The sequence below is a fragment of the Rattus norvegicus genome, chromosome 18, assembly GCF_021556685.1.
Source record: "Rattus norvegicus strain SHRSP/BbbUtx chromosome 18, alternate assembly SHRSP_T2T, whole genome shotgun sequence".
NCBI lineage: Eukaryota > Metazoa > Chordata > Mammalia > Rodentia > Muridae > Rattus > Rattus norvegicus.
This window is the reverse complement of record NC_141551.1, coordinates 11,844,301-11,988,479: the sequence shown is the minus strand read 5'-3', so window position 1 is coordinate 11,988,479 and position 144,179 is coordinate 11,844,301. Positions and strand designations below refer to the sequence as shown.

General features: G+C 41.6%; 2 protein-coding genes across 3 annotated transcripts; both read right to left on the bottom strand.

The window, feature by feature from the left end:
- Positions 1-25,765: 25,765 nt before the first annotated feature.
- Dsg4 (desmoglein 4) lies at positions 25,766-62,813 on the bottom strand. Of its 2 annotated transcripts, NM_199490.3 has the most exon segments (17): positions 25,766-27,061; positions 27,098-28,277; positions 32,207-32,415; positions 33,590-33,653; positions 33,802-33,941; positions 36,104-36,406; positions 37,646-37,864; positions 40,379-40,518; positions 41,896-42,167; positions 44,098-44,283; positions 45,899-46,033; positions 46,267-46,433; positions 48,553-48,697; positions 49,037-49,192; positions 51,415-51,546; positions 52,068-52,103; positions 62,494-62,673. In NM_199490.3, coding segments are annotated over 16 exon segments (3,123 nt in total). In that variant the 5' UTR covers positions 62,542-62,673; the 3' UTR covers positions 25,766-27,061; positions 27,098-27,506.
- A 15,380-nt stretch (positions 62,814-78,193) lies between these two features.
- On the bottom strand, positions 78,194-109,019 carry Dsg1 (desmoglein 1). Its single transcript, NM_001432427.1, is given in 15 exon segments — positions 78,194-81,493; positions 82,573-82,781; positions 85,071-85,143; positions 85,510-85,646; positions 87,639-87,983; positions 89,305-89,444; positions 89,750-90,009; positions 92,411-92,596; positions 92,892-93,026; positions 94,471-94,637; positions 96,863-97,007; positions 98,293-98,448; positions 99,520-99,651; positions 100,079-100,114; positions 108,823-109,019. Coding segments are annotated over 15 exon segments (3,183 nt in total). The 5' UTR covers positions 108,871-109,019; the 3' UTR covers positions 78,194-80,479.
- Between the last annotated feature and the right edge of the window lie 35,160 nt (positions 109,020-144,179).

Below are 144,179 nucleotides of genomic sequence, written 5' to 3'. Positions count from 1 at the left end.
GGTGTTTATAAAAAAAATAACATGCGTAGTTCTGAGACTCATTACCACTTTTTAGGGGCACAAAAGATTTCAAAATGGGATCCCAGGGCTGCGATGCTCACTCAGTGGCCGAGTAGTTGCTTTAGCCAAGATCCTGGGTTCATTCAGGAGGATGGAGGGTACAGCTCAGTGTAAAGGGTAGGTCCTAAGAGGTGAATGTGGTTGCCGCTGTCTTTATCACCAATTCAAGGTAATGTCTGTGGAAGGTCTACTGAGGAGCACACCAGCATCTGCATTGGTTGGGTCTAATCCAAGAGGCTAATGAGGATTCTAAGAGGTGGTTTGAGTTGTGTCACTACTTTTTAGAACAAGGCCATCTTTAATGAAGTATTTAATTAAGTTCAAGTGAGTGGGTCCCTTCCAAATGGAATAGCATGAGTTCTGAAAGGGGAGGGTCTGAAGCTCTCATCTGTTACTTCTTATCTGTTCACTGATTGGCTTTCACTATGTACCTACTGGGTGTGTAAGAACATGAGCAAACCGTTGGGTGAGAGGGGAGAGATGAAGAGAATTGAATGTGCTTCTTGGTTAGGGTCAGATGGGCCAGCGACAGAGCAAAGGATGTCCTACTGGCTTCCCTTAATTCCTGTCAGGCTACAGCCTAAGCCAGTGAGCACCTATGCAAGGGTGACTTCTGCCAGGCCGGGAAGCTGAGATTCAATGTGCTGCTCAATACTGGAGTAAACATCGGTTAGTTTACCCTAGACACCTTTCACTGGAGGTGTTATTAACCCTGTTTTATACCAGACGGTCAAGGGTCTGAAGTAATGACCACTGGGTTTTATCCAAAGCACAATGGTGATATGCTGAGGATTTGGGTCAGATGTCAGTTTTTTTTTAAAACGAGGCCATCACTATATCACGGAGCATTAGGTAACTTAGCAGGAAGTAGGACTGTCACCTGCAAGTTCCTTCCTGGTGGGCTGGAAACAAAGTAGACGTATGCACCATGATCCTGCTTTCCTAAAATCGTGGTGTTTGTTGCTAGGTCAAATGTCTTCTCATCCGTGTGCTTCTCATAGTGGGAATTTTATTTGGTTTTTGCCCCATTTTCTGGCTTGTAAACTAAATTTGCTCTTTTGTCTTAGACCTGCTCCTAAAAAAAGTCCTCTGGCTTATCCTTGTTCCGTGGAAGGTTATAAGATGCTCTCCTCATCCTAGAGTGGTTCTGCCAATGCCCAGAAGGGAGGAATGGTACCCAGAGAAGCCAAGAAAAATGCTGAAGTGGACACACCTTGCTTCTTCCGTCCTGTCTGTTAGCAATTGTTCCCACACAATAACTTCTGCATAAAACCCAAAGACTGGGCTTAGAGAACTTCTGGGTCCTTATCACTGGGAAGACTGAGGCTTCACAGAGGGCACTGGGGCTTCCTGTTCCTTCTCCTAACCTTACCTTCTTCATCTCTCTACCTATGTCCTTTATGACAAAGCCTAAAAAAGGTTTGCCCCAGCTCTGGGAGCTTCTGGAGAAAATTAATGGAACCTGGAGGAGGAAGTTGATTTCTAATGGGTGGGTCAGAAGCACCATCTGGGGTTTGTTACTGATGTCCAAAGCATGTGTGGGCAGCTTGAGGATCCAAGCCTGAGCTTCTGAGGTTGACACTGACTGCAGGTGGGTGGCGTCTGGACCTCATTGGTTTAGAGGGAGCACAGAGTTTGCTGCAGGTTTTTGGACAGCTTGCTTGCTGCTCGCTAGAAATCCCCTTGACTCTCACAGTCCCAGGGGTGTTTAGTGTTGATGCGTGTAGTTTGACAGGAGAAACAGGGAGCCTTCATTTGTCTAACACTCATCTTTACTACCCATTTTGTCTTCAATGTCTTCTTTCCCTTTTTCTGTGTCTTCCCCACTCCTCACCTCTCTGACACATTGCCCAGGCTAGGTAACATTCACTCTAAGGGCTAGAATTCTCTGTGTTTTGGAAACATGTGATGACTGGGTATTTTCATTGCCCTAAAAATGCCTGCACTCTGCCAATTTATTCTTTACTCCTCTTGGCCTTTAATTTGATCTTTACTAGATCCGTAGTTTTACCCCTTCCATAGTTGGAATCACAGATTATAAAGCTGTATCCCGGTATCTGCAGAGGCCGGAGAGGGTGTAAGATTCTCTGGAACTGGAGTTACAGGCGGTTTTGAGCCACTGACTTGGTCCTGGGAACATAGCCTGCATCTTTTGCAAGAACAGCCAAGGCTCTTAACCAGAGAGCCTTGCCGCAGCCCCTCCTTATGCTTCTGTTTTAGTAACTTGTGTCATCTCTCCATTTTCCCTGTCCAAGCTAGACTTGTAAAGAGCCAGCTTGTTGTTTTATTGCTTTTTTTCTATTTTGTTGATTTCTGCTCTAATTTTCATGATTTCTTTGGATTCAACTTATATTTCCTCCTGCCTTTGCCTATTCTCTGCACTTGTCTTCTTCCTTTCTCTTTTCTCTCCTTCTTCTTTCTCCCTCCTTATCATTTTTTTCTTTCTTGTTGATATTGGTCTTGCTATGTAGCTCAAGTTAAGCTTGAATTCACAATCCCCCTGCCTCCGCCTTCAGCACGCTAGGATTATATGTGTATAATTATACACATTATATTCGTTTTTAATTATAATATTAGAAACTAGGATTATTGGTTTTAGATTTTTCTCTATATTGGACATACATATTCAGTGCTGCGAATTTCCCTCTAAATGTTCTTTCTCCATACCCCACAGTGTTTTAAAAGTCACACTTTTGTTTATTTTAAAATATTTAAACTTGAAACTTTGTAGACTCATGTATCATTGACTTTTTAGTTAATAAATATAAACACAAATGTTTGTAAAAAATTCAAGTGAAAAAAATTGTCATCTAATTCTGAGATTACCTTTATTCACCTTTCTAAGTACATGTCTGTAAAATTATAATTTTTTTTTCCTGCTGGCTGTTTGGGTTTGAGATTGCCCTATATTTTGTTAAAATGTATATAAGTACAACTCTGTGTTTATAGGTATCTAGACATTTCTGAAGGAGAAAAGAGGAGAAAATCCTCATACGTAAGCATGCAGAGAGCAAAGGGTATGAAATAATTCAACTTCCCTTTCCTTGAGCAAGCTTTCTGTTGTTTTTCTTTTTCTTTTTTTGGTTCTTTTTTTTCCCGGTGCTGGGGACCGAACCCAGGGCCTTGCGCTTCCTAAGCAAGCGCTCTACCACTGAGCTAAATCTCCAACCCCTTCTGTTGTTTTTCTATCACATTCTTTTTAAAAACAAGAGTCTACCATATGTGCTGCATTGTCTTTTCCTCTTATTCTGTGGTGATTTTACCCTCTCTATGCTAACGAACAGCTGACCCTCAGTTCTTATTTAAATCTCAAATCAACAACAACAACCAAACAAAAAGGCTTTTAGAGTTGATTTGTCTAAGCCAAGGGTCTGCCTAAGAATCACAGTTCCACCTTAAGTTTTGTTTATTCTGGGGTGATTAGTCTTGGATGCTAACTTTGAAGTTCCTGGGGAAAAGGAATCTCAACTGGGAAGGGAATTGCCTTGACCAGATTGGCCTGAGAGCGCATCGGTGAGGCTTTTTCTTGACTGTTAACTGGCAGAGTAGGGTCGGGGCACTGTGTGTGGTTCCATCCCTGGGCATCTGGTGGTCCTGGCTTGTATAAGAAAGCAGGCTGAGCAAGCCAGGGGAGCAAGCCAGGACAGCACTCACCTGTAGCTTCTGCTCCAGCTAAGGCTTCTACTCTGGCTTCCCTCAGTGATGGACTCTACTTTACATCGTCGAGTAAAGCCCTTTCTCTCCAGGTTGCTTTAGGTCAATGCAACTCTAAGCAAGCCAGGGCACTACACTAGTTGCCTTCTATCTATGTTAGGATCTGTAAAGACCTCAGCTTTGCATGTCTGAGCCAGTTATCATCACAGGAAAATGTCCCATTTTTGTGTCGACCCCATCCTTGGACTGGTTCCAATTCTTTAAATGTTTCTTTTTGTCACCAAGGGTCCACTAGATTTGAATCAGACCCTTTGGGCCACAGTCCATTCTATCTGCTTCATTTTGCATGTCATCAGAAGGTGGATTCAGAATCGATTGACCCACTCATATTTATTTTTTGTTTGTTTGGCCCACATTCAAATTAGCTCAAGTTAAAAGAGAAATGGAGATTTTTGAAAAATTCCTGGTGGTCTGCAGTGATGCTCCGTTTAGCTCTTGATCTGAATCCCCAAATGCTTCACTTGTTTTAGGATAAAATTTCTGAAATATAAGAGATATTACGCTATCTTATCGATTCTTCAAGGTCTATAGACCTCCAAAGGGGCCCAGCATGTCACTGCTAGTCACAGGGCCAAAGACTCAGAGGTCAGAACTGAAAGCTTCGGCATCCAGATCCACAGCCCTCATCTAATTTTATTCTCCACTGAGAGGACGTCCGGCAAACTCTCAGCTCTTTAGAGATAACAGGCTGTTTCCCCTGCTTTGGCTCAATGAACACTCCCAACCTCCCCTGCCCTTCCCAGCATGCACTTTGCTCTTTTCTGCCTGACTGCAGACAGCTATAGTTAGCACTTCCCACCGCTTTGCGCTTTGCGGGCCGCTCCCTAGAGACTAAGCTAAAGAGGTGTGTTCTTCAGGTCTCCTCCGGTGTTTGCATGCCTAGAGCTCCTGGGAGAACTTCCTTTAATGTTATACTAAAATGTTGCTTAAGAGTTTATCTCTTAATCCCAGTACTTGGGAGGCAGAGGCAAGGCAAGTCCTATATCTATGCCTTTGAGGTCAACCCAGTTCCAGGCAGCCAGAACTGTTAAGCTTTCTGTCTAAGCTCCGCCCCCACAGTTACCTGGCAACAGCCAGGTATGCTCCGCCCCACAGTTACCTGGCAATAGCCAGGTATGCCTGACACTATAAAAGGGGCTGCTTGCCCCCCTCCTCTCTCTCTTGTTCTTGTTCTTTTGCTCTTACCCTCTTCCCCCTTTGTCTCTTCTGTCCCCATTCCCCTCCCCCCTCTCTCCACGTGCTCATGGCTGGTCTCTATGCTTCTTTCTCTTCTCTCTCTCTCTCTCTCTCTCTCTCTCTCTCTCTCTCCCCCCTCCCTCTCTAGCACCCCCCCCCCCAACACACACACCTCCTTTAGGTGAGACCGTGTTGGTCTGGTGTGGTTTGTCCGGACCCAAGCCACCATTTCCATCCCAACAAGAACTACATAATGAAATCCTATTTTTTAAAAAAAGAGTTGATTCCTTTAATGAGTCTGTGATATTCCCCAGTGTAGGTGCCATACTGTATTCCTCTTTGTACCCTCGGTGCCTGTCTCAGTGCGTGTCAATCAACACTTGTTGGATAGCAGCAAAACTTGCACAAAACATGGGCTAGGGCTCACGACTCTGAAAATGACTTCAATTTATTCCGCTGGAGTCTTGAGAGCAAATCTAAAATCAGGATGGGAGACACCAGGCCAGACTGAGGGCCAAGTTCAGAGTCTGTTAGGTCAGCCTTTGAGAACTGAAACAAAGGAAAGCTAAGCATTATAAAGTTAAGATAGGCTAGAGAAAAACAAGTACACAAAACAACAGGAATTGCGGTGTCAAAATTGGGAACAATCGGGGAATCTCAGGAATCAGCAGGCAGTCATTAGTCCTCCCAACTCCTAAGCCGGAAGCCACTTTCTCAGTACTAGGACTTCACCCTTGCCGAGAACTGGGTGTGGCTGGAGAAGGCTGGGCGGACTTGGGTGCGGTTGGATCCCCAGCAGGCAGGTGAGCACAGCCGGCCACACCTTCATGCTTGCCCTTCGGTTTCAGAGGACGGTGAGTCTCTCCTGGATCATTTCTCTCTTCTCATCCCCTCTGGTGCTTCGTTCTCCCTATCTCTGCCTCTCCTTTCATTCTTCCTGTTTTTTATTATTCCCATATTTTCTTTTTCTTCGTTTTGGTTCCTACTGGGAGCACGGTATATCTGAAATCCCCACCCTCTTCATTTTTGAGAGACCAGTTAGTTACAATCTTGGATTCTCGTTGAGAAACCATTAAAACTTACAAGGTAAAAGCAAGCTGTTGGGGATGGAGTGTGGGTGGGTTCGGGTGCTCTGAGCCTGACCTCAGTAAAAGCTGAAGCACCCTATCAAGAGTGTCAGACAGGGAAAGGGATAGAGCACTCACCCACCAAAAAATTCCACAGCCTTCCAGAGAAGTTACCCTTCAGGGTCAGCTGTTCCTTGCCTTCCCAGAACATCATCTGTACTTTATCTGACCACATGCATCCTTCGGACCATGGATCTGACAGAATAGGGTTCTTTTAAAATATAATGCCTGGAATACTTCGGTCACTCATTTCAGAAAACATCTAATATCTTCCCAGACAGAACAGAATGGGGGCTGGGAAGATGGCTCAGGTGGTGAAATCCTTGCCGCACTAAGCACGAGGACCTGAGTTCAAACCTTAGAAAGCCACTGCATGCATGAGTGTGCGTGTGTGTGGGGGTGGGGGTGGGGGCGTGTGCACGAGCATACTTGTAATCTCAGTGTTGGGGAGGCAGAGACAGCTCATGGCCAATCAGCTTAGATGGATTAGTGAGTATGAAAACCAAAATTAGGTTTTAAGTTTTCATTCCTGAGCCTAAGAGGTCCATGAAACCCCAATCCCTCTAATTTGCAAGCTCCTTGCCCACGGACAGATGCTTCTCAAAATGCCTTTATTTACAGGAGATAATAAGCTAGCTGTTTTCCCTCCCCTAAACAAGTTTGTTTGACTCAAGTGCACTAGACGTGCTTGAGCACATGTAAGTGGGAGGTAGTTAGGATATATGCTTGCCCTAATTGTACCGACGGCAAATACAATGGCCTTTTGGGTTTGCCTTTTTAAACTTTCACAAAATGTGACTCATTTCCTTGGTCTGGGAACCCAGGAAAGGACATGGGCAGAGCCCATCCTGGCCAGTATTTAATTAAAGCTTGCTTTAAATTTGGATCAAAATTGTGGCAGTGGTCTTATTCTCGACTGGCGGGATTAACATGAGGTCTAGACCAATGGGAGACCATATTGCCAAAAATAAAAAGTGGCTGGTACCCGTGGAAGACCTGTCAAGGATATTCTCTGATTTGTCCGTGCACAAGCACAAGCGTGCACGTACCCACAAACATGCACCCCCTCCACCACCGCACACACAACTGAGTACTGAACAGTTTCACACCTAGAGACCCTGTTGTTGGAGAAACTCACATTTCTGTAGGTAATGACTGCGAAGCCCAAATAACAGACTTCTTGGCCACTGAGTCACTCATTGTGGGCAGAGCTGGGGCCACAGTCCCATGCCTAGGTTTGGAGGTTAGGATGACAGAGTGCCATTGGATGATGGGATCAAGTGTGTGTGTGTGTGTGTGTGTGTGTGTGTGTGTGTGTGTGCATGTGTGTGTGTGAGAATATAAATTGGTGAGGAAATATGTACCCCCAGCTCATGGCCTGTTTCCATGCAGATGACTGTTCTCCTGAGGAACAATGACTGCAGGCACCTAGTGGATCCCAGAAGACTCAGTTTTATAAATCCTTCTCAGAGTTCAGTGCTTCCTTATTTCCCCAGTGTTTCCTGGGAAGAGGAATTCTCTGAAATGATCTTACCTGTCTGAAAACAGTGACTTAGCACAACTCTTTAATTTCGTAAAGACACAGTCAGGGGAAACACTAGTGACTCACTGGAGAACTGTATCCACATGGGAATAGAAGTCTATCCAGTTTCTCAGAGATTAAAAGTGTTCAGGTAGAGCTTGAACCTTGTAATCTCTTCCTTCATTCTTGATAGGTTATAAAGTATTTTTATGTTTTTCTCTCTCTCTTCTTTTTAGATTTATTTTATTTATATGAATACACTGTAGGTGTCTTCAAATGCACCAGAAGAGGGCATCAGATCCCATTACAGGGGGTTGTGAGCCACTATGTGTTTGCTGGGAATTGAACTCAGGACCTCTGGAAGAACAGTCAGTGCTTTTAACCACTGAGCCATCTCTCCAACCTTATGCATTCTCTTCTAGAGAAAAACACTTTAATACTAAGAATTGATTACAGAAATTCAATTCAATCATGAAACATTCATTCCACAAGAACTTTCCAAATATCTAAAGGTGTGGACACAGCTTATACCTCAAGATACAAGGGCAGAGACCGTGTGACAAACTCGCATCTGGGTGTGTTAGATAGATATACAAGGACAGAAGGGAAATGATTATGCCACCCCACCTCAAAATTACCAGCTCAACCCAGCTTCAAAGCATTTCCTTATTTTCACTAGATATTTTCTAGTTGACAAAATGAAGGCTCTCTTCTCTTTCAGCTTTCTCTGCGCATCAGTGGATCAGTGTGTCTGTCATGAAATTTCTGTTGTAGACAAGAGTGCTTCCCAATCACTTTGCTGAGACACGCCATGAATCAAACACACCCTGGCCTCCAGAGAAAAGGATATCTTTTTACCCACAGAAACCACAGTTCCTAAACCAGCAGGATTTTCTGGTCATACTTTTCTACCTTTCCTCCCTTTTTGCCCTCCTGCAAGAAGGCAGAAGAGCCTGAAAGCTGGTTTGTTTGTCACTCCTGTGCTTTTGAAGTACCACTTCACTTTTGGTGTAGCCTGCCGGAGCCATCATAGAGAGAAACAGGAGAGGAGAGAGGAAGGCTCTTATTCTTCCGGCTGGGACTCTTTATGTTAATCCCACTGGAAAAAAAAAAGACCACTAGCACAGTTTAAAAGCAAGCAAATTTGAAGCAAACGTTAATTAAATATTGGCCAGGTTGATGGACTCTGGCCAAGTCCATCTCTGAGTTTCCATTAAATGGCTCAGAGTCATGCCATGTAGAGGCTTAAAAAGGCAACCCCACATGGCCACCTTATTTCCCATTAATCCAATCAGGGGCAAGCATGCATCCTGATGTATTTCCTGCCTGAATATCCTCTCCCCCATCCAATCAGGGGCCAGTAAACATTTTGACACATTTCCTGCCTATGTGTCTCTCACCCACATTTGATCAAACACATCTGGAGCAGTTGAGTGAAACAAACCTGTTTAGGGGAGTGAAAGCAGTGGCTTGTTATCTCCCATAAACAACAGCCTCCAGCATTTCAGGAAGTGTCTGTCCTTGGGCAGTTTTTTTCTTGGATCTCTATAGGCACAGTAATGAAAACCTAAAACATAACGTTGGGTCTCACACTTGTCCACATATCCTGCTTGTTACTTCTCTGCACAACACGGCCTCTGGATTCCCATCAGAAACTATGAATGGAGAAGCAGTGGTTGTCAACCTGTGAGTCACACCCCTTTTGTTAAAGTTCATTGGATTTAAAGGTGATCTTTATGGGGTGAAACACTTAGCAATGGTGGATGCAGTCTGATGTGATCATGCTATCTCCTACTGTTCTATGTTAGCACTGCTTGTCCTCATCCTTAATCCTAAACACTGGAGATTTCTACAGGGTCTGTGGTACATTGCGCTGAGACCAGGCTGCCACAGCTTGTGGATGTCATGTTCAAACAGATCCTATTCTAACCGATCCTCTGTCATTTCCACTTCCTCCCTTTGGACACTTGAATTTTTGTCTCATCTGCTCCCACTCATCCTCAGGAGAAAAGCAGCTATGACAGGGAGACTGAAAAGCTTCCATAGAATGTTAAGTTTTTACCCCTTAATAAAGAAGATGGAAGGCTTGGACGTGTGAATGAATGCCCACCACTTTCATTACAACACAGCCAACCTCATCAAACAATTATGACAAGCTGGTAAGATTTGCGTTCTCTGATGGCTGTCATCTATGTGCACCAATGGCCAATCATCAAGTCCTCTTCAGCAGTGACTCAGGGATGCCACTGACTACGGGGATCAAGTCACACTTTAGTCTCTCTGTCTTTTCTCAATACAAAGGATGGAATCTCTTAGCATTCTGTCTAAGCTCCACCCGACAGTTATCTGGTCTACTGGTTTTATGTGTCAACTTTATACAAGCTGAAGTTATCACAGAGAGAGAAACCTCAGTTGAGGAAATGCCTCCTTACAGACCCAGCTGTAAGGCATTTTCTCAACCAGTGATCAAGTGGGGAGGGCCCAGCCCATTGTGGGTGGTGCCATCCCTGGGCTGGTGGTCCTGGGTTCTATAAGAGAGCAAGCTGAGCAAGGCAGGGGAAGGAAGCCAGTAAGTAACATCCCTCCATGGCCTCTGCAAAAGCTCCTGCTTCCTGACCTGCTTGAGTTCTAGTCCTGACTTCCTTTGGTGATGAACAGCAGTGTGGAAAGTGTAAGCTGAATAAACCCTTTCCTCTCCAACTTGCTTTTTGGTCATGATGTTTGTGCAGGAATAGAAACCCTGACTAAGACAGCTGGCAACAGCCAGGTATGTCTGATACAATAAAAGGGGCTGCTTGCCCCATCTTTACTCTCTTGCTCTTGCTCTCTTACCCTCTTCTTCCTTTGTCCCTTCCTTCCCCATTTCCCTCCCTCCTCCTCTCCATGTGCTCATGGCTGGCCTTTCTCTCTCTCTCTCTCATTCTCTCTCATTCTCTCTGTCTCTCTGCCTTTCTCTGCCCCTACTAGCCTCTTATCTCCCTTCCTATGCCCCGAATAAACTCTATTCTATACTATGCCATCATATGGTCCCTTAGGGGGAAGGGATGCCTCAGCATGGGCACACAGAGGCATCTCCTTGCCCCACACCTCCATAGAAAATATCCCCCCTCTCTTTATCTTTTATAAACACATCAGAATCCAGGGGCCCAGGCTCTGCATCAACTTCATCAAACATCAGAGTTTGCATTTGCCAAAATGGCCTGGGCCAGCCTCAGGCTTGATGCAGGGTTGTCTATTCAATGAATTCACCATAGCGAGAAATGCAGTAGAAGGTCCCAGAATGATGTCGTGTATATACTGAACTCACAGACTTGGTCTAGAACTGAAAAGGAAACTGAGGTTTCAGACTTAGGGGTACCATAACCATAAGGCATTCCTGCTTGCCTGTAAACTGCTATGGGCAACATCTGGGACTGTCATGCTATGCTCATGTTGTAAGGTGTGATAGATGATGCATCCCCTGTCTTTGGGAATTTAGCTCTGGCAGAAATAATGTAACACACATAGGAACACTGTATATGAAAGCACCAGTCATTATTATTATAACATACAAGAGCTGGGGAAACCTTACTGTCCACTCCCAGGAGGAATGAGCTCTTTTTTTTTTTTTTTTTTCGGAGCTGAGGACCGAACCCAGGGCCTTGCGCTTGCTAGGCAAGCGCTTTACCACTGAGCTAAATCCCCAACCCCGGAATGAGCTCTTAAGATGCCCTTTACAGAAGAGGTTTAATGTATGTAATAGTGAAAGCATGTGTACATAAATCCCAATTAAAAAGACACAGTGAGGTGCATAGTCCATGCTGTGACAAAGTTGCATTTTATAGGGATTACCTGTCCTCTGAAGGGAGACTGCTGTGCTGGCGTTGCCTGAGAAAGCTGTCTTAAGCACTTAGACATTTCTAGAGCTGGAATAGGATGTCCACTCTTCCTTAAGTGTCTTAGCTTCTATAATAAGCATATGTGTAATAAGCATGCGTTGTACAAGTAGAATGATTAATGGTTGCCAGAGAGAAAGATAGTCCAAAGTCTCCATAGTGTTTTCTCTTAACTCCTGTGGTGGTTTGAATGAGAAGGATCTCCTAGGCTCATATATTTGGAGACTTAGTCTCCAAAACCGTCAGCTTCAAAAGAAAGTCTGGACAAACAGCTAACTGTGGTGCCTATTAGCATAGCAAGCACATGCTGGTCTCCAGGCTCCTTCAGCATCACAGATACCTGTTAGAGCCCATGCCGGCATCCTGGCTTTTCTCACACTGCTCCCTTCCCTAAACTTCTTCAGCTCAGGGGCTTCTCTTCTGTTGTTATCAGAATCTCATTGTTATTAAATATCGGCCGCACCTGTCTGGAAAGAGCACAAACCACCATCAACACGGTTCTCCGCGGTGAGATTTAATGGGGGAACGAGACAATGGGAAAGAGTGAGAGAAGAAAGAGAAAAGAGAACAAGGAGAGGGAGTCTGCCTTTTATTTGGAATGTGACATAAAGATTCCCAGGTGGAGGTATGAATTGAGCCAAAAGGTCTTCTGGGAATGTATGGTCATTTCCATGGCAACAGTGGCCAACTGGTGTTGCTGCTGTAGGCAATTCCTGATACCAACATACTCCCCTTTTTCTTATCATAAAAAGAAGGGAAAAAAAGGGAGGGGAGCTGATGGTGAAAGGGGGATGGGGTGATGTGTCTCTTAGGCTACTTCCTGCTGACTTGGGGCGTCGTCAATGTCAGGGGACAGCTGACTTTCACCATCAGACTCCACTTGGTAAATGTTTGCATCTGGCTTCTCAGTGGACAGTGGCCGGTAATCCTGTAACAGGAACTGATTAATAGTTTGATTAGAAATTTTCTGTATCTGTCGTTGAAGGAATGTAGAGACAAGATGAGTGAGGCAGTGAACGAATAGTAACACCAGGAAGATGGCTAGGAAAGGTGTTAGGAAAGGGAGTATCCACTTCCATACAGAGTTTTGGAAAGTCTAGGAAGTGGAGGCCTCACGTTCCTTGAAATTCTGCATGTCTGATTGTATCTCCTGGATTTTATTTCTCACTATCCCAGATTGGTTGACATAGAATCAGCTCTCTTCTTAGAGGAACAGGCAAAGACCACCTTCCTTAGCTGTCAGGACATCTAACCCACGTCGGTTCTGAAGTACCACAGCTGCTAAAGAATTGATCTGTTTCTGGATGGTAAGCATGGTTTGAGACATTTTTCGAAAACCATTGTCAAGCATGTAAGTGAACTTATTGGGTCATGGAAGTCGTTATCCCTGTAACCTCAGTGCTAGCACCTATGGCTACCCCTGCAGCGACCAAGAGTGGCATGACCTGAACTGCCCTCTTATGTTGGGCAGCTATCACATCTACAGCTGGGATTGGCAGGAGCTCATTTCCCTGAATTACCCCTAGTTTAGGGAAAAGGAGCCCCAACATGCAAACTGGCAGGCAAATGATGATATACCTGGGTGCCACAGAGGATTGACGTATTCTGGACTGCAGGGCATTGTGGCAGAGATGGGGCATCAAGGGTTGTAGTTCTAGGTCTAGGGAGCCTAGCGTTCCTACAGAATGTGTCCCGGAGGTTTTAAAACAGTTTGCCACACCAAAAAGAGAAAGGTACGGAGTCATGGCAACATCAGAGCCAGGGCAGCTGACAAAGGCTGAGGTGCAGCTATCAGGTTGGATCACTGGAGAAGCTGTAAGTGGCAGCTCTGAGTTAGTTCCTGGGGAGACTCATAGCCAGCAGTCTTTGAAGTGACCAGGTTGGGTGACGTTAAGGAGTTGGTATGCTGAGGTCAAGGTCTAGAGCAAAAGGCCGAATGACAGGTTGGTGTCATTTATGAGTGGAGATGTTAGAGAGGTAAGGATCTTGGAGGAGTGTTTGATTACCTCTCCTACCTTTCTGATATCTAGGGGAGGGGCAGTTGAGACTTATTTTCTCTGAATGTGGATAGTGCTTATTGGAGCCCCCGATTGATTTTTCCAGTAGAGCTTACCAACAGCTCCTGTCTCCCACCTGGGATTCCATGGATCTCCTATGTAGAAGAGCATCTTGTGTCATTGATAGAAGAAGTGATTGGTCCGTGATCTGACAAGACCACTAAGGGCAGCCCCCGTATGTGTCTGGCTATTTTTTACAATCATCTTTTGTTTGGTCAAAGAGAAGGCAAGTAAAGAGATCATAATATTTAGATGGGATAACCGAAACAGGGATGACAGCAATGTGGATCGGTTCATGGCACCCGACCATGGAGCCGTTTCCGGACCCTATTTGGAAAGACTGTTTGTTATCTGTGGGAGTTTCTTGAACCTCAAATTTCCAGATGTATGGGCTACCCTGAATAGAAACAAGCAGCAAGGGGAGGATGAGAAGCCCACGTCTAGTCCAGTGGTGTTGAAAGTAGCTGGTGGAGTGCTGGAGTCTCATTTTCTGGAGTTGGGGACAAGGTGGGTGGTCTCGATGTCTTCTGGAGCTTAACAGAGCACAGTCCTGTTAGGGTCGATGTGTATGAAGAATGTTTAGGAAGGAGGAGGGGTAAAGGTTTGAGGTGGGAAAGGTGGACCCAATGAGGGAGTCCCTCCAATTTGGCAGCTGTAGGTTTCACGAGAATCACCTTAAAAGGTCCTTGCCATTTAGGGGAGAGGGGTGAGGGCTGATGGTCTGGCGGTGGGGGGGGGGATAGCAGAACTTGGTCTCCAATATTGATAGGGAGGGGACAGGGGACAGTGTGCGGCCAAGGTAGATAGATGGTGGTCAGCAAAGTTCCACAGGAGAGAACGAAGGTGGCAAAGCAATGTGGAGAGTAGATGGTCTAGGAGGGGAAAGCATTGAGGTGAAAGGCCAGGAGTTAGGACCGAGCATCCATACATGAGTTCAAAGGGTCTTTGGGGAATCTATGGCCATTGCCATGGCAACAGTGACCAAACGGTGTCTCTGCTGAAGGCAATTCCTGATACCAACACCTTCCCCCACCTTCTCATTTCTATATAACCTTTCATTTTGGTCATGTGAGCTTTTGCCCACCCTCCCCTTTCCCCTCTCTCTTGGTCCTCTCTTTCGTCTTCCTTTCTCCCTGCCTCCTATCCTCTCATGGCCATATTCAATCTAGTACTTTTTCCTCTTGCTCTGGACTCTTTCAGATGCCTCTGGCTGTTCTCTCCCTTATATCTACAATTAAAACCTTCCCCTCAACCACACCTTGGAGCTTCACCATCTCACTTTCCACAGGGAGGTGTGGTCTTGGAATTGTTGCTATTTTTACCTTTCTCTGACAGCTGGTCACAGACCAAGGTGTGATGAGTTCTTAGCAGTTCCTCACTCCTGCATCACGGACTTTAGGGCTTTGAGATCATATGCCCAACTGAACATTTTTCTTTGATAAGTTGCCACTGTCACAGTGTTTTGTCACAGCTGTAGAGAAGTAATAGGGAAGTTGGTACCAGAAAATGGGCTGTGACAGGCTTGACCATGCTGGGTTTTCTTTCTTTCTTTCTTTCTTTCTTTCTTTCTTTCTTTCTTTCTTTCTTTCTTCCTTTCTTTTTCTTTTCTTTTTTTTTTTTTTTGAGAATGTAGAAGATTTTGGGATTTTGGAAAAGAAAACGGTTGAATGATGTAAGCAGAACTTGATGGGCCATCCAAGTAGGACCTTGGTAGATACTGGTGCTGAGGCCCAGCTCTCAAGAGATTTCATAGGGCATCTGAGCTAGACTCAGTTCTTGTGATATTTGGTCTTCTCCCTCGCCCTGACACTTTTGCCCACGGATGAATGAAAGAATACTAGGCTAATTTCTTTGGTGGAGATGATTTAAAGACACACGGTTGTTAATAATCACTCTCCTGCAAGTCGACATTGGAAAAGAACAAGCAAAAGTAAATACAGAATGTGCACTTTAGAGAAGAAAAGAGAACCAGGAAATATAATGTTAGAGTTCAGACTTGTGTTGAAATTGACATGGAAATGAAGGAGAGGCCTGATCCACACTAAAACTGCACTATCAGGGCAAGACCTTACCCTCCTAATCTTGCAACTTGTAGAAGAAAAAGGCCTAAGGAATTTCCTACTCCTCCAAATCAAGAACAAACCAAGGCTGCTGCAGATGTGTCAGCCACAAGTTGGTGGCCAAACTTGACAGTGTAATTTAAGTAGTCCTGGGTTTTATGTTATGAAGGATACAAGAGTGAAAGGGTTTCAGGCTCTCCCTCCTTGACCACTGAGGCTGGGTGTGTGGCGGGGAGCCCATTATGGGAAAGACTGGATTGTGTTCGAGACCGTGAGATACAAGAGGTGCCAGAGCTGTGGATAGCTGCCCAGGGGAGCTGTACAAGAGGACTGGAACCAGACCAAGGATGAGGAATCTATTGCATGGGTAAAGCCTGAATCACAGAGCTGTCTAATCCCACTGACATCAGACATGGGCTACAGGAAGTAGAGGTTTCCCTGGTGTGTTCCTGTGGTGCTTTGGTCCACTATCCTAGGCTCTTACTTTTGTAACTATAATGGTACATCTGTTGGAATTGTTCACTCTGTTGTAATTTGCATTGGATTTTACAGATGATTGTCAAGGCAGTTAACAGATTGCCTTGAAGTAGTGCTCCTCCACTGCTGGTGGGAGTGCAAACTTGTATAGCCACTTTGGAACTCAACAGGACAATTTCTTAGAAAATTGGGAATCAATTTATCTTAAGATTCAGCTATATCACTCCTGGGCATATACTCAAAGGACACTGTCCTGTGACAAGGACTCTTGCTCAACTATGTTCACAGAAGCTTTATTTGTAATAGCCAGAAACTGGAACCAATCCAGATGTCCCTCACCCAAAGAAGGGATAAGGAAAATGTGGTTCATTTGTACAGTAGAGTATTACTAAGCCATTAAAAATAACAATGACATGAAATTTTCAGGCAAATGGATGGAACTAAAAAAATAAAATAAAATAAAACATCCTGAGTGATGTAAACCAGATCCAGAAAGATGTGCATGTTTGTCCTGCTTGCAGAGTATTCTGGGACTTGAGTCTAGCATAATCATCATTAAAGACACCAGAAAGACTTCATCTAGCAACTGAGGGGAGTAGATGTAAAGTAACATAACCAAACATTGGGCAGAGCTCCAGGTAGTCTTGCTGAGGAGGAGGGGGAGGGTAGGATCAGAGGAACCAGAGGAGTCAGAGACAATATGAGAACATGACAATACGGCCCACAGAATCAACTGACCAGGATGGGTGGGGGCTCCCAGAGATTAGGGAAGCCTATAGTGATCTGACCTAGGGCCTCTGCATATCTGTTATGGCTGAGTAGCTTGGTGTTCTTGTGAAGATCCTAACAGTGGAGTGGGGGCTGTCCTTGACACTTTTGCCCACTTGTGGGACATTTTCCTCCTACTGGATTGCATTGCCTAGCCTTGGTGTGCTGGTATGGTGTGTGACTGGTCTCATTGGCTTGTTATATGGTGTTGGGTTGATGTCCCTGGAAGTCCTGCACTTTTCTGAGGGGAGGTGGAAGGAAGAGACTGGGAAGAGAGAAGGGAGGGAAAACTGCAGTCAGAATGTAATATATAAGAGAATAGTAGTAGTAGTAGTAGTAGTAGTAGTAGTAGTAGTAGTAGTAGTAGTAATGATAATAATAATAATAGTAAAAGGTTGTAGTTTGAACATCCTAGGGCTATTTGGATTTTCAGTTCATAGTCTTGCCTATTTTTAAATCTTGGTTGTCCAGGAATACATATTTTGTATAGTAATTTTAATCAATAAGACATGAAAATATTGCCTTGAGTCTCAGAAGAGATGTTGGACTTGAGAGACTTTTAAATGGTATTGAGACTCAAAGACCACAGGTACTTTTAAAGTTGGACTGAATACCTTTTGCATTATAATAAGACTACAAAACTGTGGGCACCAGGAGTGGAATGTGGTGGTTTGAATGAGACTAACCCACATAGGTTCACATGTCTGAATACTTGTCTCCAGCTGCTTGGGAAGGATTAGGAGGTGTGGCCTTGTTGGAGGAAGTGTGTTAATGGTGGTAGGCTCTGAGGTATCAAAAGGCCTTTACTATTTCTGGTGTCTCCATCTCTGCCCCCTAGTGATGGATCAATATGTGAGCTCTCAGCTGTTCCTTGTGTCATGCCTATGCTCCACCATTGTGGACTCTAACCCTCTGAAACTGTAGTCCCAATCACATCCTTTCTTTTAGAGGTTCCTTCAGTCAGTCTTTTGTCACAGCAGTAGAAAAGACAGCTTCTTTTCTATTCCTTCTTCTGGCAGAATTCACCGTTATTCATCCGTTATCATCTACTCATCACATTACTCTTGAGATAAAATTCTGGGCCTTGGTTTCTAGGTTCTTCTCATTCAGCTCACAGACCTGCAGGGAGAGTCTTACAGTGTGAGGGATTCCCTGGGCTCTGGAATTTTAGGCTGCAGTGCCATCTTTGGGACATAGGTGTCCTAACTTGATGCACAATTGCAATATGGTGCTATGAATGGCAGTTGGTTAGCCAGCCAGCGATGCTGAGGACTGAGGTGCAGATGGGACCCCAGTAACTGCCTTGCTGCTCTGTTTTATTGAAGCATCCTTGCTGGCCTCATCTGCTTTGTATTTGTGCTGTAGCAAACATCAGAAGTGATTCCAAATTCACCATTCTTCATCAAGTGTTTCAGCAATAATTTTTACTTATTTTCCAATTTTTATTAGCATGTATTAATTGTATAAAATAATACATTGTGAAAACATTTTTATAAAATTCTTAATATATTTTGATTGCATTAATTTCCCCAATTATCCCTCTTTGTTCCCCTTCTTTTCTTCTACTGGTCACCTGTTTTCTTGCCATGTAGTCACCCTGATAGGTTACTTATATGGTAGAAAATATGCAAATTACTTTGAGTTTAGCTGATTTTCCTTAATATGATGAAAACAAGCTGTATCCATTTTTTTTCTGAATATGTCATAACTTTGTTCTTCGAGGCTAAATAATTTCCTGTTGAGTGTATACAAAAGCTTTTCCTTATCTACTCATGTATTGTTGGTCACATAAGTTGACTCCATGCTATAATCATTGTGGATACTGCTATAATAAACATGTGTGTACGTTTTGTGTTGGTTTTGACTCCTTTGGGTGAATATCAAGAGTAGTATAGCTGAATCCTATGGTTGGTCTATTCTTACCTATTTGGAGAATCTCTACACAGATGTTCATAGTAGCTACACTAATACAGATGTTTACCAAGGGCTCAAAAGGATTCCTTTCCAGCATTTGTTTTTTTTTTCAGCAGCTATACTTCAATTTCAGATCAATATAGATTAATTAGCATATCACCACAAATTCAGGCTTCTGAGGCTTTTAAAATCTATTTTATTTTTTAAGACAATGTCTCATGTAGTCCAGGCTGGCTTCAAATTGGCTGTTTGGTCAGGGGTGACCTTGAATTTCTGACCATCTTGCTTCTACCTTCTGAATAATGGGGTTCGAGATATGCACTAGGACAATTGGTTTCATGCAGTGCTGGGTTTTGAACCTGGGGCTTTTTTGAGCATGGTAGGCAAGCACTCTACCAACTTAGCTGCATCGCAAGCCTTTTTGTGGTCTAACCCATCATGTATTCATCAGTCTTACCAACCACTTCCGTTTCAGAGAATTTATCCCATTTGTATTTGAACCTTCTCTGTCTTTCTCCTGTTCTTTTTTTTTTTTTTTGAGATTGTACTCTATTTCATTTTATTTTATTTTTATCTTTATTAACTTGAGTATTTCTTATTTACATTTCGATTGTTATTCCCCTTCCCAGTTTCCAGGCCAACATCCCCCTAACTCCTTCCCCTCCCCTTCTATATGGGCTTCCCCTCCCCATCCTCCCCCCATTACCACCCTCCCCCCAAGAGTCACGTTCACTGGGGGTTCAGTCTTGTCAGGACCAAGGGCTTCCCCTTCCACTGGTGCTCTTACTAGGCTATTCATTGCTACCTATGAGGTCAGAGTCCAGGGTCAGTCCATGTATAGTCTTTAGGTAGTGGCTTAGTCCTGGAAGCTCTGGTTGCTTGGCATTGTTGTTCATATGGGGTCTCGATCCCCTTCAAGCTCTTCCAGTCCTTTCTCTGATTCCTTCAATGGGGGTCCCATTCTCAGTTCAGTGGATTGCTGCTGGCATTCGCTGTATTCTGGGTGTGTCTCTCAGGAGAGATCTACATCCAGTTTCTGTCAGCCTGCACTTCTTTGCTTCATCCATCTTATCTAGTTTGGTATATGTATGGGCCACATGTGGGGCAGGCTCTGAATGGGTGTTCCTTCAGTCTCTGTTCTAAACTTTGCCTCCCTATTCCCTACCAAGGGTATTCTTGTTCCCCTTTTAAACAAGGAGTGAAGCATTTGCATTTTGGTCATCCCTCTTGAGTTTCATGTGTTCTGTGCATCTAGGGTAATTCAAACATTTGGTCTAATAGCCACTTATCAATGAGTGCATACCATGTATGTCTTTCTGTGATTGGGTTAGCTCACTCAGGATGATATTTTCCAGTTCCAACCATTTGCCCACGAATTTCATAAACTCGTTGTTTTTGATAGCTGAGTAATATTCCATTGTGTAGATGTACCACATTTTCTGTATCCATTCCTCTGTTGAAGGGCATCTGGGTTCTTTCCATTTTCTGGCTATTATAAATAAGGCTGCGATGAACATAGTGGAGCACGTGTCTTTTTTATATGTTGGGGCATCTTTTGGGTATATGCCCAAGAGAGGTATAGCTGGATCCTCAGGCAGTTCAATGTCCAATTTTCTGAGGAACCTCCAGACTGATTTCCAGAATGGTTGTACCAGTCTGCAATCCCACCAACAATGGAGGAGTGTTCCTCTTTCTCCACATCCTCACTAGCATTTGCTGTCACCTGAGTTTTTGATCTTAGCCATTCTCACTGGTGTGAGGTGAAATCTCAGGGTTGTTTTGATTTGCATTTCCCTTATGACTAAAGATGTCGAGCATTTCTTTAGGTGTTTCTCAGCCATTCGGCATTCCTCAGCTGTGAATTCTTTGTTTAGCTCAGAACCCCATTTTTTAATAGGGTTATTTGTCTCCCTGCGGTCTAACTTCTTGAGTTCTTTGTATATTTTCGATATATACTCAATCTGTTGGTTGCCGTTTTGTCCTAACCACAGTGTCCTTTGCCTTCCAGAAGCTTTGCAGTTTTATGAGATCCCATCTGTCGATTCTTGATCTTAGAGCAGAAGCCATTGGTGTTTTGTTCTCTCCTGTTCTGTTTTACTGTCTTGAAATGCCTTTTCTATTCTTCCCTTGGCTGTTTGTTGCTCATTCCCATTGTGACTGAAAGCTTATGCATTAAAGGCTTAGTTTCTACTGTGGACTTTGAAAATCGGTCACTGAGGTTCTAATATATCAGTGTGCTTATCCTTGATGGGTATGGAGCTGAGTAGATGTTAGTGGAGCCCACTGGAGTGAGCCCTTCTCTAGGATATGCTTTGGAAGGACGTGTCCTGTCTATAGATAGACTCTTCCTTGTCTGCTTCCTGACTGCTGTGAGCTGAGCAGCTCTGGTGTGCCAACAATATGGCCGTCACCATGCTTTACTTACCAGGAACCATGTGACTACGAGTCAATCTTTCAATCTTTTAAGTTGCTTGTGACAGTTGTTATGTTGCTATGCTGAAAAAACTGACTAACTAACTGACTAACACACTTTCAACTGGGGTCAAAGGTCTTTCTTCCTGTCTTTCTCAGGTGCCCTCGTCTGATTCAAGCTCTTTATTTCCTCCTGAATCTGACTGTGAGGGCCTGATGTCTACCCTGATTTACTTTTCTGTCTTTAGCAGTTTATTTACAGGCAAATAAGAAAAACACCAACAAACAAAAAATAACCCCAGCCAACCAACAACACAGAACCCACATGACTGTGGGGATTTCTCCTGGTCACGGGGCTTCATATTGCATTTTTACTCTTCTTAATCTAAAATAGAAATTTTATTTTTCTAATTTATAAAAAGAAAATTATGAGATTTAATGAGGAAAAACTCTGAGAAACAGTTAGCATAGTATGAGCAGATTCTTGGTTTTGTTACTCTTTGCTTAACTTCCACCTAGTTTCGTGTTTTTCACACCCGGTGGCTCATACTCCCTGATACCAAAGTCCCCACCCAGGCAGTAACTCCCTCTTAAACTCATAATGAAGTTTTTCTAGTCAATATGTATTTGATGATCACATGCCTGCCCTGTGACCTTTGCCCTAACACATACACCATGACTCAACACAGACACACACTGCTTCCCAGTCAAACACACACTCAGCATCTAACACCTAGAAATCAGTCACCTGGGTACTCACAGGGAAGCCCAGCCTATGGACTTCTAACCAAAGTACAATTTTATTTTTTAAAAGACCTTTTATTTTAAAAAATATCTAGTTTTAAGATTACGTGTATGTCTGTGTGTCTGTGTGTGGACATATGCACATAAGTTCAGTGCCCTGAAGACTAGAAGAGAGCATCAGATCCCCTGGAGCTGAGGTTACAGGTGGTTGTTGACTGCTGGAGATGGGTCCTAGGAACTGAAGCTGTCTTCTCTATGAGAGCAACAGGCATTCTTAGCCATCTTTCCAGCCCACAGCAACTTTTACCCATTCCTTGGTTGAAGTTTTATGGCAGAAACACATACAGATAGTCTTCGCTTTTTATTCAGCTAGCTTTAGTCACATAATTTGTTGGCATTTCCATGTTACCTGTTATAATTTGGATATAAACTGTCCCCTGTGTGTTTGATATGTTTCAGATTTAGGAGAGAAACAGTGGCCTCATGTGTTTGAATAACTGGTCCCCAGCTGGCAGTACTCTTTGGGGATGTTGTGGACCCTTTAGGAGGGTACAGTCTAGGTGGAAGTGGTTTTCTGGGACATCGGGCAGAAGGGCTTGAGATATAGAGCCTGGCACCATTGTTTAGAACAATATATTCTTTGGTTGTTCTTACACAAATACAACGAATGTAGAGCATATCTACTTTCTATCATTCTGTCAGCCCCTTCCAGTTTTCTCCTGACATCCTCCTACCAATTTCATGTCTCTTCTTCCTCCTCCTTTTTTCATAACCTATGGAGCACAATTAGTGGTACCCATATATGCATGGGTGTAGGGCCATGCATCAGAGGATGGGTAACCTACCAGCAGCCGGAGAAAAATGGTTCTCTCCACCTCCTACAGCCTTTACCTGCTAGAAGCTCATCGATCAGGGTAGGGTCTGGACTACCTAATTCATGCTGCCCTGTTGAGTGTCCTGATCTTGAACAGGTCATTGAATTTTAATATGTTGGAGGAGTTCTACATCTCTGACTTGCTTTCTCTGTCATATTTACTTCTTCAAGTATACCCTAAACTCTGTTAAAAAGAAGTAGAAGTTATTTTTCATAACTTTATCTCCCGTATCCTTTTGGCAAAAAGTCAGTTTCTCCTGAAATGTAATCAACGTTATGAGCTGTGGATTTGTGTCTTCTTGCTAAGGGTGACTGATATACTCTTTGGGAGGATCATTCCATAGGGTTCCCTCTAGAGGCAGCACTGTTGAATTGCAGATACTTGCTTTTAAGGAGAGTTAGACTACGCTCTAAAATTAAGGACTGCATGCCGTGTACTAGACATATGACACTGGAGATACAGAAGACAAGTGAAGTATTGTCTTTGTTTTCTATGAGCACATAGCCTAATATGCATAAGAAAGGCAGTGTGTTCAGGAGAGCTGGCTAAGCAAGAAGACAGTGGAACGATGTTGCCATAATTACAACTAAAATGGCTGCCCATCTGATAATTTTATAATTTTTGTTTTGATTCAGACTTCAATTTTGTCTTTGTTTTTGGCTATATTCTTTAGTTCTGGCTCATATATTTTCTTTATACTTGTTAGGCAAAATTCTACATGTCATCACCATATTTTATCATGTTTAGAGAGCCTTTCTCAATTGACAAAATGAAATTATTTATTCTTTCCTAGTTTACTACAGAAATAATAGTGGTAATTTTGTTTCATTTTCAAAAGGGGATGTAAAGAGATGAACTTAACTGTAATTTCAATGTCTACAGCAGTTTCTGATGGATGATTCCTTTGATGTTAATCATTCAGAATTTAAGTTTATAAGTGAAGTCTTGTTCTGAATGGACAGTGAGGACAAGGAGAATCACTGCCTGCTGACACAATAGTGAATGAAGACTGTCAGGATGAGCATGTCTGTCTCCAGGCATGAAATGCTACCTCTGCCAAGAGTCCAGTGAAGCGCCTTCAATCTCAGCTCATGTGCTTTTACTAAAGAAATATATAAAACATCATCACATTTAGTACTTTGCTGCAATGAAAATATTTAGTCCCAAAGAGAAAAAATTTTGAAACAGAAGTTTTTGAATAAATTTATAAACATGGTCATACTCTAAGTGATTTCCTTTCTCTATACCCAAGACCTTTCCAAGAGAGTCTGTTTATTCATTAATAATTATGTCATCTCAAGAAATTTCGCATGCCAGTCAAATATATGCTATTATGCTTACTTGTCAAAATTTTATTGCCTGGGTTTCCACATTTCTTTTTCAAGCCTTTAATGTAAATGTCATTTCAAGTTTACTTCCTAACCAAAGTGTACAACTTTTGATTTTTCCCTTTTTTGTCTGCGAAGATCTTCAAAAATATGCCAATTTCAGAAACTTGAGTGGTGTGTGAGAGGTCTTGACCACAGCGGTATATTAAAAGGTTTCTTGCTGACTGTTAGTGCAGAAAGAGAAAGTGAGATGCTGTTGACCTTGAATCCACAGGCAGTGTGCAGTGGAGGAAGGACCCAGCACGGCATGAATTGGAAGCACAGTGATGGTGGGAGAGAAGAAAACATTCATAGAGACATTTCCTTCTCGCCTCACGATTGGCTCTATTTTATACTTTATTTCTTAAATCTAATAGTTGAATGAAAAAGGAATTACGAAGAAGAGCACCATTGTTTCTAGGCATGGCAGAGGAGAGGGTTTATTGTAGATAAAGAGGGAGAGCCCAGCCAGAGACATGACCAGTGACCTCTGAGAGAGATCAGAATGGACGTGACCAGCTGACATGCTGGCAGTCGGGGGTGGGGTGGTTGGGGAGCCAGGATACCAAGAGGCCAAAATTGCAAAAGGAGTGAAAAGGACCAGCATAGCAAAAATGGTTGGTTATATAGGGAAGAACAGCCATGGAAGGGCAGTCCTGCCCTGGTCTGTAGGTTCAGGGTAGGGTACAGAGTATGCCTACCCTGTAACAGGTAAGGGCTGAGGGATGCTGTGAGAACTTGGCACCTGCTTTGTTAGGTTTGAGACCTAACAGTAGCATTTTGAGTTTTGACTGACTGGTGTTTTTGATTTATAGAACCATTGGCTCAGTGGATCAGAAACCTTAAGAGAGAAAAGTCCATGTCAGGATAGGCCTCAAAACGGAGTACCTAGGAGCCACTCTGTGGTCAGCTAATGTCAGGTATTGTCCCTAAGATGACTACAGAAACGAAGCTGCTGGACTCGTCCAGGGAATCTCACCAAATTATGAAGAAGAGGAGTGTAGCTGAATCTATGATGGGAATAACTCAAGATGTCTATCAGAGTGTGAGGTATTTGAAAACTATTACAAAATAGCTCGGGTGCATGACTACCTGTGATAGGCAAAAGTCTTCAACTGCCACAGCTATTCTTCACTTACACTTCATGAAGTCAGCTTTTTAAGAGACCTCTTTTCTGTTCTAATTCACAAACAGCACAGTTCACACAATAGGTGAAATTGGATTTTCTTCGTTTTTTTTAAGGGTAACTTTCAGGAGCTGGTTCTTTCCTTCCACCATGTGGGTTCTGCAGATCAGACTCAGGTCATCAGGTTTGTTGTCAAACACTTTCACACCCTGAGTCATCTCACCAGCTCCCAGGCAGTCTCTATTCTGATGCAGTTATAGTATCAGAACACTGGCAAGAGGGCTTGAACAAGGGGTTCAAGGTTTTGCCCAAAAATAAAAAGCTATGCTTACTTTATTTCTCTATTTCTTTTCTATACAAAATTGAATGAAAGCTCATGGTGGATGCTTCAGTGTGAAAGCTTTTAGATAATTGAACAGAAAAAAAAAAGAAAGAAAAGAAGAAAAAAGAAAAAGAAAAGCAAGAACTTTAAGAACTTCTCCCACTGTTTCCTTTTAAAAGGAATCAGCCCTGAAAAGATTTTTATTTCATTTACATTGTTTTTCCAGTCATATTAGAGTTTGTACTGCACAGTTTACATATTTTACAGAATTAGATAGTTTCTGTTTCCCGAGCCAGATGTATGCCTGCTGAAAACAGGAAGTCTGTGTCACTGTTTGCATTTCGCACACTCAGCATCACACGCAGTATCAGAAAGAGAAGCACAGCTCTGTAACGGCCTTGAGCTGTTCCCTAACTGTTCTTGGATGCATGCAAAGTCATACCTCCATGTTTTCTTTTTACATCTAGAAATGAGCGCAAAGCTTGAGGCAGGCACATCTGGTCTCTTCCCTTGCATATTCATAAGGTTAGCACCAATGCTCAAAACCTGGTAGTTTCCAAGTAAATGTTGCTTAAAAATATAATAATTGTGTATGTATATCAGGAAAACTTCTGGTGGCCAAGTGAAACCTCCATGACTCAGGCCAAAGAAACTGATTAAACAATATGTCATATTTTTGACATAATTAGCAAAAGGAAAAAAATCCTTGTAATAGGGAAAATACTAATACATCTTCCAAGATCAGTTTCTTTTTGTGATTTTAAGTTAATATAAATCAATAAAATATAACTATATGTATTTATAGATATATGTATGTATATATCCTTTGGAGGAAGGATTTCTAGTTAACAAACTTCTCTTTCTCTCTCTTCCTCTCTCCCTTTCTTCCTCTTTCTCTTCCTCTCTCCTTTTCTTCAACCCTTTCTTCCTCTTCCTCCCTCTCTCTCTCTCTCTCTCTCTCTCTCTCTCTCCCCCCCCTCTCTCTCAGGTTTATGTGTTTGAGTGTTTGACTGCATGTATGTATGTGTTTCATGTTCATGCTTAGTGCCCAATGCGGCTAGAAGAGGGCATCAGATCCCCTAGAATGGAGTTAAACATGACCGTGAGCCACAGTGTGGATGCCAGGAAGTGAACCTGGGTCCAGTGCAAGAGTGGTAAGTACTCTTGACACTCAGCTGTCTCTCTAGCCTCCAACCTTTTCTCATATAAGGCATGCTTAGTGTTACAATAATGCTTAATGTTGCGTGTCTTGCAAAACTCTTTGAAAACACAATTCCTATGATCTTACAAATGTGTCACCTTCCTTTCAGAAATTTGCATTTCACTTGTTTCAGTTAATTTTTCTCTGGTGCTGAGGACTGAGCATAGGACTTCATGCATTCTGGACAAACGCTACCATTGAGCTGCACTTGCAGTCTTGAAGTAACTGACTTTTCTTTTCTTTTCTTTCTTTCTTTCTTTCTTTCTTTCTTTCTTTCTTTCTTTCTTTCTTTCTTTCTTTTTTTTTGAGACAGGGTTTCACTATGTAGCTCTGGCCTGAATTAAAAACTGATCAAAATATTTCTCTAAAGAAAAATATGGATAGAAGATGCAGATGAAAGTTCATTTGCAACTTCTGTGCACACCATCTTTCCTGGGTTGTTGATTCAGCCCCGGGACTTTCAGGATTGGAATCATGACTGATGCGCTATGGTGTATTTTTTGGCCCGTTATTGAGAAACAGAAAGAACTGGAAGGAGGCTTATCTAAAATGCAGAGTCATTTTTATCCTCCCAAAGCTGTCATCAAAGAGCCCCGCTGAATTTAGAACGTGTTAACGTTTGCTGAGTGTTAAAGAGTTGACTCCAGCACCTTATATGCCTTTGATGGGATGTTGGTGGGCTTTGGAACACAAAGTCTCCATGGAGGGCTTACTGTCGGGAGTAGTGTATGTTGCTGTATCTGGTTACTCGGTGTTGAGACGTCATTGGGGAGGTAGAGCGTGTGGTTTGGCTTATGTGAATGTCTGGGCTCATCATTTGTGTCACTTGAATTTCTGGCCCTACCAAAATACCACCACTCATCACTGGTCCTATACATGTATCACCTATGTTACCGTTGCCCATGTCAGGCACACCAGGGCTAGCCACCACTCTCTCAGCGTAGTATACATTGTGTGTGTTGGCTATCTCGGCAGGCACACAGATGTTCCCTTGAACATCATAGACAGGTGCCATCACGGTTTCGGTCACGACTACATTGGGTGGAAGCTGAGAGTCAAAGACAATCGTCGTGGGTTGTACACATGGGTCAGTGGCAGTGTAAGTTTCAGTCACTATGATGTCCCCATGAATCATGGGTTCAGAGGCTGCTGCCATTTCTGCTTGGAATTCAGCCTCCGAGAGAGTCATTCCTGAAGATTCATTGACAAAGTAATTAGGCCCCAGCAGAGGGAGGTCAGTGCTTATTGGTATACAGGCCTGGTGTGAGGGGAATGGTTCAATCTCTGTGTCCAAGCAGATTTCAGCTAGAGTCCTGAACTTTGGATCTAAAGTCTCCATGTAGCTCTCATCTAAGTCATCCACAATCCAACTGCAGCAGCCAATGGAGCCCACGGGTGAGCCAGTTCCTTCATGGTCATAAATGAGCAGGCAATCATTGGCTGGACGGCCTTCATCTTCATCTGCATACGCATACGCTTTCTAAGATGGGAGGAAAGACAGGAAATTAAGGTCTCTTTTTCTTTACATCAACCAGTGAGGAGTATTAGCAATGCTTTAGAGACTTCCGACCTAAAGATTTTGTGGACTACATTAAGAAATAAAATAACACTTTGATGTATTACTAAATTATTGTGTTTTTAAAGAGAGATCATTGTGTGAGTTAATGGGGTATAGAACTTCAGAAATGCATGTGAGTTTCCCTAATTTTAAAAGTAATAAATGACAGCATATATTTCGTTGTGTTTTGAATCAGATAATATTCAATTTTTTTGATTTATGATTTTTTTTGTTTCTGAGGTCACCTAGAAATAAAATGTGTTTAGTAATGTTCAAATTATTCATTTCAAAAGAGTTTTTTACACTTATGCATTTATTTGTTTGCACGTATGTGGATATGTTTGCATGCTGTCATATGGGGGTCAGATGACAACTTTCAGGTCAGCTCTTTCCTACTAAGAAGCAGATCCTGGGGATAGAACTCAGGCTGTTGGGCTTGGCATAAAACACTAAACATGCTTCTTGCTAGTGTCCAAATGTTTCTGTAATGAGATACATTGGACCAATCTGGAACAAAAGCATATGTAAAGATAGAAATTTCTGACAGTTGGAGACTTTCCTCAGAATGTCCTTGAAGATCTGTGTGGCTTTAGCTATTCAAAGATGATGACAGGAATAAGTTTAAAGATGTAAGGGTCTGAGAGATGAGTCCCTGTGATGTTTTACAAATTATTATTGTGGAGACAGCCTCACTGTGGAGCTCAGACTGGCTTCAAGTCTACACTTCTTCTGCCTGGTTTCCAAAGGTGGGGTTATAGGCACGTATCATCATGCCTTGCTTCAAATTACTTTTCAAAAAGGACTTTTAAGACTAGACTATTTTTTTTGTTAAGATTTATTTATTTTATTTATATGACTACTCTGTAGCTGTCTTCAGACACACCAGAAGAGGGCATCAGGTCTCATTACAGACGGTTGTGAGCCACCACGTGGTTGCTGGGAATTGAACTCAGGACCTCTGGAAGAGCAGTCAGTGCTCTTAACTACTAAGCTGTTTCTCCAGCCAAAGTCTAAACTCTTAGCAGGAGCCCAGTGGATAAAGGAGAGCAGCAGAAAGTGAGCCTCTTTGTTTAGACCAGCAGCTGGAAGCACACCCAGCCAGCTTCCCCTTCCTGTTTTGGTCCATGCAGGGTTCCACACATGCTTTACAATCTCAGCCTCAGCATATTTTCTCTTTAAAATTTATTTTTATCATTCAATATATTCATATATGCGTATAATATGTTTTGATCAACTCCCACTCATTCCCTCCTCCCCAATCCCCTCTCCTTTCTCCTTTTTCACTGTTCTCTCTCAGCTTCCTGTGTCCACTGCATCCACTCAGTGCTCCCTGCATGTGCATGGCTGTAGGACCAGCTACTGGACCGAGCATAGTCTCTCAGGGGCTAACAACTCCCTCTTCAGGGACCATCAGTTGTCAATAGCTCTTCAGCTAAGGGTGAGATTTCATGACTCTCCGTCACATCCATGATGCTTTTATTTTTGTTTATTTTTGGCTTAATGTTATTTTTGAGGGAAGGTCTTGTTATTTAATTTGGGCTGGCTTCATTTTTTTTTTTTACATGTGTGGGATTACAAATGTGTGCCACCATGCATGGCTTTCCATGGGATCCTAGGGGTCTGCAGGGCGTCATTTGATACAGCCTGGCCTTTCTACATTATAAAATAACTAAAGAAAGGGAGGTAGAAAGGGAGGGAGGGGGAAGGGTAAAGAGAGAGAGAGAGAGAGAGAGAGAGAGAGAGAGAGAGAGAGAGCTAGTTACAAGCTCAAGTCCCAAAGAGTTGAAGAATAAAGTCTGAAAGTGAATCCCATTGTTCATCCTGTGTTGTTCTGCTTTCCATGTGCTCTGTTGTCTGCATTCTCCTACTGGAAATGAGTGAGTGTGTATCAGGAAGTCAAGACCAAATCATGGTGGCATTCATGGTCTGAATGGTACTCCCTCAGATTCTTGCATGGAACACTAGGTAGTGGTAGGAGCGGAAGGTCTTTAGTATATAGTATATATATTATAGTATATTTAGGATATAGTTATAATTCTCAGAATGATTTAAAAATTAATTAGTATTGACCCATTATTAAATAATTATTAATTATTAATCATTAATTTTTGCATTAATATTCTAACTGCAATCTTTTGATTATTTTTGATAATTTCATACATACTATTGTGATTATGTTGGTTTCCCTCCATTACTCTCTCTAATCTCACACACTGCGTCTGAACCCCCGTTTCTTCCTTTCTAGTCTCCTTGCTGCTTTCGTGACTTTAGAAGTATTTTTTTTTAATGTACTAAGTTGGGGTTGAGTCTAAGCACAGGTAAGGGGGAAATTGCTGGTCCATGAGCTGCTCCCTACTAAGTACATAACTGAAGAAAATGTCTACTTCCACCTCGGCTATTAACCATTAACTGTCACATAGGGTGTGGTCTCGTGGGCCTCCCTGTCCATGGTGAAATGTTGAACAGAGTGGTCTAGTGTGGCCATAGAATGCTCAAACTCGTTTTCCCCAAAGAGCAATGTTGAAATTTATGTATTAGAATTTGAGGAATAAGTCCAATGGAGATAGAGAAAAATGTATTGCTGATTAAACAAAATAAATTTTTCCAATATGAGGAATTATTTACTCATTTAAAAATTGTCTTAGTTGTATGTCTATGAGTATTTTTGCCTTATGTGTATTTGTGCACCATGTGTATGCATGGTGCTAGAAGATGGTGTTGGATCCCCTGAAACTGGGGTTATTGGTGGTTATGAGTCACCATGTGAGTGCTGGGAATTGAACCCAGATCCTCCTGAAGAGCATCCAGGACTCTTAATTTCTAATATATCCTTCTAGTCTGAACTTATTTACTATTTATGGCACTCTATTAAACAAACACAGTATATTGGAACGTTTCTTTGGCATGCTAACAGAACCGTGACACTTTTTCCTCGGGACACAAAAGGATGGGCACTAGACTGAGAAGAGGGTACCTAGAGCCTAGGTTCTTACCTGTCAGCTTTCATCTATCACCAAATTGTGAAAATGCATGGCTCACCTTTAAAGCATTTGTTCCCATACCCATGTCATAATATTACTACTAATAATAATGATAATAACTTATCACCATCACCACCTTCCTCTTCTTCCTCCTCCTCCTCCTCCTCCTCCTCCTCCTCCTCCTCCTCCTCCTCCTCCTCCTCCTCCTCCTCCTCCTCCTCCTTCTTCTTCTTCTTCTTCTTCTTCTTCTTCTCTTCAGAGACACATTCTCATGCATCCATCCCATCCATCCATCATAGCTCCAAGTCATCCCAGGATGGTTACGTAGCTGAGAATGACCTCAAACTTCTGATCCTCCTGCCCTCACCTCCCAAATGTAGGGATTATGGGATTACAGGAGTGTGCCACCAAGTCTGGTTTATGATGGGGATTGAACCCAGGGCCTTGTGTATGCTAGGCCAGTACTTTACCAACCGAGCCACATCATTGTCCTGCCCTGACTTTTATGTTTTCTCTTTTCATTGGATCTATCTGGAGAACAAGAAGGGCGTCCTAGGGCATGAATGAAGTTTTGATTCTTTGTCAGCATCTGTTTGCTCTGTTGTTACTATGGGAATCAAAGGGAAAAATTAGAAGAAAGCAGAAGGGAAGATGTTAAGAAAAGGGAAGGAGGGGATGATGGGAGATGTTGGTCTTTTCATAGTAGTGAAATGTGAAACACTGCTATAAATTGGCTTTATGTCTTTTAAGAACTGGGAAATCATAAATTTTTTTATGTGAGATTGGGATAGGGTTAAAAGCAACCAAATATATTTCCACTCCTACAGTTATTCTTCCCAAGTCTCTGTGGATAAGCTGGAAGAGTCTTACCTCAGAGAAGTAGCTGTCCAGGAAGGCCATGTTCATGCCGGTGTCTTGGTATTCCCGAAGAGTCCCTATAGTTGAACTCCTCTTTCTCAGGGTCCCTGTTGCTCCTCCAGCTGCTATGCCTGCAGCTGTCCCAACACCTGTATTGAGCTCCACTCCTGACACACCCCCTTCCACTGTTCCTCCACCAGCATAAGTGTTGGTGTAGATTTCTGGAAAGACAGGGTGTTTTCATGACAAGGCTCAAGTTACCTGGCTGATGCACACAGAACACTGTCAGTCCCTCCTCCACCATCAACACAACACAGACATGGTTTTAGAAAGTTGGGCAAGGAGCCACTCTGATCATAAATGGAGTTTTCTGACTTGACAAATGTTAAGTGTTACAGAGGGAGACAGCTATGGGACATGGCTCATTCTCATGCACACAGCCTTTGCCTGGATATTTAAAGATACAGAAGTAGAGGTAGACACTACCTCAGTAATCTCTATGCCCTAGACCTCTTAATGGGGTGCAACCTACCCCTCCCAGACCCCCCAAGCAAAGACCAGGCTGCTTCCTGCAGCCAAATCTCCAGTCCTCATTTGCACATGTGCTGGAGAGCTGGCTCACTTGGGAAGCACGCATACTCTGTATGGAAAGTACTAGGCATTGGGTACTAAGGAATCAGCACTGGAAATGCTCATATCTGCTCTAGAACTGGACAACCTCTGCTTGAATCAGTCATCCCCAATTGCAAGGTGCTTTTGCATTTTCTGTGCTGGGTAGGACTGGTTAAGTTAGCAGAGTGTATGACACTGGTATGGGAAAAGTAGGTGTGAATTTGGAGTGTTCAAAAAGCATATTTACTGTTTTTCTTTTCTTCCCACCCACCTACCCATCCATCCATCCATCCATCCATCCATCCATCCATCCATCCATCCATCCATCCTATTGAACACCTGTAAGGTTATATATTTTATATAACATATGACATTAGAAAAATCTTTGTGTCAATGCTGTGTAAAGGCATTTTTTAAAAAAAATCACATTATATAGAATTATAATTACAACATCAATTACATAAGTGCCATGTAGCTTTCCTTTCAAGAAGAAGGGCTACATCCAGGGAGGTGGAACTTTCTAGGAACTTCTTACTAATAAGGGGCAGAGCTAGAAACAAAACTCAATGATGGTTTCAGGATGTGCCTGTCAAATTGCTGTACTATACTTTGCTTGGCTGTAACTTCAGATAGAAAAATTGAGTGGCCACCTCAGGTGTGTCACAGTCTGAATGCACTCTCATGCAATGACATTCACACATACGCTAATTTAACTTGAGACTGTTTGATAGAAAATACTTTTGTAAACCTTAGAAAGGGAAACAGAATTGGTTGTCAACTGACCAGAGGAATCAATGCGATCTTGGGTGTTAGAGGCTGTCATGGGCACACATATATTTGATACATCCTGAAAGAAAAAAAGATTTTAAAATAAATGTTTCGCAGTCTTCCCTTGAAAGCTGAGACCTATTTACTTTGCCTTGCGTGCAATTGTCAAGGCTGGCTGAATTCCCACGGAAACCACCCACTTCCGTGCAGAGTGGTGGTCCACTCACCCTGTCTTCCGGATGAGCCCCCTCGATTCTCCAGGGCTGCATCACTCCTTCGCCTCCCTCAGGCACAGGGGCAAACCTTGTCCCCAGGCCTTCTGGCTGTCTCCTCTTGCAGCAGCACATGAGCAGTAAAAGGGGTGACACTGGCCAAGAAAGTGACGAGAGTTAATCTCAACTGCCCAGGTTAAAAAGTCACGCTTTTTGAGGTACCATAATTGGAACCAAAGGGACAAACACAAGGACAAACATGTATCAGGTGCCTCCTCTCCAGAGAATGAAGCATCAAATGTGACCATCCATCTTTATAAATACAAACACCAAATCACAAGGGACTGGAGAGCCGGAAGCAGAGGGATGTGAGGCTCTGTAATCCAGACTCTCTTCTAACTGATTTGAAAGGAAAGCTCCTGTCCTGGCTGGTTCTGTGTGTCGACTTGTCACAAGCTAGGGTCATCAGAGAGAAAGGAGCCACAGTTGAAAAAAAATGCCTCCATGATACCCAGCTACAAGACATTTTGTCAACTAGTGATCATCGGGGGAAGGCCCATATTTTGGCTGCTACCATCCCTGGGCTGTTTGGTCTCAGTTCTGTAGGAAGGCAGGCTGAGCAAGCTAGGGAAAACAAGGCAGTAAGCAACTCCCCTCCATGGCTTCTGCATCAGCTTCTGCCCCCAGGTTCCTGCCCTGTTTGAGTTCCTGACCTGACTTCCTTTGGGGATGAACAGCAATGTGGAAGTGAAAGCAAATGAACACTTTCCATTCCAGCCTGTGTTTGGTCCTGGGGTTTCCTTGTAGCAATAGAAACCCTAACCAAGTTAGCTCCATTCTCCCTGGATTCCAGGACTTCTAAGTCAGCTGACTACATATTCAGGATTCTAACTCATTTCTCTGACTCCAACTCTTCCGTCTACATGCATAAAAATGTGCATATGTCTATGGATAATATGCAACTCCTGACCGGCGTACACACAGTAGCTCCTCCACTTTTGATGGTTCCCCATGTAACATCCGAACTTTAGAAGACTGAAGGAAAGATGTATAGACAACAGAAACTGCATTTTGAAATTTGAATTTTGACCTTTCCCCAGGACAGGTAGCCTGATGCAAATGTTGTTGACATGGTGTTTTAAAGCCTAGATGGGGAGGACCTCCCGTGCTAGTGCTTAGGTCCTGTCCGACATGAATCATTGTAAAGACGTCTCAACAATTCTTATGTGACTTAAAAGTTATTTATCATGACTGCTAACATGCCATAGGTCAGATTCTGGGACATTTCCAGAGACATTTTGGGAATCATTCATGATTTTTGTATAACCTTGCAAATTCATTTTAGGAAACTCTGTCCAAACAACAGTCACTATTTTCTTGTATCTCAAAATGACAGTGTTTTAACGGTACAGTTTAATCATTTCGATTAAGAACCCAGTGTTGGATTCCCCATGAAGTCTAAATACTTTAGGGGCAATCTAAAATACATAATTGGACTCTGTTTAGAAAACCCGTATGTTTGAAAATAAAGCACAGGGAGGGCAGGCCTCCTTCTGAGAATTTTGCTTAGGGCTTTTACATTCCTAGGACCAGGGTTTTAGGGTAGAGGTCTGGGGCTTCTTGAAACTACTCTCGATGAATCCTGCTCTATCAGAGGGAGCAGCTCACCCAAGAGCCCAGTCATCATTGATCCCTCATTGCCTGGAGCCAAAGCTCAGAACACTTACTGCTCCAGGCAGAGTACCCAAGTGCCTCCACACTGACCCTTTATTACCTGCTTCTACTTCTCAACTTCTACTTCCTCCATGTGCTCAGCCCTTCAGTCTCTCCCCAGCCTGTGTGTTATTCTGTTGATGCTCAAGGCTGTGCCCAGGGGCCTCACTGACTAGTGGTTTGCAATATCCCACCTAGCTATTGCTTGGGGCTTCCTCTTTGCCCTAGATTGTCTTTTAGATCACCATTGTAAGTTGAGAAAAATCCTCAACTTTCAGGGCCCTGTTTAAATCCGTGTCTGTAAACAATTCCACAACTTACTTCCTTTGAGTTTTTTGTTCTTGCCTTCTCTACTTTGACTCATTTTTTTATAAAGTTTCTATTATAGGATCTATTTTATACGTGTCTTTGTTATACTTAATGGTTTGCACATGTTTCTCATCTTTAGGACGATCACAAACCTTTGATCTTTGTGGCTAGCATTATCAAAAAGGTGTGAGCCCTTGTCAGCCCCAAGATAGCTACAGATGCCAGAAAGAAATGGCCACGTGAATTTAGCGATCCTGGTGAGTCTAAGAAGAGACTCTATGTAGGCACTACTTACAGAACAGCAGCAAGAGACCCAAAATAATCATGCCAATCCCCGCTGGGCCAAGTCCGACGTTTGACTGCCTAAGTCCATCATCAGTGACCGTCCCCATGTCATCGGTCACCCAGATGGTGTCCCCAGTGTAGATGCCTGTGGTGCTGGAGTGCAAGCACACATGGTAGTCGTCACACAAGCAGGCGTCTAACAGTACAGTCTGTGGCAATTCACATGCTCTGTTGTGACTGTCCTTCACGAGGATGGGGATTTGGTAGGGTCCTGGAGACAAGGTCTGCTCAGTCATAAGGATTGCAGAAGTTCCTGGGAAACAAGAAGATAGAGGGAGCAGGTGAAAATTCCCCTGGAAGTAAGTCTTCCTGGTGCCCTAGGCAGCAGACTCAGCTCCTCTAAGTTCTGTGTCTTTAAGACCAGAGTTGGAGACTCTGCACATGGAGGGGGCTGGACTCCATACTTGCCTCCCTTTCTATCAGTTACCCCTGTCATCAACTGTAGCATGTACTGCCACATTCAAGAGTACCACATCTTAGTGATGTGTCCCATGCTTTGCTCATCTCTTTCTGCAATATTTGAAATTTTGGATTTAAGTTTTTACCCTTATGAATAAGAATGTTCGAATAGCTCATCATAGAAGCAATTTCGTTGGTGGGAAGAAAGTGAGGGGATATCTTTAAGATAGGGGGATGTGAGATACGTCTGTGTATTTGCCTAGAATTATTTAAAGTGGGGAAGTCTGACTTTTGGTGTTAGTCAAATGACCTGTTTATTTCAAGGGTGTAAACCGTCCATGTGTATAAAATGATTAGTTAACTGGTATTTGTTGGTATCAGGAATTGCTTTTAGCAGTGACACCAGTTGGTCACTGTTGCCATGGCAACAGCCATACATTCCCAGAAGACATTTTGGTTCAATTTACACCTCCACCTGGGAACCTTTACCTCACATTCCAAAGAAAAGGCAAATTCCGTGCCCCCTACGCCTCTTTTTCTTTTCTTTCTCTCGCCTCTTCCCTTTGACTCCTCCACCATTAAAATCTCACCACGTGGAACCCTGTTGGTATTGGTTTGGTGTGTTCTTTCCCCAGGGGTGCGTCCGATAATTCTGATATTATTAACAACTGATATCTGATATTAACATCTGAGATTAAATAGCAGCAGTATTTACACACTATAGTTTTCGTCTTTTTTCTTCAGACTGATTTCTAACCCCTCCCCCTCAATGTCTAGTACACCTGAAAGTTTATATATATAATTTTTTGAGACAGGGTTTTGCTTTGTAGCCCTGGCTGTTCTGAAACTCAACTCTGTAGACCAGGCTGATGGGTGAACCACAGAGGGTTCACCCACCTGCCTCTGCTTCCCAAGTGTCCCACGTGCTGGGCTCAAAGCTGTGTGCTACTGCTGCCTGGCTTTTAATTTAAATTTTTGTTTAATGTAACTATGTCACAGAAAGAGACATAAAATTGTGTTTGACTACTGGACTATATTTGGTCATTGCTTTGCTTCTGGCCTTTGAATGTGAGCACCTTTCCAGTCTGCTTACCATTGATGGACCTGATATCCCATATGTCAGCTGTGTCTGGCGACTCGTCAACCACACAAAAGGTAAAGGGAGCCCCGAAAGAATGGTCGTTGACGTAGATCCTGACAGACGAAGCATGGGTGCAGACACTTCTACTTTCGGCATAAATGACGGGACAGTAATCATTGGCATCAGGAACCTCAATGCATATGGTTCCCGTAGCTGTTCTCCCAGAGCCATCTGAAAAGGAGAGCATCATGGGTGTTAGGGTAAGCAACGCCAGGAAGAAGATTTCATTTCATACCCTACATCGCTGCCACAGGAAGTGTGAATAGTGTGAGTGACGTGGGAGGCGTGATGGTTTCCGGCTGGCTGCGTTACTCCAGTCACCGTGACTTCCTAGCCTTCTTTCAGCCTTTCTTCTCTTGTGTACACTGCGCGCTCTTCTGCAGATGCCTTCCCTTCCTCTCATTGCCTTGATCTCAGTGGACATGGAAATGGAAGATGGGAAGTCTTCCAAAGAACGTCATCCTTTGCTCTTCTCATCCTGTCCTAATGAGGCAGACCCCAAAGCAGCTGCCAACCTCCCCACTCATGGTCTGACAGGCTGCAGTATTCATAACTCTGGTGGGGAGTTAAATAATTGCTTGCACATTTTATTTTATTTTTTTGTTGGTAAGAAATTTTATTTATTTCTCTGTGTAATGACTCTTCTAGGAAAAATATCAAGTTTTCCTCTAATCTACTTGAAAGAAAGTAGTAGTATAGCTTATTAAAAAAGGCAGAAGGTAAAAATTGAGGTCTGAGTGAAGTCCACAGTTACTTTATGCTGTTGTTATAGTGAATAAAGTATCATTGTTTTTACTTTGCAAGGAGCCTTAATTTTCTCATTTGAAAACTCAGATATTACCCCCTCTCTCTGGGTTAACTAGCTAAATCATGTCACCAGATGTCAGCACACTTATTTTAAGGGTAATATTTTATTACCTTTATTCATTTATTTGTGTGTCTGTGTTTGTGTGTGCTGGTATATGTGTGTGTGTATGTGTCCGTATGTGTGGGTCACAGTGAGTACGTGAAGGTCAAAGGACAACGTGTAGTAGTTGACCTCCATCATGTGAGTCCTAGAGACACAACTCAGATCCGCAGGCTTGGCAGCAAGGACCTTTACTCACTGAGCCATCTTGCCCACCCCAAAGATGCTTTTGGATGATAAGTCAAGAGGCTGTCTTTATCACATGTGATTCTGTCCCCATAGTTTATCATCATGAGACTTTCTAAGGTGTCTGTTTTGTTAGAGACACAGCACTTTGTCCCATAGTTGGTTCTAGTTCTCAATCTTTGGCTCTCTGTAGCTGACTTGTGGCCTTGTGATTTATAACTAAAGCAGAAGCTGTTGTTAATAAAGCTTGCTCTCCAGGGCTTCCACCTTTTGCTTGCTATGTAGACATTCTGGTTCAAAGAAAACCACCCAGGTGACGAGGCCCTCTGCCTACACAGATCCTGTGCTTAGGTAAGCAAAACCTTTTTCAATCTGTTGGCAACACTTTTTCTTTTCTTGAGCCATAATTATCTTTTTGTCTTGCTTACTGCAGATTTTCACATATGACCAAGGTATGATCAACGTGGTTAGACTCTGGTTTGAAAAAAAAAATAGCCTTCCAGAATGCTGACAATGAGCAAGAAAATGTTAGATCTGTAACTGACCTGAACATTGAAAGAGGCACTCTGGATAAAGACAAGCACTCGTGGCTCATTTCTTGGACTTTATTGTGCTTTGGGTTTTTTTTTTTCTTTTCTGAGCCTTGCGTTTAGTCATTCACCTTTAAAGTGTCCAGATAGAGCGTCATCTGTCTCTCTGAACACTAACGACTACCTCTGACTTCCCTTGAGCATACATTGAGTCATTCGCCTTTCTCTCCATATATGGTAAAGGCCAGATAGAGTCGTTCATTACCCAACCTCCTCAGACTTCTTTATGGATATGGTTGAGACATTTATCTTTTTTCTTTCTTACTGACTTCGTTTGGTTTGCTCTGTAGCAGCTGGCTTCCTAGGTCCTGTTCTGGAGAAACTTTGATCCTCAACAAATAAATTCCTGTTGCTATTCTCCAGAAAGAATCTGTCATCGATTTTTCTGTGAAGGAAGTGGATCAATCTTTGCTTAAAGATGGTAGGATTTGAATCACCTGAAAATTTCTTGAGCATCTTACAACAGACAGTGTTGTCTATAAATGTTGTCTACTTGAGTGACAGGCAGGCTTCTCGTTATAGCTCGGTTCTGGTGACTGAAGTAAGTGTGCTCTCAGGCTCACTGCCACCCACCAAGGTGACCCTGCAATGACCCTGTAATCCTGACTGTGAGGAAGCATTCCTCTCGCACTCCACAAGTGAGATCAGTCATACTCAAGCTATGTGGTCATAAATAGAAACAAACTTTCATCTATACAGTATCTAACTTCTGTGCATACCACAAATCACGCATGATGCCGATTTGGAACTAAATGAGATAAAGTTTGACATGAGTATAATTTGTGGTTCTGTGTATACTTAAATTCTTTCTATTTTTCAAGTTTGATGTTTAGTTCTTAATCTAACATACTTAAAACTTTCTGTCTTAAGTTTCATTTACACTACTAAATGATAAATTTTGACCAATACAACTATCAACATTAGAATAGCTGTATTAATAACAGTTCATGTAATTTCATTCGTATATTAATTATATTAAAATATTGAAAAGAAATTTCTTACCATCTATAGCCAGGATCTCTGCTGCATACATCCCATCCGTAATATATTTTGACTTCGTGTCAAATTCCCTAGAAAACTGTATCTCACCAGTCCTTGAATCAACTTTTAGCCAGCTGCCTGCATCGTGCCCTATGACATACCTGTTTTTAAATAAACAAGTTCATCATTATGCTTCTGTGAAAGTTAGACTTTTAAATCACAGCAGAACTACAATACAATGAACCCATACTTGTGTTTGTTTGATTCACCATGACAATTGTCTTAGTTTACAAAATGTACTCTGTGTGTATGTGTGTATGTGTGTGTGTACGTGTGTGTGTGTGTGTATGTATGTGTGTGTGGTGTGTGTGTGTTTGTGTGTGTGTTTATGTGTATGTGTGTATGTATGTGTGTGTGTATGTGTGTGTGTGTGTGTGTGTGTGTGTGTGTGTGTGTGTGCGTGTGTTACATTCCAGTGAGAATTCAATATTACATATTTTGTGTTAGGTTGAAAACAATTCATCATTCCTCTTCTAGATTTTCAATTATATAGTAAAATGTATGGATATAGCTCAGGTCTATTAATTAACAATATATCCTTTATCTAGTTTGAAAACAAATATTTATTTTTATGCATGGCAGGCTCTGCTTGCTGGTTGTAGGTGTGAGGCATGCTGGTTTCAGAGGGCTGGCTGCTGCTGGCTTGCTCAGGGCCTGGTGGTAGCCCTGAGCCCCCTTTCTGCTTGGGTTTCCTCATGGATAAGGATCTAAAGACCTTAAGCTGATTGGAAGAATAGTGGGCTCTCCAGCAGGTGAGATCAAGCACCCACACACAGTTCCTTCATCTGATTCTCTCTGCCATCTCCTCATGTGAGTAGACTTCAGAAGTTTTCCTCAAAGCCAATTAGGTTATTACATTTATGGACTTTGATCACTCTACAAGTACTGAGGAGGAAGAGGAGATACAGATGAAAGGGTGAAGAGAGACCATTTATAGCGATTTCTGGAGTCTCTTGTGTATAGTCTCTGTGCCCAGTGCCCCGAATGTGTACTGTTCTCTTTCCTGTTTTCACTCTTTATGTTCACAAAGCACGTACGTTTCAGCCTCTTTCACTCTTTCTTTTTTTGTCCCTTTTAGGTCAAGCAGAGAGTTGAAAGTCATCTCAAAGATAGCCAGAGGTTTTGTGGAAACAGGAAGTGATTCATTTTTTTATGGCGTGCCACTGGCTATAATATAACCTATTTAGGCTTAGTTCAGGGTAGTACAGCTGAGCTCAAAGGATCAAAGAGAGTCTCACAGCAATGTTGGTAGAGCTTTAATGTTGTAATCATGTTTTAGGTCCACTGACTCTATAACTAGCCAGAGCTCCCATTAGCATGTTATTAAATTCCAAGAAAATGCCAAATGCTGTCATAGTCCTCTAAAACAAGCAACAAGAGAACTCCCCCACCCCCTTTCCCCAAGCACTACACAAATTTTATAGCACACACCTCATGAATGAACAGTGGTAGAACTGCCACACAAGTGCTTGCCATACCTGACGTTTGTTGCAGGGCTCCCCGTGTCCATATCTATGGCTGTGTATGTGCCAAGCACATAGTTCATTAAGGAGTCTCCCCTCATTCCTCCTCGTAGACTAAATGTCATGGAACTTGGGCGAAAGGTTGGTCCTTCCCGCACGTTAATAACCTGGATTCTCACGGGAGTGGAGTGCATTTGGAATTGAGATGCCACTGAATGGTGAAACTCAGCTTGGTTTCTAACTCCAATGCTGAGGTAAATGTTAGGTTCCTGTTCATAGTCCAGCATCTGAAATGACGAACAGAAAGAAACAGCTTTGAGCTAGTAAAGGGTTCTTTCTCTGGGAGGAAGATGGAGGATGCGGTGTATATAGATGTGTTTGTTTTCATGAGTGTCGTAGGTACACGTGAGTGTGTGCATGTGGAGGCCTGAGGCTGATGCTGGGTGTCTTTCTCAATGACTTTCCACTTGTATATTGAGGTAGAGTCTCTCTCTGAAATTGAAATGTTTGGCTGATCTGGCTATCAAACTTGCCTTGAGGACCTCCCCAATCTCTGTTTCCTGTGCTCTTGGGTTACAGATGGGCCTCCTGCTCAAAGGACTTTTTTCTGGGTTCTGAGGATTTGAACTTTGGTCCTCATGCCTTAATGGCAAGTGCCTTACTAGCCATGCCATCTCCCCAGCCCAGTGCTCCCTTTACACAGAATAAGAAACACAAGCCTATACACTAGAGCAAAGTCCTGGAACTGTGCGATTCTGACTTTTAAATTGAGATAATCTCAGCTTCAAAAGGTGTTTTATGCATGCAATCACTTAAACCTTTTGCACATGTGTAGGTCAGTTAAATTTAGAGGTTCATTTGTTTATCTTTGTTTGTTATGATGCTGGGAATAGAACCCAGGGCCTTGAACATGCTAGATGGCTATTCCATCACTGCCTATATGTACAATTCCTAAGCCCATGGCTTAAAATTGTGAGTATTTTAGAGTTTTCAACTGTTTACATAAAAAAACTTTAAAATGAAAAAAAAAACCAAAACCCACCTCTTTTTATAAAAAATAAGAAGTAAATCTAGAATGGATCAAAAAATCACCCATAATTATTGACTGAGCAATTAGGACTCAGACCTCCTTTTGTAGAATTCACATCTGAGACTCTCTTTAAAGTAGTAATGACAGAACAAAGGAGACAATATCTAGGATGTAAGCGAACATATAATCATTATTGAGATGATGCAAACATTTCTAAGTTATCATGCTATTACCGGGTGCCCAATACTATCACTTAGTTGCACTGGGTCTGGTTGACAAGATGGCTCCTTTGTTAGGCACACTCGAGTAAACGGCACACCCTGAGAAACAGTCACCTTTGAACTGAGTTTCCCAGATGAAAGGTGAATTCGGTCTTTTGATCTAGAGTGACTTATGGGCAGAAGTGAAAGGTCACATGTGGAAAGGCCATGGCAGAAACAAGGTGTGCTGGACACTGCCTGAGAGACACTGTTGTGGAAGCTAACGCAAGCAACAATGGCTCTGTTGAAATCCGGTTTGCAATCTCCAGACCGAGAACTCACAGATCGTGTTGGATCTCATCTTTGTCATTTGCCACCTAGGAGAACTGAGGCAACTCAGTCTTTGATTTTGTCTCATTTTCTTTACAAAGGGATCACAGCTTTTCTTCTCAGAGTGGTGTGGGTTGGAGGAGGGTCTGTGTGCAGAGCCCTCCTACAGATGGACTTTGGTAGCTGGTGTAGAATATTGCAATTGCTTAGTAAAGACTAGTGTTTCCTCCTTTTTTATTATATCAACACCCCCAGATGAGAGGGTCCCCAGTTCCTCTGCTTGCAGTAAGAAGCCTTTTCCTATGAACCTGGTTCAGAAAGATGTCCCCTTCTCCTCTCCTGGTGGAATTTCACTCCTTGTTGGGGCTTTATGTCATACTCAGACATCACTATTGGTTGTAACAGACATACGACTTACTCTGAGGGTACTTTCCTTGTTTTCTCAGTGAAACATTGAGCAGTACAAGAACAATATAGCTTTGGCTTTCTTGCTAATACACGTTGTGTTGCTGGCCAGGAGGGCCCCACTATCACAGTCCAGGAAAGTCGTGCATATGAAGGGCATTCGGGCTCTGAAGTACTTTCTGAAGGCATCCTCCCAACCTAAGAATCACCTGGAACTTCTTTGGAGGGAGCCCTTAAGGATCCCATGCTTACCTTGACCAATTTCAAAATGCCTTCGTTGGTTTTTGGATCTGTTTGGATTTCAAACCAGTTCCCATCATTGCCAGAGAGGATGGAGTATTGGGCCAGCCAGTTATCAGTGCCTTCCTCATCGAGATCGATTGCTTGCAGTCGTATCAGTTCTGAGCTCAAACAGTTTTCTTCAATACTTGCTGAGTACTGAAATAAATAGGGCAGGTTTGTGGTGCAGATTTGAAAAGGAACAAAGACATTTGCTACCATATGATTATTCTTTAAAATACAACAAACTATGCCAATGATTTTTGTATCATTTTAAGATGGCATCTATTCAGTCATGAATGTAAGAATGACATGAGTGTAAGATTTGTTTTCCTATGCTACACCTGAAATCAATATTCCATTGCTGCTTCATTTCTTCACATTTATATTTGACCTACTTTACTCTTTTAAAAAAATGACTTAGTTTTAAATAATCTGTTAATGGCTAAATAGTAAACATTGGACTTTGTGGTCGACAAACTCTTCACAGGAGCTGCTTGTCATGTCACTGTTGCAGCAGAAGGTAGTGACACACAACATGGGAGAAGAATGGAGTGGGAGGAGAGGGGGAGAGGGGAGGGGGAGGGGGAGGAGGAGGAGGAAGAGGAGGAGAAGGAGGAGAAGGGGGAGGAGGAGGAGGAAGAGGAGGAGAAGGGGGAGGAGGAGGGGGAGGAGGAGAAAAATATTTTGACTAAAATAGGTGACAAGTCATTCCTGGCTCTGTTATTTGGATTTTGTAATATTTTTTAACTTAAGGTCTCACATAGCTCAAGCTAGTCTTGAATTTGTTATGTAGCTGAGAATGACGTTGAACTTGTCCTCTTGCGTTTACCTCCCAAGAGCTGTGATTAGAAGTATGCTCCACAGCACTGTTGCTAGGGATCAAACCCAGGGCTCCAAGCACGCTGGGCAACCATTCTTCCAACTGGACTGCATTCCTAGTCCCAGCTTTATGATACTTTGTGATGAAGGTGAGAATGGGAGTTGAGGGTGTCTGGGACTCTATTACAATTAACTCAGCAACTTCCAACACCTATGCAGCAAATTTCCCAACTTCTGTGAGTAGAATATGTGGGGAGGCTGGTTTTCCAGAGGAGGCTTGCTTGGAACAGTGAGTCAAAGATATGTATATAGGAGCAGGAAAGATTACCTAGGGGGTTCAGGCACTTCCTGTCAAGACATAAGCAGAGTTTGAACCTTGGGACCTCCATGGTATAAGAAGAGAACCAATTCCTGCAAGTTGTCCTCTGATTTCTACATGTGCACCATTGCTTGTGTGTGCTGACACATAACACACACACACACACACACACACACACACACACGGAGAAAGAGAGAGAGAGAGAGAGAGAGAGAGAGAGAGAGAGAGAGAATAAATGTAAATAAAAGATAGGACTTGGCAGTTCAGAGCACTGGCTGCTCTTCCAGAGGACCAAGGTTCAATTTCAAGCATCCACATGGCAGCTTATAATTGTCTGTAACTTCACTTCCTGGGAATCTGACGTCCTCACACAGACATACACACAGGCAAAACACTAATGCATATAGAAATAAAAATAAAATTTAGAAGATGTTAAAAATAAAATGTTTTAAAAGTAAAATATAAAATGTTAAGCAATAAAAAGACAAACATGTAGGTGTGCTACTCTTCATAAGAAGTGTAAGTTTACATCACAAAGCTGTTCACCCACAGTGTAACAGCCAGGCTTCTGCATAAGCATAAAGGCAAACTGACTACTGACAAGGGAGAAAGATCATTAGAACAATGACTTACTGAGGTTTTCTCCAAGATGGGGAAATTATCATTGACATCCAAAATCTTGATTCTGCAGTCACATTCAGAGGACAGCCCATCTGTGGCTCCATCCCGATCTGAGCCCCTCACCAGGAGATTGTACATACTGTGTTGCTTAATTAGAAGGAAAGAGAGTCAGAAAGCTTAGGTCTTGCGACTCCAACAGAACTCCGCGCCATTATTTGTTTTTAATAGGTGCATGAAACGAAATTTGTATCACCGGTCATTTGGTTTTCATTAAAAATGACTAGAGTATTTTTCCTTCCCTCCTGTGCACTAGACTAAAGTCATGCACAAATTATCTGATCTTTGTCTTTATAAAACCAGTCACTCATAGAATGCTTTACCTCTCTGTCAAGGAAGTTGGACATCGTGCGGACTTCTCCAGTGTACCTGTTCACCATGAACATGGGTGCACCAGCAGGCTCCTGGGAGATGATCTTGTAAGCAATTTTAGAATTCAAGTGATTGTCTTCATCTGCATCCGTGGCACTTAACTTCACCACCAGTGCATCTATAAGTGAGGGTGGAGGCAGAGAATGGTTGGAATTTTACTAGAATCAATCCCTCCAGGCATTGGGTATAAAGAGAGTGGCTGGCCTTTCCTTGACTTTTCCTGACTTCCTTGAGAGTATGTTACTGTAGCTTACATTAACCACATCAGTAGTTACAAAAATAACAGTAGCCAACATATAAAGTTCTTGGCAGTTTATTCTTTCATTCTGCTATTGATAAGTTAGTAGCAAACTGGTAGCCTTTAATATATGAAAAAGCTCAGTATAGTGTCATAAAGCCAATGGAAATAATTTGATCGGATTTGTTTTTACTATGGTCTTGTGAAATTATTTTCTATTGTTTCATTAAGAAGTTGATGACTTAGTTAAATTCAACATTGCAATCATTTTATTGCTAATCTTTTTTGAGACAGGGTATCTCTGTAGAGCACACTGGCCTCTAACTTGCAGGTGTGTCTACTTTTGCCTTGGAGTGCTTGGATCAAAGGCACATGTTATCATCACACCTGGTAAATGTGTATATTACTAATTGTCACTTACAGCAGAATTACTACTGTTTGCACGAGGGATAACTTATCAAAGTAAAAGTTATATAGTTATCAAAATGAGTAATTGATCAGAGAAATATAAAAAGTTCTTAATTATTCATGCAGAGAAAGAACAGTCTCCATGGACCATCCCCACTGGCAACATCCATCTACAGGGTTGATTTTCCAGAATTGGCCAATATTTCATCTCCCAGACCTCAAGTGCAGACCCTACTGCATTGAATCTTGGTGCCATTTAACCAAAAAATGCAGGGGCACCAGGAGTTTGGAGCTTCTGAAGGTGTGTCCTGGTCCTGAGGGTCATTGTGTTGAAGCTGTGCTCACAGGAGGAGGAGGAGGAAGAGGGGGAGGGAGAGGGGAAAGGGAGGAGGAAGGGGAAGGGAGGGGGAGGGGGAGGGGGGAGGAGCAAGAGGAAATAGCACTGAACTAGGTGTGGCTTTCTCCTCTTCCCTCACCTAGGCTGCTGTGAGGAAGGTCAGCAAGAAGGTAAGGCCAGAGTTGCCGCCCCACCCCCACCCCCAACCACCTCTCTCCTGTCCCTTAGACAAAACCTTTCTGCCTTTCTATGCCTTCTTACTCTGTATGTTCCAAACATATGTGTTTTTCTGTCTTTCTTTTCAATTTTTCTATTATTGCCTCTGGAATGTCTTTCAAGGTATAATGTGAGATGCAGAACTGAAAAGTAAAGGAACATTTGCGGATCAGAGAGAGAGATGGAAGTAGGCCGAGAGGGAGGGGAGAGAGGGGAAGGGAGCAGCAGCAAAGAAGCCTAAGAATAAGAAGGAAAAAGGGAAGACAGAGAAAACAAGGGAGGTACTAGGCTTGGAATTAAGCAGGATGGAAAGAAATGGGAGAAAAAGCAGGGGGATGGGGGAGAGAGAGAGAGAGAGAGAGAGAGAGAGAGAGAGAGAGAGAGAGAGAGACAGAGAGACAGACTGAGAGTTAGAGAGACTAAGAGGCAGAGAGACTGAGAGGCAGAGAGAGAGGGAGAGGCAGAGAAAGAGAGACACAGAGGCAGGCACACACACACACACACACACACACACACACACACACACACACACACAGAGCCATAGAGAGAGACAGACACAAAAATAGAGAGACAGAGAGAGACACAGAAAGAGATAGAGAGAGAGGAAGAGAGAACAGAGTTTTTCTTGCTGCCTGAAGACATGATTGCTTGCATCGGTTGCTCTGATGGAGAGAATGCCTCCTGCACTGCTATTCTCTCCTATGGTTCAGCTATGTCCTTTAGAGCCATAGTTCAGAATGGAGTCTTGTGGTTTTTGGTTTTCTCTGTTTATTTCTTCAGAGTAAGTCAATCTACCCATTTCTGAGAATGATACTGAATACTGGCTCACCTGCATGTGTAAGAATCATCCATGAACTAGGAGTCCATCTAGCATTTTAATTACTGTATTTTTTTATTTCTAAACATCAGAATGTTTGGGGTTTATTCAAAATGGAGTTGGGCTTTTTCTGGTAGTTGAGTAAGTCGGCAGATCAGTCTTCCCAGGCTTTTGAGGAGGAAGTGAACAGACAGGGCAGTAAAGGGGCGGTGCACACTCACTTGCATCACTGTTTTCTTCAATGTTGGCTGTGTACACGTTCTGAGTGAAGACTGGAGGGTTGTCATTTACATCCATGACTTTCACTCTGAGCTCCAGCGGTCTCTCCAGGTCTTCTCCTCTCGAGTTGAGAGCTCGGCAATGGATCTGTGCAAATTCAGAGCAAAGCTGTCTTTCTCCACTTAATTAACAACACGCTTGAAAACGTATGATGAGACATTCCAAGAAATAATATTTCTCAGAATATGAAATACAATTCAGATTATATGCAGCCTAGCTATTGAAGTATCATTGGAACTTGTTCACAAATCGGCGTAGTACATGGGACACCAACTTGTCTCCTTCAGACTTTTTATTCTTTCTAGCCCTTCAATTCCTTCAATCTACTATTTTATTTTTAATCCACAGACTTGATACATTTCTTTCTTTTCTTTTTCAAGAGGAAACATTTTAAAAAATTGATCAAAATCCATGGCCAGGACTTACCAGGAACAGTGGGGTTATCTCTCTGTCCACTACTGAGGTAATGTTGATTTCTCCAGTCCGAGGGTTGATGGTGAACACTCCATAAGGCGGCCGATCAATCCCCGCTCCAGAGATTCGATAAGTGATCCTCTGGCTCACTTCACAGTCTGATCTAATCTATAAGAGACGTGGCTAGGATTGGGGTCTAGTGTCGGTACAGTGTAGGTTACATGGAACACCACAACTGAGCCTCTCCAAGCTTCAAACTGTGGTGGGCAAAATGACATTAGCTCATAGGGGTGTGTGTGTGTGTGTGTGTGTGTGTGTGTGTGTGTGTGTGTGTGTCTTTATGAATGCAGGTGCCCTTGGAGGTTATAGGTGTCAGACCCTCCTGGAACTGGAATTAGAGACAAGTGCAAGCCACCTGAAATGTTGAGAATGGAATTTAAGTTCTGCACAGTATGTGTTATTACTCAGAGCCATCTCTGCAGCCTGCCTCCCTTGGCTTTTATATTTGAAACAACCTAGGTGAGCCTCAACCTTGCTGAAGATGACCATACATTCTGATTCTTTGCCCCTTTTCTCCCTCCAGAGCTGGAACCAGAGGCAGGAAACAATATGTCTGGTTTCATGTAGTTCTAGGGGCAGAACCCAACAATGTATGCATGGTAGGCATGCACTCTACCAACTGGTCTACATCCTGGTGTCTTTTTAGAAGTTTTTTAAAAAGAAAATTGGTTTATATTAGTATTACTTTTTGTGGAAACTTATAATGATATGCAAGTGAACATGAGATGAAAAAGTGGTGCTTAGAGACAACAAAAATATCTCTATCAATCTATCTATCTATCTATCTATCTATCTATCTATCTATCTATCATCTATCTATTTATTTGTAAATCTGCCATGTGAATTTTGCTTTAATAGTTTTATTTCCATTGATCACAAATTTAAACCATTAACATTTTGGAATCTTACCTCTATACTGCAGAAGAGAATATCTGTTAAACGTCTAAGATTTGCTGCCTAACCGTTACAATTCAAGGAGGCTGGGAATATATCATTGGTTAGCTCAATTCTAAAGATCTTTTCTACATAGGAGAATACCTAGCAATTCCCCTAAGGCAAATGAAACTGAGTTTGTAGTACAACCTGGATAACAGCTCTATAACTTGTGAAGAGTTCAATGGAAATGGTATCTTAACGCTTTCCTAAAATCTGGATGTCAGTGGGAGGCTGTGTCTCTTTCTTGAATGTAGTGCAAGACTCTTGCGGACGCCTGCTCTGTTTTCATCCTAGAGCTGTAAAGAAGGGCTTTGGTGGACAACCCTCCTTGATTTCAGTGAAGGTCCAGGGTCAAGATGTCCAGAATTAAGTGGCCTCCAACTTTTCATGGCCTGAGTAAGTGCATGTTTTCCTTAGAGTATTTCTTTCTCATTGCTAGCCTTTGCATGTGGACGCCTGCTACAACGCTTGGCTTTCACAGCCAGCGAAATTGCTCCATGTGTAAATGCATTTGTTGCCCAGCCTGACAAACTGAGTTTAAGCCTCAAAACCCACCTGATGGAAGGAGAGACTCCCACAAGTTGTTCTTTGTCATACTCTCTCTCTCTCTCTCTCTCTCTCTCTCTCTCTCACACACACACACATGTTCTCTCTTTTTTATTATACATTCTCTTTCACATCCCACCCTCACACACAAATGTAATTGAAATTTTCTTTATAAAAACACCCAGTTTCAGGGCTTAGAGATTTGGTTTGCACTTGCCACATCATCTTTACTTTAAACAATTGTTTTGGAGTTGGTCTCCCACTGTCATAGACTTGTGATATGTGCAGGTCATAAAGAGCAGAGCACAGGACACAGCTCCATCCACTCATGCTGGACATCCAAGTCTATCTTTCAGAATAACTTACCACAAATCTTCTGTTGTATCAACCTCCAGCTTGCGATATTTAATAGTGTCCCAGGGCTGGGACTGTGTCTTGGTCAGTCAAGTGCTTGCCTTGTAAGCATGAAGGCCAGTGTTTGATCCCCAGAACCCACATTAAAGAAGTTTGGGCACGGTGGCGTGTGCTTGTGATCCAGGGGCATGGCAAAGTGGAGACAGGTACATCCCTGGGGCTCACCGGTCACCCAGCCTAGCCTAATGGGTGAGCTCCCGATCAGTGAGAACAAGGTGAGAAAACAGCTCTGAGGGACCCATCGAATGGCCTTCACAGACACTTTCACACAGATGCTTGTGCACACACAAGTGCATCTACCTACACACACATGCCACATGCACACACACTGAAAAAATAACATCTGAACAGCCCAGGCCAATGACGGCAAATATTCCAGAGCTTTTTAACTGCAAATGCGTCTGCTGCGAGCTCTGGCTTCTTCCGTCACTCACTCTGGCAATCGGATTCCTCTTGGAGTTGTCCTCGCCCTCCCGACAGGCCGCTGCAAACTTGATCCACTCTCGCTTCTGCCTCCTGACAGTCTGCCAGGTTGTGGTGCCGTTTTCTATGTCTAATTCTTTTACCTAAAGCAAAAACGATTCATGTTTCTCATAGTGTTAGGGGACCGTGTACTTCGACAATTGCTTAGCATTCTAAGATGTGCCCAGAGGTAATGATAAATTGAGGAACAAAATAATTGATTTTCTAATTTATAATTCTGGACAGACAAAACCTCCCTGCCCCCAACTGTGTTGGAATGGTCTCGTGTCTCTAGAAGAGCCCATTTATGCATTTGTAAAATTTGCGTGTTTCTTTAATTTACAGAGTATCACTGGTATCTTTCATTTGTTTTGCTGTAGGTTGGGAAGCTTGTAAGTAGGCTACTAGCATGTTTGAAGAGTAGAAGTTGCTAAGACAAGCTCTGGAGGCATAGGAATCAGGACCCACAGCCCTTCCTGTTGCTATTTCAGTTTGGCTCAGGTTCTGCCTTTTACTTTTGTCAGGATAACTACAGCTTCCAATATTTCAATTTGTAATCTGTGATGTGCTTTGCCATCTAATTATCTTTTCATCTTAAGTAGAGAAGATAGGTGTCACACATTACCTCAACGATAAATTCACTGTTCACTCCTAGGACCACCTGTAATAGAAGACAAAGCATTAGCATACATTCGCACAATTTGAAGGCATCAGAATTACAAAATTATGATTTTCCTATATCATTTTAAGTATATAAACAATTAATAATGTAAAATATAATTAGAATTATAGATACGAAATACAGATCTGTTTTTTTGTTGTTAATAGCCTTTTGAACTTTTCAAGAGTATGAAAAGATAACTCTTGGGCTGAGGATATGGCTCAGTGGATAAAATGCTTTCTGTGGAAGAGTGAGGCCCTGCCCACACTTCCTGTAAAATCTAGGCACTATGGTATATATCTGTAACACTAGCCCTAGGGTGGCAGATCTAGATTCCTGGGACTGTTGGCAAACCAATCTAGACAAAAAGAAAGCTCCAGGTTCAGTGAGAGACTCTAATTCTAACTTGATAAAAATAGGAATTTTAACCTCTGATCTCCATACACGTATGCACACACACACACACACACACACACACACACGAGAAACAGATATAAAACTATTCCATAGCTGCTGAAGTATATAGACATGTTGGGACAGGAAGAACAGAACAAGCAGTTCCTTTGTTTCTTGTACAGAAGAACTTGGCAATCTGAGGGTGCTATGAAGACTTGGGGTGATGGTAAGATGCTACCACAAACTCCAGCTAGAAGACGACCTTAAGAACTGGGAGCACGTCACCTGACATGGACACAGAGCAGATTCTGACAGATGAGAGCGAGTGCAGGGGGAAATAGAGCAAAATGGGTCTTGCAATGGCAAATGAATCCGGAATGGCAACAGCAAATTAGAAATCTGCCAGTGGGTATCGGGTCTACTCTTCTGTCATTGTCTTCTGCATGTGGAATCTCATTAGACATCAATAGTGTCTAAGCCTGTGGAGGAAGATCAGTACTTAATGGTTGCACAGAATGTACTATTTTATAACCATGGTCTTGATTCAAGGCTAAAGTTTTATTAGAAAAACAGATCATTCTGGAAGATATAAGAAAAATCAAACAGAATCTTACTATTCAGAGAGCAAAATTTCTTTGATTTTTTTTTTTTTTGCAAACACTTAAGTCTACATTTGCAGCTGTTTTGATCGGAAGAAACTACGTATGATTTTACAATTTGCTGTTTGTACTTAGTGATTATTGCTGTAAGGTTCCATGCCAGGGAACACTGTAGACATCTTCTTTGGTGGCTGCTTTAGAGATTGCATTAGTAGCCATTTGTTCATTTTGGTCAGTGGGAAATTAGAGTAGGTAAGAACCACATACACCCCACAGTGAGGACTACAAACTAAATTCCCAGCTGGAGGGCCCACCTCGGTAATATTATGTCAATGAGCATGTGAGATCATTACCTAGAAAATTTTGGGGAGATGGCTCTGTGGCTAAATCTCTTTCTTCTCAAGTATGAGAACCCATGCTCAATTCCATGTCAAAACCTACATTACAAGCCAGGTACGGTGGGCTAGTCTTGTAATTCCATGGGTGGTGTCACGGGTAGTAGTGACATGTGGAAACCTTGTTGGGCAACTAGCATAGCTATCTAATGAGTTCCAGACCAACGAGAGATCTTGACTCTTAAAAAGTTGCAGGAATCAAAGGAACAACACCTGGAGTTATCCTCTAATTTTACACACACACACACACACACACACACACACACACACCCTCAAACATAAACAGACACATGTGAACACACACATGTAACCTCGATATACAAATACATACATGTAAACAAGTATGCCTGCTTCATGAACACAGACACATGTGGACCTCCCCAATCCATTGGAAAAACTCTTATCTTTTCCTCAGCATCACGCTCTCTGCTCTGTCTTCTCTCATTCCCACTTTGCGTCATTCTTAGAAGTTGCCCTCCTCCATTCCTGACACCATCTCAGGCCTGACAGAATGGTGGTAGCATCATTGCCTTGCATCCCCACTCACCTTTGGTGAAGTCCAGCAGAGCTGGGAGCTTCAGACCCATAATCAACCGATAGTCTACTTTAACTTGAAAGCAGCGAGAATGAGTCTTAGCTGGGTCCTGCTTGTAAACCCAGGAGAGATTTGCCAGGTAATTTCTGCTTTGCAGCGAGCGAGAACTATCTCTCCTGGCTCCTGCCTGCCTCCAACCTGCGGGACTGACACTGCGTCTATCTCGTGGTGGGACAGCAAGTGAGTGTGGCCCGGTTCTGCTGATTATGATTTTTTATACAACACCCAAAGATGCTTCCAGTCATTTAGTATCAATTTTATCAAATTGTTTTAATTTTGTCTGAATTTTGGTAACATTTTTGTGTCTTGTGCTCTCAATCAGTGTATGTCTGACTGCTTTCGTCACCTTACGGCTGTCCTTTGTGGTTTTTATTTATGAATCTTAGCTATGTTTGAAGGGAAGGATGTGCTCCCTGAGCTCTTCCTGTAGTGACTGAGAGCTAAGATTGGTCATCATAAGGTCAGGGTTGCAAAAGGTAAATTCTCACATCGTATAAATGCTGAAGGCCTAAAATAAAATTTGTATCATTTTAAGGGTGGGCAACTAGAGTTTAAATGCCACTGTTACTTATACTCATTGTCCTCCACTAGAGACACAATAGATAACTAAGTGCTTTTGAGTTGGAATTTGTTTAGTTTCTGTTTTTCCCCAAACTCCAATATCCTGTTTCTCCTGATGAACCAACTGGCTGCATTATAATAATAATAGAAAACAGTGTGATTGATAGACGATATTCAAATATGGAGATCTAAGTGTAGAGACTAAAAGTTGATCAGAAGTATCTTGCTACGGATGGATGGAGTTTTCCAGAACTCATTTTGGATAAGCCTATTATTAGAATTAAACAAGCATTGCATCCTGCTTTATTTGGCTTTATCCTTTGCCTGTGTGTGCAGTCCCAAGGGTACTCGTTAACATTACTGCGTAGGCAGCATCACTAGAACTTTCTCTTGGCAAGGTCATTAGATTCCCTTCTCATTGCTGAAGACCGACACTAGGCCAGTATCCAGCCCTGTCTCTGGATCTGTTGTACTCTTTATTTTGACACAGCATCCCACTAAGCGGCTTAGGTGGTCTTCTGCTTCTGCCTCTCCTGCCTCGGTTTCCTGGGTAGCTGGGAGTATAGGCTCAGGCCACCAGACCCAGATAATTCTTTAAACTTATTCTGAATTATACAACCTAAATCTGCAAAACAATCCATCCTTGAAATCATCTTAAAGCGACTTCTCAGCTGACGAGTCTTACAGGCTGCCCAGTTTTGTTGGATTGTTCAAAACCACTTTACTTGTAAAGGGTTCTCCACGAGCTTCTGAGTCTTTTGAGTCAGTGCCACCTCACTATCTCCCGGTCTGTTTTCTCAGACAACTTCACACTGCCCTGCTCTGCATCCTTCTGTTTCCTAAGGGTGAGTGGTGTGAAGTTTTTAAAAAGAGGAGTACGTCGACTTGTGGAAAAGGTGTATGTGCATACATGTTCTCCTAACGTATGTGTGTATCTACATGTGCATGAAAGCTGAGGATCTAGAAAACATTTTCTTTAAAAGCATTTTTGCCCTTAGACCATTTGACACGACTGTGCCCTTCATCAAAATGACTGTTCCTATGATTTCACCAAGCCACTGACAAGTCTCTTAGATCAGTATAGCTATACATATACAGCCATCCAATTAGACAAGATGGATGAAGCAAAGAAGTGCAGGCCGACAGGAGCTGGATGTAGATCGCTCCTGAGAGACACAGCCAGAATACAGCAAATACAGAGGCGAATGCCAGCAGCAAACCACTGAACTGAGAATAGGTCCCCCGTTGAAGGAATCAGAGAAAGAACTGGAAGAGCTTGAAGGGGCTCGAGACCCCATATGTACAACAATGCCAAGCAACCAGAGCTTCTAGGGACTAAGCCACTACCTAAAGACATGGACTGACCCTGGACTCTGACCTCATAGGTAGCAATGAATATCCTAGTAAGAGCACCAGTGGAAGGGGAAGCCCTGGGTCCTGCTAAGACTGAACCCCCAGTGAACTAGATTGTTGGGGGGAGGGCAGCAATGGGGGGAGGATGGGGAGGGGAACACCCATAAAGAAGGGGAGGGGGAGGGATTAGGGGGATGTTTGCCTGGAAACTGGGAAAGGGAATAACACTTGAAATGTATATAAGAAATACTCAAGATAAAAAAAAAAAAAAAAAAAAAAAGAACTGCTGTCCCATAGTGGAGGAATCACACCCTAACCTATAATCTGACCTGGTACAAAGCGCTGTAGTCAGAGACAAATTCCTGGGAGTTAGAGACAGATGAACACATTCTTTCTGTGCTCGTAGGTGACCTTAAATAGTCCCCTAGCTCTTCTTGTTTCAAATCTAAGTAGCTCTCCATCTAGACAGAGTCGAGATGTGGAAAGCACAGGGGTAGCAAATGCTCGGCACATCTGTGAAGAGGAAGGTCTAGGGAAAGGCCTTCTGCATTGGGGAGTGTGGGCGTGGTGTTCCTCTATACGCAAAAGTACTGCTTAATCAAAAGAACTGAAATTTACCACATTAGCCAGATGTGGGGCTTATTTAAAAGAGCTAAGTGCCTCTTCCCAGAGGTCAGCTCAGCTGATGACTGACCAACCTCCAGGGCAGCCCCAGTGATCCTTGTGTGTAACCTTCACATCCCTCCTCTCCTACTGACCTTTACAAAGCCAGAGCACCTGCAATGCCAGATCTCCGGGCAGATGTCGTATCTGGACTCCCTGAAAGAGCTCAGCCTGTGGGACTGTGGGACTGAGCCCTGTTACCTCGCCATGCAGGAAAGCATCTGGGGATGGGTGCCTTAGAGAAAACTCTAGAGGACAATGCTCATCAAGCTGTACCAACTACTAGCTGCATGGTTGTCAAGCTGTGAGCTACAGCCACAGGCTTCTGGACGCCTGGAGAAATCCCTCGCCTGGGAAAGTTACCTTTTCAGAGCACACGTGGGCCAGCCATCCTCCTGTGATGTGGCTTGGCTGGAAAGCCTGCCTAGAGACTCCCATGTACAAGGGAACTGGCTGAACCAGTTGTCAGGACGATAGAATACTGGAGACGGAAACTAGAGGCACCTGCTGCCGAAGGAGTAAAATAACTTGGAGAGATGTGGCTTCCGAACTGGGCTTGTTTCTGAGGGCCACAGGCTAAGACCGCTTTCCATCTACCCTTCTTCTCTGGGTGCCCTTATTTTAGAGTTAACTGTATTTATGGAAGGAGATGTTTTAGGTAATGAGACGCTGTCTCCCACATATATGTGCTATTTTGTGAGAACACAGTGAAAAGTAAGGCTAAAGGGGGCAACAAAGAACAAAAACAGATACTGGAATGTGTCAGATACCATAAGAGATGCAGGTCAGGGTTGGAATTGTCCCCCAAGTGAGATAGGAATAAATTTTAGTTCAACCAAAAGAATTTTGGTCTTGAAGAATTGGATTCAGCCTCAGACAGTCTGAATGATAAGTACTAGCTTAATTCACTCTTCTCTCTCTCTCTCTCTCTCTCTCTCTCTCTCTCTCTCTCTCTCTCTCTCTCTCTCATTGCAATGCATTTACTTTTCAGATTATCTTGAAATAATATTGTTAGCAGTAAGATGTTTGTTGCTGTAAGGTGACAGAATGGCAAGGTGACCAATGTAAGGTGACCATGGCAGACCACATCCTAGAGACCGGGCTCTTTCTCATCACAGTTTAAGGCTTTCAAGCTCATTGGGAAATCCAGTCCCTGTATAAAAGCTGTGGGTGTATGGGAATTGTGCCAATAGCATGAACTAGGATCCATGTTAGAAACTGAAGCTAGTCATTCACTAAATGAGTTTCATTGACAAAATAAATGACAGGCAATGTTCTTTGCATGCATGCCAAGTTCTGATGTTAAATTTCAAAGGAAGAGTGAAATATACAATATTTCACTTCTATTTTGTTTTAGCAAATATCAGAAATTTCTCTTGGTCCTATGCTTTCTTTCAATATTTTCCCTAGACTACCTGGTGATCTTACATCAGCAGTATATTCTGGACTCATTGCAATATTAAAATGCATTAGTCCCTTATATTCTGTCTCTTATATTTATATTTAAAGTAATAGCTACTGAATAAGGATTTTTCCACTCTCTCTATGACTTGTCCTTTTGAAGTCAATTTTGAAGTCGTCCAGGACCAACGTATTAATGAGCAGTTCTTCCTCAAATAATGCTCATAAAATTATTGAGTAAAGCAGTTGCCATCTTCCTAGGCTTATGGTAGAGATGCCAAGTTCAAGCCTAATTATACTACTTTTGTTTGTAATTGAAGGCATAACAAGTACTGGCCTTTTCGTTTGTAAGCCATGTAATTTTCTATGTAGAAAGGAAGGGCAAACATTTCTCATGCAAATAATGTTCCAGGGCTTTATGCTGGTCACTCCTGTCTCCCAGCCTATCATCAGAGCTGCAGTGCGTCACAGGGGAATTCCAGCTGCAGCAGCATTGAGAGCAGAGAGGAACATGGCCACAGCCCAGTCAACGGTCCAATTGCATCTCAAAGAGCTTTTCCCTGGATCTTAGGCTTTAGGAAGAAACAGTAAAACTAGGTATTTAGGATGCAGGATGTTCTTAAAGGAAGAGAAGTGTCTTGTAAAAATAAACAGCAGGCAATTGTGGTACAAGACTTTAATCCCTGCACTCAGGAGGTAGAGGCAGGTGGAGCTCTGTGAGTTGGAGGCCATCTTGATCTACAAAACTAGTTCCAGGATAGCCAAGAAACCTACTTTGAAAAACCAAAACCAAACCAGCTAACCAGTCAAACAAGAGCAGCAGCAGCAACAACAACAACAGCAACAACAACAACAACGAACAAAAAATTACCACTACCACCACAAACACAAACAACCAAAGAAGCAAAATAAAAAGTATTTTAGTATAAAAAGCCATGTAATATTTTTTGAGCTGGACTCTGTGTGTGCGCGCGTGTGTGCGTGTGTGTATTCTTCTCTGTTTATCTGTGTTGGTGTTCATGTGTGTGAGCACATAGTATAATCATGTGTTTGGAGGCCAGAGGTCAGAGGTCAACTCTAGGTTTTGTTTCTCACATGTGCCCCCCCATCCCCACCCCCACCAGCCCTGCGTTTGTTGTTTTCTGAGTCTTTCAAGGGGCCTGGAACTCACTGATTCAGATGGGTTGGCCAGCTGGCCACAGTATCCAGAGGATTAGACAGAATTTTTATTCTGCAACTCTATCTCTAGGTAAAGCTTATTGAAAAAAAGATGTGCTAAAGTTAGTGGTTTTAGTATAGTTGTAATACTAGTTATCTGATAGGATATAACAATTATTCTTATGTAAAATTCCCGCCACAAAACACCACAACACTTTGAAGATGAAAATATAAAATTGTCCAGTTGTCTTATAAAATATACATACTATATGCAAGTCTTTAGCCTTTTATACCATCAACACCACCACCACTACCAAAACAGGAAGTCAGATTTAGTTTCATGAGTCTCCCGTTGTTGAGGACTCCATAGCCTCTGTGACAGTCATTTGGAAACCAATCATTTAAAGTTTTCTAGGCTTTCGAACAAAGGGAACAATGCATTTTTTCACCCCATCATTGGGTTTCTGAAAGTTTGTTTGCCAATTTTTTAAAGACGAATTGGACCAAAATAATGTTGTTTACTGTGAGGACTAAGTTAATGAGGATAGGTTAGTTCTATTGTGCTTTTAAATTTTAATGCCTATTTTCAACTTAGGGTAAGATAATATCATCTGCTTCATCATCTACATACTTTACTTTCCAAGAGCCAGGGTGTTTGTGGGAATGTTTACATGTCACTTGTAGAATGCTTGGTCAACATGTGTCAGTCAAAATTCTTATCTGATCAGTGACTGCTTTTTATAATCTTATTAACTCCATAAAAATAGGTCTCATTTGCCTAATAACTGTCCAGTCTCTGGTGATTCCTGCCTAATAAAATTTATTCACCCTACAGCATTGCCCACCTCTTTCGATTCTCCAGGCAAATTTGTGAAAACCAAATTCCATAGCCAGGCATGAACTTCTATTGGATAAGCTGTTAGTGGTAGTAATTAGAGGAGTCCAGAGTTTCTATTGGTGGAAGCATCTTAGTGACATCATGTCTAAGTGCACAGTCTCCACGGGGCACAGTAAAGCCCTGGAAGAACAGATTGCTCTCCCAAAGCTACACAGCCTCTTTGAAGGGAACCATGACTCAAACTTGGGACAGCCGAGTATCGGTGAATGTCAATTGTTCCTCACCCAGTTTATGGCAGAAGAACATGATGAGTATCCACAGGAGAGAGATAGCAAGGCACCTTGTGATGGAATGAAACGCCCCACTGAAACCTCCAGGTTTGAGTACTTTTGATTGGCTGTCTCTCAAAACCTTGTCCTAAGTACTTCTTGTGGTTGAGAACTAGCCGACACAAAATCAGTAACCCTGAGAAGTTGCCACGCCCTCATGAGAGTAAGTTGACATGATGTCATAGACAGGCTTTGATTTAGTTAATGGGAAAAGGGATGGAGTTCAATGGCGGCAGACTAAAGTAGGAAGAACATGCATTTTCACACACTATCATGTACATTCTCCTCAATCTTTTTGTCTTGAGGTATGCTGCACATCTTCACTCCCCATTTGCAGACATTACAACGGAAGCTTTGCAAATGTTTAAGAGCATACATCTTTCACAGTTACCATCTAAACCCAGCACAAAAAAAACTTCAGTTTCAGTGAGAATTGAAGAAGAATTCAGCATCAGTGACCATTAACATTACCATGGGAAAATAGATTAGCACTACCCAAGGGAGATCCTGAGAACCTGAATTATGATTCTCATTCCAGATCAAAGAAATGAACTCTTCAATTACACAATTTTATTGTTAAGCATGCCTGTGAAGAAAGCCATAGCCAGATCGAGTGCCTATACATTGTGTCTAAACTCTTGAGAAGTATAGTTTTCCATGCCTACCCTAAAGGTGTACCAGGGAAAGCATGAAAACAGCCACAAAAGCATAGTAAGAGGAGCATATTGTCAGTTGACTCTAGCTATGAAGTACCCAGTAGCTTCTGGAATTTTCTTTCAGCCCCCTTATATTAAACAATTCTTTTATTTTTTCAAACTGGCCATTGCAATAAGGCAGTGCACTGATACCTGGCATTTTCTAAACTCTTTTAAAGAATTGTTTTAATAATCTGTCTTCTAAATGGAGAATGGAATGTTCTTCCACTGTTCCCATGTTCCATTTCAAGCTTGGGCTCTGTGCCCTTGGGCAGTGTTGGTACCTGTGCCACACTTGCAGTCCATTACAAAGCTCTGGAATGATCTTACTGTGCCAACTGGCCAGGGCTGCACCCCCATCCTCCCAGCCCTGCCTGACTACCATGCCTGGCTGATAGAACTGCTAAGAACAATGTTCTGATAAACCAGGATAATGCCCCTTGCCTGAGTTAGCAAAGGTGTCAGTTTGCAAGTTTCTGTTAGCGCACATAGGTGGACATTTCTCAGAGACGGGTAGACAACCGGGTATTTGATTTTCTTTGAAAAAGGGATGCCTTCCTCCCCTTATCATTATCTTATTTGTAAGATGCTCTTTGACTTCTATGCTCTGTCATTTGATCATCAGTTGGCTTAAATTTGATCCAGTCCAAACCGTTTTAATTGTTTCTTCAAGCAAAATTTTCTAATTGGAAATGGTTTGATTCCTTGTCTATGCTGAGCTTGGCTTTCCCTACAGACGTAGGATTAGAAGTAGTTGTCACCTTTCTTCCAAGAATATGAGACGCTGGCTATGTTCACAGCGGGGCCACTGCAGAGTGGGACAGAAATAATTCTATAGCCAAGGCACAAGTGTTTACTTTAAATAAACAGATCATTTAAATGTTCCCTTCCTGGCCTTTAGGGATGCTTTTTTAATGAGACTTAAATATTTCATAAAAAGTTGCAACATAATTTTGACAAAGTTGACAGTCCTCTTCTTTGTACGACACTCATAGGGGATTAACCATTTATCAGAGGGTAGTAGCTGTTTATCAGAATTGGGCTTGATCAATTTCTGCCCCCTTCAGATTTCAAGCCCTCTGAAATTTTCATAACAACCTGTCTAATTTAAGTATAAATAAAAAGAAGTGGAATTATTTTTATGCCCAATCGTGGAGTTTAGAAGTTCCCTAGTAATATGATTTGATGTCATGCTGGATCAATTTAATTCTGCCCATTCTCACTCTCCTTCAACCCATCAAGTCCCTCGTGCCACAGAGAGGTCTTGGGGACCTACAGAGGCTGGGCTCTTTGCCAGATCTTTGCAGAAAGCAGATTAAAATAAGAAAGTCCATATAGAAACCTGAAGGTGGACAGAAAAAACAAGAGCTAGACCCTTTTCTTCCCAGACCTCAATTTTCCACTTACCATAAATAGGATCAGAAGGCAAATATTTCTGAAGAGAAGCCAGTCCATTGCGTAGAGTCTCTCTTGGCTTCGAACCCCAGTGAGAATCAGTTCTAGTCCTGGTCTTCCAGATCCCAAATTAGTCTTCGCAGCAGGATGTGCTAGGAGATGTTCTGTCAGGAGGGCATGGATGATAACTGTGGTGCTCCCTGGGCACAGGGATGAAGATATTCTATAATGACTCTGTTTCTCCACCCCAAACTCCTGGGCTGGTCTGGAAGGCTGGCATTGTTTGGGCTCTGGGTAAGAACTTAGACACACCTTGATTCTTATTGCAATGAAACCCTTTGTTGGACACCAAAGAAAAATCTTATAGAGTGAGGGCAAGATTTACAGGGAAGATACCCAATGAATAATAAATTACTCACAACATGAAAAATAATTAAAACGCTAGGGCCTATCATCATGGTGAATAAAATTAGAAGGCTCCTTCTGACTGCCAACATTGTAAAAGCAAAATTACATAGACCAACAACACACACACACACACACACACACACACACACACACACACACACATACACACACACACACACATGTCCACTACCCAACCAGCTTCAAGTGATGGAACCTTTAGCACAGGACATCTTAAAAAGGCACCAGACCCAACACTGACAGGAAAAATGAGTGCTAGAAGTCTCTTCATTTTTGTGATTTCTGCTTTCTGCTTAAGAAGTCCTGTGGTTGAAAGGCCATCTCAACTTTAAAGATTTCCTGGAATAGGCATTTAAGTTGAAGAGCATCTGATTTAACCAGGACTGGTGTGTTCCTTTCCAAAACCAAACCTCTAGGATACAATGGAACTTAGTTATTTTTACTGCTCATGGAATTTGTATGAGAAATTGATGACAATTTCAAGCCAAGTAATTGAGTAAATCACGCAAATGAAGGGTGTGTTTTAAATCTCCACACATATCTATTAAGAAGCTGAACATAGAAATTAGATTACTTTGAGAAAACAAGAACCAAAATAGTATCTAGATAATTTTGATAGTCATTTTTGTCTTCTAATTTTTTTTGTCTTTGTGAAAGCACACCTTGAGTGGAGTGTAGAGTTTCTAATGGGGGAAGTGCAGTTTGGCAGTCAGACCCACACATAGAAAGAAATGTAATTAAATGTTCTCTAATTGCTAATCCACCCCGACTAGAAAATTTCAAAGAGAAATTGCACTTTCTGTCCCTTGTCACTGTAATGTAGAGACTAGGCTGACTACACTAATGGAGTATTTCTAAAGGTGCTTGGTCTCTTGAGAAACTTGGCTTAACATTTTCGGAAGCAGAGGGCAGAACATAGGCAATTAGAAGGCTAGTGTGGTATGCTGAAATGAAGAGAAATTAATTATATGTTTAGAACACTCTTAAGAAAGACAGAAGGGAGTTTTGTTCACGTAGTGGGAAAAAATAAATTGTTACAAAGAGACAGTATTTGAAGATACCTATCGGAGTGAAGCTTTAATTTTTAGAGTATCTGTCTAATTTAAAGTTACGTAAAGTGAACAAATGAAACATGTCCAGTATCAGTTTTAAAATGCTTCTTCAGATAGTCCCAAGTTACTTGAAGGGAGGCGCTATGGAAACTAAGCCCCTACAAATGGATTTCCAATCTAAGCACCAACTGCACTGTCTCAATGAACAGTTGGAAGGACAGAAGTCAGCTTGAGATCAGCTCCAGTTTATTTTAGTGTGTTTAATGGCAGAGCAGGCATTTGAGTTGGCCTGGTGTTTGGGGTAGACTGTCTAGAACAGCAAGCAAACAGCACTTTCCGGCAGTTTACTAACCCATGGTTGAGCATGCTATATAGGGCCTTAAATGTAAACACAGAGAAATAATATGTGCCCAAGTAACCATTTAAAGAAATTCTTTTATCATTGTTTTATGTGGAAATTAACTTTTATTTTCATGATTTTGTGTGTGTTATGTGTGTGTGTGTGTGTGTGTGTGTGTGTGTGTGTGTGTGTATTTGTGTGGTATATGAGTGTGTGTATAGAATCTTGGAAAATATGACCCCCGTATCTATTATACAAGCTGTTTTTCTTTTATATCTAGACCAGAGCTGTGCCCAATTTTCACTAAGAACACGTACGGCTTGTTACACATCGATGACAATGAACTGTGGATGATTGGGACACAGGAAATGTCTCTTGATTCCCAGGGTGTGGGAAGTCCACATGATGTGGCTAACTGGAGACCCTGTGCAAGCAACAGTGGAAACAATTCTTTTCTACCCACAATGTCAAGCTTTTCATTGGCTCTAACTCCACTGCGGTCCTTTAAAAGTTATTCATTCGCCAACTTACTATGGAATAAGAAAGACAGTGAGAATTTGTGTGTGTTGCATGTGGAATGTCCCTTGGCTATCAATTCAGTGTATGTTTCTAACCTTACAAACATTTTGCCAACACACGTGCAGATGGTTTGTATCTCAGAAATTTATGATGTAAGGCTGCCTCAAATTTGAATCCTAGAAGCACTGGAGAATGTAAAGTGTCTCAAACTAATGGACTTCTACACTTAATATAATATGGCAGGCACACACATACACACACACACACACACACACACACACACACACACACATTTACTAGCTAGTTTACCACAGCTCCTGAATATAAAACGTTTTTTGGTCTTTTCATAAAGGGAATATCAGAGGTTGTTGGAGCATATTTAGAAATTTCAGCATTCAGTTATTGTGTTCTGGGGATAGCAAATAAAATTAAATACAGGAGACTTAAATCCTTCAATTATTTCTTATATTAATTAATTGTATGCATGTGCCATGCCACACATGTGGAATGCAGAGGACAACCTGAGGGAATCGGGTCTGCCATTCTACCATGTCAGTCCTAGGATTCTGGTTTTCAAACCCATGTCATCAGGCTTGGTGACCAGCACCTTTGCCTGCTGAACCATCTTGCCAGGCTGTGTATGACTTGATTGCCATGAGAAATCACAGTGGTTCTCACACCAGTCGATGTCACTACGGAAAGTGAGGTGCCAAGAAGAATTTTGAGGTGAGCTCATGGATGCAAACCATGATTCAGCCAGAGCATCAAACAAACAAATGCAACCTCCCCGGAAAACAAAAAATACCCAAAAGAAACCAAACAAACAAGTCTAAGGGAACAGAGAGAAGCCAGCAGCCAAGGGTTGCAGTGAGGGGTTTGTATTTTTGATTTTTTTCAAGGACACCCCAAGGTGATCTAAGCTGCTGTGTCTTGCTAATGTGCATTATGTAAATTTCCATGGCTTAGCTAGCTAATGTGGTAGTCTTAGTTTTGTTTTTTATTCAGGCAATATTGAATTAGGGCAATTCTATTGTTCTGAAAGAACTAAATTAACCAGTGTCTTTGTGCCACGTTGCGTTTCACAGGGGAAAACTGTTATTTATTATTTTTTATTATTGTTGTTTTCTTGTCTGGTAGATGGACATATTTTACATGTTTTCTTTTTCTGAAACACAGGTAAGGTTTTCTGTCTTTACAAATGCAATCCATAAAATGATTACAAAAACAAGCAACAGAAGCAGGTACAAGATCATTTGGTTGTGTTTCTACATTTGTAACTCTTGAGTGTAGTGTTTTCTAAAACCCAATTCTAGTCTATCAGTCTTTTTTTTATTGTTGTTGCTAAGGAGAAATACCAAAGACTAAGTACTATAAGAAGAAAAGAAATTATTATCATTATTAATTAATATTAATTTAGTTTTGGAAACTGAAAAGTACAAGAATGGAAGAACCCATTGGTGTGGCTTCTGATGAGGCTAACGCCATCCCAGGGGTCATGTCATTTAGAAAAATACAAATCAAATAAAAGTCAGAGTCCAGGTTTGCTTATTTTATAATTTGGGAAACTAACCAGATCCCTTAAGAGCCCCAGGAACACTTCCTGAGGTCAGATCCAAGTGACAGGCAGTCTTGATGAAGTGTGGCCTTGGCTCTCACCACAGGCAGACAAAAATCAGCTAATCTCTTTCTCCTGGGGACTTCAGGCACTGTAAGAGCAGAGCATTAAATATTAGTGCTTGAGGTTAAGCAGAGGTCTTAGAATCCAATCTCCCTTCTCTCCCTTCCCTGTGACCTTTGTTTCAGTGATAGCTCAGACCTGCCAAAGACAGGCGATCATTCCATCCCCCACTCCAGAGCCAGTAAAGACTTCAAATGCCAGCCAGTTTTCAACATTGCCTGCATGTGTGAGGGTGAAAATTGTTGGTGGCTGAATGCTACTGCTTAAAAATGACCATCCCATACGTCGGAACTCACCAAGCTGTTGTTCAGTAGTTGTTCTTATGAGCAGAATGTTATCTTAGTGAGTCCTCTACTTACTATATGTATAGCTGACATCAAGCTTGCAATATTTTCTCAGAAAAGAAATGCACCTTGAATTTTGAGGGTGTTCTGGATAGTTTATCAGTGCTCTTGCATTTTCCTCATGCTGTCTACAACAGCAGGACACTCGTCTGTCACATCCATGTGAAGCACAGTGAGAATTGCTCACACTTGTGATTTGTGAAGTAACTATACAGACACACGTTCTATTGTGACTTTCCCCAGAACAAGTTCTCTTTGGGGGGGAAAAGGGACTGATAACATACATAGGTCAAGAGACTATGACAAGAATGTTACGTGAATATTTTCCCTCATGTTATGATAGTATAAGATCCCCAGAAAGTGGTACTTAGCCATCTACAGACAGCTTTTGAAAGATGATGTTAGAGGAAAAGAAATTTAGAAATATTTATGGTCATGGACTAGTTTGTCAAATACAATACAGTAGTGTTAGAACTGATGCCTGAAAAGTGATCTTTGTTAGCCTGGGTCTGGAAGATGGGCAAATGTAAACATCCTTTACTTTGTGTTGACCCAGTATAGCTGCTTTTGTGATGACATATCTGATGGGTCACCTTTAGCACTGAAGATAAACATCCTGTGCCCTCATTAAAGCTGATTTATGCATGGCAACCAAGAACTAGCCAGGTTATTATTAAGTTATTTGGTAAGTGTTAGAAATTATGGAGGGTAAATGTTAGTTTCCTGAGAGTTGTTAATACCATGAGGATGATGCTAGTTTGCACCCTAAAATCACAATGCACCCTAACTGAGGTGCACTGTTGATTTTCTTTGTATGTAGGATGTATTCCAAACACATGCACAGAAGAGCTTGGCTTCTGGTTCTGTGTTAATCAAAGTCTACCACTTACACGGCCACTACACACTTATCCTGAAAACGCCTCTGAATTCCTGATATTGACAGAGGCACATGTGTTATAATCACTTAGACGTCACTCTGGCTTGATCAAGGCCACTGGCTGTGCCCTTCCTTTGGCAAAGCTGTACTAGGTACATTGTTCACAATGATACATTATCTCCGTAGCTGGACAGCTCATAAAGAGGATTTGGGCAACTCAGTTTGGGGAAGAAATCCAGGAATAAGAAAATCTAAAAGTAGGTATGACTTTTGGATTGTATTTCTTGGCTAATATGGGAACTTGTCGATTTCTAGGCCTCTGGTCTACTGAGTTAGAATCTGGGGTGAGACAAAGAATTACTTTGTTCTATGCTTCCCAGATAATTCTGGGTTTGCTGGCTGGAGTTAAGACCTGTTGACTCATGGGTCATCGACACAGCTTCATGGGTAAACGTGCTTACCTCCAAGCCTGACAAGTTGAGTTTCGTCTTGTGGTGTGTTGAATGAGAATGTCCCCCATAGGATCAGGCATTTGAACATTTGACCCTCAGCTGATGACACTGGGGAGGTAGTACAGCTTTACTGGAGGAATGATGTTACTGGGGTGGCCTTCTAGAGTTCATAGTCTTCTTCTTCCAGATTGATCTGTGTGCTTCACCCTCAGGCTTGAGGATGTGATCGCTCAGATCCCTGCTCTCGTTGTCTACTGACATGCCTGTCTCCAGAGGGAAGTCTCCCTCTGTGACTGTGAGCCTAAGTAAAATTGCTCTTCCACAAGTTTCTCTTGGTCATGGCATTTATCAGAGCAACTGAAGTACATCTTCAGGATCTCCATGGTACAAGATGAGAACACATTCTTGAAGTTGCCTTCTGACCTCCTCAAATATACCATGCATATGTGTGCCTCTCCCTGTATGCCTACACAGAAAGTAAATAATGTATGGTGAAAGCATTTTAAAGCAACCAGGGATTCAGAGTCATTATCTTATTCTATGGATGACCCAGAGAAAAAGGATGTTACGTAAATATGAACCATAGTTTTTATTAAAAAATATTATTTATTTATTTTGTGTATGTGTGTTATGTGTGTTAGCATTCTTGTGTGCACTATAGTGTACATGTGAGACATAAGATAACTTGTGGGAGTTGGTTCTGTTTTTCCTCTCTTTACTGTATGATCCCTGCTGGATTGAACGTAGGTCCCCAACCTTGGTTAATTAGTATCTGAGTCATCTCGCTAGTGTGAGGACATTTTTCTAATGTAATTTAATGTCTTTTTAATGGAGGCAGGGTGAATTAGCCATTAACATTTATTTTTATATGAAAGGGTTTCTTCCTTTCCCCTTTATTCTATCTCGTTGATGATATCATTACTGCTAATTTATAAACATGCACAACTTACTTAGAAAAAAGCACAAATGGCATCTCTAAGGAGCTTGACCTTCTATCTTCCCTCCCATGCTAATCAATGATGTGGAACCAGGTTCCCATCACCAGGTAGCTTTATAGTTGCTTCATATGTTATGGGGGATTATATTACTTTTAGAGAACACTATATTCTTATCTCAGCCCATTCACATTGCTAAAAACGCATCTAAGGCTATTTAGCTCATGCACAACAGGGATTTGCTGCTTATATCTCTGACAGCTTAGAGGTCCAAGACCACAACATTGGCAGATTCTGTGTGTTGAAAGCTCATTTTCTGTCCTACAGATGACACTTTCTTGCTGTTTGCTTTTGTGGTGGAAGAGTCAATGAGCTTCTTTGAGCCTGTCTTTGTTAGAGTAAAAATCTCATACATGGAAGCCATGTACTATGTCGATCATTTCTTGAAGGTCCCACGCCTGATATTGTCACCTTGGGTTTAGGATTATATAAGTTACTTTTTTTACGGCTGTAGTAAAATGTCTGGCAAGAGGTAGCTGAGGAGATAAAAGGTTTAATTCAGCTTACAGTTGAGGGGACACTGTCTATCACAGGGAGGAAGTCATGGCAACAGGTACTTGATGTGGCTCTTACATGTCGTCCAAAATCAAGAAGTGGAGAGAAGAATACTTGTGCTCAGCTGTCTTTCTCCTTCATGTTCAGTCCTGGACTCCTCTATATTCCAGTCTGTAGAATGGGGAAGCCCATAGTTATGGTGGCTCCTGCAATCTCAACTAATTTGCCGTAGGTAATCTTTCCTCACATGCTTAGAGGCTTGTCTTCTGGGTGATTTTAAAACCTGTCAAGTTGACAGTCAATATGAAATCTCACAAAGGTTTCACGGTACTGGTTTGGAGGCAGATAGACAATCAGATGGCATCGATTCTGAACTACAACTGCAAACTGAAACTACCAGGTACACTCACTGGATGCATAAGGCTGAGGGTCACTACAAATGTGGTCCAATTTACAAATGTGAGCTTACTTAAAACAGTGTGAGGTTTCTATGCATGTCTAATTTTTTAAAATTAGAGTTTCAGGGCCCTAGAGCTTGAACTTTGCTTGTGTTTTTGTTTTGAGACAAGCTCTCACTATGTAGCTTTGGCTGACTTGAAACTTGCTAAATACACCAGGCTGGCCTTGAACTTTTAGGAATCACCTGCTTTTACCTCCCAGGTGCTGAGATTGCAGTGTGAGCCAACACCCCTGGCTTCAAGGATCTTTAGATGACATTATCAAAAGACTGGAATGGTCTGGAAAGGTGGTGCAGCAGTGAAGAATGCTCACCTGGAAACCAGGAGGGCTGGAGTTTGGATGTGTACATCTACGTAGCGCACTTAGAGAACCACAATTCCTGTAACTGTACTTGTGCCCTCTACTGGCCTCTGTAAGCAATGGCGTATGGACCCACTGCATACACACCCACGCAGACTCACAAGCATATAAATAAAAATGTAAAAGACAAGAATTTGACTTGAAACAAACAAACAAAAAATTGGACATACTTTTTTCCTAGTTCGAATGTAGACTTCCTTAAGATGTATGATACCTTCTTTGTGTTGCATGCGCGTTTGGTCAGAGGCATGTTCCTTGAGAGGCGGGATTGTTCCCCAATTCTTACTCTGCGTCCTATTTTTATTTGGCTTCCTGGAACCGGGCAGGGTTAAATGCATGGGCTCTGCCATCTTTTCCTGAAAGTCCCCGATGCCTTCACTGGTTGTCATTATCAGGTCTGCAGTGCTGCTGTCACAGTGTATTCGTATTTTGAAAGCCTATCCTAAATTGTGCATTCCACTCTATTGACAGTTGTTAGATTAGATCCTTGTCTGCAGTTAAGTATGCTATGCCAGGGTGACAGCAGGGTGATGTGACATTTCCACCTGGTTCCACCAGTGCCACTCACCTGCTCCGGTTTTTCTGAGAGAGTTATTGAATTACTCCTAATTACAAATTTCTTCTTCTATTTTTCCAGGAGATTAAATTAGATCTATTTATGTAGCAAAGCTCGGAGATGTTAGATCCTCCTCTGAGCAGTAATTCTTTTCAACTTTCTAGTATGTCTAACCTTTAACCTATTTTATGTTTGTCAAGCTCTATGGCACCAGGTGTAGATGTGCTGTTTTCCTACACATTAACATACTTTGAATGAAAGTAACTAAATGTAGGTTTTATTTCTTATTTTTATTCTCACTCATGGAATCCTTCCTGACAGTTTTCACCTGCTATCTGAGATTTTCTTTGCTTTTAACCTGTTCGTGGCTGTCCTGACACGTAAAGCACTTCATGTGTCTCCCGAGAATCTTGTCTCTTGTCCTTGCAGGCTTCACAGGACAGTCTTTCCAGGGAAGGCAGGCTCCAGGCTTTCTGTGAATTGCATTCTCCCTGTGAAATGTTCCTCCAGGCTCATGTTTGTCCTTTTCTTTGTATTGGAAGCAGCTCATTGTGAGGGCAATGAAGTCCCAGCTCCAACTGTAGATGTTGCATACAGGACTTAATCTGTTAACTGGTCGTGTGGAATAATGCTATCCGTGCCTGAGAACCGTAAAGTTCATAGCTTCTTTGCAAAGGCTGACCTCTTCTTGCCCTAAGAACCAAGAGGGCAGTCTAAAAATTACATATCCATCATGAGTAGAGCAAAGATGGAGGATTAGTTTGACATATATCATTGTAGAGGAAATATTTCTTCTCTTTTATTGCAGTAAACGTGTGGAAAGCTTTAGAAGTTTTTTTTTAAATAAAATTTATCTCATTATTTAGGTAGTTTTAAAGATATTGTTTTTACGTTTTTATTTTAAATATCCTCCAAAAGTATGTATGTTAAAGGCCCATTTCCTAGATGGTGATGTGACTGGCAGGTGATACAGCCTATAGGGAGTGGGTCTAGTTTATCTAGGGAGTGGCCTGGGAGGGCGCACTGAGTACCTGCACACCTGTATACCTGGGTGCCTGTCGATTTCTATCTCTTTGTTTTTGGACCACAGTGCGGTGAGCAGACTCTACCACTGTGTCTGTCATGATGCTTTGCTTGGTCACAAGCCAAGCAACAGGACCAAGTAACCATGGCCTGAAGCCTCTGAAACTATTAGCTAAGAGTGACCTTTCCTCTCCTTTTTCCATATATAAAAGCTGTCTTCAGAAACACCAAAAGAGGGCATCAGATCCTATTACAGATGGTTGTGAGCCACTGTGTAGTTGCTGGGAATTGAACTCAGGACCTCTGGAAGAGCTGTCAGTGCCCTTCAGCCCTGAGCCATCTCTCCAGCCCCTCCTTTTTAAAATTTAACTTTTTATTGATTCTTTGTGCATTTCACACGATGCATTCCAATCCCACTTCTCTCCTTGTCCCTCCATACCCACCTTCTACCCTTGCAACCTCCCCTGCAAAAGAAAAAATTCTTGTGTGGAAGTTGTAGTGTTTTACAGTGTGTCCCATACCATACCCTTTTGTCCACCATTCTTGCCTTGCATGTGCTCATTGCAGTAAGCCATTGGTCTTCATTGCAGTAAGCCATTGGTCTTCATTGCAGTAAGCCATTGGTCTTCATTGCAGTAAGCCATTGGTCTTCATTGCAGTAAGCCATTGGTCTTCATTGCAGTAAGCCATTGGTCTTCATTGCAGTAAGCCATTGGTCTTCATTGCAGTAAGCCATTGGTCTTCATTGCAGTAAGCCATTGGTCTTCATTGCAGTAAGCCATTGGTCTTCATTGCAGTAAGCCATTGGTCTTCATTGCAGTAAGCCATTGGTCTTCATTGCACTAAGCCATTGGTCTTCATTGCACTAAGCCATTGGTCTTCATTGCACTAAGCCATTGGTCTTCATTGCAGTAAGCAATTGGTCTTCATTGCACTAAGCCATTGGTCTTCATTGCACTAAGCCATTGGTCTTCATTGCACTAAGCCATTGGTCTGGTTTGAGGCTTCTGCTATACTATTAATACCAGATCCCCACCAGGACTTCTCTCGTATATTCTGTTGTTGCCCTGTGTCATGGAGATCCTGCATCTTTGGATGTGTAAGGCTAGCCTCTTCTTATACTCCAGTAACTCAACAATGTGGTAGAGGTCGGGGTGGGTCAACTCAGAACCCTACATCTCAGCCTGGGTTAGCCCACCAGCTCTCCTGAGCAGAGCAAGCTCTACCACGCTGCCCTGCTAGCACATCTAATGTCACAGGCAGCAAAAGGCAGGGCCAGTTCTTCCACCCTCAGGACCCCAGGGCCAGCTCTCCTATTTGCCTCAGGTGTGGTAGGGGAGAGGGAGAGGGAATCTCTTCCTCCCTCACCCTTACCATCAGCCAGCAGGTAAGTGGCAGGGCCAGCTCTCTCATGCTTTATTTGAATTCAGCCATCAAGTACATGGCCAGAAAGTGGCATCTTTAAAGGCATGCACCACACTTGGCATTTCCATATATTTTGATCAATGTAATGTTCTTATTCTTCTTAACTTTTTCTCAAGCCAATTTCCAATGAGATTTAAGTTTTCCTGGCTGACCTGGACTGTGTCCTCATGGTCTTCTCAGACATTTTTCTGGGAATCTCATAAGACTAAAGCTCTGTTTATAATAAAGGCAATTCTCTTGCAGCCCCAGAGTCTAGGGTTTTACCACACCAGTTATAAAAACATCTAATGCTGGTCAGGAAATACTCTACAACTTTCCAAAACCATTTTTTTTTCATTTCCTCCTGAAACCAAGGCTTCCCAGCAGACCTTTGACATACAACCTCAAAAGCCACCAACATCAGTGCCTCTAGAGATACTGAACCTCAACTCTTCCTTGAGAAGTCCCCACATACTGCTAAATCCTGACTGTCCGTTGAGAAACCTCCATGGTATCTCTTACTCTTTTATGAGCACTTCTCCTTCTGTTAGCCCCCATTTTGAAATCTGTTGAAAAGTCTTCCGTTGAACTCCAACTCTGCTCTACTCTGGCTTATCCCAAAATTCCTTGCTGAGGCAACACCAAGACTCATGGCTTTTTTTGGATGGAGAGCTCAGAAAAGCACTGCTAGGCACTGCAGGATCTAACTTGGAAGCGTGTTTCTGCTCCTGCCAGTGCTGACATCATTGTGGGTTTGCCCAAAATCTATATATGGCATTGCCCAGCATCTATAAGAAGCACTGTCCAGCATCTATAAGAAACACTGTCCAGCATCTATAAGAAGCGTTGTTGGTGAATTTTCTCAATGGCTCTTCAGCTGCTCTGCTCTGCTCTGCTGTTTGCTTGCATGTCTTTGTCTTCTGCCCAGAGAGTCATAGTGTTTAACGAGTGCCACTGACACCAGAGAGAGAAATCCCCTTAGGGCTATCTATACCCTATTTCTGAGGCAAATGAAACAGTACACAGATTGTCCTCAAGACCTTTTAGATACTCCAAGACACTCCTTCACAGGACCTAGTGCAAAACTGCTTTTGTTATGCTAAATAGGCAAAATGAACCCCTGGAATTATATGCTAGGTAACTATGTCCGCATAGTGCTGTGTTAGCTTTGGTCAGAGAAGCTTCTCTTTGTAGTGGTCAGTGGTGACTGCAGAGATTCAAAACTGGTCAAAGGACTGGTAATGGAACTGTTGGATCCTTAGTCATAAGCAGGATACCTGTATCACTCCCTTCAAGGCTCGGGGAACATCACACCACAGAAGAGGTGGGAAGAATGGAGGAGAAGGAGGAGTGGGTGGCAGGGAATGGTATAAAACAGTGACTTCCAGACATGACAGCCACTGCACTCTTGAACTCATAGCAGCTATAATTACAGTGACAAGATCTGGAAAAGATTGGGCCTGTCAACAGTCTGTCATGGAAGGGGGAGGGGCATGTGAGGTCCCTTCCATCACCCCCCCCAATACAAGAGGATTTATATATACTTAATAGTTGATGGGAGGGGTAGAGATAATTTCTTCAGTTGCACAGTCATCAGTAAAGGGCCCACACTCCTGTAAACAGACCTCACCTAAGCTCATAGTGCCAATCCTAATGAAAAACACACTGGGACAACACACACACACACACACACACACACACACACACACACACACACACACATGCTCATACATAAGCACACTCACACATATACATTCAAACCCACACACACATTCACACACTCATACACATATACACTCATACTTATTCATATACATGCACACACATAATCATACATACACACTCACACACACACACTCTCTCACATGCACATACTCACGGATACACACTCATTCACACACACAGTCTCACACACAGTCACACATTCTCACACACATTCATATACACACACTCACACACATACACTCTCACACACTCACTCAGCACACTCATGCACACTCAGCACACTCTCACACTCACACCACCATGAAAGTAGAAAGGAAGGGCTGGAGAGATGGCTCAGTGGTTAAGAGCACCGACTGCTCTTCCAGAGGTCCTGAGTTCAAATCCCAGCAACCATATGGTGGCTCACAACCATCTGTAATGGGATCCGATGCCCTCTTCTGGTGTGTCTGAAGACAGCTACAGTGTACTTATATATAATGAATAAATAAATCTTTAAAAAAAGACAGTAGAAAGGAAGTAGAGGAGAAGGAGATTAGTGAGGATGGGATTGGGGCTAGAGAGGGTAATGGGAGGAGGGTTAAATACGATTGAAAAACACACACACACACACATATATCATAATGAACCCCATTATTATTTTAATTAGTATAGTGAAAGACATAAAAACTGAAACTAAACAGATAAGGAAAGACTATGGCAACTCTTGAAATTGCAGCGAAAGTATCCTTTATTATGAGGTGCCCCCCAGTCTGTCGGGCCAGGGGCAGGATACTGTGGTTTCAACATAAAACGCCTTCCATAGATTTGCCAATGGCACAGGTCAGAGAGGCAAAGGAAAGTTGGAGGCATTGTTCCTTGCTCATACCCACAGCATCCTGAGATTCCTTTTCTCCTTAGCGAGCTCATTTTGGACAAAGCCTGATCATTGATTTTTGTCACAGAAAGCAACTTGAACATGAACCAGTGAGAAGCAGAACAGAAGTTTATTGAAAGATGGCTTTTAATAGATTTAAGAACATCAGTTCCCAGACAGAGATACTGAGGGAAAGAACAAGGCACAGCAGAGACGATGGGTATGGGCTTCTCGAGGACAGATTACACCATGGTTTTTACAGTGGCGATAGGCAGGATTTGGGTTGATTATGAAGTTATTGTCTTAAATGGTTGCTAAGGAATTTCAATGGGATCCTGGGGTAGTTCCTGAGGACCACCTCATAGGCTTACAGTTGCTGAGGTGAAAGTATAGATGACAGGGATGCAGGATCTAGGGCACCTTCACTGTCTGCCATGCTAATACTCTCATTTATGAGGTTCCCAGAAAATGCCAGGGGCTGAAGGGACGATGTGCAACACGATTAAGCCTAACTCCTGCTTTATTGCTGTTTTAGCATTCTCATTACAGAAATACATCTGTAAATAGGAAACACTGTCTCTGAAGAAGTTTAAAAGGCAAACCCTATTACTATTTTCATCCATATGTCTCCTCTGTGGTGTCTCTAGGAGACATTTGGAAGAGGAGGTCGGCCAGTAACACAGAATAAGCAGAAGCTAAGAGGAGAATGAAAATGTATGTAAATATTGTGACAGCAAAATTGTCGTCTCCCTGAGTATGGAATTAAAATTATAACTGGATTCAATAAATCTTAATTATTTCTTCTAATCTAAAATCTCTCCAAGCTTTTAATTCTAGAAAGACAGTAGAGGCATGCCAATCAGTTTATGGTTAGAAACACAACTATTCAGAAATTACCAACTGTCTTAAAATAGTCAACAGATGATGAAGCAAGGAACTAGCAGCCGAACCATCCCCAAACGTTTATGGTAGAAAGAAATCACCTTTGCTTCGAACACTGCGAAAGGTGGTTATGAGAATTTAAAGTGCTTGGGGAACTGTGTAAAAATATAAGTTAAGGTAAGTACATTTTGGTCAGAGTGTTTATGCAAATACAACTAAAACGGAGGGGATATAGAGAATCAAACAATAAATTACTCAGTGTTTCAAAGTACTCGGTGCATGGTAGGTTGATCTACTCAAGCTTCATCCTAACACCAAATGAGATCTGGAGGTAGAAGGCAGATTGAGTTTTGGTGATTGTAGTGTGGAAAGCCACATTATAAACATCCGAGAGCTATGTGCAGTGGATCCTATAAATACCAGAACTATCCCAAGGGTTAGGGCTTATTAAACACATGGGAAAGTGTGCTAAGGACTTGAGTGTTTACTTGGATTTCCAATGTCTTTCCAAAGGAGACTATAATGTTTTAAAGGTTCTATTAAAGTTATGTAAGGCATATTGGTTGTCAACCAAATCTTGGCGTGAATTCAGAAGTAAATATAACTGAAAACATCCATTCAATATAGAAGTGTGGTTTTTAAAGATGCATGATTAAAATTCTGTCCACCTATTACACTGTACATGGAGGTAAACAGCATACAACAGACATTTTGGGAGTTATATGTCAAAATCAGCTGAGTGTCATTTGATTTATGCTCAACAATAAAGCATTTGTGACATATTGACTCCCTCTTCACAAATCCAGATGTTGCATCTTGCTTTCTTTTCTTTTCTTTTTTTTTTCTTCTTTTCGGAGCTGGGGACTGAACCCAGGGCCATGCGCTCTACCACTGAGCTAAATCCCCAACCCCTTGCTTTATTTTCAAAACACATATGAATAACATTATGGTAGTATTTACTTCTTCCTTTGCTTGTGTTGCTTTGAGATTCAACCTGGTTTATGAATCACAAACTTTGCTATTTATTTGTGAAAGGATTTCATCTCTCTCCTATATGTGTGGAATAACACTCGTAGTTCAGATTGCAGCACGGTAAGAGAGGAGCAAAATCCTGCCTAAAGGGTATTGGTGAGCAACTGCCTTTCGGTGATACGATGATGTGTTTTTACAAAACAGCACTGTAAAATGCAGGACTAAACAGGGCACATCGTACAGTCTGGGAAGAAATAGTTTGGTCGGAAGTTAACTATACCAGGAAGAAGGAAGACAAGCTCTTCGTTCAAAGTTTTATTTTCCCAGGTCTTATATAACTGATGAATGATGATCACATTTATTAAAGATCGTCATATTACCACTTGTTAGGCAATGAAAAAAGTATTTGGGATTCATCAGACATCTAAGCAAAGATATAGCAAGGTTATAGCACACTAAGGCAAAAGTACACTTTCCTTTGGATGAAGGAATGAAAAAAGAAAGAAGGAAAACTATATTAATTATTTCTATCTGTTCAAACTTCCAAACCTAGGCATCTTCAAGTATATTTCAACAAATACCTTTTGAGTTATCTCCAAAAGCAAAAGAAACCAGTAGGCGAAAAATCAAAAACCAAACCATATCCTCAATGCATTACCCTAAATTTTCGAGCACAATAAAAGAAGGACTCCTTTGAGTGACTTTATTTATACCTCTGCATTTTGGCTTGCTACATGTTAGCAAAACTTTACATGTTCTATACAGTTAAAATTTGACATATTGTGGCCTTTAATATCCACTGTATCCACTCATATAGAACAAAGTAGCTCTTGCTGGAGCAACCAATTGCTCCTAGGTCTTTGATAAATGCTGTGATTCTGTGACACCCTGAGAAATGGATGGTAAGGTGATGAATATATCTTTAAAAGTTGTATACAATTCACAACTCAGGGATAGTATTTTCCCCATTCTTATATGCCATATAAACACAGCATTTTACTTTAGCCTATTTTAATGGTGAATTTGAAAACAAGAAAAGATTCCACTACCCTGCATTAATAAATGTACCTGTTTCTTAGAAAGCTTCGATTCTTCTGAGAGGTTGTAAACCAGGGAACACCAATTGGCAAACATACAGAAACAACACATCATAAATAGCACATTACTAAATTTCGAAGCTAGAAAAATATATCACACTATAACTTGTAAACTGTCTTTAAGTCAGAATGCTTAGAAGCCAAGAGATTATTAACAAAGCAAAATGAGAAACTTCCAAGTTGTGTGGATGACACATTTTAGGTAAGGAAAGGACTTGTCTAGTAGCCTAGTATCTACATCACTTTTTCCTAAAGTAACACCACTTCTGGTAAAGGGTCATGGTTAATCACTTCCAAATGACATCAGAGAGTCATTCAAAGGATGACACTAATTTCAACTTCATTAAATCATATAGTTTTCCTTTACTGAACAATTATTTTCTAACATTTCCCACTGAAGACAGTTTTCATGTTCTAAAAACAGCCCCCCCCCCCAGATCCCCTTGAAAAATTGCCCCAATGCTTAGCCATACTGCGAGCTTCTTCCCAACAGCTCAACTTAGGTACATTATCTTAACTATGGGTTTATTCACTAAAGAGCTGCACAGGAACGGGTATGACTTACTGAAGAGATAATACTGTCTTGTCTGTACTTGGGAGGAGAGTTAACACTTGTGAGGGCAGCCATGCCATTTACAACTTTCCCCTGAACCACAGTGGTATAGGCAAAAATGATTACGATACCCTTCTCCACCCAGTAAGCACTGTTCCTCAAGTCATACATAGGAAACACATGGGAGCCAGGAAAGTCCCCGACTCCACAGGAGACTTAACTAAAACCACATCTTGAGATCCAGGCTCAGTCTGTGCCAAATGAGACTCACTGTATTGTTCCTGTCTATGGGCTTTCCTCCTAGAACATACTTATAAATCTGGAAAGGATTCCATCTAATGGAGCTTAGGTGTGGCCACAGTAAGAATAACTGGTATGTTATATACATAACCATGTAGCTAGAAATCTATTAACCTTAGCCTGAATCTGTGGGAGGGCTTTTTAATTTGTATTACCTGTGAAACAGACAAGACACGTGCGAAGGAAATGTCAGATTTTCCTCACCTGTGTGAGCTCAAGCTACACATTGAAACAGTTTTGGTTAATTTCTGAACAGCGAGAAGAATTCTTCCAATCGCCACTTAAAGCCAGTGCATTTATGTAGCCACATTTTATTTATTCAACATGCTGGTGATACCCTACAGGGCACACATTAAAAAACACAGACAACCCTGTAGATCACATAGCCACAGATAAGATTGTACCTCAAGTTCACTGTCATTATTTCCTTAGTGCTAATATAAGAAAAAAATTACCACTGCTAGGGAGCACTCTTCTCCACGGTGATGTTACCGTGTGTTACTGTCACTGTGGTTCTTCCTTACTCCACAGTCTCCTATAGCCTGCTCTGCATCGTAAATTGCACTCTTAGATTTGGAGGGCAGGAGTTGGATGTAAATCACAGAGACAGTGGTGAACTGTATTCTGGGATCATGACTACTTGGTATATTGCACTGTACTGTACTTTGTGATTCGACTTCGAGCCATGCTAGGGGAGGCAGATCCAACTGCCTGGCTAAAGTGATGGTCAGAGGAACTCCTCATGTGGCCAATAGTGGCTGTCCCTCCCATGCTCATCCCGGTGCCACCATCACCTACTCCACCAGCACTCATGGTGCCTATGCCTCCAACCCCACCTATTCCAGCGGTGCCCGTAACTCCACTTACACCGGCACCAGAAACCACTCTCTCTGTCACAATCACGTTGTGGGCACTTGATAACTCAGGGGGCATGCTCAGGTTGCCTATCATGCCAGAAGTTGGTTGGATCACTCTTTCTGTCACAACTACATTTGAGGTCTCTAGAGGGTTAGGAATGGTTAGGGAGGTGGGTAGACTTGAGCCTGGTGCTATTACCCTTTCTGTCACTATAACATTTGATCCATCTCTCAAGTCGGGTATCTCTAACATCCCATGCAAATCAGCACCAGAGATGGGGCCCACCACCCTCTCTGTCACCACCACATTTGAAGCCTGTCGGTTATCATGAAAGTGGACAGAGGGTTTCAGAGTGCCAGAGGTGGTATAGGACTCCCTCACAGTGACATTACCATAGCCCAGAGGATCAGGAATTTGCATAGGATGCTGTATGCCAGGGCCAGAGGGGTAGGTGTTCTCAGAAATTACTGTGGTAGTGCCAAAATGTGGGGAGATGGGTGGGTGTCCACTAGCAAGGGGCTCTGTACGCTGGGGGCAAATTGGTTCAGTGCTCTGAGGAGGCCAAGAAGGATCGGGATCTGGGTATGAGTCTATTTCTTTTCCTAGGCTGATATCGGCCAACTTCTTAAACTTGGGCCCCAAGGTATCAAGGAAGCTTTCATCCAGATCTTCCCCGATGAAGCTGCAGCAGCCCACAGAGCCTGTAGGGGACCCCGCGCCTTCGATGTCATAGATGAGCAAACAGTCATTGGAAGGACGTCCTTCATCTTCATCCGCGTACGCATAGGCCTTCTAATTTGTACAGAACAAAGAACATTAAACAAAGAGTAACAAGGTCCCTTTTATGATTAGATGAATGTTTCTAAATTCCGATATTTACTAGAATTGCTTTAAAAGTTATTTCATAGATGCTTGAAAGAGTTCAGTTCGAAGTTATTTTAGTTATAGTTCTAATACATGTTGCTCTTTAAACGAGTGAACTTGCTTAAATAGTGCACTTTGAAAACAAAATCATATATGAAAATCCATACACAATCTATCTTATCATAATTTAGGAGGGAAATAAAAGTAATGTGAACAAAAGAGCTGATGGGAGGAACTATTTTTGCTCTGAAAGGGAAATTTAGAGTTGACGGGTGGGTTCACTAACATTGTATTTTCTTTCATTGAGGCAAGTTGGTTGGGGTTTTGATTTTTTTTTTTTTTTTTTTGGCAAGACAGAACAATTTGATCCTGTATTCAGGTTTTTCACTTGTCAGTATCATGTAAAGAATTTATGTGTTTGAAATTAAAATGAAAACATAATTCATAATTAACATGAAAACATAACACATTCCTAGCAATGATAAAATGTATGAACTGTGTTTGAAAAACAACATAACAAAGTAGGGGATAAACTTGTTTCTATTCTGAATGAAGGAATTAACTGCTAAAGCTTCAGAGAGGTGGGGATATCTGAACTGACTCTGGAAGGGTGCCTAGAAATGTGCAGGGAGAGCAGAAGCAATGGGGAACAACAGCCAAGCAAACAAACAAATCATAACTCAACATTTCAGAGTGGATCAAAACAATCAGAGGCCCGAGGCGAGCGGTCTCCTGTGGGCAAGGCAAGCAGGTTGGTGCTGAGGGGAAGATGGAGCTGTTAAGGTGGCGCCTGAATCATAAAATTTGGACTTCAAATTATAAACAAAATAGAGCCGTTGGCAGTGTTTAACCGGGAGAGTAAAATGCTCAGGGCAGAGCTTCAAACACATTAACCAACAAACAAGGACAGTTGAGCACGAAGAGGAGACCACTGGCCAGGCCCTTGGGAACTGGTGAGACCTCCGCATGAGGTGGATGCAGAGAAAAGCATGTGCTAAAAGCCTTACCTGGCAGAAGTAACTTTCCATGAAATTCATATTGAGGCCCCCATCTCTACATTCTCTCATTGAATTTCTTCTTAATGTTCCTGAGTATTCTTGGCATATCTCAGGTGCAGCTGATGTTTTAACTCCATCCACCAGTTCAAATCCTGTAGTTCTTTCTCCTCCTCCCAGATCTTGCATTTCTCTGCCACAATATTCATTTGTATAAACTCCTACAAACGGTGAACCCATCAAATTTAATTTTTTCTAGTGTGGTTAAGCTAAATTATCATGTATAAATTTTTTGACTCAAGTATGCATTGTGAGCAGAGAAGAGATGGATATGATGCACAGAGGAGGGATCATGAAAGTGTTAATTTCAAACCAGTGTTAATAGACAAAGTAATATTAACCATCTCGATAATTTTAGTCATCTGTTAAAAGACTTTTCTATATGATGTGCCAAAGAAGTGCAGAGAGATAATAAAAATCTGTGGGCTGAATAGTTGGATCTCAAATTGAGTCAGGTAGCTCCAATTCTAAAAATTAAATAATAGTATCAGCATACTTCTGATGTGTTCCTGGATGCCCGTGGCGTCCTGTAGAAGGCATAGGAGCCACTGAATTTCAGACAGAGGGCATAGCTACGATGAGAAAAACAGGTTGCTGGATTTATCTTGGGTGTACTTGGCTATGAAAGGGGGCGAGGAGGAGCATGCAAGATGCAGAGGTAGTGAAATAAAATGGTAATGAATTTAAATGTGGTGAACAGAAGCAGGGTTCACAGGAGGGCAGGTGCGCATGGCACAGCGCTCTAATTTGAGTCTGATGCCCTTGGTGCTACTTTAGGGTTTGTGTGAAACTTCATAGACTTAAGGAGAGAATCGATGCATAGATAATATTGGTGGTTTGATGAGCTGATGGGTCTCAGGAACCAACAGCAGAAGGGGTGGTAGGGTGGGGTGGTGGGATGTGACTCAGTGAATTTCTGTTTTCTGCATGGGGAAATATTGGCACCACTAACAAGAATAGGCACATCAGGAAGAAAAATGGGATCAGGGATCTGTTGCACAAAAGAAAGACAGATTATTGAATGCAATTCTACAAGATAGAAACATTTCTATGTCTGGTGCATTTTTAGACTCTTTAAAGTAGAGAAGTAATGCTGTCGGGGCTGGATGGCTCAGTGGTTAAAGTGCTTGCTGTACTTGCAGAAAACATGGGTTCAGCTCCCAGCATCCACATAACAGCTTACGACTGTGCGTAACTACAGCTCCAGACCATTTGATGCTATCTTATGGCCTCCAAGGGCAACACACACACACACACACACACACACACACACACACACACACACTCACACACACACACACATTGTGCACAGATATACAAGGAGACAAACACTCATATACACAAAATAAAAAGCAAATAATTAAAAAAAAGAAACAATTGCTAAAAAGACTAAGAGAAAACTGAGGAAATAAGTAACGTTTACTTTTTAAAAAGTAAAACAGTAAGACTGTTTCTACTGACAGAAGAATAAGTTATTTTCATTTATTTTTTTTATTACAGCAGTAGCTTCCTGGCTTCTGCTTGAGAGTTAGTCTAGATATTTGGTTCAAGATAATTGTAGATACCTTGTCTTAAGATTAAGCAAAGAACTCCCCTGTGTGTGTACAACCTTAGCTTTGAGAGGTTTTGAAAGTGTTTTGTCTATTTGCTTTCAGTTTAAGAATTTAAACAAATGTTTTACAGGTCAACGGTTATACTTATGCTAAGAAAGGACATATTTTTCTCTGTAAAATGTGTTGCTAGTGTTAAAAACACTGATTGAACAAACTGTGGGATAAGATTCTCTACACACAAACACTCATATACATACACACATGCACATACACACACACACATGCACATATACAGTACTTCATCTGTTAGATTATTCATGATGGTATTTTGGTACTCCTATTTATAGAAGCCTAATTAATCATCTTTCTTATGATCAAAGGAGATTTTAAAATATATAGCATGTGGGCCAGAGAGATGGCTCAGCTATTAAAGGATAGATAGGCTGACAACCAAAATTAAAATATCTAGCATGGGGCTGGAGAGATGGCTCAGCGGTTAAGAGCACTGACTGCTCTTCTAGAGGTCCTGAGTTCAAATCCCAGCAACCACATGGTGGCTCACAACCATCTGTAATGGGATCCGATGCCCTCTCCCGGTGTGACTGAAGACAGTTACAGTGAACTCATATACACAAAATAAATACATCTTAAAAATATTAAAAAAAATCTAGCATGCCAGATCAATTAACGTAGGCTTTCCTTTACCATTCGTTTAATTTAAAAATATGTCATTGGAAAAGGAAACACATTATAAAAACACATTTAAAGACCAACCCCTCCCCCACAACCCTTCCCCAAACCCAGAAAAACAAAAACCCTAAGCAGTAAGATGCCCAACCAGAGAAAACAAATCCCATCTTAGTCCCTTGAGTTGCTGGAAAGTGGTCTTTTTCTTACCTGAGTTGTCAATACATTCTATAATATTGGCATTACCAGGTGGCATTTGTGGCACACAGATGGTGGTTATACCCTAGAAGACAAGAGACAACATTTTCTCATTTAATGAGTCTTTCCTTCCTCTACTTGTATATTTTTATTCTAAAATTATCACAGAATCCCTTTTTTTTCTTTTTTTCAGAGCTGGGGACCGAACCCAGGGCCTTGCGCTTGCTACGCAAGCGCTTTACCACTGAGCTAAATCCCCAGCCCTTCGAATCTCATTTTTAAGCCTTGCCTGGTGATCTCTACTGCGTTTTGAGGTACATTTGAATCCTCTTTCTTTCTTCACTAGCTGCCCAAGAACCGCGAATTGTGTAGAATAAATAATTTCTATCACTGTAGGGCACGCCCGGAGATGGGATTTTGTTGAAATCTCATTCTTAGACTTAGCACTTACATCATGGGGTTCAGGCTGTGGCCCTTCTACGGCCCAAGTGTGAATTGCTCCATCAGAACATTCTGGAACAGGTTCGAATCCAGCTCCACCACCAGGGGCTCCTCCACAATCACAGCAGATCAACAAGAATGGAACCACTGAAGGAGAGAGAGGTAAGGGGTTAGTGGTGCACCATGTTGAAAGAAAACACTCTGATTTTCAATGGTCCAATGAGGTTCCTGAGCTGTCTGAATTTAAAGTCGCTATTACCGGAACAATGAATTAATAGTGGTTGGATCCCCAAATAACCATGATCTTGGAAACCCTAGACTGCCGTGAATTTTAATTTGCTTTACAGTATTGAGATCATATGTAAAATCATACAATTAAAATAGGTGATTTCCCCCCCCATCATCACTCAGGAAACGGCAGAGACTAAAGATAGGCATCAGCTCTGATCCTTTGCACTGCATTTACTTTCCCATTTGCACCCAGTCTCTTTCTCTATTTCAAGGGAAAATCTCACTCAACTGTCAGTTATTCTTAGGAAGGTTATTATTTTCCCCTACAGAGACATCTGTCTTCAGACATATTCTCACATAAAGGCATTCATACTTTAGCAATGTCTTTTTCTTTCTGTTTGAGTTTTTCGTTTATTTACTATTGTCATAGGATCTTGCTAGATAATTCTGAATGAAAAGATAGAAAAAAAAAGGATGTGTATTAATTGAAGGAAAAACTAAAGCAGAGAAGGTGGGGCGGGTGGGGGGCGGGGGGAGACAGAAAAAAGAAAAGGCAAAGAACCTGACTAGCTTTGCTGATTTTTGGGAAATCTGTAAGGTGGAGAGAAGAAATGAAATGTAAAGCTATTGACCCAAAGGCTTGTATACAACACTGAAAACCGTTATTAGCCACACTATCCGATTGTGGGCATTGATATCAGGGACACCTAAACTGAAAGTTAGCTGTTGTTTATGGCGATTATCAGCAGCTCTTTGGCGTTTAGTTTGCTTTAGTAAAGCAAAGAATTGACTACAAAACGTAGAGGACTATCTCTGTTCTCATGTAGTCCACACGTTTGCTAGCATTCGGGCATCTTTTGGTTTAATTTGATGAAAAGACTCCATTTCAAACTCATTATTTTTCTCATAGGACTTTCCCCGGTTCTTCTTTCTGTTTGTTATGAGCCAACATGGATGAATTCCTGTTATTTAACACTTCTTTTTGAAGTGTATTTCAAATTCTAGAGAAAGTGCTCCATTTTAAACTGTGTTCTCCCTGTGCCCAAATTTCTTTGTGGTTTACATGGATCTGTGTTGAGGAAATGTTCCCAGAGGTGAGTTCCTTAAAGTCAGAGAAAACCTAGCGAAGAAGTAGTCAGTCACTCATTAAGACGGACGAGGAGGGGCTGGCCAGGTGGCTAAGCACGGTCTCAGGGGTGAAGAGACTGTTCCCAGCATCTGCAAAGTGGCTCTCAGCCATCCATAGCTACAGTTCCAAGGAATTCGTGGGCCAGGCCCACGTGCTTTTGTTTACATTTATGTAGGCAAAAAAAACGTATACACATAAAATAAAAATAAATATATTTAAACAGAAAGAAATGAAGGTAGAAAAATATTTTAAAATTTTGTGTGAGTTCTTTCAATGTACATTTTGTGGTTAATTATTTTAATTATGTGAAGCTTGCTTTACCACCAATACTTTATGATTCTATATTTGAAAACGGCAACCGCCCAACTGCTTGGATGATAGGTGTGTGCCACCACGCTCAGCTGCAACTGTCAATGTTTATATTAACTTAACGACAGTGTGTAGGCTTCAAGATATTACCCCCCCATTCCATTCCAGTTTCTGTCATAATTTAGGGCAATATTAAATTCCACCAGGAACATCCACTGGACTCTATATTTCTGTTTCTGTCCACGACTAAGGCTACTGTAGTGGCCCCAGATGTAGCATAGCCTTCACTCGTGGGGCCTTTCCTCCCCTAGTGGTGTTGTGAAGTAAGCAAGACCAAGAGCAAAACTCAGAACAACCGGTTAGGTAATCCTTGCAAGACATACACTGTTAAGTTGAACACCTAAACGGTTTGATTTCTTTTGCTGTATTTTTTGGGAGACGCATGTCAAAAGAAATACTGGAATACTTACATCCTAAGACTAAAAACCCCATGATGAGCAGACCGATGCCGGCAGGACCAAGGTGAACGTTGTCTTCGTCGGCTTGGTAAGTGTCAGTATTGTCAATATCCCTTGTTAATGTGGTGCGTTGCGGTTCCTCAGTGGAAGTGTCTTTATATCCATTAGTCACTTGGCCACCACCATCTCCACCGCCGCCATCACCACCGCTGCCACTGCCACCGCCACCGCCACCGTCACCACCACCGCCACCGTCACCACCACCGCCACCGCCACCGCCACCACCACCACCTGTTTCCCAGCCAGTGCCATCAAGTTCAATGATGATTGTTCCAGTGCAGGTCCTCTGAAGGGAATCTGTAACAAGGTTCACAGTGGAAGAAACTACTGTCTGTACACAGCCTAGCAATTAACAGATTACAAGTGTCCACCATGCCCAGCAGCTTGTGGGGGTTCTAGAAACTCCCATCCTTGTGGGGGTTCTAGAAACTCCCATCCTTGGAAAGCAATTGCTTCACCGATTCATCTACCTCCTTTGCCCTTCTACTCAGTTTTTAAGCCAATCAGGGATTGTATTATTATAACCAACCTTAACATTATTACTGACAAAACTGTTTACTGGATAGTTTATAGTGTTGCCAGTTACATATTCTATCTAGGTTGAAAAGTGTAAAAGTACAGAAAGATGTGAAACAAAACCAGAAGCTAACCCATAGGTTCAGTACCTAATAGATACCCTTCTAGATTCCTTCAATACCAGTTGCCCTTAGTGATAAGGCCTGTGTTGTTGTACATTGATACATTGATACAATCTTATGGTTCATTCTAGTTCCAGTGGGACTTGAGATTTTACATTAAATTGTGTGCACTTTTTCATGCCATAGTACACCTTTAATTAACATAGTTTCTGTTGGGTACGTGATTTTATAGCGAATGGGCTATAGTTTCCGTCCTTAGTTACCTGCTTTCAATAGAACTGGTAAGGACACAGGTGTTATCATCTCTGTTCAGCCCTCCATATTTAGTGCTTTCCCAACGATCATTGTTACTGATTATCAGATAGGAATAAAGAAACGAGCTGAGTTTGTTTTGTGCTATTCTATAGATATGAGTCTTACTTTCACTGACAGAGCCCTAGAGCCTAGCAGGATGACTAGCATTATTTAGTTAAGACTCAGTAAATACTCTGTGAATAAAGGAAATGAAATCCCTGGAGATGTGCAGCAGACATGGTTCGAAGTCTGGTTATCTGACCTTAAAGGTCATTTAATGATGTTCATGCTATTTTTACATGTCTCGCTATTTTCTTTCCTTTTTTAAAAAAACATTTATCAGCATATATTGTTATTTCCCCATTGTGCAGAAGACTGGAGTGTAGATGGGTGAGGTGGCTTCTCTAGGATCCAATAAGCAGTAAATGATGAGACAGGTCAGTTTGAGTATCCAGTGCTCAGTTCAACAGGACAACTTCTATTGAAAAGGGGCTTTTCAAATTCACTTGTATTCTGATCACAGCTCCTTCTTCCCTGCTCTACCCTTACAAATCCTTTCCCATGTTGTCCCTTCCCCTTCTCCTCACAGGGATCTAGAAAAGAGGTTTTCTTTTTACAATAAAAATTTTAAATTGTCTAAGAATATTTATACTTGGCTTCCTCTGGAAGTTAAATTGATTTCTTACCATCTATTGATAGCATTGTTCCTTCATATCTCCCATTAAGCCTTTGGTATTGTTCCATAGTAACTCTGTTTCTTAAAGTTATTATGCCTGTTTTTGAGTCAACAACCAGCAGGCCCTCTGGGTTGTTTCCCATTACGTATCTGTATTTAAAAGAATACAGCAAAAATCAAAGCTCTCTTTCAAATCATGACATTGTAAAATTACATTTGAAAGGTTAGTATACAAAATAATGGGTTTCTTGTGCCTCTTCAAGTGCGTCTGGAAACATACTTTGTCAAATACACTTTGTGCTCAGTCAATCTCCTACCCTCCCACCCACCTCAAGCTGCCTGCCCTCCTAGCTGCTTCCCTCCCTTTCCCCAAACAGTTCTTGCTTTCATTCTTTCCCTCTCCATTCTCGTGATCCCCTAAGGTTAACATTTTAGTTAGACAATGCCATTCTTACCTAACATTGGTGGAGGTCATACCCGTGTCCAGGTCTGTAGCTGTGAACTCCCCCACTCTGTAATTTGCGTCCATTCTACTATGTACCACAAATGTCTTTGAACCTGGTCGGAACACAGAGCCCTCGACGACATTCAATACCTTCACAGTGATCATAGTCACTGTGAGTGTATATTGAGAAAGAATTGACTGGTGGAATTCAGCTACATTTCGAACACCAATACTAAGCTGTAGTTTCTGCATGGCTTCATAATCTAGGGGCTAGAAAACACAGAGAGAATTAGTTATGCTGTAAGAAAACCATTCAGTGGACAGAGAAATCCTTTGAGACAACTCAAAGACATTTGTTATGTTACTATTTGAATTATGTGTTTGAACTCAAATTCACGTGATTACCCAGTCTAGTCTTACTTGCTGGGTATTAAGTTCAAGGTAGACACATGCAAGCATAGGAAGGGGGAAAATCTAGTTGTCCTGGATCTTTTGTTGAAAAGGTTGAAAGCATGGGTCATGAGCTCCAATTGCTCACCAAACCAGTTAATTGCTTAAATTCAAAATATGATTCACTTAATACATTTGCAGTGCAAAGACAATTTGTTAGCTGACATTTCATGCTTCTGACACAGTAACTCTTTTAATAACAAAACATGAATCAAATATATTAGAGACTTAACTAGTTTTATCCCTGAAGAACTATTTAAAATATTCACCTCAGTGTGACATTTTGAATGTCAATGTTATACATAAATGCATACATATATGCTTTTCTTCAATATGTTCTAAAATTATTTCATACTATAAGATAATCAAGTAGTAAGTTTTCTTATACAAGTTGATATCCAAATCCATGCTGCATAGAATTTACTAGATGGCTGATGTATTCCTCATGCACCAAATATATCTTTTCTGAATTTTTATGAATATCTTAAATAAAATATTCATACACTGAGCTCTCCTGATCATCTAAAATTCTGGAATTTAGAATTAGTTTTATTTGCAACTTTAAACACCAATTATAACATATATAAGTGTGTGCGGTTATTACTTTTCCATAATTATAATAAAGTAGTTATCATATTACTTTTCCATAATCATAGTAAAGGATTTGATGTATACTATCATATCAGGGAAAAGCATCCTAGTTTTTAGGTAGAGATATTAAGAGCAGATAAGTTGAGTAATTTTAAGAGTAACATTAAATTGAAAGTGAATAGATTCAGAATTCATTTTCCTAGCATTCAATTTTAGATAGTACCAGAAAAAAATGAATTTAATAGATAAGGAAACCTAGGATTAAATGACGGTGTCATTTACTGGTAGTAAAAGTTAGGACAGGTTGCATGGTTTCTGAGCCTCCATATCTTTGTCACAATATAGATTTAGTATAACCTAATTTTCAAGGGATGCTGGAGGAGCTGATCAGAAGCATCTGGAACCTGTTTCAAGCAAATGGAAGCAACAGTTTCAGTGAATACAAATTTAAGAGACATGGGAGTCGTAAGACCACACTTCCCTAAGGGACCGAGTCTATTGGAAATCTGCTTCATAAGGTTACTCTGAAAAGCAGACTCAAGTTGGATTAAAGATAAGTCTGGAGAGACCAGAGTGAAGGAGCTAGGGGAACCCTGGGCCTACACTAAGAGGCAGAATTCTCAGGGAATGGAGCCCACCCCTACACCCCTGTGGAGGTATGAAAGTAAGAGGTAGATGAAGAGGGACTGTGCTGTATCCTGAATGATTCACTGTGAGTGTCACATACAACTGTCAACAATTATTGAAGACTTAAAGAGGTTGAAATCTTCACTCTCAGCTTCTCCTGAGTCAGATTTCACCTTACATTGCACAGGATATCTTACTGAATGTACATGTGGTGAGTGGTTGATACAGAGGAGAACTAAAATAAGCCTGGCCAACAGCCATGGTGAAATGAGAATACGAAGGTTCTATAATTCTATGATTGTTACCGTTTAATCCCATAGAACCACACTAGCAGAATCACAATGATTTAATTTTATCATCCTGGGGGAGGGAATCAACTCTTAATTTTTATGATAAATATTCCTAAAGCATGATATTAGCATCTCAATGTTGGCATGGGCATATTTAAAAATCCGGTTTTAAAAATATTATTTAATTACTGACTTTGAAGCTGGAGAAATGGTTTAGTGGTTTAGAACACATAATGCTCTCGAAGAGGACCAGAGCTCAGATCCCAGGACAGACACTGATCAGCTAAGAACCACACAAAATTTTGGCTTGAGGGGATCTGGTACCTCTGGTTTCCGAGGGCACTACATCCATGTGCACATGCCCTTACACAGATACAGAAACACACACATGCAATTCAGAGTGATGAAGTAAATCTTTAAATAAATGTAAACAAAATTTGAAACCCTCTTATATAGAAATGCTTTTCCCAGACCTGATCTTTGGAAAGAATTGCATGCGTAAAAAGAGTTTCAAATCTTTAATGCTTGTTTTCCTGAGATTGTATAAGCATATACATTCACATTGAAATTACTTGTACTTTGCATAATTTTAAAGCTTGGCGATTTTTGTTATTTCATAGACTCATTTATGAAATGCTAATATCACTTTAACTTGATGTTATGAAATAGAAAAAGACCAGCAAAACAAATGGTTTAGGGTAATCATGCCATACCTTGACAACCTTCAGAGTTCCTACATTTGTTCTTTCATTCATTTCTATTTCAAACCAATTTCCCTCATTTCCAGTGACAAAGAAAATGACTGCCTTCCAGTTGTCCGAGTATTCTTCATCCAAATCAATGACTCTGAACTGCTGTAGATTGGAGTGCAGTGCGTTTTCTTCAATTTTGATGTCATACTGGAACAAGAGGCAAAGTATCAGAACAAAGCACGGGTGAGATCTGTGGACCAAGCTGTCTGCGCCAAGCTCACAGTTAACTATTTATAGCTAACGACATCCCTGCGTGTAACTGCATACTTAGTTCAAGTCCACTTGCCCACTGAAGAAACAATTCAAGAGAAAGTGTGTGTCTCCGCTGGTGTTCTAGAGAGCAAATCTAGCAAGTGAACCTGAAAACTGAGTGAGTTCCTTAAGAACTGGGATGTGGAGAATGTAAAGTCGCGGAGTCTGATCCTTAAGAAGGATTGCTTACGGATGACTGATCCAAGTACGGAATGTTGTCATTGACATCCAGGATGCTGATGCTGCACTCGCATTCTGCAGACATGCCGTCTGCCCCACCGTCACGGTCTGAGCCTCTCACCACAAGAGAATACTGGCTGTATTGCTGAAAAAGACACATTACAGGCAATCGTACACTGGACGTAGACACTGGCTCAACATCTGCATAAATCTACCATAGAAGACAAGGTAACAGAAGGTAAAAATCGATAGATCTCATATCACTCAGTATGGAACCTGTGACGTCCATTTCTCATGACGCTTACCCAGCATGCTCTCGAAGACACAACCATGCTGTTCAAGACTTCATTACTTATTCATTGTGTGTGCAGAGAGAGAAGGGTATAGAGGATGAGACAGGCCAAAATATTTAAGGTAAGAAAGATTTAGTTCATTAAAGACGCATGCTATGAGTAATACGCCACTGAGTAGTTAAGACAAGTACAGTGGTATCTAGTGGAAGGGGGAGAATGAGAAATAGAGTCACATGATGCTTCTATTTTAATTCTATTCAGTGGCGACTCCATTTTTAGAAGTTGGTGAATGCTATGAAAGACTTATGCATAAACATATTAATTCCCACTCATGCATATAACTTCAGCACTTCTCCTTATGACTCAGCGGTTGAGAGCACTGACTGTTCTTCCAGAAGTCGTGAGTTCAAATTCCAGCAAATACATGGTGGCTCACAACCATTTGTAATGAGATCTGATACCCTCTTTTGGAGTGTCTGAAGACAGCTATAGGGTACTCATATATAATAAATAAATCTTAAAAAAAAAAGAAGTTGGTAAAAGCTATGGGAAGACTTGTGCATAAACATAATTCCCATTTATGGATATAACTTCAGCACTTCTGTTTATGTTCCGCAGAATCATCAATGATTGTGGATGACCTTAACTTCTGACCCCCTTTCTTAGAGAACTCGACTGCTAAAATTATTTTGATGCTAATATCTTTTTGTTGGACTATGTAAAATAATCTGAGAGAAAAGGAAAAGGCTAGGTAGCCATACCTCTTTTTCTAAAGGTGTTTTTCAAACAAGTCAGTAAAGAAATGTAAGTAACCTAAAAACCAGACTCGTGTGTGTGTGTGTGTGTGTGTGTGGTTTGTGTGTGTGTTGTGTGTGTGTGTGTGTGTGTGGTTTGTGTGTGTGTGTGTTGTGTGTGTATGTGGTGTGTGTGGGTGGTGTGTGTGTGTGGTGTGTGTGTGTCTGTGTGTGTGTGTGTGGTGTGTGTGTATGTGTGTGTATGTGTTGTGTGTGTGGTGTGTGTGTGGTGTGTGTGTGTGTGTCTCTGAGTGTGTGTGTGTGTGGTGTGTGTGTGTGTTATTTTAATTGTTTATCACTAGTTTTTGTGAGTTTGTTTTGATCTTTTATTTCTTTTGGGAGAGAGGGAGGGAGAGAGAGAGAGAGAGAGAGAGAGAGAGAGAGAGAGAGAGAGAGAGAATACAACACTTGAACACATTCTTTTAGTTTTTCTTTCTCTTAAGTACCATTGCTTTAGAGTCAGTTCCTTTGAATTAAAATCCATTAAAAGACGAAGGATTACCTCTCTGTCTAGAAAATTATTCATCGTTCTGATTTCTCCAGTTTTTCTGTTGATGATGAACATTGGTGCTTCGGAAGGCTCCTGTCTTACGATCTTGAAGGCTATGAGTGAGTTTAGGTTATTGGGCTCGTCGGCGTCGGTAGCGTTGAGCTTCATTACCAGTGTGTCTAGAAATCAAGGACAGTTGGCCGGATTGGTAATGAACACCATTACAGTCCAATATGCTACCTGTGTCCATACAGCGTGCGTTAACTCTCTCCCCTTTGGACAACACCAACATACCAATGTAATAGCTCCTCCCTTTACTTTTGTCCTAATAAAAAGACCACAGTTAGAGAGGTGCCTAGACATTACAGAAGGGAAGAAGGGAGTCTGTGTCCTGACTCTGTTTATTTATCCAACATAACTTGTTTTAAGCAAGATGCTTATTGTTAAGTAAAATAGCATGAAAACACTATTAATGTGTTTCTCAACAGTGCTATAGGACCTTATTTATAGCCACATGATCTTGTCCTTACTTCCCACAGTTACAAATGAGAATGGTAATAACACCGTATTTATGAAGTTCATGTGAGAATTTAATAGCGAATGAGAATACTGACTGATGTTTACACTGAAAAATGCACTTTAAATAAATATTATTGTTCATCTTGGGCATTTAATAAGTGGCATTGTTATTTAGATTGGAATTGGCTCTTGGGTAGGTGCTGTGTAACTAGGAACTTGTAGGAAATGTTTGACCGCACACACTGCCCTGTCTGTATCTTCTTTCATAATCTAGTATATAGTATTGATGAATGACACTCGTGGGTGTGAAAGCTGTTGACATTCCTTCATCATTTGGAATGCTCTGCTACTCTAAATTGTTTTCAACATACTTTTCTAGTCTTCCAGGACATCCCATCCCTTCTCCTTTTGCTTCTTTCCCCTGGGTCATTTTTTCACCTTCCTCTTTTCTCGCCTCTCCCTCTTAGCCTCACATCTTTTGAACAATCTTCAATGGTGGGCACTGTCCCACTTAGTTACTGAGTATTTGGTAATTACATTTTTAGGTACATGGAACCATAGGGCAGCAACTGTACTCCGAGATTGTCAGAGTCCTTTCAGAGAAATGCTACAGTGGACTAGACTGCTAGTGCCACCAGGTAGCACCATTTGAGAGATATGCTTCCAGTATTTATGGTGAGCCCTATGGAATTACATTTATAACACATTTCCAATGTATAAAACCAGCAACTTGAGCAAAGCGAATCATTGTAATTGGCCTTCTGCAGCTCTGGGGTCCATGTCCACAATTCAGCCCAGAATGAATGGGGAAAAATCCAAAGAACTTACATTACATCTGACAGACTATGTAAAGACTTTTTCATGTCATGAGGACAATAAATATTTATATGTCATATTCATTGTATTAGGCATTATTGCCATATAGAAATAATTAAAAATACGTGAAGGGAAGTATGTGAACCTATGCAAACAAGATATGGTTTATAAAAAGATATGAACTCCATAGATCCCTTTATCTTTAGAGGTCCTAGAACCAAACCAGATAAAGAGGAATGACTACATTTATTATAGCTTGAGTAAAAATGGGAAGCAAAGATTTCTTGACATTCATTTGTTGTTAAGAAAAGCTCTAAGCATCAAAACAGATTACGTGTATTGAATATCTTTGAGTGACTTAAGGTAATCAACTTTGTTCTGTTTCTGGTACTTACTACTCCCCAGTTTTTACTGGGCGCTGTTTACTCCATCCCTCTGCCTTGGAAATGAGTGAGAACATATGATGTCTATTTTTTTGTGTCTGGCTTGATTTGTGTAGTGGTGATCTAAGTTACAATGCATGAGCTCTTTTGAGCTCTTCAGAATAGAGTGTCAATCTGTGTTCTATTTTGAAATGATTACAGAAGGAAGAGTATGGAATTCTTCAGTGCTTACTGGTTAATGACCGGGGAATTCTCTTGATCCTTGTTTGGTTATTATGTATTTTATTGAATAATGTACTCCCATAAGGAGGAACATTTCTTATGTCTGGGTAAAAAATAAATTGAAAGTGAGGATTTTGATCATATGTGAGTGGAATTGCCTTTCAAACACATTTGGGCAGAGAGTAAATTCCCATTTCTCCGAGCCTGTAGGCACTTGCAGATCCTGTCGGGATGTAGTGTAAGAATCTCCAAAGAGCTAGGGCACAAGGCAGACTGTCAGTCCCACTTGTTGCTTTGGAGGTGCTCCTGGGCTGACACCACAACTATGTCTTGAGTCGTTGGTTCCGGATGCTTTCTACACTTTCTCCCAGTTGATGTTTACCTTGCCACAGCTCAGCCCCGTTGCCTAGCAACAGCAATTTAGTCATCAACACATTGTTTCTTTAATAGTGCAGGTGACTCACTTGCGTTAGAGTTTTCCTCGATTTGTCCTAGAAATGTAGTCATTGAAAACACAGGAGGGTTGTCATTTATATCCATCACCCTGACTCTAAGCTCTAGTGGATTCTCCAGGTCTTGACCTTGTGCATTCAGTGCTCGGCAGTAGATCTAGACGGGAAAGGAAAAAGTCAGTGGCAAGGCATGTATTTGTCACTTCTCACAGAATGCAGGCATCCCTGGGTACCACAGGATTAAGGGACACATTATTATTATTATTATTATTATTATTATTATTATTATTACTTCCCACTAAAACAGCGACACGAGCAACTTATACAATCAATAAGACAAGGCAAGGAAGAGCATTCAATGCAAGTTTAAAAACATCCTGGTACGTTAGATAAAAGGAATGATGCATAGTCTATGTTTACAATCAAGCCATGCCAGAGGAGGACGTTAGAGAATGTGGTCAGGGATAGTCAGGAGCACTGTAAACAATAAGTGGCATTCTTAAGTGTTGGAATACCGATTTGGACTTGGAAGCCAAGTGATTAAAGTAATTCTAGGGACGCAGATGAGCAGTGTGAATTAAGGCAGCAAAAAGTAAGGAATATCTGAAGGTAGCTTGGAATATGATTTTTTTTCAGGGCTGGGAATCAAAGCCAGGCCTTTTCATGGAGTCAGCAAATGCTTAATCACTGAGTTTCATCCTCCGATCTTTGATGGGATTTTAATAGAAGAGACTGTAAGATCAGTGAAAAGTTTGTTTTCATTTTTATTTTATTTTTTTTTTAATTAAGAAATGTCAGCCATGTGATTGATGGAAATGGAGGCAGTCGATAGATGAGGAGAACAGAAGAGAAAAGGTAAGTCAGAGGTTAAGGCACATTAGAAGAGAGGCTACTGAAGTTGTGTGACAGTGTCTAGGAATAAAAAAGAGAGATAAGGCCAGGTAGGGATGAGTGAGTTTCTGAAGTTAATTTAGAGCTCAGATGAGTTTGATTATAATGAAATTTGTTCACATGAAACAACTGGCCTCCAGGAGCTCAAGGCTCATCCCTTGGCTTAAAAGGAGAAAGGCAGGGGGACATAGGGGACGGGGAGGGAAGGGGAGGGAAAGCTCTGATCTGGATGCAAAGTAAATAAGTTAATTAATGAAAAGAAGGAACTATTGATTTCCACTGATGTTTCTCTTTTAAAGATTGAATAGAAGTTAAAGATTTGTCCTTCCAAACAAATTAATTTGTTACAGAGCTGATGTAAACTAAGATTTTTGTTAACACATAAGGGAAACATTTCTCTATTAATATTTCCTCATCTATTGGGGTAATGAATTAAGAAAGATCTCAGAAGGCCCAATATTGAGACTCTTGAAATCAAATCTGGTATGGTCTAAGATTTTTCCAGGAATAACATCTACTTGAATAAAGATATTGACACAAAGCCCACTTACAATGAAAAAGGGGGTGACTTCACGATCAACAATGGATGTTATATTGATTTCGCCAGTCTTCTGATTAATAATGAAGATTCCATAAGGTGGTTGGTCAATTCCTACTCCGGAGATGCGGTATGTCACTGGTTGGTTTGCAGCACAATCTGAATGAATCTGTATAAAGACACAGTGAAGATGTTACAAGGGCCATGTGAACTTCTACACGCAACAGATGACAACTGTCTTCCTGGAGAACTGTTGAGTATGCGGTCTACAACATCACCTGGGAGTTTTTAGAAACGGGGAAATGATAAATAACAATGTAATAAAACAATTCCATTTCTATGTCTACCAAACAATAAAGAAACAAATGTCACCCTAAGAAGTCTTTATATACATCAGTCATAGAGGTCATAATCATCAAACATTTATAGTTTTATTTTCATATTAGTTTTGGACTCTGTGCTAGCTCTTTGTCTAGAGATAGCCTTCTTAGAGAGTTATCATGTAATGTTGGTATTTAAATTAAATATAACTTTAAAAATACAAAGATTCAGGAAAGTATTTAAATGGACTTTATAGTAGCAGGCTATTTGAAACTTCTAATTTTAAAAGTGGGGAGGAGAAGGAAAGTACCCACTCCAATAAAGGGTGGTAACTTCTAAATAGTTTATGAATATAAGCAAATCTTACAAGGGAGTTGCCTGTGTATCTGTACAAATGGCTGTTTTTACATCTCTGTGTGTGTATCTACATGTCTGTGGGGGTGAATCTGTGTGTATGTAGGGAGTAGGTTCCTGAGTTTGTGCTTTTGTGTATGAAAAAAAGAAGAAGGAGAATGAGAGGAGCTTGAGGTTATGAACGAGACAACCTCTGGATGTTTGTAAATATGGGCAAACAGGAGTTAATTCTGAGGGTTATGCAGCAGAAAGAGCACATGGTCTGACCACGTTGAGTCCTCAATGCATTTGTAAATCATGGTCCTTTTGGAGTTTAGTGTTACGCACGTTCATGGGTGTTACTTTTGCCAATGAGACAAAACGGTGTTTAGCGCTTTATTCAAGCACCCAACGTTCTTGGTTTATCCCTTTAGGAATTTTGGTTTTCATAATTTGAGTGGGGCGGTGCTGTTAGACCGTACCTTTTCAGTAATATGTGTTTACAAAGCACATGAAAACTGGGCTCTTCCAGAAGTGCGCCCTAGCCCTTGTGCGGTCCAGACTCCTGTTCTGGGTTCACACTTACTTTGGCAATTGGGTTTCTTTTTGAGTTGTCTTCTCCTTCCCGACAGGCTGCGGCGAACTTGATCCATTCTCGTTTCTGCCTTCTGATGGAATGCCACTTGATGGTACCATTTTTGGCGTTATGATCTCTTACCTTAAATAGGTAAAACGTTGTGTCTGTTAACTGTTACTTATGGGTATTCCACTGGGGATTTTGGAGGAGGAGCAATTATGTCAGGAAGAGAAGATGGATAGTTTAGTGGCAAACTAAGAACTCTGGTAATTTTAGCAGTTGGAACTGTCCCACTGTAGTGGTTTTGTATTTATAAGAATGAAGGTTTTCTCGAGGACAGCCAAGTCAACTCTCTTTTGGTCTGCTCCCTCTGTCCCTCTGTCCCTTTCCCCATTTTCTCTTTCTAGTTTTTTCTTTTCTTTTGTTTATTACATGATTTGAGACAGGGTTTCTTTCTGTAGCCCAGGGGACCGCTTATCCACAGTTCTCATGCCTCAGCCTCGGGAGTGCTGAGGTCACAAGCCTTCACTACTCTATTAGTCTGGGAAAAAAAGGTTTCAAATCTTACCTGGATTTGAAATTCACTGTTAACTTCAAGCACCACCTGTGAAAAGCAGCCACAACGGTTAACTTTAAACTATTTTAAAGTCTATATTACTCAATAAATAAAAACACACAAAATAAAAATAAGATCAAACAATACAGGTGTGGGGTAAATTAATGGCTCTAACTCTTCCTTATCTCTTTCTCCTGATCAGCAAGCGCTCTCTACATTAACACATGTGCTATGAGCAGTGTTCTGTTCAACTTAAGTTCCAGATCTGAATGTTGCAATAACTTGTGGTGAAGTAGCAGGATATATTAAGTGATTTTTAATCTAAAATTGTGATTATTTTTAAAACACTGATATTCACATGTCAAAGTAATGTGTCTGTATATTTGTTTAAGACATGGTAAAATGTACAACTAAAAACGAAACATTTTTTACATTCCTTACTTTATTTTGCACTGAGGGTTAGTTTATGTGAGTGTGAACCCTTAGGTTTTGCAAATATATTTTCAAATAAGAAGTATTCAGCTTCTAATTGAGTTTTTCATAAGAGCAAAGCCTCAAATCCATGCTTACAATCAGACTTTAGTGACGATACAAAAGCTATAGTGTACCACTAAAATATGAATAATCCCTTTTAAACAGTGATTAGCTTTTTATAGCTGGTTTCAGGTTCATCCTTAATGAAAATACGAACTTACAGTTTCCAAGAAAATGTTTTGGAAAAACTGTCAAAATGGAAAAGTTAACCAACCAACCAATCATATATTTATAGTCTACATGAGTATCGTGAAGAGAAATATTGCCCACAATATTATGTCAGTCATTGTAATTATTATTAACATTAACCGGACGATAATTAAGTAGAAGACAATGTGGCCAGTGAAATCTGCACGTTCATCGTCATCTCAAACACAGGAGGCCATTATTATCTCCTTTATACAGGCAAAGAAACTGAGATGGGGCTACCAGCTTACTGCAAAATGCAATCTTACACCGTTTAGTCTAAACATGTGTTTATTTCATAGTCAAATGTAAGACAGCCTATTTTCTCAAATAAATTATTAACTAAAACATTACCCTGATATTACATCTTTGAGAACTAAATCTCATATTAGTCATGTTTTTTGCGCTCTCTCTCTCTCTCTCTCTCTCTCTCTCTCTCTCTCGTGTGTGTGTGTGTGTGTGTATGTGTGAGTGTGTGCATGTGTATGTACTTCATGTATGAATACATGTGTGCTCAGGTGAATGCCTATGTACATGTGACCTATACAATGCTGTTGTTTGAGTTGGGCTTGAGTGCAGAACTCCTTTATCCCAGTGAGTTCTTGCTGCCTGTGTTATTTTGGGCGTTCTTTCCTTGCTTGTGCTTCTGGGTGCGATGGCGTTGCAGGGCTGCCTTATCTGTCTGTTTGGAAGTCATTTCTTCATAGCTACAGCCTGTGTACTCATCGGCTATCTGTTATTGCACTTCTTTTCCTGGAGTGAGGTGCCCGTGCCTGCCGCTTTGGGTAACTGGCCAGATGACTAAGAACTCTGCCCAGCTTTGTGAAGCTAGGTCATCCTCTTTCCCATGAGAGGCGACTTCGGCAGAAGACCAAGGTTTCACCACAGTGTCAGACTCACAATTGGATGGGTAATTAAAAAACTGCCTAGTCTGCCTTTTAAAATGTGTGTGAGCTGCTGCTCCTCCTCCCCTCCTCTTTCCTTCTTCATTTTCTCAGAATGCAGAATAAACTCATACACTAAGTATTAGGCTTTTACAGACAAAACAATGACATGGAAAGATCATTATGTAGTCTAAAAGCAACACACACACACACAAACACACACACAGAGACACACACACATACAGAGCCCTATCTATATGTGTGTATATGTATATATATTCTATATAAATTCTATATAAAAATAGCCCAAAAGACACATGCACATTAATTTCTATATCACTTTTATAGCTCTATCTCATTCAAGATGTGGGTAATCAGACCTCACACAGATGCCTTTCTAGTCCTAACATCATTCTTTGTGTGCTACAGGGATGCTGAAGCATTATGGTCATGGGAAAGGCATGCTGAAATTATAGGCTTGAAAGATTACTTGGACAACAGTTGGTAGGAGCAATGGGAAGACTAAGAAATTACAGGCTAAAGGTTGTTGGGTCTTAAACACCAATCAAAGCAGAGGTGAGGAAGAGCTGAGTAGATGCAGAGGTAGTGGGAGCCAAGGGAAAAGAGCAAGGGAGAGATTCTGGACTGACAGGATCCACAAGGTTAGAGAGCAGATGGGATGGGAGATAGAGAGCAGGCAGGATCTCAGGAGCTCGCAGTGCTAAAATGTGGGATAGAACTGGAGGAAGGAGAAGGTTGGAGGTGCTGGAGGGATGCCAGATAAAGGCATGTAGCCACTAAGCAAACACCTAGCTTGGGTTTGTAATGCTGAGCTGTATCCACTCGGGCAGGGTTGTTGAAATCATAGGAGAACTGGATACTTGTAAAGTCGAAGATTCGGCAAAGAAACAGCCTGTGGCCAAGGATGGCACAGGGAACTTTGTTTAACTGGGAGTAACTGGAAAGCTGAGTGGTGGCATTGGTTGTGAAGAGACAGTGAGGAGGAAGAGAGGAGGAAAGAAAGGAGCAAGGGAGGTGGAGGGAAGAAAGGCAGGTGTGAAAGGGTACCATACAGATCGGAGGGAATAAAACGACTCACAGACACCAAAGACCAGGTGTTGAAAGACCGGATGAAAGGTTAGATGATGTTAAAAAATTGAACTGTGTGAAATTAGAGGAAATCTTGGAGTTCCAGGGTCCTTCCGGAGAACGTTTTCAACTAGACAAGACAAAGGTTGGCCTTACCAAAAGAGAACAAAGGATGAAGAGAATTTGGAAGACATACAATTTCTTTCCCAAGAATTTTGATAAGATAAAAGAACAAGACAGAATTGTAGCATTAGGTGTGGGGATCAGGAAAATTTTTGTGGAGGAGGGAGATACTACGTTTGAAAGTTGAGAAGAGATTTTGATTAGAAAGAAGCTTACTTTTAAAAGAGGTGTAAGGGGGTGGTTAGGCACGCAATGAGGAAGATGGAGATTATGATAAGTTGATTGGAAAAGCACTGTCAGAGAACACTTGTCCTAAATGACCTAAATGGTAATGTTCTGACAATGATGGAGTAGCTTGAGCTCCGAAATAATTCTGAAATTTCTGCAGTGGCAGTTTCCCCAGAGACATGGGCTGTCAAGTGTTCAGCGAGACTCTATTCTCTTGCCCACTGAAAACCTCATCTGTCTGTGTCTCCGTGTCATGTCACCAGCACTGAAAACTAAACTCTCTTGGAGTCCAAAAGTTGTATAACATCAGTAAGTAGTTCATCTCAATAGGCTCTTCCCTTCACACCTGCTTCCACAGCCAAAGTTCATTCACTTAAAAACCAAAGGACGCAAATTCATGGCACTAGACGTGAATTTTAACAAGTTTTTTATTTTATTTTATTAAAACTTGTCATTTGGCTATAATAAAATTTGGCTTGAGGGTAATTTTATGAGGAAAATATCCTATATTAATAATGAAGGAAGTGGCAGCTTGTTGAATAAAATGTCTTTGTTAAGTATTAGGTACTTTACAAGCATAAGCCAGAAAGAATGGGTAAGATAGAATGTTTCTTATAAAACAAACAACCCCCACCCCCAGAATAAACAGCAAAACAAACACACCCGTCTTTTATATTTCTTTTAGATTTCTCCGACAATGGCTATGATGTTGGGGTTGGCCATACCTCAGTGTGTTAATTTCTCCTATTTGTTCATATCTTTGAGGAACGTGTGCTATAAGGGTCTAAGACAGCATGGTGTCTTTAAAGCAGTGCTTCTTAACGTTCTCAATCAAAGGTCATAACCCTTCTGGAGGAAGAACAACCCTTTCACAGGGGTCACATGTCAGATGCCCTGCACGTAAGATTATGATTTGTAACAGTAGAAAACTATAGATACGAAGTAACATGAAATGATCTTATGGTTGTGGATCATCACAATACAAAGGAACTGTATTAAAGAGTTACAGCCTTAGGAAGCACGAGACCTTGAACATTCTGGCAAGCTTTGGTTGAAAGTTCAGGTGGAGCAACACTTTATCACAAAACATTGGGATAAGGCAACATGATTATTTCCATACTGACTTCCTTGATAGCATATAATTTTGGAGTATGTGTGGGAAAAGTAACTTGAACTATTAAAAATTTCCCTTTTGGGTTACTGTTCTGAGTAATGAGACGCCATGGAGTCGTCTTGCATTCATTGAGAGAACTGTGAGGGATGCAGAGGTTAATCTGACATGGGACTTGCCCTCAAATAGCTTAGAATTAGAGAGTTTCAAAAGCAGCAATCAGCTGTTAATTTGTAGGAATATAATTCTAATTACACAAGTATAAAAGACTACTCACGCTCGTAGAGCAATTAAGAGCATGGATCACCAGCCATTGGCATGAGAAAAGTTGGACCTATCTAAGACCATTACAAGAGTTCGCATGCCAAGCATAACTAGTACAAGTGGCATGACCCAGCACCCTGGAGGGCGTTACCTCAGCTGAGGAAGCAAAAGAAATCTACCCACAATGCCCAGCAGACCAAGTTTCCTGCCTGGGCATTAGGCAATGACAGTTAAGGTGCTGGGATGTTCAGCAACAGAGTCCTTGTTGAATAGAGAGGTGTCAGAAAGCAGGAGATGTGCATAGGGACCAGCGGGTCAGGTGCTTCTCGAGTCACCTCTACTGCATCCTTGCTTTGGCTTTTCTTGCTATTGAAACGCTTTCTTTCACACTGGGACAGCCCGAATTGCCTGGTGGTGGATTTGTCCTCTCCATTCATATAAAATGGAAAGAAGATATGACTGCTAAGTTGTCAGATTCTTAGGAAGGTTTTGCAAACACCACATTTGTGGAGATGATCCTGTGTAACTACAGTTTATATTTCACTCACCAGAGGACTAGAAACACCAATTCCATTCCCTATAACATGAGGGACTGAAATGCTATTCTCGGCAGTGTAGGTCCAGCATCAGGCTCCATGCTGGATTTTCTTCTGTTTGGTCTAGAGCAGCTGTTTAATACTTTTTCTTTTTTTCTTTTTTTTTTTTTTTGGTTCTTTTTTTCGGAGCTGGGGACCGAACCCAGGGCCTTGCGCTTCCTAGGCAAGCGCTCTACCACTGAGCTAAATCCCCAACCCCAATACTTTTTCTTACTTTTGGTGTCAGTTAACAAAAATAAGGGAACTTTCAATATCTGGTTCAAATAACATAATAAACTATGTCATAAACAAGTACCATTTTAACTCTTTCATGTATGCTTAAAAAGTTCAATCAAGTTCACATTGCGGGGTTAATCTATTGGGCATTTAGGCATTTTACTTTTAATTGAACGAAAGAGTAATATCATAAAAATCTCAGAAAAAGGGTAGACTAGAGCCTACTCTAGTGGTGCGTGCCTATAACTGAAGCATTGAGGAGGCTGAGACAGGAGGATATGTTTAAGAGTAGCATGCACTGCCTGGTGAGTGCAGGCTAGGCTGAGCTGCAGAGGAAGACCCTGAATCAAAAATTTAAAATCAAACAAAAACCAAAACTATGACTAACATTATTTTTGTTAACAGATAAAAGAAGGAGTCCCCCTCCCCGCTCCACCGTGTTCTTTTTATCCTTAAACTGTAGAAGTTGCCTCTATAGGAAAAGCTGTCTTCAGATTTATACTCATGTTTGTCAGATTAACCAGACCTGGCAACTTTGTAAGTGAAATGTCCAGCAATTGTTCGAGCTCTCAGATCCTGCTATTCTCTACCATAGAGGCTGAGGTCATCATAGGCATCACAACCATCAGCAAAGATTTTCTTTTTTTTTTGTTGTTGTAAAGGTAGCACTGTTCTCTGGCAGGATAAATACAATATTCTTTCCATACATTGAGATAGATAGAAAGATAGATAGATAGACAGAAAGATAGATAGTTAGATGGTAGATAGATGATAGAAGATAGAAGATAAATAGATGATAGATTGATAAATGAGAGATAGGTGAGAGAGATAGATGAGAGAAGATGGATAGATAGATTGATAGATGAGAGATTGGTGATAGATAAGAGAAGGAGGGGTGAGGAGAAAGAAGAGGAAGAAGAGGATGAGGAAAAGGGGGGTGAGGAGGAGTAAGAGTCAGTTCATGCCTTTATCTTGCAGTGCTGCAACAGATATGAGCTACCATCTACCCAGGTGGATGTGTGAGTCAGTGGGGAGCTTATGCCGCCATCCTGGTCCTTTTAGGAGTAACTTCTCTGCTGTAGTCTCTCGGACCTAACTTACTTATTTAGGGAAGGCTTAAAGCATGACTTCCACATGTGCTGAGCAGGTCACGAAATACACCAACACATAACTGTCCAGCCCTCTAAACAGCTTTATATAAAAATATTATCAGCTCTCACATTTGAAAGAAGTTGGCATTTTTCAAATGCATTCCTAACATGGATTTTTATTTATCAACTTTTAACAGCGAATAGACTTCATATTGCTTTCCACTCTTTTACTTTGGTAAAGGTGAATACACTCAGTGAGGCTGGGGACTGAAGACTGGGATTGCAATATCTGCTAAAATTGGCAATGCAAATAGGATACCCAAGGCCTTCAAAGGGAAATATTTCACCAGAAAGAGTAGAATTAACTGGAAAGATGCTATTTTAAGTTGTTACAGTAAAAGTTTCTAAAGATGGGCTGGGGAGAAGCCTGGGTGGTGAAGAGTGTGCTCTTGCAGAAGACTGAATTCAGTCCTCAGCACCCACACTCCTTGATTAGTCAGCACTGGGAACACCTGCTCAGGGGCACCCACACACCTGTATCATACACTCACACAGACTCATTCATACACACACACACACACACACACACACACACACACACACACACACACACACAAGTAAAAACAGAAATAAAGATAAAATGTCTGAGAAACATGTCTTAGATTCCACAGACTTCTCTCTTCTCCTAACCAATTCTCTCTCTCTGTCTATCTGTCTGTCTGTCTCTCTCCCTCTGTCTCTGTCTCTGTCTCTCCCTGTCTGTTTCTCTCTGTCTCTGTCTCTCCCTCCCCTCCAAGTCTAGAGAATAAAACTATATATTTCCAGAACCTCTTCCCCTAGGCCAACAGTTCCATGAGGACTTTGGTAAGATGATCTATTTTATTGACAAATCAGAAATATCCTGTTTGGAGGAACTTTGTAAAATGCAGTTAATTAGAAATACTTTTATAAATGAAGAAACAAAGACTTATTCATAAATTCAATGAAGGCTAGCAGATAGGCGCTAAAACAGCACAAATGAGTGGAAATGCTACACGAAGCCTTAAGGAGTCAAATTTATATGAAATTAAAAATTAAAGCATTGGATTATTTAGCAGTACACAGGTGTCCCTGTGGTTAAATGACATGGGGTATAATAATCATTGATTTTTTTTTTCCCCATAGCCCAGGTTGTGACATCACGTGAGCCTAGAAAGTCAGTTAAAAAGCATCTGGACAGCAGTCACACCTGAGGGTGACTTCGAACTAAAGCTCCTGAGACTCACTTGTAACTACACGTTAGTACTTACGAGCCCCTGCCCTTCTATCATTCCCTTCTGAGAATCGAACCCGGGGCCTGATGCCTGCTAGGCAGGTATCCCCTCATTGAGCAACATCCCCAGCCCCATGGCTCCTCCTAATAAACAAACTGAATTCAAACTAGCCAGCATATAGTAAACCAAAACTCTAACGTGGTATGATGCGAATCCACCATTGCAGTTCAAAAACCAAGCAGGTGAAAACAGTGCAGGGCCATATCCTGCCAAAAGCCAGCTGGGGAGGGATTTGCCTGGCCCTGACCCTTTGAGATGACATTTATCCCACTGGGAGAGAGTATGACTTTAAAACTCTTTGCTGAACATGAGATCAATATCCTGGTGTGGCACATTTATGAACTGTGAGAGAAAATGGGTGGCTTGGAAGGGGGCAACAATAAATCGTTCCCATGCATGGTTTGACTAACAGGTGTACGGTTCTGTGCCATATCCTGACTGGAGGACACGGACAGCAGCAATCACACCTATCCCTTAGTGAAGCTCATCCTGTCACCTGCTATGTATTTATATAAAACTCCTCCTGTATTCGCAGTTTTTGGAATTAGCAATGGAATTTTCATTCACGCTCTAAACAGCAGAGGGATTTGGCGTTAGTAAGATTCTGACAACCTCTGGGAAGGAAGAGATGGCTGGGACTGTGAGGTTCACCACCGACAGCTGTAATCCTCATGTCTATAAATCCTTTCCTGGCTTTAAAACACAATGTCATTCTGTCAATCAAAACACCCAGAGAAGGGGAAATGTTTCAATTCATAACCCAGACACATCTGGCATATCAATTTGAAAAGATCCATCCATGCGAATGAGAACTTGAACAAGCAAACACAGCAAACTTAGGTCTATCTTAAATTCAATATTTTCCCGGAGTGACCAACCATTGACTGGGATGTCAGACATGGTTTGGTGAGTGGACACTGGGGCGTTAATATGGTGTGGAGTCTTCAATTAAAGAGAGAAACGCCACTTAAAATCACAGTTCATAAAAAACCACCTTGTCATTAACATAAACTTTTAATGGTTTAGCACAGAAGTACCTGGAAATAACATTCTCTGAAAAGTCCTCGCTCGGCTAAGCTGGGGCTAGGGGGTAGGGGATGCTTGGAGCAGAATCCACTTACCAGGAAAGCAAGCAGCAGGGCAGCTCTCCTGAAGGAGTGCCAGTCCATCGCTGCAGCTGGCTTCTGTTACATCCACAGCCAACGGAGTTTGTTTGCTCTTCTCTGCTTTTTCCTTTTTTCCTTCTCCTACTCCGCTGGTGTCTGATTAAAATAATTTCCCAGTAGATGTTCTTACATGCAGGCTTTGAGGTGTTTCTGCCTTCCACTGGGAGAAGGAGGGAAGGTACGTATAACCAGTCTGGATCCCCACCCTAAAAACTTGGGCTGGTCTCAGTGAAATGCTTGACAAGATCATCATTGCTCCCAGGTAAAAGCTAAGGGACACACCCTCTGCCAGTTGAAAAGCTGCTCTCTGTGGGGGTGGGACTTGCCTCTTCTCTACTGAAGGCTTTTGGTGACAGACAGTCAAAAGGGCCAAAGCATGGGGGCTCCTGCTTGTGCTGAAAGGCTTCTCAGCTGTTCAGAAGTTCCCGCTTTTCATCAGATTAATAAGACAAGAATATTTGGACTGTCTGTGTCATTCGTAGACTCGTATAGCTTATGTTCAGAGCCAAACCCTCAGGTCATAGTAGAGAATTATAAGCTTCTCATTTTAGTAGATGTTAGGAAAGATGCAGCTAGTTCCAGAGTTATTAAGGTTAGAATTACTAATGACGAGTGAGGATTTTTAAAAAGCATTTTTGAACGAACAAGGCATAACTCTTCCGATCATTTACTGCCTTGTGTAACTCCTGCTCTCCTTTATGTGACCTGTTTAAGGCCAGGGAGCTCCCCATTTTCTCTCTATGGGTATTTTCATCTCCCTCTTTAATTTTCTCCTCTTTAAGGGCCTGTCCTTTTAAAATGCATTAAAACAAACTTGAAAACTTCACCAAGGTAGATTCGAAGGAAACAGCCACAGCCTCCAGTTAAAATCCTGTCCAGTGCTGAAATGCTAACGAGGGTACGGAAGATTCACTTCGAGTGAGGTGGTTAAAATCAGTGTGGATTCCCAAGCACAGGGCCAAGACTGCACACGGAGCCAATTAAGACACAGGGTAAGGCTGCCCACACATGCAGCGCTGCAAGAGCTTGAGGCGAGCAAGAATGTTGACCCACACACAGCAACAGTCTCTTGGGATACCTTCTCTCAAATACCCTCTCAGGAACCCAATCGGAGCTGGACACCCTCGGGATTTGTTACGGCACTCGGAAGCAAGGCCAGTGTGATAACGTGTAGATTATTGTCAGAGAATGCTAAACTTGTCCCAGAAAAGGAAGATCTCTCTGGGGGCCAGCCTATACGGTGTTGTCATTTTGCTCTTGGTGTGTGGCAACACTTACCTGACAGCGGTTTGAAATGTCACATGATTCACTGGAGGACACAGAGGGGTGGAAAGGGGCCTTCTGTGCTTGCAGTGAGTAAAAATGGTAGGTAGGGATTGGTTGCTGTGACTAGACAAAGTAATGAGAGGAGTAGGCTGAATTCCTCACCAGTAACCGAGAATATGAGGGTCCACCTATGACTCAGTTTGAACAATGCATTATTAGTAAATAGATCATGTGACCGGGAATGACAGAGCACTCACCAGGCACCAAAGACTGGAGGACCGACTCTTGTCGGCTGGCGTGACCAGGGAATATTCTACCCATCTGGAATTCTGGGCTTGCTGCCAGGAAGCGCCCGGCCCCTCTTCACCCATTGAATTATCTTTCCCTGGCCCCACCCTAACTCAAGGCCCTACTCCAACAATCCCAACCAACCAGATGGTGTGGGGAACGAGCAACTTATCTAGCAGCTTTCTGGGGAGGAGCCCCGATCTCGAGGAGCAGGGACAATCTCAGTGGGAGAATCAGCCACATCAAGCAAAGCGGGGAGGATGCTCACAAGTCTCCATCGCTCTTCCTTTGCCTCTTGTCTTTTCGTCTTTCAGTGCGTCTAAGCACTGAGGAAGTGCTTTTATTTACTTAGAGTGTGGTGCATATATGCATTCGTACGCACTTTTTTTTTAGGCGAAGCTTCTTTACACAGTCCAAGTTGGCCTTGAACTCAGCACCTTGCCAGAGCCTGCCTAGAGTTGCGGTTGCAGCTGTACGCCATTGTGCCTGCTTACCCTTTATTCCCTTGTTTAAAAGGAATTGCATCGGTCATGGGCACAGCCTCTTTTCCTGACTCCGTACCACTCCCTGGTCCTGATGCTAAGGAGTGACGCTCCCTTGAGGTGAACTGTGGAAGTCTTCTCATTCTCCACCATTCTTCAAATGGTCTTCGCTCGGCAGCCCCTTCCTCATCTTGGCGCAACCGCTACTCAGTTTGCACCTGTCCATCTCCACGCACCGCAAACCTCCCCTCAGTCCTGGTTACTATTTATTGCGATTCCCATTTCTTAGAATTTTTTATGAAATTTGGCAGGGGAGAGGGTAATTTTGAATTGGATTTTCCCTAGTGAGCGGACAAATTCAGTCAACTTCCCTTTTTCTTGATAATACATGGTAAACCCTGGAATGTTACCTCAAAGGAACAGCATTTCTGCCTCTGTACGGCACTTTCCTGGAACACAAACAAAACTTTAAGGATAATAGATTATGCTAAGTTAGAATTCTGTTGGCATGCTCTATGGAATTTATTTCCTATCTGACCTCCTTTTTAGAGGGCCCAGAGCAGACACTCACATTTCAGAAAAACCTTCGAGAATGTGCTACTTTGATGTATGGGTCAAAACGATCTTACCCAATCCTATGCTATAGAGAACAGATGAGGAGGTTTCATCCACAGTTCTGCATAAATCCCGTCGGTGGTGCAGGCCTGTAATCCTGAGCTCAGGTGGTAGAAACGGGAGGATAGACCTTCTATGTCATTCTCAGCTACAGAATAATTTTCCAGTGACATAGTGTTTAATATTGCTCAAAATGAGGTGATGCCTTAATGAGTTAGTGTCATGCACAAAAAATACCCAAGAGATTGGTGTCTACACTAGATGAAAAAGAATTTACTCATATATAAAAAAAATGAAGTGCAAATTTATGTTTAATGGTTGCCGGCTCAGAAAAGCAGCTATGAAAGTAGTCATGGGGATGTGTAGGGAAGCTTAAACACGATTATTAGAGAATTAGTATAAGGTTTCCTAGGGTGGGTCACATTATATATTTATATATCAGGAAAGGAACTCTTGTGATAATGTAAGTTTCTCCTGGTTGCTCAGCAATTAAAATAAATGAAATAAATACAGTAAGATGTTAGCAACTATTAATGCTCAGTGCTAGCATAAGACATTGGGTTTTTTTTGCTGTTTGTTTTGGTTTATTTAAACATTTCATAATAATAGACCAGAGTAGGAGTTAAGAATGATAAACATTGATCAAATCTGGCTATTGGCCTGTTTTTGTTTATAATTGGAATGCCAGCAGTCTCACGGGGTCTTACCTAGGGTTTATGGGTAATTTCATTCCGCACTGAGTTTTCATAGAGAGCAGGTGGTCAAAAGAGCTTAAGAGATAACAGCTTATGTAATTTTACAGACGGTAGTAACTGGTGTTCGCGCACAGTATTTTTCACTAATGGCTTTGAGAACAGTCCATCTACTGTTTTTCCAGAATTTTCAGAAATTATTGCCTTTGCTGTGTTTTTAAAATTCAGTTCCACCAACATTTCTTAGGATTATTATGAACTACTGGGGTTGTAGGGACACATACACACACACATACATATATATATATACACACATATATATTCATAAAAGTTCCCGTTTATTTACTGTTGATTTGAGTGTGAATTGGTACAACCCATGTGGAAATCAGTATAGGGGTTTATTAAAATCTAGAAATAGATCAGCCGTGTAAGCCACCTATGTCTTTCCTGTGCACGTTTCCAAAGGACTCTGTGCCCTACTTCAGAAACACCACCTGCTCATTCAAGTTCATTGCTGTGATATTCACTCAAAATGGAAATAGAAACAGTGTAGGTGTGCATCGACAGATGAATAACAAAATGCAGTACATATACACAATGGGATATTGATCAGCTGCACAGAAAAATGAAATGGTAAAATTTGTAATTAAGTAAATGGAGCCAGGAATAACTATTTGGAGGGAAGTAATCGAGAGCTTAGAGACTAAAACCTCATGTTCTCTCTCATACATGGAATCTTTGGATCTTTAGAACTTTGAATCTTTAGATATGTATGTTTAAATTGGGGCACGTACAGAAGTTAGGACATCAGTGAGGCCCATGGGATTGAATTTCACGGGAGTGGGGACAGAAGCAGGTGGTTATGAAGGAGAAAAGGGAATATGAGAACAGGAAGGGGCTAATGGGGTGGGTAATGGATGGGCAGGTTAGAGTAGCGAAACTTAAAAACTTGGAAAAATCTGTATGTAATATAAATATGCTACTTTGGAAATTTTCTAAAATATATACATACAGTGTGGAGACAAGGCTTCCCACCGACACCCTGGGCTATCAACAAGAAGCCCATTGCTTGAGGCTCTCCTAGACACCACAAACTTTGCAGGCTATTGTCATTGCTCCTGGGTGCTCTCCACAGCCTGACTGTAAGATCATTTTGCTGAGTCACCACATACTTGAGGAGGAGAAATCAAGCTAGCATCAGTGCGGAAGCTTCGTCCTCTCATCCCTATGGATGTTCTGTGCATATTAGCTGGAGAGAAAAGCCATCAAGAGTCCTACCAAGCAGCATGAATACTGAGAGGTACAATGACTGAATTGGCAAAATATGCTCTGGTTCAATACTGGCGCAAATGTTATGGTAGTGACCATGATGGTTTGAATGAGAAAGATTCCCATAGGCTCATGGCTTTTAATGCTTGTTTCCCAGTTAGCAGAGCGCTTTGGGAAAGACTGGGAGGTGTGGCTTTGTTAGAGTAGGTATATCCTTGTTGAAGGGATGGTGTCACTGGGATACATTTGAGGTTTCAAAAGCCAGGGCTAGACTCTGTTGCCCGTCCCTCCGTCTGTCTCTGGGTCTCTCTTTGCCTGCCTGCTTGCCTGCCTGCCTGCCTACGGACCAGAATGGAAGCTTTCAGCCCTACACATGCTTGCAGGCTGCCATGCTTCTTGCCATGATTATAATGGATTAATCCTCTGAAACAGTAAACAAGTCCCAAGTTAAATGTTTTCTTTTATAAGAGTTGTTCTGGTAAGGATGTCCTCACAGCGATAGAACAGTAACAAAGACAGTAACAAACCACTTTACTATTGGATTTAAAATCTGTTACAGAGGATGAAACTCATGTTGGAACCATTAACAGAGCCCAAAATCTATGGCATGCAGGGTCCACAGGTCATAAAACCTAATGCTATTATTCTACTGTTGGCCACAGTAATAAACTGCCACCCGAGTTCTAACCTTTACCCATAGATTAGTGCATCTCTCAGACTTCATCACAGTAGCTTCCCTCTACCATAGATGGTGATTAGCACAGAGACTCCGGTGGTTTGTTGAGGATAAGAGACTGTGGAGTTCTCATCTATATCACACCTTTCCTCACGAGTTGTTGGGAGCACAGCATGAAGGTCCTGGTGCCCACAGATCTCCATTGAAACCAGTTATGAGAAGCACACAGGATTGTCTTTCCAATGGGAAAGATGAAAAACCTGTCCTTCCACCCAGAAAGCTGAGAATTAACAGCTGATTAACAGGTGATCTACATTATTTGTTGAGCCAACCGTATCAAGCTCCTACAACCAGAAGCAGAGGCAGCTAATAATCTAAGTGACCTTTACAGACCAGAGCTCCGCAAGCCCCCACAAACAGGACAGGAAAAACCTAATGGTCTAAATGACCCTCATGAGCAGAGGCTCCTACAAGCTTCTACAGCCATAACTGGAGATTAATAATGATCTAAATGACCTTTAGAGCCAGAGGCTTCCCCAAGCTTCTACAACCAGGATCAGAAGTGGTTAATAAACGCCCAAATGACATCTAGGTTATCTGTAGGTCCAAAACCAAGCCAGACCTTTAGTCCTTAAACTAATGTAGGTAGCCTATGTTTAGAACCCATCTTCTTAGAAAAAAAATGACATGTACCCTGAGTTGAATTTAGATACAATTACAGTTCCTTGTGCACAGGAGACTACATTACACCAGGAAATATTTTCCCCAAAATCATTCTGGGCTTAAATAAGTTGGGAATAAACCTAATATCAGGTTCATTAGAAGGCTTGATCCAGGTTGAGGAAGTCAATCTGAGCTGAGTTTCCATTCTCATCAGTTTGTGATTTGCTTCTCTGTCTGACACCTGCAAAGAACACCCCCCCCCACACACACACCAAGTCAGAGAAATTGGAGTGGAAAAAAGAGTGGACATAATGTAGATAGTAGATGTTTCCAGTGGAGCAATATCTGTCAGATACTAAAGGTTATTGCTTGAATATTGCAGCTCACAGAGTCTATAAATGCAAGCATAAGACTCATGTATGATCAAGACAGTCAAAATCCCACATGGATATCAGAGGGGCTCATTCCTTTGCCCCTAGCTGAGAAATTATTAGCTATTGATGGTTCCTAGGAGGTGAAGAATCAGTTTTCTTCAGGGATACAGTCCCCGGGAGGCTACCTATATTCATGTAGAAGGTCTTATACTCATGCACATATAGCCAGCACCAATGGACTCAGTGGATTACAAAACAAAACAAAATGAAAAAAAAAAGAACCCAGGTTGAGTTAGGGGGGATAAGCAATGAGAGTAGTAGGGGAGGAAATGGAGCGGAGGGAGTGGATGTGGAGTTAGTGAGAACATGTCATAATCGGGTATGAAATCCTCAAACTGAAAACAAATTCTAAAATGTTCTCATCACAAAGACAGTGGTAATGCGGACAAGATCTTAACAGGGCCAGGGGCATAGCTTCAGTATTGAGGGGGCTGGCTGAAGAAACTTACCGGAGACATGTGGAAACTTTGTGATGATCACAGTCACAACGGATAGAGAACAGAGGCAGGAAGAAATGTTATTTCTCAGGCCATACATTGTAAGACGTAGCAGGGCTGAGGGCGGGCAGATCAGGGGCAGTGTTTGAAGGTCCAGCTGAGGGATGCCCTTGATATTCTGTGGCATAGAGTTACTATAAGGTGTCACATCAGCATTATACGGTATGAGTTTGTTCTGTAAGCTTTGTGAGGTACGGTTAGAAAAGACTCGATACCATACAGTTTTTATGACTATTGCTCTGTAATACTGCTGGAGGTTAGGGATGGAGTTTTTCCCAGAAGTTCTTTTATTGTTGAGAATAGTTTTTACTAACCTGGGTTTCCTGTTATTTCAAATGATTTTGCAAATCGCTTTCTAGCTCTGTAAAAAATTGAATTGGAATTTTGATGGAGATTGCATCTTGCTTTTTAGCAAGATGGCCATTTTTACTATATTAATCCTGCCAATCCATGAGCATGGGACATCTTTCCATCTTCTGAGGTCTTCTTCAGTTTCTTCAGAGACTTGAAGTTCTTGTCATACAGATCTTTCACTTGCTTGGTTAGAGTCACACCGAGATATTTTATATTATTTGTGACTATTGTGAATGGTGTTGTTCCCTTAATTTCTTTCTCAGCCTGATTATCCTTTGAGTAGAGAAAAACTGATTTGAGTTAATTTTATATCTAGCCACTTTGCTGAAGTTGTTTATCAGGTTTAGGAGTTCTCTGGTGAAAGTTTTGGGGTCACCTAAGTATACTATCATGTCATCTGCAAACAGTGGTATTTTGATTTCTTCCTTTCCAATTTGTATCATTTTGACTTCCTTTTGTTGTCTGATTGCCCTGGCTAGGATTTTGAGTACTATATTGAATAAGTAGGGAGAGAATGGGCAATCTTGTTTAGTCCCCGATTTTAGTGGGATTGCTTCCAGTTTCTCTCCATTTAGTTTGATGTTGGCTACTGGTTTGCTGTATATTGCTTTTATGATGTTTGGGCATGGATCTTGAATTCCTGATCTTTCCAAGACTTTAAACATGAAAAGGTGTTGAATTTTTTCAGATGCTTTCTCATCATCTAATGAGATGATCATGTGGATTTTTTTCTTTGAGTTTGTTAATATAGTGGATAAAAACTGTATGGTATTGTTACTGAGAAGGTAGATAGATCAATGGAATAGAGTTGAAGACCCAGAAATGAACCCACACACCTATGGCCACTTGATCTTTGACAAAGGAACTAAAACCATGCAGCGGAAAAAGAGATAGCATTTTCAACAAATGGTGCTGGTTCACCTGGACGTCAGAGTGTAGAAGAATGCAGATCAATCTATTCTTATCACCCTGAACACAGCTCAAGTCTAAGTGGATCAAGGACTTCCACATAAAACCAGATATACTCAAACTAATAGAAGAAAAAGTGGGAAGAGCCTCAATCACATGGGCACAGGGGAAAATTTCTTGAAGAGAACATCAATGGCTTATGTTCTAAGAATCAACAAATGGGGCTTCATAAAATTGCAAAACTGCTGTAAGGCAAAGGACACTGTCATTAGGACAAAATGGCCACCAAAAGATTGGGAAAAGATCTTTACCAAGCTTCCATCTGATAGAGCGCTAATATCCAATATATTCAAAGAACTGAAGAAGTTAGACTCCAGAGAATTAAATAACCCTATTAAAAGTGGGATAGAGAGCTAAACAAAGAATTCCCAACTGAGGAATATCAATTTGCTGAGAAACACCTAAATAAATGTTCAACATTCTTAGTCATCATGGAAATGCAAATCAAAACAACCCTGATTCCACCTCATACCAGTCAGAATGGCTACGATAAGATAACAACAGATGCTGGCGAAGATGTGGAGAAGGACACTCTTCCATTGTTGGGGGGATTGCAAGCTGGTACAACCACTCTGAAAATCAGTTTGGAGTTTCCTCAGAAAATTGGACATAGTACTACCTGAGGACCCAGCTATACCACTCCTGGGCATATACCCAAAATGTCCTCCAACATATAAAAAGGACACGTGCTCCATTATGTTAATAGTAGCCTTATTTATAATAGCCAGAAACTGGAAAGAACCCAGATGCCCCTCCACAGAGGAATGGATACAGGAAATGTGGTACATCTACACAATTTACATATTTATCACTCAGCTATTAAAAACATTGACTTCATGAAATTCATAGGCAAATGGTTGGAACTAGAAAATATCATCCTGAGTGTGGAAACCCACAAAAGAACACACTTGGTGTGCACTCAGTGATAAGTGGATATTAGCCCAAAAGCTTGGATTCCGAAGACAAATTCAGAGACCACATGAAGCTCAAGAAGAAGGAAGACTGAAGTGTGAATGTTTCATTTCTTCTTAGAAGGGGGAACAAAAATACTCACAGAAGGAAATATGGAGACAAAGTGTGGAGCAGAGACTGAAGGAAAGGCCACCGAGAGACTGCCCCACCTGGGGATCCATCCCATATACAGTCACCAAACCCAGACACTATTGTGGATGCCAAGAAGTGCTTGGTGACAGGAGCACGATATAGCTGGCTCCTGAGATGTTCTGTGAGAGCATGACGAATACAGAGGTGGATGCTTGCAGCCAACCACTGAACTGAGAATGGTGTCCCCAATGGAGGACTTAGAGAAAGGATTGAAGGAGCTGAAGGGATTTGTAACCCCATAGGAAGAACAACAATATCAACTAACCAGACTCCCAAGAGCTCCCAGGGATTAAACCACCATCCAAAGAGTACACATGGAGGGACCTATGGCTCTATCTGCATATGTAGAAGAGGATGAGCTTGTCATGAATAAATAGGAGGAAAGGCCCTTGGTCCTGTCAAGGCTAGATACCCCAGTGTAGGGGAACTTGGTGGGGGGAGGTGGGAGGGAGTGGGAGTGGGAGCACAGTCATAGAGGCAGGGGGGGGGGAATGGGATAGGAGGGTTCTGGAGGGGAAACCAGAAAAGAGGATAGCATTTAAAATGTAAATTAAAAATTATCCAATGAAAAGAAAAAGAAAAGAGACAAGACTCGAGGGAGCCACACTGGATACAATCGGAATGGGTAGGACAATGACCCTGAGGCAGGAAAGGTCGATGGAAACATGATGAAGTTGAAATAGAGGTTTCAAGAGGAGATTGTATAGAGGGAGAGGAGTGGGGAATGAGGGTTTGGGGGCAGGGAAACTTTTCTTGTAGATGGTAAATGCAAAGGGAGGATAATAGATAAAGCATAGTAATATGGCGGACATTTTATCACATTAGGCTTTTCTGCTGTTTCTCCTCTTACCTATTTCTTGTTTCTATTTTATTAAAAGATCGAATATAACTTGAGGATAGCATGTTGCTTTAATTCCAAGACTATGGTTTGTATGTTTTAATAACAGACTTTTGCTGCATAATAATAGCTTAAATGTCTTTGATCCAAGAAGTATCAAAGGAACGATGATGCTAATCGCCCCTGGTTCTTTGACTGAGAAGGAATTCACAAGATCTGTGCGCTCACAGGGCTCCTTAGGTGAGAGTCATGAAGAAAAGCCAGCTTTTCCACAGAGCTTATTGACAGCTAAGAAGGACAGGGAAAATGGACTTGGAAGACTTTAACATTGCTCTTCATTTTACAATGAGAAACTGAAATGCAAACAAATAGTACAGTCAGCAACTTACAACTTTTGCATCATGAAGTGAAGGAACTATCAATCAAGTGAAAAAATTTAGTTACTGGATACAACATATAGCAAAAGAAATATATACCACTCAGTGTACCAGCTGTAAATCTGAGGTATTTTGGAATAAAACTCTGACAAGTGAAATGCTCATGAAGTAAAACTTAACAATTTCCAGAGAGACATGGAGGTAATGTGGATAAAAGAAACCTTGGTTTTGTGCAGAAAAAACTCAGTATTGTAAGCAAGTCCCTGTGTGTGTGTGTGTGTGTGTGTGTGTGTGTGTGTGTTAAGAAATGATCTCCTGTCTAAAACTAGGATGACTTGTTAACACTGAGACACATGACTAGGCACTTGGAAGGAACTTGGCCTACTCCTTTATACCAGAGAAATCTCTAACAGAGTAAAGATTGTGCTTGAATAGAAGACCACAGTATAGTCCTGTGGAAGCTCAGGCTAGACCAAGTTCCAGTATGGAGAGTGGAGGTGGATGTGAAATCTGACCCCCAGCTGAGGAGTTATTGACAAGTCACAGCTGCTGCAGATGACAGTCAGGGTTTTTTCCTGCGTAGCCCCTGATGAGTTGACCACACCTCATATGGGCAGCACAAACTTGAACATGATGGGTAGAAAGACAAACATAGAGGGAAAAAAAAGGATAGGAAGTTAGGTGGTTAGGGAAATGGCGGTGAATCTGGGAAGAATTGGGGCCTAAGGGGTGGATATGCTCAAAACACATTATACAAAAGTATTGATAAAAGTTTTTTTTTTTTTAAGGAAAAAGAAAGAAGCTGACTGTAGAAGAAAACTGAGTGTAAATTTAAGAACTTTGAAGTGAGCAGTACCTGTGCAAACCCAGAACCCATCAAGTAAAAGGCTGATGACATTTGCCAAGAAAAAGTTTGAAAGTCTATCTGGAAAGCAAGCGTTGGCCCAGAAGAACACGGGCAAAGCAGGACAAGATCATTTACATGTGTAAAATGCAAAGGTCCGGTTTCCCTAACGCTCACTGAGTACTGGCAAATCACTAAGAAAGTTGATGATCCAAACCCAGGCAGCGGTTGTAACTGGAGCTGCCATTCAACAGGATGTGTAATGAGTAACAGCCAGAACGAAAGATGTTTGACCTCAGTCGGAAACATAAAAATAACACTGAAAACAAGCAAAGGGTTTCACCAATCATATGAGCAAACACTAGACATTTGATAGCAAAACATTAGACAATGCCTTTAACGGAAGAGGATAGGGAAACAGGAAAATGTCTCTCTGAAAGGGAGAATTGTGTTGGTTTAATGATGGCTGGCAAGTTGACACAGTCTAGCAAAAATTAGAAAGCACAAACACTTTTGTTGCAACAAGCTTTTAAGGTATGTATTTCATGATTATTTAATGGTATTCGTGTGTCCGTGTGTGGGATGTGTACAGAGACCACAGTGTCAGTCAAATCCCCTGAAACTAGAGTGACAGGCATTGTAAACTGTGGGTGTGGAGGAGCAAGCTCAAGGCCTCTGCAAAAGCAGTGTGCACTCTTACTGTACCACTGAGTCATCTCTCCAGTCCCGATCAGCAATTTTTAGGCTTCGAATTTAGCCACAGGTATAGCAACTCAACAGATTATTAATCACATGTGAGGATGTTTGCTGCATTGCTGGTAGAATAGTGAAAAATTGCAACAATGTAGGCCAATCACGACAGAGTTGACGAAGTGACTGGTGCGCATTTGCATACTGGAATAAAACAAGGCACATATCTAGGTATTGGTAGAGGAAGTGGTCAAAGTCATAGTCATAGACAGCATAGAGATAAAATCTATGTTATAGATACATATTTATATGTACTCAAAACATTTCTGGAATTATTCACATAAATCTTCATATAGGACAAGGAAATGTTTAAATATGTACCCTTTCAAGCCATTTCAATAGTCGAAAGCACTCTTCATAATAAATGATAGAAATACCTTATGCTTCGTGCTTGTCCTTCTGGTGTGGCATAAGCAGACTGTCATGTTGAATGCCCATCTGAGTCTGAGAGGTATTAGAAAATTGCCAGTTGAAACATGCTAATGGGATTGGATAGTGCAAGAAACCATCTAAAGAGGGCCTGGAGAGAAAGGCAGAAGACCTTACTTGAGGGGAGACTCCGGTTTTCATTTGCTTGGAAAAGAGTGAGCAAAGAAGACTGAAAAACTGCTGCAAAGAACCACTCAAACTAGTTCTGTCCAGTGTAATTCAAGTTATAGTCAAACCTTCAAAACAAAATGTTTCTAAAGAGTTCAGAAGATCAGAGAAACATGAGAACAGAGCCATTTTTCTGTGTGTGTTTTTTAATAAAATAAAAACAAAGTGAGTTTTCAAGAATAAAGCGAGTTTTATTGAGAAATATAAGCAAGTGAAATGAAGTACCGAGAAACAGCAAATGAATTTTAGAGAATTTTAGAACCATCTTGAATAATAAGAGGGTGCTCTTTGGAAAGAGTGACCCTATGCTGGACTGAGGACTGTTCTGGAAGGTAAAGAAAATGAAATTGTGGAAGGTCCTGTAAGAAACACCAGGTACAAGAATATGAGGCCTCGATAGGTCAAAAGAGACACCAGAAGTGAATGTGACCTCCAGGACAGCAGATTGCAGCCCCCAAACCTTCACTTAGAGGTTACGTGCCTGGACGTCAGATCTCAAAAGCCTTAGGGTGTGGCCCTGGGAACTGGTGTTTATGGAGGCATGAATTATGGTCTGGAGCTGTGTGCATACTCCCTTAACTGACAAGGTCTTTAGGTGGAGAAACTCCTTTCTTCCCTCAGCTTCTTTTGCATGTCGACTCAGTAAGTGTGGAAAATATATCAGTTAAGCCTCATTTTTCGGAAAATCTACCACTATGCTTTTGCATTTATCTAACTCTGCCTCATGGTAACCTCTGTACAAACTCAACCTCATTGCAGTTTCTTGAAGGAATAATCGAATAATTAGTCTTTATTAAATCAACTGTTTTCTCATCACTTGCTCTCAAATGAAATGGGTATGTATAAAGTGCATATATACATTAATATTATATATAACTTTTCTAGTATTGATGACTTCAAGAATTCAGTTGTAGTTGTAGTCAGAATAGTGTCTGATAGTTATGATACTATTTACAAGAAGAAACCAGAGATCAGATTTTTAAAACATGTTTCTGGTTTGGGAGAAGTTTTTTTTTTTTTTTCATCTTAAGCATCTGCAAACATCATCAAAATTCCATGATATAATCAGTGACACGCTTTGAAACTCCAATGACTAACACTTGGAAGCTCACATCCAAGCTGTCGAACTCGTCTATTCTGAGTCACAGAGCGGTGGACTTAGGCAGTGAGAAGACACCCAGCCAAACCTGTGTATGATCAGAGACACCAAGAAGATGGACTGCAGTAACACATGAGTCTATCAGGAACCTTGGGTCTGTGTTTAACCAACAGCTCTAACTCAAACCAGTCTGAGGAGAGGTTGGCCTAGTCAAATTCAGACAAATAGGGACTCTATCAAGAATTTTATCAAACATGTATACTTCCTACTGGAGATATTTAACAACTGCCTTGTATAAAAAAACTTATAGAAACTATTTCTGAAAATGTGATTTTTTTTTTTGCTAGATTTTTATGTCTTTCCATCCATCTTTTGAGAGAACACAGGCAGGAAACTACTTAGTTCAAGCGTCCGTAACGAAGTAGATGTCTTCTTAAATTTGAAGATCTTTGATATGGGAACATGGACTTTGGTAAGATGTCGCCACAAGGGCCTGGTTCACGTTTTGGAAATATCCTCTAAATGACCAGAGACCGGTCACTCAGGGAACATCTGTACCTGAACTGCTCCTGTTAGTTTGTGAGCTTTTCAGCAGTCTGGGTGCCACTGCTGATTTGAGGAGATCAGGCATAATGGTTCATCATCAGGTTCAGAAAAGGCCAAGCTTCTGAACCATGCAGAGGTGAGCTCCTCTATGCCACTTTGGTTCAATCAGAAACTATGTCTTAGTTTTCTTACTTGCAAAGTGGACATCAGTATCGTGTTCAGCAGGCAAGTGGGGGCTTAGATGGAGGAGTGAGGAACTATGATGAATTTGTGCAGCTTTGTGTGATGTGAACTGTAGTGCGAAAGGAAATGAGAAGAGAGAGGAAGCTCACAGACGTGGTTATGAATGGTTTTAGAGCCAGAGGGAGTCCTTGAACTTGATGATGGGTTTCCAAACCCCATAGTCTTTTCATGGTCTTCAACTTATTAGAGATATCCAGAGTCGTGCTTTGTCCTTGAACAAACCCAGCCTCATTAGACTGTAGCCTCCCTATCTAAGAATCTAGAAAAGGAGGTGGCAGTTTGGGGAGGAAGGGAGAACACTAATTGCTTTAGGAACAAAGGTGGGGAAAGATTTGGTATCGAAAACAGTGCCCGCGACAACCTGAGCTCCATTAGAGGAGGCTATCTGGCATCAGAGAAAGTTATGTACATTGGGTACTTCAGGGAGCAGCTGCACGATCTACTATTTACTAAGTACACTATGGAAGCAAGGCCAGTGGGTGGACTCATTAACACAGTCTGTTGGGTGGACATGGAGGTCAAACTGAATTAAAATGTCATGGGGCAAATTTAGGCTTTTGTTGTTGCTTTCTTGTTTTTTGTTTTTGAGACAGGGTCTCACTCATAATTTATCACTGAATGTCCTGGAACTCATTCTGTAGACCAGGGTGGCCTTGAAATAACAGAGATCTGTCCGCCTTTGCTTCCCAAGCACTGGGACTAAAGGTGTACACCACTACACTTGGCTAATGTAGCTAATTTTGTAATAAAACTCTGCATAAAACTCTATAGGAAAAGGCAAGGGGAAGCCACTAAGGACTGACAAAGGACTTCCCAGAGGACTGAATGTTTGAAATGTGTCTCAAAATGGGAGAGGAAGGGGTTGGGGATTTAGCTCAGTGGTAGAGCGCTTGCCTAGCAAGCTCAAGGCCCTGGGTTCCGTCCCCAGCTCCGAAAAAAAGAAAAAAGAAGAAAAAAATGGGAGAGGAAGAGGGGGGACGAGGAGAAGGATAGAGAGGAGGGAGAGGAGGGGGTTTCTAGACGGAGATGGACGGGAGGAGGGAACTGTCATTCTAGGGAGCAGAGATGTACCAAGCCTAGCACGTTGGAAGAAATGCAGTCTTGACACTTGTTGCTGGGGTGACTCTGCTGTAAAGGGCTCTCCCTTCTTTACTTCACTAGCACTCATCAGTGAACTTCCTTCTCCTGCCAGAGAGTGGGCTGCTGAAGCCTCACAGGGTTGGCAGGCCATGTGGGCTGTCATTCTCTTCTCTACCTGTTTCCTCACCAGGCCACACCCTCACAGGTGGCTTTGCAACCATCACCAGCCTGCTCACAGCAGCCCACATCAGAGTGACTGTTCTGAAGGCCAAGTGCTATCTTCCTGATGCTTGCCCAGCCGTTGCTGCGAGCTCTTTTCTTCAGCATCTTGGGATGCTCTATAACAAGCATTTCCTCTTCAGCTCAGGTGGAGAAGGACAGTTCTATTGTGACATTTCACATCCATTTTATTTATACAACTAGAATCCAAAATGCACTTTTAGAACCAGATATTCCCTTCAAAATGTTTGATTAAAGTATATTAGTGTCAATCTCTGTTGTGAATGTTCTGCTGGGGGATGGGATGGGGTCTTCTTAACCTCTGTGTGTGTGTGTGTGTGTGTGTGTGTGTGTGTGTGTGTGTGTGCGTGCTGTGTGTGTGTTAGTGCATGTATGTTTCTTGGTGTGTTATTTAAGGCTTAGTGTGTTAAATGCTCATTCTCCTTTCATGACTACCTTTTATTTATTCTTAAGACTTTGGGACAGAACCAGGTGCAGTGTTGTACATCTTTAATCTCAGCATTCAAGAGTCAGAGGCAGGCAGATCTCTGAGAGTTTGAGACCTGCATTACAAGTTCCAGGACAGCCAGAGCTAAATAATAGAAAGACCCTGCCTAAAACAGAAAAACAAAGCAAGACAGCAACAGCAGAAAGGCTTTAGGGCTCAAAAGGTTTCTTATGAAGCTACGCATCTCTCAAGAGATGTCCACATTTTTCTTTCTAATTCTAGGGATAAGGGTTCTTTGGCCTTGGGTTTGGCATAACCAATAATGCTTTGCTCAGGCCAGGGTTCTTTTGAGATCAAAATTCTTGATAAGAGTCAGTTTGACCTTGGGGGACATGTTCCTTTTTAAAAAAGAAACCTTTTCTAGACCCACCCATTTACCTGGAAATGTCATTTTTCTTTACGATGAGTAATATTCCATTGTCTGTATGTATATTTTCATTATGCATTTATCTGTTGATGGTTATGTAGGTTGGGCCCGTTGGCTGTTGCTCACAGAGCAGCAATTACCATGCAGTGCACGTGTGTCTGTGGAAGGTTCTGGAGACCTCAGGGGTTAGATAGTCCTATTTTGCTTTTTGAGGCAGCTCCTCAGAGTCTCATGTTCAGATCTTAATCCTGTAAAGCACCATTTCCCAGACTTCTTAGTGCTCCTCATGCTGGGGTGACCCCAACCATAAAATTATTTTGTTGCTACTTCATAACTCTAATTTTGTTAGTGTTATAAATCATAATGTAAGTAGATTTTAGAGACAGGTTTTTGCCAGAGAGGTTGCAACCTACAGGCTGAGAACACTGCTAGAAAGCATTCGTGTGTGCATTTAACCGGATGTGAGCGTGAATAAATCCTAAAAACTAAGAATGGAGCCCAAGAGAGAGCAAAAACTGCTGGTGAGGAAAGATAATGTGATGGGCAAAGGGACACATGGAAGGGAAGAAGAGACTTGGAGATCAGGGTTAGCAGAGGGTGGGACAGGCGGGGAACAGAGTCACTAAAACACTGAAAATACCATGACATCTAATACCTTGCATGATAATTTTTTAAAAAACATTAAAAAAGAAGCACAGCACAGGCTTGCTTCTCCCTTAGAATGACTGTACACCACACTCCACCACACTCTGCATCATACACACTCAAGAATCTGCACAGATTGCCAAACAGAAAGAGCTAACAAAAGAACAGTTTGAAGACCTGGTAGATAATGGATTTGTGGACTTGCTAGTTAGTGAAATTTGACCATTTATTTTTATTTGTCAACTTATTTCTTCTTTCTTTCTTTTACTTTTTATTGATTTTTTTTGTGAATTTCACATTATGCACCCCAATCCCACTCATCCCCCTCTCTGTGTACTTACCATCTGCCCTTAGAAGATTAAAACAAAAACAATAGAATAAAACAAACAAGCAAATGAACAACAAACCCATCTCGTTATGGAAGCTGTAGTGTGTCACAGTGTGTCCCACAGTATAGCCCTTAGTCTACACGTCTTTACTTGTAAATGATCATGGCAAGGAGTCCTAATTGACCATTTATTGATTCATGCAGAAGTTAAACACTTACTTTCAGGTGCAATGCTCTGTGTAAGTGTGTACACTTACGGGAACTCACAGTCTGGAGAGCCCTGTTTTATATTTCTATTAGTCTGATGTGTTTAATAAGGTTGCTAGGAATTGGATTGTCGAATTCTCTGTAAGGCGCCTCTGATATTGTACATGAATCCATCATCAGACTCTAAGTAATTGTTAGATTGAAACCTGCACATCTTCCACTCATTATTTGGAATAAAACATCTTAGGAACACTCCCAAGTATTTATAGGGTGTGACTTCCTTGCAAAGTGCTTTAACATTAATAAAACACTAATTAATCAATTAGTTGCAACTTTAGTCATTGAGAATTTGCTTGACAAACGTTATTGTGTACTATAGTAAAACCTTTTTATACAACCATAATATCTATAATAACTAGAAGAAAAATTTCATACATTAAAAATTTCAAGTTCTTGAGAACTAAGAGTCATCAGAACTTTGAAAGCAATGGTTTTATGTCAAATGATAAGTGTGTACAAAATGAGCTACTTAGCAAAATGCATGAATCAATTAATTTTCTGCAATGAATATATTTTCTTATTAATTTTATACAAAGTTGTTAATATTCAGCTAAAATGTTATCAATTTTAGTAGATAATATGACCAGGTAAGAGTTTGGGAAGCAGTGACTGCAGAGCCAGTGTGTTTTAAGTGAGAAAAAGTAGAAGTTTCCATTTCCCCTGATCCTCTTTTTCCCTTGATGTCTAAGTTACCCTCGCCTCTCACAAACTATTTGGGAAATTATTTTAAAAAGAATTATAAATCTTTCCCGTGTGTGTGCCACCTTTCCTGTACAGGTGTGGCCCTCGGCCCTTGTTGCTGAAGCTTTACAGCAATTGAAGATCATCACGGAAAAATACAACAAGATACGAGGCAGTGATCAAAGGATCCTGGGTATTCCTGAATCATAACCACTGCATCTATGGCTCAGGACATCACAGAAGAGGGGATAGAAAGATTGTAAGAGCCAAAATACTAGGAAGTTCACTGTAGGACAGAAATGCTGCATAAATAAGACCAGGACATCGATAGCGTCAGTAGATGTGCTAACATGGAAAGGGGACATTTCAGGGGGTCCTACACCTAGTGACTAATGACTGCTGCTAAAAGGAGAATTATTAGCCTTTTCCTGGGACAAGCTCCCTTATTGGTTGTCCAATACACACAAACAACAAAATATGGACTCAAAGAAAAAGAGACTATCAACTTATCAACTTGAGAGAAAGGGTATGAAAGGGGTTTGAGGGAGGAAACTGGGGAGTGATGTAATTATATTTCAATTAAACTTTCTCTAAGAAATGTCAAAAAGAAGTATTAAGGTTTCTAAAATAAAATCAACAAATGTATTGAAGTAATTCTTAATGGTATTGTTTTGTATCTAAAATAAATACATGGTCTGAAAGAGTTGGAAAACATTAATCTACCACATATATTTTTACTACACTAGTGTGATAAAAGGACTTTCAAGCTGAGTGGAAACGGCTGAGAAGGCTTCTTGACCTTTAACTTACTGCATATTTTGCAGAAAAATGATTTCTTTCTTTATAATCGTTTTGAAGTAAAATCTTTGCCACTTTTTGAATCATTTTAAAAGGGTGTTTTACATAGTTTACTTAACAGCTCTTGGGTTTCAGGAAGCTGTGGGGCTTAAGTCAGCTTGGGTTGGTTTAGTGTTCCAAGCCCAGGCTAGAAGCAGCCAATATCAATGCTAGGAAGAAATCAGATGTGGCCCCTTTGCTGATCTGCACACAGCCTTAGTGCTTTGTGCTTTCTAGAGGGTCCAAACATATCAAGACAGTGTTCACAGAATCTACTTGGGAAATGAGTCTCCTGAACCTCGGGCAGTTGCTGAATTTTGATGTTGTTACATTGCAGAATTTTCAAGAAACCAACTAGCAAGGAGCATTAACGTAAAATGGTGATGCCTTGTTGCCAAGCTCTGTAAGCCGGGGTGACTATTCAGTTAAAACATTAAGCCTTGCATCTCAGAATGGTTTGAGTTTAGAGATATTGCTAGAAGCAGAATAGTCTTCTTTTCCTGACTAACTACATGGTCAGTCCTTTGGCGGCAACTCCCAGGTAGGACCACAAGCACGGAGTAGACACCTCCCACTGGGCTTCATGGTTCAGGTTCGTGTTGAAGTGGAATGAACCTTGCACAACTTGGGAAGGTTTTCCCACTGTTTTATGCTGGTTGCTGTCTTATTATCCTACTGGCTACCGTAGTTGCTTATACTAATATTACCATTATTTTTCTAAATTAATGGGTCTGGTTAAGGGTGTGCCCAGCAGGAACGTGTTAAACTTGTTTCTTCTCTGCGTGGGTGCGCCTTGCTCACAGAACTTTTCACTCTACTTGTTCTCCCTCTTGACCAACTTTTAGTCACACAAAACAGTTTGGAGGATGAAGGGCTTCAAATAGTTTAGACATACAGAACCTTAAGAAGCTAAGCTCAATTCGAAAACGTCTCACAGTTTTGTGATATTAAAGTTGAGAAGTTTGCTCGGTGACATTTAAAGGAAGTTGTGGGTAATTTTCATCAGGCCTTGATGCCATTCACTTTAAAGTAATTTATGCTTAAACCATGTTGGCCCATCTCTGCATTGTAGACCTCTTTCCTCTAGAGTGAGTTGTTTTGTTAGGTGAAGTAGTGCTGCTCTTAGCTATAGTAGTGTGAGAATCCAGGAAATAAACATCAGCGATAAATGCAATTACTTCTAAATTTCAGAGAAAAGGATCATTGGAATTACATTGAGCTGGACGGCTCCTAAGGCAATCATTAATTCCCTGATGATTGTTTTGCGTGCTGAAAATTTTAATCTGGTGTAATAGCAAGTTGTTTCTTTTCCCGGCGCTAGTGAGTTTGTACTTCCCAGAATGCATTCTGTATTTTTTAAGAGGAATCAAATCTGAGTTTGGGAGCAGCTTTTCTGTGGTGCCACCACAGACAGGAAAGCGTAGGCCAAGAGTCACTTAAGTCTACTGACTCCTTTTATGCGTGCTTCCATATGGTGTCCGTTCATCATTAGATACGACACTGTGACTCGGAAAAATTAGCTGTAGTGAAACTAATATCAAGACTTCTACTTGTTTCACAGTTAAACAAGGCAAGACAAAATTAATAGTTAAAATTGTGGACAAAATTGAAGTACAGAGTCAGAGTTTTGTTGTTTTCCCTAACATGATAGTAACATTTCTATTTAGTTTGCTAATCCTGTTGATTTTTAAAAATGTTTTTATTTAACGTTTGAGAATTTCATATGGGATATTTTAGCCATATTCTTTCCTCTTCTTTAGCTCCTTCTGGATGCTCCCCAATGTCTACCCATTTAAATTCATGTTTGATAATAATAATAATAATAGTAATAATAATAACCAAATAAATGAAGTTATATACAATGAAAATAAACTCCCAACAAAATAACAATAAATAAACAAACAAACCATAGAGTTTGATTCGTGTGGGTCAACTATACCTGAGCATAGGACCTACCCTAGGTTGATATATTCAGGGTTACTTCATTGAGATAAGTGGATTTTCCTTCTCCCAGTAGCTATCAATTTCAAATAGACCTTTAGAGTGGGTGGGGATAAGACTCTTGGTTTTAAGATTGTGGGAAAATGATTATAGTCCCATTTTTAGGATTTCTTTTTCTTTTCTTTTCTTTTTTTTTCTGCCATTCATTCTGGTATTGTTACTAGTACCCACTTTCTCTCCTTTAGTTAAAGAATAAAAGAAAGATACACAGGAGGGTTAGCTTAAAGCTTTTTATGTTTTAATTTATGATATCCATCTGTCTGAAAAGTTAGATACATGATTGATAGAAAATGTATTTTATATTTAACAGGAATGTTATATTGTTAAGAACAAATTATTGTATTAAGATGATTACATCATTTCAAAAATTTACTAGAAAGTGTAAAATGAGTGTTTCCTCTGAATAGGGCCTGTAGCTAAGATAACCACAATCATAAAATCTGCAAAAAGCCTTAAATTACCCTGAATAGCAATATACTTCAGTGTATGAGCTACTCTTAGGCAGTGGTACGAAGTCACACACATGTGATACCAGGGCTAGGGCCTCAGTGGCGAACTGTATCGGTGTGGGTTCAGATCCCACTCCTACCACTTTCTGTCTGCCTGCCTACACTCTTCAACCTTCCTGCTTCTGAGGATCTTACCAGAAAACCGAGCAAAATCCATGCTTATTTGATACCTCAGAAAATTGTGTAATTTAACACATTTTCTAGACTCCAGCAAGTGCTGAGCAAATATAACCTATTATTACAAAACAGAAATGTGTAAAGCGCATAAAATAATGAAAAGCACACATACACAATTTTAATCTCTGTTTTTTTTGTTGTTTTTTTTTTTCCGGAGCTGGGGACCGAACCCAGGGCCTTGCGCTTGCTAGGCAAGCGCTCTACCACTGAGCTAAATCCCCAACCCCCTCTGTTTTTTTTTTTAACCGTGTAGTTGAATTAGTGTGAATTAATTGTATATACATACTATCCTGTACATTCAGTTATTTCTTCTATTGTGTTGGGTTAATTTCTATTTTCTTTGGGATGTGTGTGTGCGCGTGTGCGCGTGTGTGCGTGTGTGCGTGCATGCGTGCGTGTGAATGTGCGCGTGTGCGCGTGCGTGCGTGCATGCGTGCGTGCGTGCGCGTGTGTGTGTTTGTGTGTGTGTGTGTGTATGTATTTTGATGTGAAGAAGAAAAAGATGGAAGGCCGCTCGCTGTCTTAGGGAACCGACGCTCCTCCCAGGAGCCTCCTGAGAGGGACTGAGTGCTGCCTCACCGCTTTCCACCCTCTAGTGAATAATGAGCAGTAAAACTTGCTCTGGGGCTGGGAAGAGCAATAACTAGCTTGGCGGGGCAGGTGATCACCTCTGGGCGTAGACTGGCGTAGGTGGGGGCGGTGGGTGGAGAGAGATGGCAGGGCGGGCGGAGGAGATCCCTCTGCAAGCAGCAACCTGCTTTCAGACTCTGGGCTGGGCTTAGGACATACTGAGGGCTGAGGAGGCTTTGCTGAGATTAGGCATGTTTGGGCCTTGCAAAGGTGGCATGAAGACTGAGAGAAGGGAGAAAAACATGTGAACGTTTGCCAGAACTTGCACGGTGCAGGGTGCAGTTCTGAGGAGGATGCTGTTGAAAACTTGGGAGGGAAAAGGCAGAGGTAGAGATGGGGCGGGGCAATGATGATTGAAGAGATGAGCTAAGGAAAAAGGTTGTCATCAACTGAATAAAACTGTGGACACTCTAGCGTCCCCGTGACTCAAGATGGAGCCTTAGACTGTGCTCCTAAAGCCAAGTAAGAGATGCGTGGAACAATGGCCACCAAGGCCATGCTGCAGTGTACGATTTACACTGGATCCATCGAAGAAGGGCAGAAGGCTGTTGCTGCCCGCAGTAGCAAAGCCTAAATCTGGTGTCTGATTTCAGCTGATGACGGGTTGAGTCTAATCGAAGAGTTTATAAAAAACTGAAGCCGATGTGTAATGTTTTTAGTTACGGAATCTGTTAAGGACCTTCTCTGAGGAGATATTAAATCACATGGTAACCTAGCTAAGGTTGCTAAGGATTTATGTACCTATTTAGTAAAAATGAGACACTAGGGCTAGCAAGACAGCTCATTTTGGGGAAGAGTCTTTCCATCAAACTACTACTTGGCTTTTTTTGTTTTTGGACCTACGTGGAAGGTCAGAGAGATGATTCCTGCAAGCTTTCCTCTGAGAACTACCACACACACATACACACACGCATGCGCACGCACACATATATGCACGCACGCACGCGTGCACAGACACACACATACTCACGCACGCGCACACAGAGCTAGGGCTATGGCATAAGGTCCTGTCGTGTAAATAAGCAAGTAGGTTTTTTTGATGAAGGGTTTGGAACACTCGCTAGCCACCTCTCAGGTATACGTGGAGCAGAAGGTGTTCTGCTGATATACCACACTATGTGCTCCATAGGCTCCATCCTCTCAGAATCCAGACTCTGCTGCTGGACTCGACTCTTCCTGTCTCCTCTCTGCCTGGCCTCACAGCCACATATTGGTTATTTGAACTCTTGACTGTATCTTCACCTAATTTTAAAAATATTTGAAATCTTCAAAGTTTCATAGCTAGAGGGGAAGAAAAATGTATGAATCCTTTCATTTTAGACATCCAAAAGCAGTTTTTACTTTTGCACAGAGAACTGTTTTGGGACTTAGAAGGAATAAAAACATCACATAAAATTTAGTCTTTCTGTGTGTCCTAAGATGTAATAGCTGTTGACTTGTGGGACCCCAGAGTGTAAATACCAGAAGCCTCCCTTTCTGCTCTCCGGTTGTGCACCTCTGGGTTCAGTAAGATGAGGGGATTGGCTAGAGCTGAAATGCACATCAGGGACTGATGGGCTACGTAAGAGAGAATCCTGTTTGGGGAAAGAATGAGGAAAAATTATCCAGAAATTGGTTGGGAAAGGAAGACCAAAACAAACAAACACACACGCAGGAACATATCATATTGATCGTCATGTACCTCTCCTGACCCCAGGATGTCTCATGAAGACAGAGTGAAAAGGAAGCACGGGTGGGCACTGCAGTGACTTTTCGCTGACACCTGTGGATGACGATTAATTGGGGGAAAAGTCTCCTTAACGTCTGATTGTTCATTGGAAAATCCACTGTCGTTTCTTCAGTTTGGTGATTCTAGGTTCCTCTGGAAGGACACAATAGTAGAAGAGGGTAATAATCCCGGGCACTCTGCCCCACAGGAATAAAATGTCACCAGAGTGGGCCAGATAGGGGAGAAAGAGAGAGTAGTGGATGGTTGAGGACAAGTTCACGAGCCTGGATAAGACACATTGGACGTTCTAGGACAGAGCTGATCCAGGATAGATTTCCTAGGGATAGGACACAGTCTCATATACAGCACAGAAGCAGGAGCCAACCAAATTTATCACAGCTTCATATACAATGGCTCTCAGACCTTTCCCTCTGTTGGATCAGTCGTGTAAATGTTGAGTGGGATTCGATGTTATGTGGGTTGCGTGGCATCATGCATTCCTGTTTGGAAGAATGCATAGGGCAGCTGAGAAAAACAGTTTTCTTTTCTGAGCAGCCATGGGGTTCTCTGGATGTGAGAGCTGGAGTTGGAGGCTAAGCAGAGAGAGAGATGCTTGTTGTATTGCGTTTATTTTAAATAAAGCGACTTAGAGTGACTGTTGTGTACCTTAGTCATGAGGGTGGTGCTCAGTCGTCATCTAATTTCCTAATTCTTAGCGCCATGAAAGCACAAATTGAGGCTATGCTTTTATATAGAAGGTGTGTGCATATGTGTGTGTTTGTATGTGAGTGTGAGTGAGTGTGTGTGTGCGTGTGCGCAGTATTGCTAGCTTCAAAATACTGTTGTGTGCACAGTATATAAAACTTTTCAGAACCTTACCCAGATACCGCTGGTATCCAGCACATAGTCCATTTTTATTGATTCTTAGTTCCAGAGGCAAAGTCCTTTACTCTTATCAGGTGCTGCCTTTGTGGTTTTTCCTCGGAATCTTTCTCAGTCCCTCCCTTCCTCCCTACTCCCTCCTTCTTCCTCCTTCCTCTCCCTTTCCCTTCGATTCTTGCTTCTCCCTTGAGAAGAAGGATCTCAGATGGTTCCTCCTCTATACTCTATTTCCTGACTCTCTGAGAAGAGCTAGTGGGTTATGGTGTCCAATACACTCTGCTGTTTAATTGGCTGCTAATATGTATTCCATACTGGGCTGCATTCACTTTTCTTCCCTAGAGCTGGAAACTGAGTGCAAAGCCCTGCTCACTAGGTAAGCACGCTACCTCTGTGTGATGCTCCCAATCCTAGACTGTATTCTGCTGTCCAGCACTCAGCAAAGGGTAGACTAGAGCTTGTGGAAGTGCTTTTGTACCCTTGACTGACTGGAAGAGAAAATGCAAGGAGCGGTTAACAACATCTGTGTTCTCTAATTCTTGTCTAAGTTTTTTGTGGGGTTTGGTCATATTTTTTAAATAATATTCCATTTAGGGTATGACATAGTTTGGCAGATCATTTGATAAGACATTTAATATCAAATGGAAATGACTTAAATGAAAAAGAATATTTCTTCTCTCCCTATAATTCCAAACCCTTGAACGACAGCTTTGTATAAATTGATTCTTGGCCATGTGCCGAAGACCAAGGATTCTTTTCTATTGTAATAGATTCACCACTTGGAAAGTAAAACATGCTTTTTTAAAAAAGATAACATTGCTTTGATTCTTTTTTTTTATATTTTTTTTATTTTTTATTTTTATTAACTTGAGTATTTCTTATATACATTTCGAGTGTTATTCCCTTTCCCGGTTTCCGAGCAAACATCCCCCTCCCCCCTCCCCTTCCTTATGGGTGTTCCCCTCCCAACCCTCCCCCCATTGCCGCCCTCCCCCCATAGACTAGTTCACTGGGGGTTCAGTCTTAGCAGGACCCAGGGCTTCCCCTTCCACTGGTGCTCTTACTAGGATATTCATTGCTACCTATGGGGTCAGAGTCCAGGGTCAGTCCATGTATAGTCTTTAGGTAGTGGCTTAGTCCCTGGAAGCTCTGGTTGCTTGGCATTGTTGTACTTTGGGGTCTCGAGCCCCTTCAAGCTCTTCCAGTTCTTTCTCTGATTCCTTCAACGGGGGTTCTATTCTCAGTTCAGTGGTTTGCTGCTGGTATTCGCCTCTGTATTTGCTGTATTCTGGCTGTGTCTCTCAGGAGCGATCTACATCCGGCTCCTGTCGGTCTGCACTTCTTTGCTTCATCCATCTTGTCTAATAGGGTGGCTGTATATGTATGGGCCAAATGTGGGGCAGGCTCTGAATGGGTGTTCCTTCAGTCTCTGTTTTAATCTTTGCCTCTCCCTTCCCTGCCAAGGGTATTCTTTTTCCTCATTTAAAGAAGGAGTGAAGCATTCACATTTTGATCATCCGTCTTGAGTTTCGTTTGTTCTAGGGATCTAGGGTAATTCAAGCATTTGGGCTAATAGCCACTTATCAATGAGTGCATACCATGTATGTCTTTCTGTGATTGGGTTAGCTCACTCAGGATGATATTTTCCAGTTCCAACCATTTGCCTACGAATTTCATAAACTCGTTGTTTTTGATAGCTGAGTAATATTCCATTGTGTAGATGTACCACATTTTCTGTATCCATTCCTCTGTTGAAGGGCATCTGGGTTCTTTCCATTTTCTGGCTATTATAAATAAGGCTGCGATGAACATAGTGGAGCACGGGTCTCTTTTATATGTTGAGGCATCTTTTGGGTATATGCCCAAGAGAGGTATAGCTGGATCCTCAGGCAGTTCAATGTCCAATTTTCTGAGGAACCTCCAGACTGATTTCCAGAATGGTTTTACCAGTCTGCAATCCCACCAACAATGGAGGAGTGTTCCTCTTTCTCCACATCCTCGCCAGCATCTGCTGTCACCTGAGTTTTTGATCTTAGCCAATCGCACTGGTGTGAGGTGAAATCTCAGGGTTGTTTTGATTTGCATTTCCCTTATGACTAAAGATGTTGAACATTTCTTTAGGTGTTTCTCAGCCATTCGGCATTCCTCAGCTGTGAATTCTTTGTTTAGCTCTGAACCCCATTTTTTAATAGGGTTATTTGATTCCCTGCGGTCTAACTTCTTGAGTTCTTTGTATATTTTGGATATAAGGCCTCTATCTGTTGTAGGATTGGTAAAGATCTTTTCCCAATCTGTTGGTTGCCGTTTTGTCCTAACCACAGTGTCCTTTGCCTTACAGAAGCTTTGCAGTTTTATGAGATCCCATTTGTCGATTCTTGATCTTAGAGCATAAGCCATTGGTGTTTTGTTCAGGAAATTTTTTCCAGTGCCCATGTGTTCCAGATGCTTCCCTAGTTTTTCTTCTATTAGTTTGAGTGTGTCTGGTTTGATGTGGAGGTCCTTGATCCACTTGGACTTAAGCTTTGTACAGGGTGATAAGCATGGATCGATCTGCATTCTTCTACATGTTGCCCTCCAGTTGAACCAGCACCATTTGCTGAAAATGCTATCTTTTTTCCATTGGATGGTTTTGGCTCCTTTGTCAAAAATCAAGTGACCATATGTGTGTGGGTTCATTTCTGGGTCTTCAATTCTATTCCATTGGTCTATCTGTCTGTCTCTGTACCAATACCATGCAGTTTTTATCACTATTGCTCTGTAATACTGCTTGAGTTCAGGGATAGTGATTCCCCCTGAAGTCCTTTTATTGTTGAGGATAGCTTTAGCTATCCTGGGTTTTTTGTTATTCCAGATGAATTTGCAAATTGTTCTGTCTAACTCTTTGAAGAATTGGATTGGTATTTTGATGGGGATTGCATTGAATCTGTAGATTGCTTTTGGTAAAATGGCCATTTTTACTATATTAATCCTGCCAATCCATGAGCATGGGAGATCTTTCCATCTTCTGAGGTCTTCTTCAATTTCTTTCCTCAGTGTCTTGAAGTTCTTATTGTACAGATCTTTTACTTGCTTGGTTAAAGTCACACCGAGGTACTTTATATTATTTGGGTCTATTATGAAGGGTGTCGTTTCCCTAATTTCTTTCTCGGCTTGTTTCTCTTTTGTATAGAGGAAGGCAACTGATTTATTTGAGTTAATTTTATACCCAGCCACTTTGCTGAAGTTGTTTATCAGCTTTAGTAGTTCTCTGGTGGAACTTTTGGGATCACTTAAATATACTATCATGTCATCTGCAAATAGTGATATTTTGACCTCTTCTTTTCCGATCTGTATCCCTTTGATCTCCTTTTGTTGTCTGATTGCTCTGGCTAGAACTTCAAGAACTATATTGAATAAGTAGGGAGAGAGTGGGCAGCCTTGTCTAGTCCCTGATTTTAGTGGGATTGCTTCAAGTTTCTCTCCATTTAGTTTAATGTTAGCAACTGCTTTGCTGTATATGGCTTTTACTATGTTTAGGTATGGGCCTTGAATTCCTATTCTTTCCAGGACTTTTATCATGAAGGGGTGTTGAATTTTGTCAAATGCTTTCTCAGCATCTAATGAAATGATCATGTGGTTCTGTTCTTTCAGTTTGTTTATATAATGGATCACGTTGATGGTTTTCCGTATATTAAACCATCCCTGCATGCCTGGGATGAAGCCTACTTGATCATGGTGGATGATTGTTTTGATGTGCTCTTGGATTCGGTTTGCCAGAATTTTATTGAGTATTTTTGCGTCGATATTCATAAGGGAAATTGGTCTGAAGTTCTCTTTCTTTGTTGTGTCTTTGTGTGGTTTAGGTATAAGAGTAATTGTGGCTTCATAGAAGGAATTCGGTAGGGCTCCATCTGTTTCAATTTTGTGGAATAGTTTGGATAATATTGGTATGAGGTCTTCTATGAAGGTTTGATAGAATTCTGCACTAAACCCGTCTGGACCTGGGCTCTTTTTGGTTGGGAGACCTTTAATGACTGCTTCTATTTCCTTAGGAGTTATGGGGTTGTTTAACTGGTTTATCTGTTCCTGATTTAACTTCGATACCTGGTATCTGTCTAGGAAATTGTCCATTTCCTGAAGATTTTCGAGTTTTGTTGAATATAGGTTTTTATAATAAGATCTGATGATTTTTTGAATTTCCTCTGAATCTGTAGTTATGTCTCCCTTTTCATTTCTGATTTTGTTAATTTGGACGCACTCTCTGTGTCCTCTCGTTAGTCTGGCTAAGGGTTTATCTATCTTGTTGATTTTCTCAAAGAACCAACTTTTGGTTCTGTTGATTCTTTCTATGGTCCTTTTTGTTTCTACTTGGTTGATTTCAGCTCTGAGTTTGATTATTTCCTGCCTTCTACTCCTCCTGAGTGTATTTGCTTCTTTTTGTTCTAGAGCTTTTAGGTGTGCTGTCAAGCTGCTGACATATGCTCTTTCCTGTTTCTTTCTGCAGGCACTCAGCGCTATGAGTTTTCCTCTTAGCACAGCTTTCATTGTGTCCCATAAGTTTGAATATGTTGTATCTTCATTTTCATTAAATTCTAAAAAGTTTTTAATTTCTTTCTTTATTTCTTCCTTGACCAGGTTATCATTGAGTAGAGCATTGTTCAATTTCCACGTATATGTGGGCATTCTTCCCTTATTGTTATTGAAGACCAGTTTTAGGCCGTGGTGGTCCGATAGCACGCATGGGATTATTTCTATCTTTCTGTACCTGTTGAGGCCCGTTTTTTGACCAATTATATGGTCAATTTTGGAGAAAGTACCATGAGGAGCTGAGAAGAAGGTATATCCTTTTGCTTTAGGATAGAATGTTCTACAAATATCCGTTAAGTCCATTTGGCTCATGACTTCTTTTAGTCTGTCGACATCACTGTTTAATTTCTGTTTCCATGATCTGTCCATTGATGAGAGTGGGGTGTTGAAATCTCCCACTATTATTGTGTGAGGTGCAATGTGTGTTTTGAGCTTTAGTAAGATTTCTTTTACATATGTAGGTGCCCTTGTATTTGGGGCATAGATATTTAGGATTGAGAGTTCATCTTGGTGGATTTTTCCTTTGATGAATATGAAGTGTCCTTCCTTATCTTTTTTGATGACTTTTAGTTGGAAATTGATTTTATTTGATATTAGAATGGCTACTCCAGCTTGCTTCTTCTGACCATTTGCTTGGAAAGTTGTTTTCCAGCCTTTCACTCTGAGGTAGAGTCTGTCTTTGTCTCTGAGGTGTGTTTCCTGTAGGCAGCAGAATGCAGGGTCCTCGTTGCATATCCAGTTTGTTAATCTATGTCTTTTTATTGGGGAGTTGAGGCCATTGATATTGAGAGATATTAAGGAATAGTGATTATTGTTTCCCTTTATATTCATATTTGGATGTGAGGTTATGTTTGTGTGCTTTCATTCTCTTTGTTTTGTTGCCAAGACGATTAGTTTCTTGCTTCTTCTAGGGTATAGATTGCCTCCTTATGTTGGGCTTTACCATTTATTATCCTTTGTAGTGCTGGATTTGTAGAAAGATATTGTGTAAATTTGGTTTTGTCATGGAATATCTTGGTTTCTCCATCAATGTTAATTGAGAGTTTTGCTGGATACAGTAACCTGGGCTGGCATTTGTGTTCTCTTAGGGTCTGTATGACATCAGTCCAGGATCTTCTGGCCTTCATAGTTTCTGGTGAGAAGTCTGGTGTGATTCTGATAGGTCTCCCTTTATATGTTACTTGACCTTTTTCCCTTACTGCTTTTAATATTCTTTCTTTATTTTGTGCGTTTGGTGTTTTGACAATTATGTGACGGGAGGTGTTTCTTTTCTGGTCCAATCTATTTGGAGTTCTGTAGGCTTCTTGTATGCCTATGGGTATCTCTTTTTTTAGGTTAGGGAAGTTTTCTTCTATGATTTTGTTGAAGATATTTACTGGTCCTTTGAGCTGGGAGTCTTCACTCTCTTCTATACCTATTATCCTTAGGTTTGATCTTCTCATTGAGTCCTGGATTTCCTGTATGTTTTGGACCAGTAGCTTTTTCCGCTTTACATTATCTTTGACAGTTGAGTCAATGATTTCTATGGAATCTTCTGCTCCTGAGATTCTCTCTTCCATCTCTTGTATTCTGTTGGTGAAGCTTGTATCTACAGCTCCTTGTCTCTTCTTTTGGTTTTCTATATCCAGGGTTGTTTCCATGTGTTCTTTCTTGATTGCTTCTATTTCCATTTTTAATTCCTTCAACTGTTTGATTGTGTTTTCCTGGAATTCTTTCAGGGATTTTTGCGATTCCTCTCTGTAGGCTTCTACTTGTTTATTAATGTTTTCCTGTGTTTCCCTAAGTGTGTTCATGTCTTTCTTGAAGTCCTCCAGCATCATGATCAAATATGATTTTGAAACTAGATCTTGCTTTTCTGGTGTGTTTGGATATTCCATGTTTGTTTTGGCGGGAGAATTGGGCTCCGATGATGGCATGTAGTCTTGGTTTCTGTTGCTTGGGTTCCTGCGCTTGCCTCTCGCCATCAGATTATCTCTAGTGTTACTTTGTTCTGCTATTTCTGACAGTGGCTAGACTGTCCTATAAGCCTGTGTGTCAGGAGTGCTGTAGACCTGTTTTCCTCTCTTTCAGTCAGTTATGGGGACAGTGTGTTCTGCTTTCGGGCGTGTAGTTTTTCCTCTCTACAGGTCTTCAGCTGTTCCTGTGGGCCTGTGTCTTGAGTTCACCAGGCAGCTTTCTTGCAGCAGAAAATTTGGTCTTACCTGTGGTCCCGAGGCTCAGGTTCGCTCATGGGGTGCTGCCCAGGGGCTCTCTGCAGGGGCAGCAACCAGGAAGACCTGTGCCGCCCCTTCCGGGAGCTTCAGTGCACCAGGGTTCCAGATGGTCTTTGGCTTTTTCCTCTGGCGTCCGAGATGTGTGTGCAGGGAGCAGTCTCTTCTGGTTTCCCAGGCGTGTCCGCCTCTCTGAAGGTTTAGCTCTCCCTCCCACGGGATTTGGGTGCAGAGAACTGTTTATCCGGTCTGTTTCCTTCAGGGTCCGGCGGTGTCTCAGGCGCAGGGGTCCTGCCGCTCCTGGGCCCTCCCCCACGGGAGCCCAGAGGCCTTATACAGTTTCCTCTTGGGCCAGGGATGTGGGCAGGGGTGAGCAGTGTTGGTGGTCTCTTCCGCTCTGCAGCCTCAGGAGTGCCCACCTGACCAGGCGGTTGGGTCTCTCTCTCACAGGGTCTGGGAGCAGAGAGCTGCTGCGGGCCGGGATCCGCGGGTGTGGGACTTCCCATTGCTTTGATTCTTATCATTCTGATTAAAGGGCGCGGGGAACTAGGCTAATGTGTATATGTGCTTCTTTGCTAGTTTTACGACTCCTTGACCCAAGCTTGAGTCATTTTGGAAGAGGAAACGTCAATTGAGAATATGTCTCCAATGGATCAGCATGTGGGCAAACCTGAGTACACTTTCTTGGTTGGTGATTGATGTGGGAGAGAACAGCTAACTGTGGGTGGTGCCACTGCTGAACTGGTGGTCCTGGTTGCTATAAGAAAGGAGGCTGAACAAGCCAGGAGAAGCCACTTAGCACTTATTGATGGTTTTTACGTCAGTTTCTGCTTTGAGTTCCTGCCCCAACTTCCTGGATGATGTACCTCCGACATATAAGATGGAATCCTCTCCTCCTCAGGTTACTCTTGGCCATGATGCTTGTTTCTTCATTAATTAATTAATTTATTTATTCACTTTACATCCCAGCCGCAGTCCCCACCCTCCTCTCCTCCCAGTCTCACCCTCATATACCCTTTCTCCTATCACTCTGTCTCTGCCTCCTCAGAGAAGGGTAGCTCACCCCAAACCCCCAGTGGATACCAACTCTTCATGGCACACCAACTTGCAGCAGGACCAAGTGTGTCCTCTCCCACTGAGGCCAGACAAGGCAGCCCAGCTAGGGGAAAGGGATCGAAAGGCAGGCATCAGAGTTCAAGTCAGAGATTGACCCTACTCCAATTATTAGGGGATTCACATGATATCCAAGCTACACATCTTCTACAAATGTGTAGTGGGCCTAGATCCAGTCCATGCATACTCTTAGTTGGCGAGGTCCCATGAACCCAGGCCAGTTGACTCTGTATGTCATTTGTGGTGTTCTTGACCCATCTGGCTCCTTCTCGATCCTTTCACAAGACTCCCTGAGCTTGGCCTAATGTTTGACTGTGGGTCTCCACATTAGTTCCCATTAGCTGCTAGATGAATCCTCCTAGGAGACACTTCTGCAAGCAGAGTAGAGTATCACTAATCGTGTCAGGGGTTGGCTCTCTCTCTCACGGAGTAGGTCCCAAGTTGGTCTAGTCATTAGTTGGCCATTCCCTCAATCTCTGCTCAATCTTCATCCCTGCACCTCTTTTTTTTTGAATAAATGAATTAATATGTAGGTATTTATTTATTTAGTCTTCTCATTCCACAACAAAAACAAGTGAAATCAGATTGATTAAACATAGGCTAGATGCATCAAATATTGTAAGAGGTCAGAAGAAATAAAATACTATTTCCTTTAAAATCACTCCTTATCTTCTTAAGCATACTGTAATCCACTAAAAACAGAGTTCATGGGCTGCTGAAAAGATTCAGTAGGTAAAGGTGCTTGCTGCTAAGACTGATGACTTTAGTTTAGTCCTTGGAACTGACATGATAGAAGGAGAGCGATGACTTCTGCAAGTTATCATCTCACCTTTTCATGTATCACACATGCAGATACTCATACATATTCACACACACATATAAACAATTAATATATGTATAAACACAGAAAACAATAAATGCATACACATACAAAAATATAATGTATGCAAAAATATAATGCAAGTTTTTTTAAAAAGATAACAAATTACATTTCAATTCCTATTTTTAACCAATAGGATTTATAAAAGTGTGCTATGTATTTTATAGTATAAATTACTTTTTAAAATTACCTGTTCATGGCTACAGCATACAATAACATGGCAGAAATGCTGTGGTGAAAGTTAACCTTTTGTTTCTTTTTTTTTTTTTATTAACTTGAGTATTTCTTATTTACATTTCGAGTGTTATTCCTTTTTCCGGTTTCTGGGCAAACATCCCCTAATCCCTCCCCTCCCCTTCGTTATGGGTGTTCCCCTCCCCATCCTCCCCCATTGCCGCCCTCCCCCCAACAATCTCATTCACTAGGGGTTCAGTCTTAGCAGGACCAAGGGCTTCCCCTTCCACTGGTGCTCTTACTAGAATATTCATTGCTACCTATGAGGTCAGAGTCCAGGGTCAGTCCATGTATAGTCTTTAGGTAGTGGCTTAGTCCCTGGAAGCTCTGGTTGCTTGGCATTGTTGTTCATATGGGGTCTCGAGCCCCTTCGAGCTCTTCCAGTCCTTTCTCTGATTCCTTCAACAGGGGTCCTGTTCTCAGTTCAGTGGTTTGCTGCTGGCATTCGCCTCTGTATTTGCTGTATTCTGGCTGTGTCTCTCAGGAGAGATCTGCATCTGGCTCCTGTCTGCCTGCACTTCTTTGCTTCATCCATCTTGTCTAATTGGGTGGCTGTATATGTATGGGCCACATGTGGGGCAGGCTCTGAATGCATCCCTGCACCTCTTGAAGCTGGGACAAATTGTGGGCTGAAGGTTTTGTGGGATACCTCCACTGGAAGTCCTGTTTATAGGAGATTGGCCAGGGTGTTTTATCATGGAAATAGAAACTAAGACATAAATAATTTGATTTCTTCACTTTTTCTTTTCCCACACTAATTTCCCTTAAAACACCTCAACAAAACCTACATACCACACACACACACACACATACACACACATACACACACACACACACACATACACACACACACACACGCTCATGCGTGTG

What these genes read in the sequence shown, in the direction of transcription:
- Dsg4 (XM_087592581.1), bottom strand. Translation starts at nt 62,541, where the DNA reads ATGGACTGGCTTCTCTTCAGAAATATTTGCCTTCTGATCCTATTTATG. An exon ending in CCAACTTCCTTGACAGAGAG is followed by an intron (nt 46,034 to 46,266) that starts GTAAAGCATTCT and finishes CTTCTAATTAAG; the next exon opens with CAACACAGTATGTACAATCT. An exon ending in GGGTCTCTTGCTGCTGTTCT is followed by an intron (nt 33,942 to 36,103) that starts GTAAGTAGTGCC and finishes TTTCTTGGCCAG; the next exon opens with TGTCACCCCTTTTACTGCTC.